The 144,179-nt window shown below is 38.2% G+C and overlaps 8 protein-coding genes across 23 annotated transcripts in view; 5 read left to right on the top strand and 3 right to left on the bottom strand.

Annotated features, from left to right (window-relative positions):
* Positions 1–6,692, top strand: part of stag2a (stromal antigen 2a) — a 22,786-nt gene extending 16,094 nt beyond the window's left edge. For all 4 annotated transcript variants that reach the window (XM_048187402.1, XM_048187399.1, XM_048187400.1 and 1 more), the window contains 8 exons: positions 1–98; positions 592–720; positions 1,594–1,799; positions 1,905–2,124; positions 2,200–2,292; positions 2,840–2,966; positions 3,198–3,275; positions 5,325–6,692. The exon at positions 1–98 is cut by the window's left edge and continues 51 nt beyond it. In XM_048187402.1, coding sequence (XP_048043359.1) covers positions 1–98; positions 592–720; positions 1,594–1,799; positions 1,905–2,124; positions 2,200–2,292; positions 2,840–2,966; positions 3,198–3,275; positions 5,325–5,348 — 975 coding nt within the window. In that variant the 3' untranslated portion in view covers positions 5,349–6,692. The remainder of the gene's footprint in view (positions 99–591; positions 721–1,593; positions 1,800–1,904; positions 2,125–2,199; positions 2,293–2,839; positions 2,967–3,197; positions 3,276–5,324) is intronic.
* Positions 6,693–7,386: 694 nt separating this feature from the next.
* On the top strand, positions 7,387–24,670 carry cchcr1 (coiled-coil alpha-helical rod protein 1). Of its 2 annotated transcripts, XM_048187404.1 has the most exons (19): positions 7,387–7,651; positions 8,319–8,550; positions 8,638–8,796; positions 8,881–8,956; positions 9,093–9,200; positions 11,900–11,994; positions 12,094–12,208; positions 12,331–12,441; positions 14,780–14,920; positions 15,779–15,889; positions 18,139–18,245; positions 18,447–18,559; positions 18,632–18,707; positions 19,963–20,084; positions 20,173–20,340; positions 20,647–20,745; positions 20,861–21,012; positions 24,089–24,218; positions 24,425–24,670. In XM_048187404.1, exons 1-19 carry the CDS (start codon positions 7,588–7,590, stop codon positions 24,550–24,552), a joined length of 2,307 nt encoding a protein of 768 aa, XP_048043361.1. In that variant the 5' UTR covers positions 7,387–7,587; the 3' UTR covers positions 24,553–24,670. The 2 variants fall into 2 exon arrangements, with proteins under 2 accessions (XP_048043361.1, XP_048043362.1); XM_048187405.1 differs by lacking the exon at positions 12,331–12,441.
* A 13,015-nt stretch (positions 24,671–37,685) lies between these two features.
* Positions 37,686–90,791, top strand: gria3a (glutamate receptor, ionotropic, AMPA 3a). 7 transcript variants are annotated; one of them, XR_007184516.1, is made up of 16 exons: positions 37,686–37,989; positions 38,211–38,369; positions 48,434–48,673; positions 57,361–57,548; positions 61,860–61,913; positions 62,007–62,168; positions 62,555–62,722; positions 62,992–63,096; positions 66,312–66,419; positions 69,435–69,641; positions 71,092–71,465; positions 72,801–72,999; positions 77,895–78,142; positions 78,977–81,839; positions 81,962–82,342; positions 87,129–87,161. XR_007184516.1 is itself a non-coding variant. In XM_048187396.1 (16 exons), the coding sequence occupies exons 1-15, from the start codon at positions 37,902–37,904 to the stop codon at positions 87,372–87,374; spliced, it is 2,661 nt and encodes an 886-aa protein (XP_048043353.1). In that variant the 5' UTR covers positions 37,686–37,901; the 3' UTR covers positions 87,375–87,376; positions 89,336–90,791. The 7 variants fall into 7 exon arrangements, 3 of the variants coding, with proteins under 3 accessions (XP_048043353.1, XP_048043354.1, XP_048043355.1); XM_048187396.1 differs by lacking the exon at positions 78,977–81,839 and adding an exon at positions 89,336–90,791 and having other exon boundaries at positions 82,228–82,342; positions 87,129–87,376; XM_048187397.1 differs by lacking the exon at positions 81,962–82,342 and adding an exon at positions 89,336–90,791 and having other exon boundaries at positions 78,977–79,091; positions 87,129–87,376.
* Positions 90,792–91,701: 910 nt separating this feature from the next.
* On the top strand, positions 91,702–114,099 carry nlgn3b (neuroligin 3b). 2 transcript variants are annotated; one of them, XM_048187380.1, is made up of 8 exons: positions 91,702–92,068; positions 97,506–98,206; positions 99,832–99,885; positions 100,479–100,634; positions 102,483–102,668; positions 105,676–105,800; positions 107,733–108,400; positions 110,061–114,099. In XM_048187380.1, the coding sequence occupies exons 2-8, from the start codon at positions 97,741–97,743 to the stop codon at positions 110,941–110,943; spliced, it is 2,538 nt and encodes an 845-aa protein (XP_048043337.1). In that variant the 5' UTR covers positions 91,702–92,068; positions 97,506–97,740; the 3' UTR covers positions 110,944–114,099. The 2 variants fall into 2 exon arrangements, with proteins under 2 accessions (XP_048043337.1, XP_048043338.1); XM_048187381.1 differs by lacking the exon at positions 91,702–92,068 and adding an exon at positions 92,106–93,285.
* Positions 114,100–116,802: 2,703 nt separating this feature from the next.
* Positions 116,803–122,554, top strand: plp1b (proteolipid protein 1b). 2 transcript variants are annotated; one of them, XM_048187395.1, is made up of 7 exons: positions 116,803–116,958; positions 119,144–119,330; positions 119,410–119,566; positions 120,025–120,199; positions 120,271–120,344; positions 120,443–120,508; positions 121,602–122,554. In XM_048187395.1, exons 1-7 carry the CDS (start codon positions 116,955–116,957, stop codon positions 121,674–121,676), a joined length of 738 nt encoding a protein of 245 aa, XP_048043352.1. In that variant the 5' UTR covers positions 116,803–116,954; the 3' UTR covers positions 121,677–122,554. The 2 variants fall into 2 exon arrangements, with proteins under 2 accessions (XP_048043352.1, XP_048043351.1); XM_048187394.1 differs by lacking the exon at positions 116,803–116,958 and adding an exon at positions 118,082–118,556.
* A 105-nt stretch (positions 122,555–122,659) lies between these two features.
* On the bottom strand, positions 122,660–128,614 carry si:dkey-125i10.3 (neurofilament heavy polypeptide). Of its 2 annotated transcripts, none has more exons than XM_048187386.1 (8): positions 128,502–128,614; positions 127,234–127,269; positions 127,039–127,153; positions 126,698–126,862; positions 126,548–126,604; positions 124,900–126,369; positions 124,264–124,369; positions 122,660–123,009 (listed from the first exon to the last, which is right to left on the bottom strand). In XM_048187386.1, the coding sequence occupies exons 1-8, from the start codon at positions 128,572–128,574 to the stop codon at positions 122,905–122,907; spliced, it is 2,127 nt and encodes a 708-aa protein (XP_048043343.1). In that variant the 5' UTR covers positions 128,575–128,614; the 3' UTR covers positions 122,660–122,904. The 2 variants fall into 2 exon arrangements, with proteins under 2 accessions (XP_048043343.1, XP_048043344.1); XM_048187387.1 differs by lacking the exon at positions 122,660–123,009 and adding an exon at positions 123,021–124,143.
* A 977-nt stretch (positions 128,615–129,591) lies between these two features.
* Positions 129,592–135,907, bottom strand: agtr2 (angiotensin II receptor, type 2). Of its 3 annotated transcripts, none has more exons than XM_048187391.1 (4): positions 135,890–135,907; positions 134,158–134,235; positions 132,595–132,666; positions 129,592–132,189 (listed from the first exon to the last, which is right to left on the bottom strand). In XM_048187391.1, the coding sequence occupies exons 3-4, from the start codon at positions 132,595–132,597 to the stop codon at positions 131,059–131,061; spliced, it is 1,134 nt and encodes a 377-aa protein (XP_048043348.1). In that variant the 5' UTR covers positions 132,598–132,666; positions 134,158–134,235; positions 135,890–135,907; the 3' UTR covers positions 129,592–131,058. The 3 variants fall into 3 exon arrangements, with proteins under 3 accessions (XP_048043348.1, XP_048043347.1, XP_048043346.1); XM_048187390.1 differs by lacking the exon at positions 135,890–135,907 and adding an exon at positions 135,872–135,889; XM_048187389.1 differs by lacking the exon at positions 135,890–135,907 and having other exon boundaries at positions 134,158–134,392.
* Positions 135,908–138,765: 2,858 nt separating this feature from the next.
* On the bottom strand, positions 138,766–141,968 carry LOC125266040. Its single transcript, XM_048186526.1, has 2 exons — positions 141,057–141,968; positions 138,766–140,099 (listed from the first exon to the last, which is right to left on the bottom strand). Exons 1-2 carry the CDS (start codon positions 141,484–141,486, stop codon positions 138,766–138,768), a joined length of 1,764 nt encoding a protein of 587 aa, XP_048042483.1. The 5' UTR covers positions 141,487–141,968.
* Between the last annotated feature and the right edge of the window lie 2,211 nt (positions 141,969–144,179).

The raw sequence follows: 144,179 nt of genomic DNA, 5'->3' as shown, positions 1-144,179 counted from the left end.
TCTGCATTCTGTGGGATTAAAGAACTGGCCCGACGCTTCTCGCTCACATTTGGACTCGATCAGCTCAAAACCAGAGAGGCCATTGCAATGCTCCACAAGTAAGAAAACTCAAACATGCTTGCTGTTAAGTCCCAACAGGGTTCTGGGGCTCAATCTGGAGCCACTTTCTTTCTCCGGTCTGTGTAAAATGTATTTTATTTATTTATAGGATTTTTTATTTTGCTATAACTTCTTACATTTGTACCAAAAACAGCTCTTGATTGCATAAAAATACTGAAACAAATTAATACAAATTAGTGGTTGACTGAAATGGGTTTTTCAAAGGTTGATACCAATATCTAGAAAGCAGGGTGGTCGATTTAATACAGAGATGCACATGATAATAACATTAATTTAATGACAGCATACAGTAGACAGGAAGTTGTAATTTAATGACAGCATATAGTAGACAGCAAGTTGTACACAAACTTGCTGAAATGAAAAGAAATTTAAATGTTTCTGTGGAAAAGGGGTATCGACATCCCCATATGTCTTAATGACGGTCTTAAGTATGTGTGTGTGTGTGTGTGTGTGTGTGTGTGTGTTTTTTAGGGATGGAATAGAATTTGCATTTAAAGAACCCAGTCCACAGGGAGAAGGCGGCCCTCCTCTCAACCTTCCATTCCTTGACATCCTCAGTGAGTTTTCCTCCAAACTACTGAGGCAGGACAAGAAGACTGTGTAAGACACTCACACTGAGAATCCCTTGCTTTCTCAGATCCCTCAGAGACCCAAGCATTGATATTCATTATGTATTCTTTTTTAACCCTCAAAATGTCTTTAGGAAGACATTAGTTACAAAAAATTTTGTTTAGGCAAAATTTCACAACTATTTTTGGACATAATAAGTGAAAGTTTGGAATTCACAACACAATCCAGACCAGCACAAAATTGTATTTGAAAAATAATGCGTTTGAGCTAGTAAATGAAAATATTTGACCATTTAAATTCTGTAAATTTAATCTACCACTTAATTTAAAAAACATATAGGCCTGGTTTCACAGACAGGGCTTAGACTAAGCCAGGATTAGGCCTTATTTCTATTAGGGCATTTAAGTAGCTTTTATAAACATACCTCAGAAAACAACATTACTGGTGTGTATGTTGAGATAAAACAATGGTTCTGACATAATTTAAGATATGCCAGTGCAAGTTACTTTCATTTAAAAAAGCTCAAACATGCATTTTAGTCTAGGACTATCTTAAGCCTTTTCTGTGAAACCGGGGGACTTCACAAAAAAAAAAAAAGAATTCTTTTTTAAAGAATCCAGCCATTCTTAACACTTTTGGAACAAATTTATTTAAGCTATCAGACATCTAATATATAAACATACGTTTTGTGTGACTTTAGCAAGCTGTGGCAGATAATACAAGATTTTTGAATTATGGTTGTTGTCATCAATTTCAAAGGTCAGCTACTGTTAAGTAAATATACAGATGTTGCAATTCTGCTACACTGGGTCTCTGAAGGTTAACAGTGTACTGTCTTTTAAATGAGTTTTTCTTTTGAAGTATATATATGTTCTTTGTTTGACCTCTGACCTCTCCTATCAGGCACCTGTATCTAGAGCGGTTTATGACCTTTCAAATGGCCCTGCAGAGGGACGATTGCTGGTTGCCGCTCATCTCCTACCGGAACTCCCTGCAAGCGGGCGCTGATGATGATACAATGTCTGTCATCAGCGGCATGAGCAGCAGGAGCTCCGCCCGCAGTCGCAGGAGCAAACCACCTGCCGCCAACAAGAGAAAACTGCCCGAGGGTGCGTGTGTTTTGAATTGTAATCGTATGATTAATTTTAATCTCTACAGAGTTAAAACTAACTTTCTCTTTCATTTTCTTCTCTCTCTATCTGTCCGTATGTCAGAGGAGAGTAGCTGCAGCAGCAGTGACGTGAGCGCGTGGGTCAACCGAGAGCTGAGTGGCCCACACACTCCTGTAATGATGTCATCACCCCACATTGTCTCCACTGTCCTGCGGGACGCAAAGAAGCTCCGCCCAGAGCAGGGGTACATGGGAGTTTACAGCATGAGCAATGAAACGCAACACACACCCCTGCAGCAGCCGCACCAACAAATGGACTACAAGTAAATACACACACACACATTTATACATGTACTCCCTCTATTAGTAAAGAGATGACTGAGAACTGTTGTTTTTAGTTCTCAGGTCGCGTGGATGATAGCCCAAAAACAGCAGCAGGATAGAGCAAGCCTGCAGTACAGCAAGATGAGAGGCCACATTCAGCACACCATGTGAGTGTACATCTACATACGCTTACATTATTGTTCAAATGGTAGGGGTCAGTACGTTTTTTTTCTTTCAAGAAATGAATACTTTTATACAGCAAGGATACATTAAATTGATCAAAAGTGACAATAAAAACATTTATAATTTTCTATAATTTTCCGTTCATCAAAGAATCAAAGAAAAAATGTACCAAGGTTTCCACAAAAATTTTAAGCAGCATTAATGTTTTCAACATTGACAATAAGAAATGTTTCTTGAGCACCAAATCAGCATATTAGAATGATTTCTGAAGGATCATGTGACACTGAAGACTATATAGACTATATAAACATAGAAAATGGTTATTTTTAATTGTGATAAAATTTCAAAATATTATTGTTTTAAGGTATTTAAAAAAAAAAAAAAAAATTAATGCAACCATGTTGAGCATAAGAGACTTCTTAAAAAAAAAACAAAAAAAAAAAAAAACATCAAAAAAATTACCAACCCAAACTTTTGAACAGTAGTGATATTAGTGATACTTACTTTTTGTTTTATTTGCTTGTTTGCCAGTCGCCGTGGCAGCGGACTGATGGAAGATGATGAGGAGCCAATTGTAGAGGATGTGATGATGTCATCAGAAGAACGACTGGATGACCTTAATGAGGGCATGGACTTCGACACCATGGACATTGATCTGGTAGGAATAAGAGTTCAGTAAAACCCAACATAACCATTGAGAACTCTTTCTTATCGAAAGATTCACTGTCACGCAATCAGATGCAGAGTCACAATGAGTGCTGCTCAGATCTTCACATAGTTCACCTAATCCAATCTCATTTGACTACAGGGTCAACACACTACATACATAGAGAGAAAACACATTTTGTGTGTCATTATTTTTAACTTTACCTTTTTTGTCTCTCTAAAGCCTCCATCCAAAAACCGCAGGGAGAGATCAGAGCTGAAACCAGACTACTTCGACCCTGCCTCCATTATGGACGACTCGGTGAGCATTAATTCATCAGTCTGTTTATTGATTCATTTATTAATCCACTCAGTTTATTCATTAGTGGTGCTTGTTAGTAATCCCTCAGACTTAAATTAAAAGAGGGACCAAAGCGTTATGTGCTTTTTAAAATTTTGTGCCAGTAAGCAACCACCCAGAAAACTTTAGCAACCGCACAGCATAGTCGTAGCAAATTTACATCCCCCCCCCCCAACCCCCAAATTCAAAAATCTGCTTTGCTCATTTGTTCTCTCTGTTTGTCCATTTGCTCTTATCATTGTGAACTGTCAAAGAGACACTCCCTCCAGGATTTCATGGGACTTTTTTCAGATTTTTGCAGCCTAAAATGACTGAATTTGCGGTGATATTTGCAGCATTTTTTGTTTTCCGGTGAAAATATACCACAGACAACATTCTTCTAACATTGTTATTACTTTTCTGACCTCGAGAACCATTGCAGAGCTCCAGACTAACATTTGAGGGCAGTAGCACCGGTGCCATTAAGTTCTAAGGTGGCACCAGCTCCTGATTTGGCAGCGCTGTAGGCGGCTGACAGTAAAGCACTGAGCTTGAGTTTGAGATGCAGATAAAATTAACTTTTTATTATCATTTATAATGTCTAAATATAAATTAATAAATATTAAAATACATATTAGGGAGTGGAAATGGCTAATAAGTGCTCCTCTGCAGCCATCTACCACAGTGGTAATTTATTGTCTTTTTTTATTTTTAAATAAGTGTTTGCTTTCCTACATCTTAAAACTTTTAGTTTTATAAATGGGGACAACCTATAAAGGATGAACAAATAATGTTTTGGTCATCACAATAAAAATAACATTCAAATTGGGTAATATTTAAAGCTTTGAAGTGCTGGGAAAAGTTGTGTGAAGCACTTGTGTTAGAATGTTAGACCATTTCTGCCTAGAGTTATTTCTGTTAATGTTACTACGTTAAATCCATGGTGAATGGACTTGGTGATTTGTGTCCATGGCACACTGTTTCTTGATGTTTCCACGTCAGCACTGTTTGATCTGATATCCATGGTTCAACAGAGAATTATGCGCCGAATTCGAATGCTTCTCACAAGATTTCACAGCGGTGTTTTTGATTCGCGCTGTCTATTATTGGTCCGAGCAGATAAACCAGGGGTGCCCATCCCTGTTCCTGGAGATCTACCTACCTGGAAAGTTTAGCTCCAACCGTGAAAAATCACACCTGAACCAGCTAATTTAGATCTTCAGAAGCACTTGATAATTACAGACAGGTGTGTTGAGCAGGACTGGAGCTGAACTCTGCAGGAAGGTAGATCTCCAGGAACAGGGTTGGGCACCCCTGTGATAAACAGTCTGAGCTGCGCAGATCAAACTATTATTGCGGATTCGTTCCGCTTTGTCCAGTGTAGACCGTCTAGATCAGGGATGGGCAACTTCAGTCCTGGAGGGCCACTGCCCAGCAGAGTTTAGCTCCAGCCCTAATCAAACACACCTGAACCAGCTAATCAAGGTCTTTAGGATTAGTAGAAAGTTATAGGCAAGTGAGTTTTTATCAGGGATGGAGATGAACTCTGCAGGACACTGGCCCTCCAGGACCGGAGTTGCCCATCCCTGGTCTAGATGGTCTTCACAAATATGCAAGGCTGTTGCGATCAATTTTGCAATCGCAGAATCGTGAAATCCTGGAGGGACTGGAGAGAGATGCTGTGGAAGTACGCAGCACTAATGGCCTGTCCACACCAAGAACAATAACTATAAACTATACACTGAACAACAACGATAAACTATGAAGTTTAAAATGTCATTGTAAAGGTATGGTCTAATTAGCTACATTTTGTGGGCAAAATTGTTATTTTGTCAATAACATAGCAATGCATTAAGCACACAGATCTCACACTGAAATCACTTTGAATGGAATCCGTGCGACTAACTTGAACCCTGTTACCATCATTAGAACCAACTTGCATATAGTTATCATTATAGTTACGTGAACGGCCTGAACTCTTTGCACCTGCAGTACTGGGGTTATAAAGTGACTCTGTGTTTTGCCTTCCAGGTTCTTAATGTCTCCATGTTCTGAGATGGGTAAATGAGAGCAGCGGTGACATGTTTCTCCTTTTCTGATTTTACTCCATGGACTAAATGCACATGATGGTGCTGTGTATCGTTCCCTCCTGAAAACACACCATAACTTTTCATCTGTACATATAACAGCCTATTGGGCGACCGACAAACATTTACAGCATGAGATCAGACTTATGTATTCATGCTTTTTTTGTAATGGAGGTTTAAAAATAGCTGTTTTTTGTAACTCCTGGAGGAGTTTTGATTTTTTTAGGTAATTTTGTAAAGACAATCAGTTGTAAATGACTTTATAAAGGGTGATTGAAATCTAAAATTTATAACTCAACTTTCCTTAAAGAGTTTAGACTTGCAGTGTCTGTTTTCTCCCCATTACTTCTCTCTCGTTTTTGCTTTTTAACCATCAACTCACAATGTTTTCGCTTTTCAGAAGTAGGTTAAACCTCATATTGTGATGATATTCCTCACTCCTTACTTGTATGGTGGTGGTTGGCTGATTGAGAGTCTTTTATTTTTATTATATCATCTCTAAGAGCTGATTGGCTGAAACTTTGAAAGCCTGCCCCTCTCTCAAATTTAAATTAATTTCTGAAAAATATATTTTTTTTTCAACTTTAAATTTTAAAGGTTTATCTGCATAAAGAGTATTGCCCCCATTTCAGAGAAAAGCTCTTTCTGTAGAATAAAGAATTTCTTTTTAAAGGTTAGAATTAGGTATTATAATATATTGTTATATATCTTAAATATATATATATATATATATATATAATTATATATATATATGTATTATTATATATGTATTATTTTGTTTTACACACAATGTGTAATGTAATGTGAATCATTGCTGGTTTATATTTAAGTTAATATTTTTATGTTTGGTATCCAACCTACTGTTTCAATCATGCTTCATCTGTCCTGAAAGAATCACTGATGTTTAATTCACTTCACAAGCTCCACTGTGAAAAATTCTATAATCTTTCTCCATTGTGTAGTTCATTGAGGTATGGATTCAGGTTGTGGGTTGTTTTTGAGGTTAGCTAGTTGAAATCATGAATGGCTTGTTAATCAGAGCGAATCATGACGATTGTTCTTGTGGTAAGAAATCTTGGCAAATGTAGCCATGATGATCGTATGCAGGGTAAATGCATTTCTGCAAGGAGCTTTTGTTCAGGATTGGAAAGGAAACTTCTTTTTTTATACATGCATTTCACACATAGTTGGTCATTTGTCCCACTTTGATTTTAATTTCCAGTTCTGCAATGTCTCCTTATTTCCAAAAGTGTGTGAGTGTATGTATTTTAATGTATTGGACTGTACATAAAAACCAAGATGTTTTATTCTATTTGCAAGATGTCAGTTGTTTCATTTCCTATGTTTATGCATTTATATTTGGATACAAAATAAACCTTCCTGATCTTTAGCACTGCTTTTTAAATCAGCAGCTCCCAGAGAGAAGACTGTTTGCCAAGTCATCACATTTTACTGAAAGGTTTGTTAAAATTGTATTCTGTAAATGCTTTATTGAAGAATACTGGAACTCAAAATGAATTTTATTTTTTGTCTTTGTTTTTGTGTCATAGATAAAATACAAACTTTTGTTATACAAATCACTGTTGCTTCATTGATCTCTTCCTATGAACCATGAATGCAACTGTGACATTTTCTGGGTCATGAACAAGAAGGTCAGTGTTCTACGGTGGCTAATCAAAGCCTTCATTCACACAAAGAATCAATGACTGAACAAACACATCCGGCCAGAACAAATGACAGAGATCGGTGTTACACACCGCAGCGAAACAAACCTCTACTGAACATGAGGGGTCGTTAGTTGTTTTTATGCAATAAAACTTACTCTTTTATAGAACTTTACAATAATGTTGTGCGCCTTGGATGAAAAAAAATTGTCTACAACTCCGGTTTCAGAAATAAATACGGAGATAATGGTTTGTTCTTTTTTTTTTTTTAGTCTATGGTTCACATTCAGCCCCTCAGCATATACATATATTAATATTATTAATAATATATTTCAAATGAAACGGCAAGGGGCGCTGTGGTACCTCGCACCGACCGGAAATCTCTGCCATGACAACTGAACATACAGCTTTGAACTCAACGGCGGGGTGGACGCGCACTTTCTAAAACTATGACGTGAAATATTAATCAAAACATTGCGATTTAAACATTTTTACACATTTACATAAGACCTCTTTTGTAAGACCGGACCTTTAGTGTTTATTATGGATCTTTGGAGAGGAGAAAGGCTGAACGCTCCGGCGGACTTCATGAAAGCTCCTGATGGAGGTAAACAAATAAAATGAACCGAGTAATAACCGACATAAACCAAATAAACAAACACAAAGGAGATGGTGCACTTATATACATATCAGTTAATTAATATTTGTGGTATTACTGTTTATAATATCAAAATAAGCAGTCTTATGAGTGTATATCAGGGTAGTTGACATGACATATCTAGCAGTGACAGCTTTTCTATTTATATATATATATATATATATATATATATATATATATATATATAGCAATTTATGTCTCAAATGATCTTCATAGTCTACATGGACACATTTGATACACAAATTTCAATGGTCGCTAAAGTATTAAATATATGATACGCAACAAAAATCACACTTGAATTTTTATATTTTGTCTAAAGGTTCAATAAACTCTTCCATTTTTTTCAAAGTGACTTAATGTTATTTTATTTTGAGTCTTTACAGGGTTAAAGTGAACTGGAAGAAAGCTAAACAGTAATAAAAAAATATAACAAACGTAGAAGTTGCATTGTATAATGTGAGGCAACTGTAATATAATGTTGTGAACATGAATGTAAAGATAAGACACCCAGATCAGGGGATAAAGAGAGATTTGGAGGTCGGTCCTTCCTTCCGTCTGTCCTTTCTTTCTGTCATTCTTTGATTATAACATTAATATTAGTCTGTCTGTCTCCCAGCATCTGTCTATGACACTACTCCTCCACTGATGACACCTGCTCAGTTTACTGGGGGTGCTCGGGCCCGGCCCACCCAAGCTCTGCCACAGTCCACACCTTTCAGAGCTCCGCCCCCTTCTAAATGCAATAAGGAGGGACTGGCCTGGACAGACACTGCAGGAGTGGAAGCATGGCAGCCCATCCATCACAAACACCAGAGTGAGAAAATGTTACAGCAGCGCTCTGACCACAGGTACACAAACACAACAAGCTGTTGTTGAATCTAGTCTAGTGATTTTAGGGGTCTGTCAATAAATTCATCTCTCTCTCTCTCTGTCAGGTTGCCAGAAGATGAGAGGAGCAGCTCAAAGCCCCTGCTGCAAGAGGGGGAACGGTTAAGAGAAGACAAGGAAATGATGATGGTCGAGATGGAGCGTCTGAAAGGAAGAGTAGAGTGTTTGAAAGAGCAGATCAGAGATCAGCAAAGCCAAATAAACCGGTACAAACACTCAAACTGACTGACTGCATGTCTGTCACTTTCCACTGTGCATGTAGGCTGAAATATGTGTGTGTGTGTCTGCAGACAGTGTATAGAGCGTGATGAGTTACACAGTGAACTGAAGAGTTGCAAGTCTGAACTCAGTATGAGCCAAGACCTGGTAAATACATGGATACACTATTCCCATATTCTCTGATCCTTTAACCGTTTTACGTGTATGTAGTAGTGCTTATGTGTAGTATGTGTGCTTTAGGGCCATAAATGCTTCTAAATACATCTTTATTTTGTGTCTCTAGCTTCTGACCTTAAAAAATGAGTATAAATTAGAATGTGAACGTTTGGAGAAAGAGTTACAGGATTCAAAGCAGGAGACGGGGAGACTACAACAAAAATTAGAGACACAGGTAAGGCATAATTAACACAATACTGGCAATATTTTTTTGTTCCAGTGCAATGATATTCTGATATTTTATATTCTGATATTTTCTGATAAGTGTGTCTTAAAGGGATAGTTCACTCAAAAATGAAAATTACCCCATAATTTACTCACCCTCAAGCCGTTCTAGGTCTATATGACTTTCTTCTTTCAGCCAAACACAATCAGAGTTATATTAAATTTAAAGACATGTTTACAATAACACTGAGCGCGTGCATCTCCACGTTACGGTAAGAGGCGTGACCTTTCCGGGCAAGGAACGCTAAGCTGTGTCGAATCACAACACAGGAACCGCTGGCACAATCAGAACTCGTTACGTATTTCTGAAGGAGGGACTTCATAGAACAAGGAAGTCATCAGCCCGTTTTTATGACAGTGGAAACAGCGGTATACAGATAAGTAAATTATGAGAAAAATACTGTGTTTTTTTTACACGCGAAACATGAACACATGTTATATTGCACACTATAAACACAATCAAAGCTTCAAAAAACCACGAAAAACGGGACCTTTAAATAAGGATATTTGTCTTACACAAACGCATCGATTCACTTCAGAAGGCCTTTATTAACCACCCGGAGCCACGTGGACAACGTTTTATGATCGATGGATGCACTTTTTTGGACTTTAAAATCTCATCCTCCAAACGCTCCCATTATAAAGCTTGGAAAAGCCAGGATATTTTTAATATAACTCTGATTGTGTTTGGCTGAAAGAAGAAAGTCATATACACCTAGGATGGCTTGAGGGTGAGTAAATTATGGGGTAATTTTCATTTTTGGGAAAGAAATACTACGCACCTTTTTTCCATCTATCACAGCGGTTCTCAGCCTTTTTAACTTGAAAGGCCCCTGTATTTCCAACACAATATTGAAAGGGCTTCCTTATGTAGGTTAAGTTTTTTTTTTTTATTATTATTATAATTTATATCAGAATTAGATTGTTTAATATATTAATAGTAATTTATTGAAGACCCTGTGGTCCTTTTGGAAGTTTTCCTTGGTTGAGAACCACTGCATTAGTGGTTAGGGGTGTAACAGATTGTAGTTGATCCATACAGACCAGCACCCACAGCCCGGAAGTATGCGATTAGAGGATTAATTGCAAAGTTCAACCATCATTTGCATATGTTTCTAAGGCTTGCCAGTTTACACATTCAAGCAATTTTAAACCATTCAAGTGCAAGAAGAGGCGAAAGAGAACTCGATTTGGTACTCACGAGCTGTTATCTGTGCGCACAGCCACACACACACAGAGCCGCGTTTCAATAGCGTGTGCAGCATGTGTACACCAAATTGATTTGTTTTTTGCGTATTCTTGTGCTTTAACAGACACACACACAAAATTGTCAAATACCCATTTCAGCAAGTTTTATGTTAAACACAGTCAATGTCATTAATGTTTATCAAACAAGATTAATATATATTTAATTTATACAGTCAATACTATACAGTGTTATTTTACATTTAATTATTACATTTCTGTACCCGAATACTACTGTTAAACATTATTTTATTTGTAACTTTGTTATATTTTATTTATATATGCTTGTAATGTGTGTATTTGTTTCTATTTTATTTCTCTGTTCATAAGTATTTAATAATGTTCAACTTTATTAGTTAGGCTAGCAGTTTTTTTCTGTGGTATCAAAGTACTTGTGGTAATCCAAGTGTGCTTTAAGTAATAAATGGAAAGCAAAGTTACATTTGTCCCGTCCCCCCAAAGGTTTTTTTTTTCTCTCCGAAAAATTATCCGATTTATGATCAAGGACTGTAATATGATCTGAACCTTGAGTTTTATGATCTATTGCACCACTACTAGTGGTTGAGGCATAAAGCTATTACTCATGGAGGAACTCATTTTGGTATTTACATGAACTGGCTTTGACTCAGCCCTTCAGTGCAGATGAATACAATGGTTTGAGACATATATTTGTACACATGGTTACAGGTGATCATTTTATAAGAGCGAATGTCACTAGTGACGTTGAAACCTGTCTATTCCAAAAAGAAAAGATTTTTTTTTTTTTTATATAAAATGACAAATATCTGTGAATAATGTTTTTTGAGTATGTGTTTTTAAATAAAGTTAGACAAGTTTCCTGTCAGCAAGAAAAAGGCCATCTCTGAGTCGGATATTACTTGGGATATTTTAAAAAATATAATAACTTGTCTTGTTGTCTTACATTCTTTTTCCATAATCCGTTTTACTCAGATGTACATCACAATACGGAGTGTCCAAATATCACTGTAAACATGAGTCTTTGTGCATCGTGGCAGATGTACCTGTAACCATGTGTACAGCCATATGTCTCAAACCATTATATTCATCTGCACTGAAGGGCTGAGTCAAAGCCAGTGCATGTAAATACCAAAATGAGATCCTCCACAAGTAATAGCTTTATGCCTCAACCACTAGTAGTGGTGCAATGGATCATAAAACTCAAGGTTCAGATCAAATTACGGTCCTTGAGTCATAAATCAGATCATTTTCAGAAAAAAACAAAACAAAAACTTTGGGGGGACGGGACAAATGTAACTTTGCTTTCCATTTATTACTTAAAGCACACTTGGATTACGTTATTATAATGACTTCACCCTCCAATTCATTGTAATTGTCTATGTGGTTTTTCTCTGTGATCTAACCTTCATCCTCTTTGAATATCAGAACGTGATAACTGATGCTGTACAGGAAGTGACCTCACTGAGGACCCAAATACAAGAAGTGATATCGGAGAGAGATGAGCTGAGAAATCAGCTAAGGTGAGTATATATAAAAAAAGTTGCTCGTATTGCTGTTTTTAAATGACACATCATTTACAGGTCTGTTTATGTGAAGTCAAATGATTTGTGTTTATGCAGTGTCCTGAACAGCTCATTGTTGGAACAGTCTGAGTGTGTGCAGAAACTGCGCACATACATTGGCAGCAACATCACTGATGGAAAAGAAGAGGAGGAGCTAAGACGACAGATACAGGTGTGTGTACACACACATATGCGGTCCACTGAAATGCCATCAGCTTGCGGAAGTTGTGGTGATTGCATTATTATTTACAGTGACTACATGAATGTAATTATATTATGAATGTGTGTTTATAGCATTTGGAGAAGGATAAGGAAGCGCTGTCTCTATCTGTCCAGCTACTGAATGTCAGAGTGAATGCAGCCAGTGACATTCTAGCCATTCAAGAGAAAGAGCTAGGCGAACATGTAAGATTACACACACATATAGACATGTGTTAAAGGAATAGTTCACCTAAAAATGAAAATTTGATGTTTATCTGCTTACCCCCAGCGCATCCAAGATGTAGGTGTCTTTGTTTCTTCAGTAGAACACAAATGATGATTTTTAACTGCAACCGCTGCCGTCTGTCAGTGGTATAATGCAAGTCAGCGGGAACTTGGACTATAAGAGTAAATAAAACACGACAGACAAATCCAAATTAAACCCTGCGGCTCGTGACGACACATTGATGTCCTTAGACACGAAACGATCGGTTTGTGCGAGAAACCGAACAGTATTTATATTATTTTTTTACCTCTAAAACACCACTGTGTCAAACTGCATTCATCACTCGATTCGTGAGGTCCGATCGCGCTCTGACAACGGCAGTGATGTCTCGCGCATATACTTCAATGAGCGCGAGACATCACTGCCGTTGTCAGAGCGCTAAACATCAAATTTTCATTTTTGGGTGAACTATCCCTTTAAGTATTTGAACTGATTGACCAATGCAGTTTGATTGATAAGAATTAATTCAGCCCTCTACAATGCGAGTAAATCACTTGCATATGCGACCAAATTTCAGGTGACTATGAGTTGAATTTTTAGGTGACTAAAAATGTCTTTAATTAACCAATGGCTAGTAAATTGTGCGATTTCACTTGCCTGTGATTCAGTTAGAGACAAACAAATGAGTTTAGCTCAGATATAATTTGATTGCCTGCTGAGCTTTACACACGTCGCTTGGCAGAGAGCGCCCTCTGTCACTTTCTCTAACACAAGCACTTACCGTGAGAGAGAGAGAGGTATACACATGAACGGACGCAGAATTTACGTGTTAGATCTAAATGCAGGGCTCGACAATAAGGACTGGTGTCACTGTCCCAATCTTGCCAGTGCTGCATCGTTATGAAAGTTTTCATTTTTTTTTAAGCCATGCCAATGTAAACATTAAAGTGCAAGAAGATGCAAAATTTATACAGTGAATACTATGCAGTGTTATTTTACTTTTGATTACTTTATTCAATTTCTGTACTCTATTTGTTCTATTGTGTTTATTTGTGCTATTGCTTGTTTGATTATTTGTTCTTATTTTATTACAGACTGTTTACTTGTCTTTAATTAATGGTGCTTGCCAAAGGCGAAGCATCATTATTGTTATCCTAAATACTTATTTTTCTTCTTCTGGACAAAATTTCGGCGCGTAACTGGTCCCGCAGCTTTTGTCCTAGACCCACGAATGAGGTGTCAAATCGTGCGGATTATTGAGGAATGGTGTGCTATGACTTTTCTAAGCGATCATATGTACGATGTTCGTCCGGCGGGTGACAAATCGGGTGAAAAATCCCATAGACTTAACATTGGGACAAATTTTGACAAGTCATAACTCTGGATCACAATGTTATAGACACAAGGGGGTGGACTCATTTTACTAAGGTAACCAATCAGTCTCTCAGGATAATTTTGAAGCTATCAAGTCACGCCCTAGCAACCATATAAAGCACCTTAGAAACAAGCTCCATAGACTTCCATTGAAAAAGATCAAATGAATATCTTTGGATAGAACTGTCATAGAAACATGAGGGTGGGCTCACTTGACTCAGGGCAGCAAACGGCCAATTACGAATCACCTTCAAGACTTCATACTAGCCACGCCCTAGCAACCATTTAGGGCACCATAGCAACCCAAAGCATAGAGGGATATCTTCAAATGTGAATATCAGAGAGGCATGGGGGTTGGTTTATATCATTCATACTGGCAAACAGCCTTTGGAGTATCATCATTGGCAGCTGCCAAGCCACTCCCTAGCAACCAAACAGAGTACCCTAGCAACCGTTTTCTCAAGACCTATATCTGCATCAGAACATCGTACAGTCATGGGGGTTGGTTTATATTGTCAAGTAGCCTTTGGAGTATCATCATTGGTAGCTGCCAAGCCACTCCCTAGCAACCAAACGGAGTACCCTAGCAACCGTTTAGCAAGACCTATATCTCTGCATCAGAACATCGTAGAGACATGGGGGTTGGCTTTTTTGACTCTTGCTAGCAAACTGGACTTCCAACATGTTACACATGCTAGCAGTGAATAGCTTCAGTATGAGTTTTGCAACTGCAAGCACCGTTCACATTTTCTTCAGGAAATGTACATTCTAGTTATATTTGCTATTTATGTTTTATATTTTATTTTATTTCAAATTTTTTCTTTTGCGTTATTCTTGGATTAAAACATTTTTAAAAATGTACTAGCCAATGGTGACTCAAGCTTCAATGTGTCCGTATAGGATTGTCATTGGCACATTTAGTGATACTTGTTATGTGTGTAGTTACAGACTGACCCGTTGTACTCTGGCAGTAAGGCTGCGCAGATGTTGAGTGTTTGGAGACAAAAGGTCTTCATGCTGCTTGTTAAATTGCAGACCAGGGACTTGCAGCTCCACACAGAGAAAACACAACTACACAACATGGTAATGTAAGCACATTCTCACACACACATGCATAGTGTATGATCATAGATATACATTCCTAACCACTAGTGTCGGTAATTTGCATTTTTATTTGCCCCCTGAAATAATTGATTTTCAGAAGTCATTCTTACCTATATGAGATCATATTTTTGCTCACCATAGTGTAAGTCCATATACACAGACATATACGTTTAGAGTCAGTAAGGATTTTTTTTTTAAAGAAGTTATACTTTTATTCAGCGAGGATGCGTTTATTTAGTTAGAAGACAGAAAAGAATTTTACATTGTTACAAAAATATATGCTGTTGTTTTGAACTTTCTTTTCATCAAACAATACTGAAAATGTATAATGTTTCGACAAATATTGAGCTGCAGCTTATTTAACATGGATAATAAGAAATGTTTCTTGAGCACCAAATCAGCATATTAGAATGATTTCTGAAGGATCATGTGACACTGAAGACTGGAGTAATGATGCTGAAAATTCAGTTTTGCCATTACAGGAATAATTTGTATTTTAAAATATATTAAAATAGAAAACAGCTATTTTAAATTATAATAATATTTCACAATATTACGACTGTACTACTGTAGTGTTTCTATTGTACTTTTGATCAAATAAATGCAGCCTTGGTGAGTATGAGACTTCTTTCAAAAACATAAAGATTTGTATCATCCTCAAGCCTTTGAATGGTAGTTTATGTTAATTACTTGAATCAATCTGCAAAAAAATTCTCAATCTGTACAGTTATGGCTCTTATAAAAATAGTACCTGACATCATAAACCACATTTTAAATAATTGTCTGTTTTACCATGTTTGATTATTTGTGAATATATGAATCTGTAAATGTGTGTAGGTTTCCTCTCTACAGCAGCAAGTAGAGTGCTTGCAGTCGCAGAACAGTGTCCTTCAGCACCACCTAGAGGACAAAACAGCCCAGTTGGAGTTACAGCATGTACACACGCAGGTACGCTGACATACACATGCACATACACACTCAGGTTGAGGTTAAGTCTGGTTGTAGGGTTAGTTAAAGCTAGGTGTGAAGTTTGTTTAGGGTTAGTTGTGTTTGTGGTGTTTCTTCTGGTTCACTGGTTAGAATGAAATCACTTTCGATGGTAATGGCTAAAGACCCGTTCACACCAAAGACTACAACTATAACGATAAGATTTTTTAAATATAAAACTATAATGGGACAGAGAAATGATGTGTGCGTCTCAATCAGTTCCCTAGTTCATGAATCAGTATTCAAATTCAGGCACTGGTAAGGACCCTGGCTCACTATTCATTGGGACACTGATGGTAACATGACTACATTCTCTTTGTAAAACGTCACTACTTGTATTTATGAACATCAGAACTAATATTCCAGTCAACATCAGAACTAATATTTTTTTCACTTATTTTTTTCAATGTTATTTAAAGTATATTATGATAAATATTTTGTTACATATACCTGCAACATTTTAGCCGTAAACTAAGTGAGGGATAATCCACAGCTAGCCATGCATTAAAGGATTTTAATGCACAACGTAAAGGCGAAGAACCACCCGAAGAACCACCCGACGCGAAGTGGTTGCCTCTACGTAGTGCATTAAAATCCTTTAATGCATGGCTAGCCATGGATTATCCCGCTTATATCTTGGTTATTTGCCAAGTTAAAAACAAGTTAAAGCTGTAACTGCTGTTTACAGTGTAATTTTTTAACAGACGGGTAAAAATGACGGTTATTTTCTTAAGTTACGGCTCGTTAGTTCTAGCACTCCGTCCGCTTTAAATAAAGTAGAGCCATCGGATTGCTTTTATTTTAACGAATTATCACATTTATTTAAATTCATTATTAAAAGAAAGAGTCAGAGAACTGAAAGAGAAAGATCAGAGAGAGAGAGAGAGAGAGATGTATGCGCTATACCTGCACTGTGTGTGTCTCTTCTTTAAAGTCTACAGTCTGAAGTCCCCTCGTTGCTTAAGCATATAACTTAGATAACATAGGCTAACTTAATGATTATTTAATTAATTTATTAAAATTATTTATGAATGACAGGCAACACTGACAGTGACAAAGCAATCTTTAGTTTAACTAAGTTAATCATATCATTTATTTACATTAATTATGTAGAGTGTGAAATAAAACTAGCGTCTCTAACCACCGTTTACTATAAATATAAAGACACTTAAATTAAATGAAAACAATACAAAAAAAAAAAAGAAATCACTGTTTATACCTGCTCTGAGACACATCAAATTTGCAACACTGTATTCGCGATTCACCATACAAATGAAATGATATGCAAAAAACATCTGTTTAGCCTACCTAAATAAACACTTTCATATATATCTCTCACTCAGTTTGCAAGCATAACTGTGTTACTATGGTTACCTATGTTTATAGTGGCGGAACTACCTGTGCATTAAACGGTTTTACTGCACACCTTCCAGCCAATAAGAATCGAGTATTTAAACAGACCAAGGTAAAATTATGAATATTAGTTAGATTATGTTCAGTGCCTGTCTTGCTGTGTATGTTTATACTGAAATTTAATTAAATAACAGTTAAATAACTGCAGCGTACTTACAATAAACAGAACAATGTTGTCCGCAGGTGTGGACGCTAATAGAGTTATCGTCATCTTTATAGTTATCGTTCTTGCTGTGAAACAGGCATTTAAGTCTTGCACAGATGCTGTCGTGTTGCTGTCATATTGGGTTTTCAGGACTCAATAAATAAGTTTTCATAGTGTTACACGTGTTCTAACCAGGCATTGCATGATAAAGGGTTTATTACATTCCAGGTCTACCAAGTCATGTGATTGGTTTGTGTGAGGTACAGACTGAAATTTAAGTGGTTACTCACTAAAAATCTTAAGTCTAGCTCATTGATAATCACATGATCATTTCAGCATCAGATTTTGGACTTTCTCTCCAACCCTCATGAGCTCATCCTGTTCTCTTCCTTTCTTCCTTGTTATCTTTGCTTTTTAACAGCCTAAGCAGGTTGGATTGAGCTTAGGGAGGTTTAAGCTTGTTCAGCATTGACTCACAGATCTGCTGTTTTAGCATCATATTGTTCATCTGTGATTGCTCACTGCATGCAGAGCAGCTGTCCAGCTGATCATCTGTGTTACACGGTGACAGCACTGAAACTCTTCTTCTGTAGCACCTACAGGCAAGTGTGTGTTTCTGACGGCTGTGTGCTTTCTTTTTGTGTGTATTCAGGGAATACAGCAGCAGTTGGATAGAGCTCTACAGGAGAATGCTCAGCTGAAAGAGCGCAATAAGAGCAACGAGGGATCACTGAATGATATTAGTGAAACTGCGCACAGGTAGCACACATAATCACACTCCTTGAGCTGGCTCTTGAATCTGTTAGTGCTCTGCAAGTCTCTTTGGATTTAACAAGTCTTCTAACACCAACATGATTAGATTAAAACTGACTGTTCCTCTGACAAAACCCCTGAAGTCAGCTCATCCATAAACATCTGCCTCTCTCTGTGTTATCTTTCTCTCTCTGTCTCTTTCATCAGGGTGATGTCAGCCGTAGAAATGAAGGCAGGTCAGATGGAAGCAGTTCAGTCCAGTGTAAGTCAGCTGAACCAGAGACTCGCCTTCGCTGCCAAACGTCTGGACACAGTACATGGTAAATGGTCATCTGTGTGTGAGCGTGTGTAAGTGTGTTTCACTTTTAATAACATGTGTTGTCTGTCTGCAGGGCTGCTGTTGAGGAAAGAAGCTCTGTGGAGAACCAAGAAAGCTACAAGATCTCCAGAGCCGGCAGTGTCAGAGAGGTACAGAATCAGGGGAATAAGTTATGGACATTGATTTTCAATGTAAATTTTGAGTAGTAATTTTATTTTTAGGTGACTTCTTCACCACTGATTGTAGGAAAAGCCAGAAAACCAAACATGCTGGTAAAGCGGTTGTGTGGCAACAGTGTAGTATATAACTTTCTGAAATATTAAAGGTGCCATAGAATTGAAAATTGAATTTACCTTGGCATAGTTGAATAACAAGAGTTCAGTACATGGAAATGACATACAGTGAGTCTCAAACACCATTGTTTCCTCCTTCTTATGTAAATCTCATTTGTTTAAAAGACCTCCAAAAAATAGGCAAATCTCAACATAACACCGACTGTTACGTAACAGTCTGGATCATTAATATGTACGCCCCCAATATTTGCATATGCCAGCTCATGTTCAAGGCATTACACAAGGGCAGCCAGTATTAACGTCTGGATCTGTGCACAGCCGAGTCATCAGACGTTATGCAGGTAAGCGAGCAAGGACAACAGCGAAAAATGGCAGATGGAGCAATAATAACTGACATGATCCATGATAACATGATATTTTTAGTGATATTTGTAAATTGTCTTTCCAAAATGTTTCGTTAGCATGTTGCTAATGTACTGTTAAATGTGGTTAAAGTTACCATAGTTTCTTACTATATTCACGGAGACAAGACTGTAGTTATTTTCATTTTTTAAACACTTGCAGTCTGTATAATTCATAAGCACAACTTCATTCTTTATAAATCTCTCAAACAGTGTGTATTGTTAGCTTTAGCCACGGAGCATACTATCAAACTCATTCAGAATCAAATGTAAACATCCAAATAAATACTATACTTACATAATCGGTTATGCTGCATGACGAACACTTTGTAAAGATCCATTTTGAGGGTTATATTAGCTGTGTGAACTTTGTTTATTCAATGTATTATAGAGTCACGAGCTTGGGGGCGTGGAGCAAGAGCATTTAAAGGGGAAGCGCGCTGAATCGGCGCATATTTAATGATGCCCCAAAATAGGCAGTTAAAAAAATGAATAAAAAAAAATCTATGGGGTATTTTGAGCTGAAACTTCACAGACACATTCAGGGGACACCTTAGACTTATATTACATCTTGTGAAAAAGCATTCTATGGCACCTTTAATCATTGCATATATTAATCAGTCTCACCTGCAATTATTTTAGTAATTCACGGTAAACTGTCTATAATAAGCAGTACGCTAGTGTTCCTTCATCTTCTGTCTGTGTTGCAGCTTTATTAAGAATCTCCAGGCTGAGGTGGTGTTGTTGAGTGCAGAGAGGGACAAACTCACACAAGAGCTCAAACGCACACCAGACCTCATCCAGGCCTCCCTGTCCGAACTACAGCAACAGCGTATGTACACAAACCACAGCCTAACACTGAACGTTAAAGAGTGGAGTAAAGAGAGGAGCCGTAACTGTGTGTTGTTTGCACGTTACAGGAGAAAGAGAGCTGAGCCACCTGAGGGAAGCTCTGTCATGCACCAGAGAGGAGTTGGAGGGATCAGAATCGAGGCGAATGAAGACTCAGAGACAATGTGAAGAGCATGAGGGAACCATCGGGGAGCTCCGTGCTGAGGCCCAGAGACTACAGCAGCAGTGTGACTCAGGTGTGTGAGTGAATGTGTGAGGGGAGCAACTGTAATTTCACACAAAGCATTCTGTATTCACTCCACAAATTCCATCTTCCTTTCATTCTCATTGCTAATAGTCTATTAACACCGTGTTTAACACATGGTGAATTCTGCTGACATCAATTGCTCATCGCTCCAGGCAAAATCATGCAGCTCTGGTCCCACTCTGCTCATATAGTCTAATGATGAATCATTTTTGCTTCTGCATATCCATCTAATATTTGCTCATGTTTGGTTATAGAGTACAGTTGCTTATCTTTGAAGATGTACTTGTTTGTGCAGTTTTACAAAAGGTATCAGAAGTTGAAAGTGTGTGTGCAGAGAAGCTCAGGGACATGGAGGCTCAACTCAACACAGCAAGGAGAGAGCACACAAAAGCAGGTATATATACTTAGTTTGCATACAAATACAAATGCCATGTTATATATTTCTGAATAATGCTCTGAGTGTGTGTACAGAGCTGAACACACACGGTCTGTTTTGTATGTGTGTGCAGTGGTAGCTTTGCGACAGGTTCAGAGGCAGGTGGAGAGAGAGAAAGAACAGATGAAAGAAGGAGAGAGAGAGAGAACAGAACACACACTCAAACAGATCACACATCTGCAGAAACAGCTGAAAGACAAGGACAAAGACCGCAACCTTCTCCTAGTGAGTCACACACACACACTCTCTCACCTATTCTTTCTAAAGGGGAATCAGTGGCAGTCCTGGCTCAATTGGTGCCCAAGGTAGGGTTTTATAATCAAACTTGGAACTGTACATTTATAATTCAAATATTTACAGCTAATTTCAGAACAAATTTTGCTTAAAAGAAAAAAGTAACATAATGTGTGCTGAGAGTAACATAGTAATTTGTGATATTTTTTGGAAGTTGAATTTAAAGGGGACCTATTATGCAAAATTCACTTTTGCCTGGTGTTTGGACATAAATGTGTATTGGCAGTGTGTGTACACAACCACCCTATAGTGCTAAAAATCCACCCACTCCTTTTTTTAATCCCCATAAATCATAAGCAGCGTCTCAGAACAAGCCGTTTCCAGATCCCTGGCAGTGTGACGTCACAAAAGCCACAGGCCCCGCCCACAGTGTTGACTGACACTTAAGTTTGAACATAGAACCGCCCTGACCGAGTTGTTTACAGCGAGTCCGCCATTGCTGCACTGACGAGAATGTCTCCCAAGTGTTTTGTGTTTGGTGTTCTGTACATTAGCTGGATGGATTAATCCACATAGCTCTCTCCATTTACTCCTAAAATCCGAGCTGCTGAAAACGAGGTGGATTAACTTGGTTTTCCAGGAAAATGCTCCCTCAGTTCTGCCGAAATTCGTTTATGTCTGCGTGAATCATTTCACACCGGACTGCTTAGTGAACGAATATCAATACAAAGAGACAATACAAAACAGAGACTGTGTTAAAAATGTGCTACTCAACGATATACAAGTAAAAACTGTTCGTGATCCAGCTTAAAGTCTCCAGAATGATACTGGATACGGCAGTAATGAAGGTGAGAGCACGTTCTAACAGTTCATCTGAGTTTATTTACGGGTAAGTATAAAGTTTATTAAGCACCACCCGAAAGGCATAAGGTCTTTATATATTTGTTTACTGTTAGTTGTAACGAGTGTTTCTGTGTTTTTCGCTATGTTGGTGATGATAATACAAGGAAAAGAGAGAGAGAGAGAGTTTATGGATAATATTTTAATGCACACTTGCAGTGTTTTATTAAGCTCTTACAGTGATTTTCTAGAGTGAAAATGGACGCTTCATCTTTTCTGTGAAGTACAATAAACGTTATAAAACTCATCTGTAAAGTTTTGGCCATCATTTGGACGGTACAACAGGCCTGTACTAATATAGTAGATTAAAAACAAGAAGACAATGTAAGTTATAACCGTAATTGAACTAAACTATACCTGTTCTATCTCCGTGCAGCTTATAGTTTCTGACATTATAGCGCGTCCTGACTGAATCCTGTCACCGGAGAATCAGCTCGTGAAGCTCCGCCCTCTTAGGCCGAGTACAGCAGCTCATTTGCATTTAAAGGGACCGCATTGAAACGGCTCGTTTTTGCTCAACCACTAAAAGTAGCAACATTTAACATGCTATAAAAATTTATCTGTGGGGTATTTTGAGCTAAAGCTTCACATACACACTCAGGGGACATCAGAGACTAATTTTACATCTTGTTAAATAGGGCATAATAGGTCCCCTTTAAAATCCACTTAGTTCAATGATCTGCAGTGATGGGAATAACGCCGTTACTTTTTTCAGTAACGAGTAATCAAATGAATTACTTTTTCTCCCGTTACAACGCCGTTACCGTTACTGGCAAAAAAATGCCGCGTTACTATAATTGAGCTCACTGAAGCGGTTTTCATCCGAGTAAGCTCTCTCATAGGACCTGCAAAGATTTTTCTCTGGTGTGTGCTGCCTGCGGTTAGTCATACACGAATATAATTTTAAACTGATAATAATGTACGATGCTCTGTCTGTGTGTGTGTGTGAGCATGCGAGCTGAGCGCGAGCTCAAACCAGAATAGGCCTACGCTTTGTGGATCGGAAATCTGTGAAATAAGTTTTTCTATTTTCTATTCATAGTAGTTGTTCATTTAAGCCATTAGTTGACTAATCACATTTATATTAATTTAATTTCTTAAATACTGGAGAGAATAAACTAATAATGAGCGTTTATGTAATATATGCACTCAAGCGCACGCATAACGCTTGCCATAAAGAACCGGCAAAAGTAATGATTATGAATATGACAAAAAACAGCAAGGAGACATTTTAATTGTTTATTACTAAAGTAATGTTTTCTGAATCAGTGTCGGCTGCGAAGATGAAGTTCGCATTGCTGACTCTCGTCATCTCTGCATAGGCTATAGCGTACTGGACGCGCCTTATAGAGAGAGGATTAGGCTACATAATCAGAGTAGCCTATTTCTTTTCGTTTTTAGATATTTCAAGCTTTCTATAGATATGTTTCTCATGCGAGGCAAGCAGCCTATACGCTGAGTTGCGGTCCATTCTGCCTATAAGTCGTGCTCCATTTCACGCGCCAGTGATCGCGCCCACGCCTGCCATTATTGTCTGCTGTATTTGCTTCTTATTTATTAAATCCAGGCAATTGGTTGATGAAACATTGATTAAAATTAAGATACAATTTTTACAAAACGAAATTCACTTTAAAGAGAGGCTTTCTAATAAACAAAACTTAATGAAGTGTTTAAAATCATGTCTGACCCACTCCATGCCTCCCGATATATTGCGCATCTTATGATGCATCTTACTCATGCTGTTCACTTTTCATAATCAAGTAAATTAATTTAAAACATATTTAAACATAAATATGAAACTACATTTTCTTTAATGGCTACCAACACGTATTACAGTACAGAGAAATTTCATAAGCAAGAGTGGATCATGAGTCACGAGTCGGATCAAGAATAATTTATTCTTAGACTTATATTTAATATTGGGGGCATTCAAGTTATTTGACATATTTCTTTTTTTTTTTAAGTAACTCAATAGTTACTTTCCCTGGTAATTAGTTACTTTTATAATGATGTAACTCAGTTACTAACTCCGTTACTATATGTGAGAAGTAACTAGTAACTATAACTAATTACTTTTTTAAAGTAATGTGCCTAACACTGATGATCTGAGTGTGTGTTTAGATCGGTTTCTGTGTTCTTTGCCTTATATTGTTTTGTGTGTGTGCAGGCAGTGGTTCAGGAACAGGGTTTGATGAATGAGTATAAAAGACTGAGAAGATCAGCAATTCAGACAACTGACGCTCAGAAACAAAAACATCATCTTCAGTCTGAGAGCAGCAATCCTCCAACACCTGAAAGTAAGCATACACTGAAACTCACTTATGCAGTTGGTTTCATGTTGTTGTTTTTTTTGCTCATGATATGCATTCATATTTATAATATAGTAATATCTTTGATTATATCATTTGTTCATTCATACATTGATTCATTCGTTATGTTTCTTTGATGTCTACTCTGTGTTCTTCGGCACTTGACTTGGTTCCTCACTCTGCTTCTCTCTCAGGTCTGCTGGGGGCACTGCAGGCTCTTAGTGCCGCAGTGATGGGCAGCTCAGAGGAAGAGGATGATGAGGAGGGTCAGGCCTTCACTGTGACACAAACACCCTCTTGTGCTGACACACATAAAGAATAGTGCTGAATACACCAATCAATTCTCTCTCTCACACACATGCATTTTCTCTCTGTCTAACCCCTCTCATAGGGGTTTGATGTCTGTTTTTTAATTTAATAAAAGATTATTTGTAAAATTAGACTTGCAGATTTTTGTTAATCTCAAATGGCTTGCAAAAATACACATTTCTGTCTGTGCCTTTACGGCAGTTATTATTAATTATTGGTTTATATTTCAGATTTATTGGCAATTATCCCTTATCCCTGAGAGTAGATGAATATGAGGGAAACGAGAAGCTGCCATTCGTCAAGAAAAATAATCCAATGTGAGAGATGTCACTAAAACCTCCTGTCAATTCATAGAATAACTTATTTGTTATTTAGCATGGCCTTTTTCCAGAGCCGCTCATACTTCATTTACCAGGCTGCATTCATTTGATCAAAAATACATTAAAAATGGTAATATTGTGAAAACAATTTAAAAGAACGTTTTTTAAAATGTAATTTATTCCTGTGATGGATTCTTTTGACTAATAGAAAGAGTAAAAATAATAATAGTATCTTTTGTAACATTTTAAATGTTGTTAATGTCACTTTTGACATCCTTGCTGAAAATAAATATTAATTTCTTTAAACTCTGACTGCAACCCCCCCAAACATTTGAGTGGTAGTGTAAATATGAAGAAATATAAGATAGAATATAAACATTTGTTTTTATGCCCACCATTTTAATAGGGCTGCCCAGATTTGCTCCTATCTTAAATTTAATTTTTGGAAAAAAAATGAACACTGATCATACACTGAATGAAGACTACTTATTTAAGTCAACATGAAATAAAAATGGGTCTTATTGTGAAATTATTCTGTGATCTTTATTGTGTCTTTGTAATCTTTCATCAAAACATAACTTGCTCCACCTCCAACTGTCCTTTTCGGCTGACGTCACCTTGTCTTGCAACCCTTCTCCTAAAGCCACCTGGCTCCATTCTGATATGGAAAGCCCATTTTTCATTATCCTATTAATGAAATCTCCACTTTCGCAAGTTTTCGTTTTCATAATAAAATGTCAGTTTATGACAGTAAAATGGGCTGTGAATGTTGTTTCATGTTGACTTTAATAGCTTTTTTCACAGAACCTGTAAATAATAGGTGTGTGTGTGTGTTAAACCACTTTGTCCTTCCTGGCATATATTTCCTTGATATGTTCTTGAATGGATACACTCCTAAGCTTTCAGAGCGTAGAGTGTATCCATTAAAATTTAAACTCACCTTCAGAGAACTTTTGGAGTACTACTTGTATTTCAGCCTGAGAGACTGTGTGTTGGAGAGAGAAAGGCATCACTCACTGTCACTGACTGCTCCATAAAGCTCTGCATAGCTTGACATGAACAGTTCTGTGCAAAAGTGTTAGGCCACCACCAGCTTTGTTGTTTTAGCAATGTTTTAATGACCATCCATGTTTATTTTTCAGTCTCTTTATTACGATGCAAAAGAGAGAGCCAGGTTCTTGCTATTACTCAAGTGTAAGGGTAGGTCACTAAATACTTGTCACTTTAGCCTATAAAGTTTTTTAATACTGCATACAAATTTACTGTATTTTCTGGTTATGCTCTAATAAAGAGACTGAGAAATAATTATATATGGTCATTATATCATTGCTAAAACAACATCTAATGGTGGCCTAAGACTTTTTCACAGTACCGCATGTCTGTATTTTTCTGTTTTGGAACACGCTTCTCTCTCTCTGTCATTCACTATGTACTGGTAATGTTTGGGATGTAGTATCCACTAATGGGTTAAACTGTAGGCTACTGAGAGGCCTTAGAATCCCTGTTTGTGACTCTCCATTTAAGGAGAAAGAAAGAGTTGGAGTGTTTGACCGTGACAAATAAGAGATGCAGTACTGAAGAAGTATGACTATTGAGTGGGTGATTTGTATGCTTTAAGGGGAAAAGCCTCTTTGACTCTCTATTAGTTGTTTTTGGTGTGTCTCCTGTTTATCAGTCAGTCAGAATTTGTCATAAGACATGGCTAATGTGTTAATGGCAGTCGAATAGAGTGCTACATAATTTTGTATGCCAATTGTAAGTTAGCATCACACAAATATGCCAATAGGATTTTTCTAATGGCTTTTGGATTATTGCAGAAAATAAGCTCTGACCAACAAACTTTATAAATCTTACAAATTTTGTTTATCAAGATAATCTTCACACGTGGACACAACTTGAAATTTGAAGCCTAAATACAATCGCAACAAGTAAAAAGCTTAAGGCTATGAATGAACTACACGGCTTATGACTTTGATGTCCCAACAACCTCTATAAACCCATTTTGCAACCACCTTTTTAAAGACACATAGCAGACTAGGGGGAAAAATCAAGTAGTCTATATGCATTTTATGTCATAGAATAAAACATGAAAATATCTTGAGCTTTTATTAACCACAGGCCTTATTTCAGCCATTTAACCAATAACCCATTAGTTTTAGGACTCAATCCTGCAGCAATCCTACCTATTTCTGTTCAGATGGTTTAGTTACACCATCTACCAGGAATGACTAACAGGGTCATTCTTACGAGCCAAACCTTGACCTCTTGGTTGCATCACTTCTCTTCAGATTTGTGACGTTACTGAGTCTTTGTCTTATGCTCAAACTTTTAATTTCCCCTAAAGACACGCACTCTGCATTTCCCTCAATGTAAAGTGACGTTGCTCATGTAACCATTTTGCTGAACTGCAGCTAGCCTGTGTGCTTGTCCTAAAGCACAAACAGCTGCCATACAAGATTTGAATGGATATGTACTGAACGCATGGAAGTGTGTGCAGCAGTAATAGGTGGTATGACCCGCTGCAGCTGTATCAGAACCTCAATGAAGGGAGATTTGTGACCCACACTGAATGGCTCATGGACGTCATGCGTGACTGTAAATAACCGATCGGTATTGTCACAAGTTCTCTGTGTGATCGCTATAGATCCCAGCCATGAAAACCGTCCGTAACATTATATCTAAGTCTGACCTCAGCTCTACAGAGACCATGGGGCATAATTCAGCTTGACATACACATACACACACATACATACACACACACTTTTTGCTCTCGGTGGGCGCGTTGCATTTGGGGTTCAGGCCTCTAGCAGATGGACAGTGAGAGCTGCTGACAGGGCATATTTGCGTGAGCAATGCAAGGACAGGGAGAGCGGTTTCCTGGGGGAACTTAGAGGACGGACACACGGATGAATGTGCAGGGATGATAGAGGCCCACTTCTCTCCCAAGGGGGTTAAGAGGGGGAACTTAATGATGGATGAGGCTTTTATTTCCTCTGATATCTTAGAACCTCTAATACGTCCTGTGACTGTGTATGCATTACAGGGAGATTTTGTGTTGTTGCACTTTTGCCGAAAGGCAGAGTTTGATCTCCTGCTCTCTATGATGTCATCAGTGCGATCGTCACGGCAGCTGGTGTTTCGCAGCGTCATCGAATGCTCTCTAAGCCACACCCCCAGCTGCTTTACTCATATGTCGTATTTAAATTCCAGAGGTTTGCAGATTTGTATGAAGCTTTAGAGGAAGCTGTAGCAGGTAGATGGATGACTTCCAGGGTTGTGTGATGAAGTTTGAATGACCCTTGTGGATATAGACTCTGGAGAAAACTAATGAAGGCAGTGGTTTTGCCTGAGGAAGCAGCTAATTATAAACCCCCAGAATTTGATCGGTGGCATTAACTTGAAGCAGCTCCTAGCTAAATGTTTTCATGAACTGAATCATGTAGAATCTTGATTTGAACATCATGGGCACAGTCTGCAGGCTGTTCATTAACATATTAGCATGGAATTTACAGCCTGTTTGCATCGGCAGTACAATTCGAACGTCGCAAATAAATCTTCCCTGTGATAACTCTTTCTCTGCAGCAGTGTGCTCTTGTTCTCAAGCAATCATCTAGCCGTGTGTGATTTCAGAGAGTGCTTTAAGTTATTGACTGGAAGCAGTGTAAAAGCACTTATTGCTGAATCTAAATTAGTGATTTAATCTGAATTAATGAGATTCCAAGGCTACCCTTATGGAAAAAGTGTGCTTAATTGTACTGAATGTGCACTTGAAAGTATCTTAACAAAAATGTATCTTCAAATAATAATAATAATAATAATAATAATAATAAACTGTATTTGAAGATAATATAATCAAGAACATTTTTAAAAAGAGCACTTTGTAATAATATCAAATTCAAAGTTTTACTTAAAAATACATTTTGAGGCATTGTTTTAATATTTTCTGTGCTTTAAAGATGTATAACATTCTAAAGCACATGTAAAGTACTTGATTATAATTTTAACTAGTGTTATTCTGTTACATTTAAAGGTCCCGTTCTTCGTGATCCCATGTTTTAAACTTTAGTTAGTGTGTAATGTTGTTGTTAGAGTATAAATAAAATCTGTAAAATTTTAAAGCTCAAAGTTCAATGCCAAGCGAGATATTTTATTTAACAGAAGTCGCCTACATCGAACGGCCAGTTTGGACTACATCCCTCTACTTCCTTCTTTAATGACGTCACTAAAACAGTTTTTTGACTAACCTCCGCCCACAGGAATACACAAGAGTAGTCCAATCACCGGGTCTGATTCCGGCTCAAATTGATAGGGTAAAATTAAAGACATGTTTACAATAACACTGAGCGCATGCATCTCCACGTTATGGTAAGAGGCGTGACTTATCCGGGCACGGTGCGCTCAGAGCTGTCGAATCACAACACAGGAACCGCTGGCACAATCAGAACTCGTTATGTATTTCTGAAGGAGGGACTTCATAGAACAAGGAAGTCATCAGCCCGTTTTTATGACAGTGGAAACAGCGGTATACAGATAAGTAAATTATGTGAAAAATACTGTTTTTTTTTACACGCGAAACATGAACACATGTTATATTGCACACTATAAACACAATCAAAGCTTCAAAAAAACACGAAAAACAGGACCTTTAAAGTTATATATGTACTAAATTGGAACTTACAAATGTATTTAAATACATGACAATTTTAGTAGAAATGACATTAAAGGGTTAGTTCACCCAAAAATGAAAATTACTCCTTCATTAATTACTCCTTCGTTCATCAAAAAACCTTCGTTCATCTTCGGAACACAAATTAAGATATTTTTGATGAAATCCGATGGCTCATTGAGGCCTGCATTGAGGCCTGCATTGCCAACAAGATAAGTAACACTTTCAAACACACAAAAAGCTACTAAAGACATATTTAAAACAGTTCATGTGACTACAGCGGTTCAACCTTAATGTGAAGAAGCGACAAGAATACTTTTGTGCGCCAAAAAACAAAATAACGACTTTATTCAACAATATCTAGTGATGGGCGATTTCAAAACACTGTTTCATGAAGCCTCGAATCTTTACGAATCTTTTGTTTTGGAGAGTGTAACAAACTGTCAAAGTCACGTGAACCATTGAAATTTCTAAATGTTTCGAATTACGATGTAACGAAGTCTCATTTACTGAAATCACATGACTTTGGCAGTTTAATACACGCTCCGAACCACTGATTTGAAACAAAAGATTCGTAAAGCTTCGAAGCTTCATGAAGCAGTCGCTCATCACTAGATATTGTTGAATAAAGTCGTTTTGTTTTTTTGGTGCACAAAAAGTATTCTCGTCGCTTCATAACATTAAAGTTGAACCACTGTGTAGTCACATGAACTGTTTTAAATATGTTTTTAGTAGCTTTCTAGGTGTTAGCAAGTGTTATCTTGCTGTCACTCAGCCATCAGATTTTTTCAACAAATATCTTAATTTGTGTTCTGAAGATGAACGAAGGTCTTACAAGTGTGAAACAACATGAGGGTGAGTTATTAATGACAATTTTCATTTTTAACTAACCCAACTAAAGGCAGGAACACACCAAGATGACGGTCAGCCATCGGGCAGTTTTTGTTCGTCGGCTGACTAAGTTTTCTCAGTGTGTTCTGCACCTTTGGCTGAAGTTGGTCTTCGGCTTTTTTCCGGCCGATTCAACATGTTGATCGTCGGTCAGACGGGCCATCTGATAATTCTGATTGGCTGTTCAGCTACTGCCACCTACTGGTACGGAAAGGCATTTCTTCTTACGCAGGCGCAGAACGGACATGCTACTTGGCTGTCGGTTTGTTGTGTCGTCAGGCCAACTTTGGACCTAGACGCTGCCGACGTGAGCCAACCCCGCAGTCTGCTTTCGTCACCACTAGTTTGTCGGCGTCGGCTTGGTGTGTTCCGGGCTTAGTGTATTTTAGTTTACTGTAAATGCAGTACACGTTTACACGTCAGTGCATTTGGCAACGCATTTGAACCATATTTCAAAGACAATAGAAGTAATTATGAAAATGTACTTAAGTTATGTAAATGGGTCAAAGAAAGCACTCTATTGCATTTAATATAAATTTTAATTATAATACATTTTCGTTTAATTGCAATTAAAATGCTCAAAGTATGTGCTTAAGTATATATTTTTTAAAGTATGTGTACTCCTTTTAAAAGTATGCTAAAGTGTACTTTTTCTTAAGGTAATCTAGTGAAGCTTTTTTGCAAAAACTATTGAAATATAATATTTCATATGATACTGAGCAATATTTGAATTTAAACAGTGATCATTTAATATAAAATACAATATATAAAAAGAAATATAAATTTGTTTCTCTCTCTCTCTGCTGTGGTTCTGTTTAAGAATTGAGAGATTCATCTGCAGTAAATCTGATTTGTTCTCTTAGATGGTGTGTATGAGAGACTGCTGAGACAAGTTAGGAATGTGTTAGTACTCGTGTGTGTGTGTGTGTGTTTGTGCTCAGGGCGAATCTCTATGCTTCAGTGGGTCGGCACTGAAGAATCTCTGCCTGGAAAAAATGCAGAGAATAAATGATGAAGGAGAAGAAATGGGGGAAAAAAGAAAGAGTGATGGCTGCTGAGGCTGTTACTGGGTGTGTGGGTTTGTGTGCGTGGGTTTGTGTGTGTGTTTGTGTTTAGTCAACCATGGGTTCCTATTACAGAATGTCCAGCGTAAGTGAGTGCTATGAAGACAAGCACACATAAAACCGATACACAGATAAATTACAGCTTGACCCCAGTGGAGTGTGTGTGTATTCAGTCCAGGTGGCTCATGGTCATTGAGTTTGTGTAAAATACTCCTCATCATTTCAGCACGTGTGTCATTAATTCTCCTCCAGTTTTTGAGGTTGTGAGATCTGTATTTTCCGGTCAGTAGTCGTGGACACACAATGCTCTGATTACTGATTAAGTCAGTAATTCAGCTTCGCTTTCTAGCTGTTTTTGACATTACGTTTTTTTGAGTTTTTGGTTTTTTTTTTTTTTTTTACAAATCATCTGTCAGAGCTGTGACCACTAAGACTTTAAGGACATTCAAAAATAGATTTGGATGTTTTTTTTTTTTTTACCTAATTTTTTAAATCATGCCGATATAGAAATATAAGTTTCTTTACACATACTTAAGCAGCATCAGATTCACAATCTAGCTGTTGCATTTTTAGCTAATATTCAAACCAACAGCATGATTGATAGTGTGATATTCATACAGGAGATAAATATACAAGTTACAAGAATTGAGTGAGAGCAAGAGAAAGTTTCTGGACTAAATTGACTGTTCTTTGATGCAAACTTACAAGACATTCTTAATAAACTGACATAAAAAGTAACAGTTTCTAAAATTTGGAGGAGTGCTGTGGCTAAATCTTAGATAGCCCATATAATTGTGCAGTCTGTACACTTGGGTTAGCATCATTCGCTTTCATTCGGATCAGTTGTCTTTAGACCTGGATGGCTGTCTTCGTCATTTCGCTGTGATCTCTTTCTTTGCTAATGTAAATTGTCTCACTCTCAAAAGCATAATCAGACTCAAACAAGTGCATTTTGTTGATAAGAATTTGAAATGGTAGTTTTGGTGAAAATAAACCTTGATTTGGTCATATGCATGTGGTATAAGAAGGGAAGGCTTTTTTCATTCTGAAGAGAGTTTTATTGGACAAAGATTTGGCTTTGCCCCTGAGAGCTACCCGAGTCATCAATATTCTGGTCGTTTTTCACGTATAGAGGAAAAAATGTAAACATTGAAGTTAATTTTGTCAACTTTTTGGAGTACACTAGCATGTAGATGACATAAAAGTTACAGTCATGGACTAAAAGCCTCAAAAGTCCAATTTTGATTTCATTGGATCTTTAAAAGTGACAGTTTGGGGCCAAGTGCCTTCTCGGAAAATTAAATGGATAAAAGCTGTTTACTGCTGAAAACTCCCATTTTGCTTAAAATCCTCACAGGAAGCTTTTGTAGCTGATTGGTCCAGTTAGAATCTGACAACATGAGCTGCTGTCATACCAGGCATAACGGTCAACATTCAAATACATGCTGAAATTTGATTATGTAATTTGATTATTTATTTGTTTTATTTGTTTTTTTCAGCATGACCTGTGTGTCTTTTAGCATTAATTGACTTCCACACATTATTACTAATCTGCACTGACACTTCTCTAAGAACTGCCTCATTCTCACTTGTTTGTCCATTTATTTCTTCAGTGTGAAAATGGAGTGATTGCTGCAAAACACTGTTCTTGTGTCTCATTGGATGACTGCCCACCAGCTGATGCCACTGGCCACATTAAATATCGCATCACTTCCTGCTCGTTCATTATGGTAAGATCACTTTGACAGCTGTGCTGAGCACTGAACACACGCACAGACTAATTTTTCATTTAAGAAGAAAAAACTTAGAAGAAAAACAAATACATTTAATTAATTCATTTGCAGCTAGCATACCTGAACAGGCACACATTCAAACAAAAATAAATAAATAAACACAATAGACCAAGAAACAACAGCTTCTGCAATATAATCTTACTATGCACATAGTCATATTTATATGTTTTTTTTTTTAATGACAAACAGGTACATCAGTAGAATGAGATGATCATAGCGTGTGTGTGTGTGTGTGTGTGTGAGAGAGAGAGAGATCTCACAGGTATTTGAATGCAACCTGCAGTAAAATTAATTTTGTTCACAGCTCTCAATCATTATGCAGAATGCATGAACTTTCCACTTGCCTGAATATAGGACAGATAATTCCCCAGGGCTTCTGATGTATGTGGTGTGTGTATGTGTATGTATTTGTGTGAGTGAGTGAGAGCTTATGCATATGCATTAATTAGCAAGTTCCTTTAATCAATCTCTTGAGCTTGCAGCAGTATTATATTAGTATCACTGAGATACTATTATAAATTATAGATTTTTGGGGGGGGATCCTGGAACAGTGACATAGTTACTGTTATGCTACATGTCAAGTGTAGTGCTAATGCATCAGTGATAATTATTATGAAGAACAAATTAATCAATTGAATATTGTTACTTCAAGGTTAAGTAACATGTTTTTTTAGATTTAAGCCCTCATAGATGAGTTTGTGTTGTATGTATTGTGCATAGCTTGTGAGGGAACCCTATTGTTTATCTCATGTTTTTTTTCTCAATATAACTTTTATGCTTTTCTCTGTCGTGGGAGTACAGAGGACTCAAAAGACATCAGATCAGCTGCGTTCCATCTGTGCTGCTGTTTCAGAGTGGAAAAGCCAGCTGTAGACAACATCACTATTTCTGTGGAAATAATGGATTGCGGGCAAGTTGCATATTCCAATCTAAATTTAAATGCGACCAGTTTAGTGTTCAATACATTTCATAAATGTCACCTATAAGAAAAGGGTGCAAGATGGGTCATTGTCAAGTCAAGTCAAGTCACCTTTATTTGTATAGCACTTTTTACAATGCAGATTGTGTCAAAGCAGTGATAACTGGTATATAATTTGGCTGCACAGCAGCTCTTAAAGAATAGTGTCAATGCAGGCAGATCAAAGCACTGTTGAATAAATATCAAGAATACTGTTGAAAATCAAATGTCAAGTCAAATGTCAAGTGTCCCCAACTAAGCAAGCCAAAGGCGACAGCGGCAAGGAACCCAAACTCCAACAGGTGATATCAGGTGGCAAACAGGTGGCAAATAAGTGTTAAATGGAGAAAAAACCTTGGGAGAAACCAGGCTTAACCAGGCATTGTGACAATAATAATAATAACTAGAATGTACATTTCCTGAAGAAAATGTGAATGGTGCTTGCAGTGGCAAAACTCATACTGAAGCTATTCACTGCTAGCATGTGTAACATGTTGGAAGTCCAGTTTGCTAGCATGAGTCAAAAAAGCCAACCCCCATGTCTCTACGATGTTCTGATGCAGAGATATAGGTCTTGCTAAACGGTTGCTAGGGTACTCTGTTTGGTTTCTAGGGAGTGGCTTGGCAGCTACCAATGATGATACTCCAAAGGCTGCTTGACAATACAAACCAACCCCCATGACTGTACAATGTTCTCATGCAGAGATATAGGTCTTGAGAAAACGGTTGCTAGGGTACTCTGGCAGCTGCCAGTGATGATACTCCAAAGGCTGCTTGCCAGTATGAATGATATAAACCAACCCCATGCCTCTCTGATATTCACATTTGAAGATATCCCTCTATGCTTTGGGTTGCTAGGGTGCTCTAAATGGTTGCTAGGGCATGGCTATGAAGTCTTGAAGGTGATTCGTAATTGGCCGTTTGCTGCCCTGAGTCAAGTGAGCCCACCCTCATGTTTCTATGACAGTTATATCCAAATATATTAATTTGATCTTTTTCAATGGAAGTCTATGGAGCTTGTTTCTAAGATGCTTTATATGGTTGCTAGGGCATGACTTGATAGCTTCAAAATTATCCTGAGAGACTGATTGGTTACCTTAGTAAAATGAGCCCACCCCCTTGTGTCTATAACATTGTGATCCAGAGTTATGACTTGTCAAAATTTGTTCCAATGTTAAGTCTATGGGATTTTTCGCCCTGATTTTTCACCCGCCGGACGAACATCGTACATATGATCGCTTAGAAAAGTCATAGCACACCATTCCTCAATAATCTGCACGATTTGACACCTCATTCGTGGGTCTAGGACAAAAGCTGCGGGACTAGTTACATGCCGAAATTTTGTCCAGAAGAAGAATAAGTATTTAGGATAACAATAATGATGCTTCGCCTTTGGCAAGCACCATTAATAATATTAGGATGGGCAGTCAATTTTGGTGGACACGGAAGTGCAGAGGAGAGAGCAAAACAAAACACCGGTCACAAATTAGAAGTCTAAAATTAGAAATTTTAAAGAGAAATGTCAGAGGACTTTGATTATAAGCTTGAGTTTGTTGCCCAGCCCTGTTTGTTTGAACCACGAGAGGCGTCTAAGCTTACGCTACTCCTACATCCTGCATCATATATCCCGTCAGGGGGTTGCTCGTTTGGTATGCTTACAGTCGTCCCCCTGGAAGCTAGTTATTTGAATTTATAAAGTTTTAAATATGGATATTTGTCTTACAAAAATGTATTGCTTCGCTTCAAAAGGCCTTTATTAAACCCCCCAGAGCCATATGATTACTTTTATTATGGATGGATGCAATTTTTTTTGGCTTCAAAATGTGGCCCCCCATTCATAACCATTATAAGGCTTGGAGGAGCAAAGATATTTTTTTAATATATCTCCAATAGTGTTCGTCTGAAAGAAGATAGTCATATACAACTAGGATGGAGTAAATCATGAGATAATTTAAATTTTTGGGTCAACTTTCCCTTTAAGAGCAGGGGTGTCCAAACCTGCTCCTGGAGGGCCACTGTCCTGCAGAGTTTAGCTCCAACTTGCCTCAACAGACCTACCTAGAAGTTTTATGTGGTTCAGGCTTAATTGGGGTTGTAGCTAAACTCTGCAGGACAGCGGCCAACCATGAGCAAGATTGGACACCCCTGCTTTAGAGTCACTATTGCATATTACTCTACTTAACTATTTTTAATTCAAACATAATGGAATAAATTTTATGTGCACATGGCTTATCCAGCCATCTGCACATCAAGCTGCAAGTCAAAATTTACCCAAAAGACAACATGGTCAACTCAAATTAGCAGGCACATGGTTCAGTGTGTTTTGAATGTGAGTGAGAGAGATGATTGTGAAAGTGTCTATGTGTGTCTGCATTCAACAAGAGAGTCAGTCTGATAAATCTGGCACCGCATACACAGACATGGCTTGTATGGTCAGTTTAAACGTGCACACACACACATAGGAAATAAGGAGCTGAGGAAATCTGGGTCGCTGTTAGTCAGCCGTATCCAGCTCAGAGCTGTGAGCTTTCAGTTTTGGGTGATGCCAAGGCTGAAAATGTGGAAGCATATCACAATTACAGGCACCTGCAAAGAGCTTTTCTCTGAGCAGAGCGTGCTTCAAGAATAAAGATCCTATAATGGTGTAAACAGCCTAAATGCATTAAAACATAAATGAACATGCTTTATTTTTTTATATGAGTCGATCAGATCTTAGTAGTATAAAGGAAGGACAGCTTGTTATCTGAAGCCTTCCAGAGATAGACTTCACACACAGTCAACAGCAGTGATCAAACAGATCAGAGGATTAAAAAAGAAAGAAAAAAAATCACTTTAATATATAGCCTACACAGGACAAAATAGATAAACAAATACATGCAAATAATAGAAGCATAATAGCCTATTAAATCATGAAACGCTTGAAACTGCAAGAACCTCCTGATAAATTCTGAGGGAAAAAATACAAATGTGGATTGTTTAAACGCGCGGTGCAGTGTGTTTGTTAAAGACCTCAAGTTTACAGCCTGCAGAGATCACCTCTATTCGACATAAAATATTAATATTCTGTTAGAAATTCAGACAGAAGCAATTCACCTTACACTCGTATATCTACACCTCTTGCTTTTCGACAGATTCGTACTCAGTCTATGACTAGCATGCCGGTGTGGGATAGTACTGGTCCGAACCTGTGGGTTGCTGTACGTGAACTTTTAATTTTTCTGTTGATTTGCCACTCGCGCGCGATAAACCGTTTGGTCAAAGCGCGCGAACGGACGCGGGATTTGTGGCTGAATATAGGGGGTTTAAACGACGTCTTTGAAGTGGACGTTTCCAGGGTCGCGTGCCGATTTTTCTGAGCTGTATGCGGACTGCGCACGCGGGTCCGCAGTGGCGGGTTGCGCGCGTGCGTTTGCGCGTACGCGGGTGCTGTTGTAATTTCACGTCACATCAAGTTTGATCAGCGGTCCGATTGGATGATTTGCAGCGCTGTCCTGAATTGAAAAGCTCTTGCGCTTGTTTGCTCGTATTCGCCTCTCGTCCTGTAGCCCGAATGCACCTATCCGGCATCGCGTGAGGGAGTCGGTGCACATCTGGAGGATTTTGTTTGTCGCCCTCGCGCCCGGTCTGGATGTTGCGCGTGAGCTGAAGAATTCTAGAGGTCGGAGACAAAATGCGGCGGCGAGCGCACGCGTGTGTCCTGCTTCTGCCGTGGCTGGTGCTGCAAACCCAGGCAGGCTTTCCAAACCAGATCAATATCGGTGAGTGATTTGATTATTTATTGCTTAAAATATTGAACATGCCCTTCTACACTCGCTGATCATCATCTACCTGCTGCATCACCCACAGGGACTTCATACGAGAAGTTTGCATCTCTAGCGCCAAACAGAGTGTGATTATGTGAATGTCACTACTACTGTCCCTCACTCGAACAAGTGTAAAGTCAGGTAGATGTTCTTAACTCATCTGATCTCACATGCAGGTGGTCTCTTCATGCGCTCCACGGTTCAGGAACACAGTGCGTTCCGCTTCGCCGTTCAGCTCTACAACACCAACCAGAACATCACTGAGAAACCCTTTCACCTGAATTATAACGTGGACAATCTGGAGTCATCCAATAGCTTCTCAGTCACGCACGCGTGTGAGTCTCTGCTGTTTTGTTCTTTTTTTTTCTTCCTACATACAGTTCTGCGGAACATCCCGCACTTGTTCTCCTTTAAGTGTTCATAACGTGTTAAAATTATATGTGTGTGTGTGGGTGTGTCTATATATATATATATATATATATATATATATATATATATATATATATATATATATATATATAGACATATCATATCATATATATATATATCATAAAGACAAATACTTGTTCTTGTGCTCTTTGAGAATAAAAGCTCCTAATTCTCACCAAAGAAGTAGGTTTGCAACTTTGTAAGGACATATTGTGAGGAGGCAGGAGACAACCCTCAGATTCTAATTTTTAAAACAAACAGAAAGCGATTCAAGCAGTGAGTCACAGGACCTTGATCATGTTCACAATGTAGGTGTTAAGAAAATTCAATTGCGTGGAAGTCTTGTAATACAAGCACATTCCCTCACATCACAAGTCTCATTTTCCATAATTTCTCTGCCCACACCATATAGATAAGACTGCTGATCTGTCCTGTTTCTGATATCTGAGAGTATGTCACTCTAACCCGTTTACCTGTTGTTACAAACTTTAAAGTTGATTGCATTAGGCGTTCTTCTTCTTTCTATTTTAGTTTAAAAGGCATCGGCGTTCATCATGAAGCGCTGCCCCCACACAACAGCAACAGACACATGCTCCATTTTTCTCCAGGGATTTCACAAAATAAAATGCAACCAAATATGAGTTTATTTGTAGTAAAAAAAATTGTAATTTGGTAGGAGGTGACAAAAAGCATAGGTTTTATTGTAGTTCAAATATCAAGAAAAAGAAAAGAAAGCGAGTAAAAAAGCAAATAAAGAATGATAGTGTGAGAAGTTGGCAGAGGAATGGAGAGAAAAAAACTCTTCTGTGGCACAAGCCTCAGGTCTTTATAATGGGGAGATAAAGAAAAAGGGAGAACGACTGCGAGAGGGATGATGATGAGTGCAGGCTGACATTTGCACACATGCCCAAACCAGTGCAAGGGTTAGTGCCCTGCATCCTGTGTGTGTGCGTGAGAGTGCGAGAGCTTTACCATCATTATAAAATGCCTGTTTACAGCTGCTGTCATTACCATTTTGTGTCTCTGACTGGCCTGGCTGCTCATCTGAGCGTGTCTATGTGTGAGAGACAGTGTTTGTGAGCTTTTGGTTTCCTCTCTTATCATGGTGTTATTGCTGCAGTCATTGATCTTTCTTCACTGCATTAACACACACACACACACACACACGCACGCACACTGCTCCAGGCATCTGGTTGGCCCATCTGAGAAAAAAACGCTGGGCTTTTAAAAATATAAATAAAAAGATTTTCGACATATGCACATACCACTCAGACTCTGAAGGTGATTTTAAAGTTTAATGAATAAACTCTGTGGAGATGCTCCCAAAGCTCAAAGTACATATCCAGGAATAACATGACAGGAAGGACAAAGTGCTTTAACAGTGATGCGAGAACGGTTCATAAATAGAGACAGACACTTATTTTTCTCTCTAGGGTGGTGTTTGAATCAGAGCGCACACACTTTTGTATGCAGTGCTTGTGAGTGTGAGTTGTGCATCAAACGCATCCTGCGAGAAAGGGTTTTGACAGCATACGTATGCAGTGACCCTGCTGTTTTAATTGAGGCAATCTGTGTAGTGGAGAGAAAACTGTAGGGGTCAGAGTGTCTGTAAACAGGTTATTTTTCACTCACTCTTTTACTCTCTCTCCCTTTCTATGATTTTCCGTCTTCTCATCATTTTTTTTTTTTTCTTTATTGCTCCCTGAAGCGTTTGAGAGACAGATGAAAAGAAGGGCAGAAAGGCAGTAAGCAGATGTAACCTGCTTGCTCAGAAGAACAAATGAAGGAGAGAGAGACATGTAATCATTACCTCGACTCTGTATAATTTAGTGTCACCAAACAGAAATGCAAAAATAATGACAGCATGAAATCAAAATTCACCCTATCTATTTTCTAAACACGTTATAGATCTTATTGAACGAAATGTATTTCATTAAAAAAAAAATTGACCTTGTAATATATCTAAATGGCTCAATTTTCTAGTGTAATGTCACAACTTCCCTGATGATGTATTCCCTGGTGATATATGTCAGACTTCTATAAAATCATTTCGTCCTCATAAACTGCCCATTTGTTTCCTTTAAGTAATCCGTTTCTCTCAGATGTACATCACAATGCAAAAGAAAATATCTGTCACTATTTCTACTATAACAATAATCAATAGCGTGTTATTGCCACTTCAATAATAAGTAATTGTACTTTTTGTACACTAAAAAAATCAATATAATATTTACGGTAAAAACAATGGCAGCTGTGGTTGCCAGAACTTTACCGTGAAAAATACGTAGCAACATTTTAGGTTTTACAGGACAGCACTTAGTTTACTGTCTATTTTACAGTTCAAAACTGTATAATTTAAATGTTAATATTGTAAAAATTATGGTTCATAACTGTTTATTTTACTTTTTTAAAATGTAATTTATCATATTTTAAAATTACGATAAAAAAACCCAGCAGCTGTGGCTGCCAGAAATTTACCATAAAAAATATGGTGGCAACATTTTTAGTTTTACAGATTTAACTTAAATTTACAGTAAAAAAAAATCATTAACTGATATAATGTTAATTTACCAACCTATTGAAGTACTAATATCTGTTTTGTACCTTTATAATACACTGACAACCACCAAACACATGAATCAAAGCTCATCACAAACAGCTTTTCCAAAAGCTGAGAAGAACAACACTAATATATAGAAGGTGCACAGTGTGTCATTCACACAGACACTAAACACTACCATGGTAACACACATGACATTTAAAAAATCCAATAAACATTAAGTTAACAACATTAGAAGTAACATAAAACCCTAATGTGAAGTGTCAACACAGGGAGTTCTGGGAATGTTAAAGAATTAGTCCACTTTCAAATAAAATTTTCCTGATAATTTACTCACCCCCATGTCATCCAAAATGTTCATGTCTTTCTTTCTTCAGTCGAAAAGAAATTAAGGTTTTTGATGAAAACATTCCAGGATTTTTCTCCTTATAGTGGATTTCAATGGACTCCAAACAGTTGAAGGTCAAAATTGCAGTTTCAGTGCAGCTTCAAAGCGTTCTACACGATCCCAGACGAGGAATAAGGGTCTTATCTAGTGAAACACAAATGATCACCTTGCATGTGCTTCCGCTTTCTGTATTCTTCAGAAAGCTTACGCTGTATGTCCTACCCTTCCTTATTCTACTTACGTGAAAATACTGAACTGGTGCTGCGTTCGTTCCGTAAGTTGAATAGGGAAGGCGTAGGACATACCGCGTAAGCTTTTTGAAGAATGCGGAAAGCGGAAGAGTGTTCAAGGCGTATGTTTATAAAGCATATACAGTTGTATTTTTGTACAAAATGACCGATTGCTTCGGTAGATAAGACCCTTATTCCTCGTCTGGTATCGTTTAAAGCCCTTTGAAGCTGCACTGAAACTGTAATTTTGACCTTTAACCGTTTGGAGGCCATTGAAGTCCACTATAAGGAGAATAATCCTGGAATGTTTTCATTAAAAACCTTAATTTCTTTTCGACCGAAGAAAGTAAGATATGAACATCTTGGATAACATGGGGATGAGTAAATTATCAGGAAAATTTTATTTGAAAGTGGACTGATCCTTTAAAGGTGGGGTATGTATTTTTTCAACAACGCTGTTGGACATTGTTGATATTAGAAGTCAACCCAAACAAACCCACCCCTCTCTTCATTGCTCCGCCTCCAAAACTCCCACTCCAATCCTAAGCCCGTCCGCTGCTGGCATGCGAGGCGAGTGCACTAACAATGACACTAAACACCTCATTTTCTAGCGGTCGTCAGTGTGCAGTGGTTTACCTGCACAACTCTCACTGTCTGGTCACTGTTACACACGCAATACGAGAGTGGGTGTCTGTTTATCACAGCTGACGTGCAACAAAATGCTTCACGAAAAATAAAGTGCAGATAATGAAGAAATGACAAAGAAGCACAAAAAATGAACGTACAGTATACAAGAGTAAATACAAACAAGTGTTCGTTGTTAGTCGCCAACAGCACAGCAGCTCCAGACAATTAATGAAACTCAAACCCAGTTTTACTCACGTGAAGCGGAATCAAAGCAGCCTCCTGTTTTCAAGCCTTCCCACTTAGCTCTCTCCAGCGCTGGAAAGCTTTTCTAATATAAACGCCTGTGCTAAAGTGCTTGCCCATTCATAAACCTTCATTCCAGTGATATTCTTTTGAGCTCTTTTGTATTGTCTCATCATCTCTCTTTCTGCGTTTTTTTCTTTCTTTTTTTTCAAATCTCCGTCTTACTCGTTCTGTCACCTCGACCGTCATACGCCCCCTAATGGTGATTGGTTAGACGTTTGGCCCGACTAACTTCCACACAGTGTAGTTGAAAAAAAAACACCCCACCTTTAATTTGCGGTTTTTCATTGTAAATTATACAATGACTTGTTATTTTTCACTTCCAAAAACTGTAAATTTAACAGTATTTTACTGTAAAATTACATTAAATGTACAGTTAGCTCTATTACAGTTATTCAGTTTATTAACTTTCTGTAAACCAGTTAACTGTTTTTCACCGTAGCATTTTTACAGTCTTTTACCGTGAAAATCACAATCATTTTTTACAGTTTATCTGTGTGAACTAATTACTTATCGGTATGTGTTGGCTAATTTATTTTTAAAAAACCTCTCACTTGTATGAAAACAGAGAATCTGCCCTTCACAGTGCACATGTGCAGACTGACCGACTCTTATCTGTTGATTCCATATTTAAATTGATATTAAATTGATACATATTTGTTTAACCTTCAAATTATAGCAAGTATATTTTTGGGGAGAACACAATACAAAATAACCACTGATATATTGTGCACCTATAGTTGTTGTCAAACAGATTTCTCAAATACTTAGGGTGACCATATTTTGATTACCGAAAACCAGGACACTCGGCCCCGCAATGAGATACTCAAATGATACTTGAAGTTTACTCAAAGATGCCTTATAATTTCAGTACATTTAAAGTATGCCTCCTCTGTATGGATAGAAAATTGTTATATTACAAAATACTATCTATAACCAAAGACACAAATTCAGATAGGCTTCTCAGAGGTTACTCAACATGACAAGTTTCAAAAATAACGAATGAAATAATGATAGAAATAATGTCTCTTCTGTATTAGAAAAAATAATTAAATAAAAAATACCTCTGCTATATTAGCAATCCAAATTTTACAAACTTACAAAAACTAACTAACAAATAATATCTATATCTTTTGTTTTCTTCTTCATCCTCGTTTTCCTCTTCATCCTGTTTTTCTTCCTCATCCTGTTTGTTTGCCATATATTTTGCTGTAGAGCTGATCTTTCCCAACAGTTTTTTGTTGCTTAACAAATAAGCATGAAAGTCTTTGCAAGAAGTGTCTTTGAAGTTGTATTGCACAAATAGAATCCTAAATAGTGCCCTAGTGCCAGTCAATTTAATGGCCCAATGAAAAACAATGAAAACCAGGATATTTTCATCACTTTATAAAAAACAACCAGGACGGCCAGGACAGGACGTAAAAACAGGACATGTCCTGGGAAAACAGGACGTTTGGTCACCCTACAAATACTCAAAATATATCTGTAATTGGTCAGACAAACAGATAGTCCTTCCACATCATTGGCTGCTGGGCACTGTTTTGATTGCATCAATGAGCCAAAGTATTTGCAAACTACAAAATGGTTTAGCAATAGATAAATGTATATGAAGTCAAGAAAGAAGAAAGTACTGTAACAAAAAAGTATGCACTTCAGCTTTAAGGACTGAATGAGAGAGTGAGTAAGAACTGAATGTGTCTCTCTGAACTGCAGTGATCGTTTGTTCTATCATGGTGAAAGCTGCTTTCCACTGAGGCACAATCAATATAGAAAGAGGACAGGACAGGACCACACTCACACACACTAAAACACATACCCACACAAAAACAGTACTCAATTTGTGTGTAGATATTATATGTTTTGATTTTTTCTTCTTTGGACTTGCTTAATGAATATCCAGTTGGTGAATGGACTCTATGTCAGTGCTACTTATGCTTCTGACATAGTATTCTCTCATAGAAAACTGTGGCAGTAACAATCTATTTCTGTCATATTTATAATAACTGTCAATCACAAATAATTGCATTATATTTTAATATAGTACTGGTTATAATATATAATATATATCAACTACACTAAACACCAGAAGTTTTAAATACATTTAGTGTGAAGGTGGATCATATCAATATTTCTTTATCCTCTCATGTAACACTTCCTCACGATTGAATTTTGTGCTTAATTTTCTTGCAATTTCCATACATTATTATGGTGGCCCAGTAGTGCACAACACAACGAAATTAAAAAAGCTAATATAAGTTCACAACACAACGAAATCGAGCCACAACACAACGGAATTGAGCCACAACACAACGGAATTGAGCCACAACACAACGGAATAAAGCCACAACACAGCAAAATCGAGCCACAACACAAAGAAATCGAGCCACAACACAACGGAATAAAGCCACAACACAACGAAATCAAGCCACAACACAACGGAAATGCTCCCGACCACTAGGGGGCTCTCAGAGCTCGGTAAAGTTAGTTTTCCTTGCCACTGTTCTATAGAGTCGGCAGTAATGTCAATACCACGATTAGTTTAAACAGTATGTAACCACTGCATATCGACACGAAATATTAATTCAATATCATCTATGTGCAAAATAGCTTCATATTTATACTTGTGAATGATTTGACGCGCTACCACGGCGCATGATGAAGGGAACGTCTGCCAATCCCACCAAGTGGTTAAAACGTATAATTTGTATTCATTAAAATTACTTTTAACATTTAAAAACAGACATATTCAAATTCCAAAGCTTGTCAGTCTTACCAACAGGAATTAACAACCTTTGGAATTTGAACATGTCTGTTTTTAAATGTTAAAAAACTGTCGACTTTATAGAACAGTGGCAAGGAATAGTAATATTACCAAGCTCTGAGAGCCCACAAGTGGTCGGGAGCATTTCCGTTGTGTTGTGGCTTGATTCCGTTGTATTGTGGCTTGATTCCGTTGTATTGTGGCTTGATTTCGTTGTGTTGTGGCTTTGTTTTGTTGTGTTGTGGCTTGATTTCGTTGTGTTGTGGCTTGATTCCGTTGTATTGTGGCTTGATTTCGTTGTGTTGTGGCTTTGTTTCGTTGTGTTGTGGCTTGATTCCTTTGTATTGTGGCTTGATTTCGTTGTATTGTGGCTTGATTTCGTTGTGTTGTGGCTTTGTTTTGTTGTGTTGTGGCTTGATTTCGTTGTGTTGTGGCTTGATTCCGTTGTATTGTGGCTTGATTTCGTTGTGTTGTGGCTTTGTTTCGTTGTGTTGTGGCTTGATTCCGTTGTGTTGTGGCTTGATTTCGTTGTGTTGTGGCTTGATTTCGTTGTGTTGTGGCTTGATTTCGTTGTGTTGTGGCTTGATTCCGTTGTGTTGTGGCTTGATTCCGTTGTGTTGTGGCTTGATTTCGTTGTGTTGTGGCTTGATTCCGTTGTATTGTGGCTTGATTTCGTTGTGTTGTGGCTTTGTTTCGTTGTGTTGTGGCTTGATTCCGTTGTGTTGTGGCTTGATTCCGTTGTGTTGTGGCTTGATTTCGTTGTGTTGTGGCTTGATTTCGTTGTGTTGTGGCTTGATTCCGTTGTGTTGTGGCTTTATTTCGTTGTGTTGTGGCTTTATTCCGTTGTATTGTGGCTTGATTTCGTTGTGTTGTGGCTTGATTTCGTTGTGTTGTGGCTTGATTCCGTTGTGTTGTGGCTTTATTCCGTTGTGTTGTGGCTTGATTCCGTTGTATTGTGGCTTGATTTCGTTGTGTTGTGGCTTGATTCCGTTGTGTTGTGGCTTTATTCCGTTGTGTTGTGGCTTTATTCCGTTGTATTGTGGCTTGATTTCGTTGTGTTGTGGCTTTATTTCGTTGTGTTGTGGCTTGATTCCGTTGTGTTGTGGCTTTATTCCGTTGTGTTGTGGCTTTATTTCGTTGTGTTGTGGCTTTATTTCGTTGTGTTGTGGCTTTATTTCGTTGTGTTGTGGCTTTATTCCGTTGTGTTGTGGCTTGATTCCGTTGTATTGTGGCTTGATTTCGTTGTATTGTGGCTTGATTTCGTTGTGTTGTGGCTTTACTTCGTTGTGTTGTGGTTTTATTCCGTTGTGTTGTGGCTTGATTCCGTTGTATTGTGGCTTGATTTCGTTGTATTGTGGCTTGATTTCGTTGTGTTGTGGCTTTACTTCGTTGTGTTGTGGTTTTATTCCGTTGTGTTGTGGCTTTATTTCATTGTGTTGTGGCTTTATTTCGTTGTGTTGTGGCTTTATTTCGTTGTGTTGTGGCTTGATTCCGTTGTGTTGTGGCTTGATTCCGTTGTGTTGTGGCTTTATTTCGTTGTGTTGTGGCTTTATTTCGTTGTGTTGTGGCTTGTTTCTGTTGTGTTGTGGTTTTATTTCGTTGTGTTGTGAACTTATGTTTGCTTTTTTAATTTCGTTGTGTTGTGCACTACTGGGCCACCATACATTATGCTGCAGTGGAAGTTGCAGTGGCCACTGAGGCTAAATGTGGAAACAACCATGTAAAGAGTCCATTCAGGACAATGGTATTACATCTTGGCTCACTTGAACAATTACTCAAACGCCCAATAGTGTCAGCAAAAAATATAGGCTGTCTCACTGATCATTGTCCACTGTCTCACTGATCTCTCTCTTTTTTTTTTTTTTTTTTGCGAAAAGATGGCAATAGTTAATCAATAGTTAATCAATATTAAAAGTAAAATTGCGGTGGGGACCATTGCACTCCTGTGCTCCATACAGCTCCTGCCACCTACTGGACTGGAGTGCAGAGTGATGGATGGTGCACAGGAAAGCAATGGCAGCCACCACAATTTTAATGGGTTAAAATTCTGCTCATAAAAAAAGCACATTTTGATTGACTAATTGAAAATATTTGATTCACTAATTGAAATATTGAGGACACGTCCCTTTCAGTGTCTGTGGTGGGTATGGCTCTATGTATAGGCCTGTGTTTGTGTATGTAGTCAGTGTTTGCAAAGGTGTTCTGTGTTGTTTTCTTTGTTGTACTGAAGCTTTCAGTTGTGTACGAATGTATTTGCTTTGCTGTATGAACGTTTGAGCATTTTTTTTTTTTTTTTTAAGCTTAGGCTGTGTGTATGTGTTCATCTGTGTGTGATGATTTTTAACCTCTGGGCTCTCTGAGTAATGTGACATTTGCTTGTATTTTCATCCTTTTCTCCCTCATACTTACATGCCACATAATTCTTTTTCCTTGCTTTTTTTTTTTTTTGTATGTCTTCTGGACACATTTGGGAACATTTGCCCCTTTTGTTCCTTTTTCTAGAATCAACTAACCTCTAATCCTGCCACAGTTCCTTATGCTCTCCTGTTCTCTTCTTCTCTCTTTCTTTTTCAAGAGGCAGGTGTTTGTGTAAGGCAAAAATCATTTGCTTCAGGAAACAAATAGTAAAATGTCCTCTTTCTGGATAACATATGGTTGTAAATATTAAGTTAATAAGACAGCACTAAAGCTGAATTAATGCTTAACACTGACTTTTCTGTGGATTCATTCATGGTTAGGGTTATGGAGACGTCAGTGAACTCAATCTGTCTACTGTCAGCTTAGCTACATGGTTGCTAGATTTAGAAACATTTGCAGTTTATCTTTAAATAATTTAGATGACAAATGCATTTAGTTTTTTTTTTAAATAAATAAATAACAAGACATTTGAATTTTAGAAGAATTTACATCATATTGCAGTAAATGCAGTCTGTGACATCAAACATGCTGTCATATTTTCTCCATTTCAGGCTACACAGACATACACAAGTACACACACTCAGTAGTGAGCATCATAATAAAAAATGCTTGTAAGTGTGTGCCTGATGTTTGTTTGTTTAAAGTGTACTGACTCTGCTTCTATCTCTCTCTTGGTCTGTCAGTCTGTTCACAGTTCTCCAGGGGTGTGTATGCAATATTTGGATTCTATGACAGGAGGTCAATGAACACATTAACGTCGTTCTGCGGCGCTCTGCACACCTCCTTCATCACTCCATCTTTTCCCACGGACACAGATGTGCAGTTTGTTCTGCAGATGAGGCCGAGCCTCCGGGGGGCGCTGCTCAGCTTGCTAGCCCATTACAAATGGGAGAAATTTGTCTACCTGTATGACACCGATAGAGGTGAGTAAACACACATACACTCAGGGTTGGGGAGTAACGAAATACATGTAACTTAGTTACGTATTTAAAATACAAAATTTGAGTAACTGTATTTCATTACAGTTACATTTTAAATGGGTGGTAATCAAATTACAGTTACATTTGAAAAGTATTTTAGATTAGCAAAGTGATTACTTTGAATTTCATTTAAACATTAATGTAAACTGTGACGGGTAATTCATGTAAAAAGCAATTTGGTGATTAACCTGGTTAAATAAAGAAATGAATGAAAAAATAAAAATTGCCCCATTCAAAAATGTATATACCCTTAAATCTTAACTGTCCTGTCATTACCTGATAATCCACGACTGTTTTCATGTTTTGTGATAGTTGTTTGTGAGTCCCTTGTAACTGTAAAAAATGGTAATTGCAACTTTTTATCTCACAATTCTGACTTTTGCATCTTACAGTTCTGAACTTTTTCTCAGAATTGCGAGATATAAACTCGGAAATGCAAGTTACAAAGTCAGAATTCAGATTTTTTTTCTCGCAATTGCAAGAAATCTCACAATTCTGACTTCTTTTCTTGCAATTCTAACTTTTTTAATGGGAAATTGCGAGTTTATATGTCAGAATTCTGACTTTATAACTCGCAATTGCAACTTGCAGTTCTGCAATTCTGAGAAGAAAGTCAGAATTGTGAGAAAAACTTGCAATTACCCTTATAAGTATGTTACATACTTATTAGTATTCCAAAGTATTCTAAAGTATTTAGATTAAGTTACAAAACTTGGGTAATCTAACGGAATACGTTACTTTTTAAAGCATGTATTTTGTAATCTGTAATGAAATACATTTTAAAAGTAACCTACCCAGCCCTGCATACACTAACACGTATACTGTCAGTGGCCATAGTTCAATGTGAAAAATGAAAACGCTGTGAATAAAACAATAACACAAAAGAAGATATTTTGAGAATTGTGGGGGATTGTTTCATACAATAGAAGCCAGTGCTCACCAAAACTGTTTGGTTACCAACATTCTTCAAAATATCTTCTTTTGTGTTCTGCAGAAGAAAGAAAGTCATACAGATCATGGTGGTACGACATAACGTGAACGACTGGCTGTGTTTGGAATGGCACACTTACTTACTGCTTACTACCCAGTACACAGTGCATACTGCCTACTATACTTTTTAAAGAATAGTGTGTGAAATAGTATACAATATGCAACAAATAATGTTTCAGAGTAGTATGCTGCACTGTTGTCACATGACAAACACTGAACATTACTTCAGCACAGCTGTGCAGGTTGTTTCCTTACAAATAAATGTGCTAACCATTTTTAAAATGTGGAAATCCAAGTCAAAATGTTCTACCTTTCAACTGTCCTTACCAACAGTCTTGATCTAACCAATAAAAATTCTGTTTGTTAAATTTTTCACTTAAAATCAGTTGATTAGATTTTATTTTGCTCGACAAAAAAAAAAAGCACACTGAAAAATGTAAACAAAATTGTAATGTGGTAACATAAATGAACACCTATCTTGAATCAAATTGATAGTTTAGCTCATATTAAGTGTTCAGGTAACAATATAGCTCCTTACAGGAACCCCTACTACTTTTTACTGAGTAGAATACTTCAATTATACATAGGTAAAAATAACTCATTATAGCTGGGTTTTCCAAAACATCACAAATATTTCTATTAAAATTTATGGTAGATTATGCCGTATATTAGGTAAGTTATTGATATGTTAATATATGGTTTTATTTGTCAAGAGAATATTTCATATGACTGACTCAACCCGGCCAGCACTGAAATTATAATTTGAAGTTTTAGATAAAGCAGATATGTTACTATGAAGCACATATTTTCCAAAAAACAGATTGGTCAGACCTGTAACCGTTGCAGGAATGTATCATTATAACACTTTTTTCCAAGCCAATATCTGTGCTCCTTCATGGCCATGAACTACTACAGATACACTTGGTGCATAGATCATAAACCATTTCTATTGTTTCATTTTGTGACAAATTTGTCTCTGGTTAACTCGGGATGAGGATGCAAAAATGAGAGAGATTTGTTTTATATTTAACGTAATGGTCTAAATTGCCTAAGTGGTCTAAGGGTATCATTAATTTACAAAGGGTTCAATTGATCGTACTACTAAACAACCATGGTTTATAGCCGAACTGAACTCATTTCATAATTGATGAACTTTACAGTTATAGAACAGATTTGAATCAACACTAAATGGACAGCTGAACAATGATACTATTTCCTTGTTAGAGCACTGTTGATTCATTAAACTATGTTCACACTCTGTTTGCTTTGAAATCTGTGCTGTATAAAGCACTATATAAATAAAGGTGACTTGATTTGACTTGATCCTAAACGTGTCATAGAGATTAAAGTGCGATGTATGTGTTACTAACGATAATGTTTTTGGAAACAGGTAGTTTGTACTAGGGATGTCCAGATCCGATCACGTGATCGGAAATCGGGCCCGATCACGTGGTTTCAGACTCGATCGGAATCGGACGTTACCTCCCGATCAGGACTCGGATATATATGCATTATGTGCAACGGTTCTCAGTAAAAAATCGAACCCTACGGTTCTCCACTTACGGTTAGGTACGCACTTGCACCGCGGTCCATCTCGAATGACGACGCATCTATTGGTTAATATGGTTTGTTTAAAATAGCAACGTGGAAACAGACAGAGTTCAGAGAATGCATGTTTCAGTCGATGGATGCGCAAAACGTTACAACAACGATAATCAGAAAGCGTGGACAAAACAGTCACTCTTTGTAAACTGTTAACTGCGAGTGCCGTATGCTCTAATGTCCTGTCATTTACGCCGTCATCACCCTGGTGTTGATAGCGCGCGAGCGCAGGTGAGACCTGAACAGCACACGTTGCTGTCTGTGTTTAAACTAACTCATTTAAGCCTTGCTGATTTAAACCTTCAAGAACAAGACGCGAAAGAGAACTCGCACGCGCTGTGAGAAGATTTGTGTGCACTCATCCGAAGCGCGCACACGCTTATTTCAGTCAGCGCGCAAATACTGAGTTCTCTTTCAAGTCTTGCGCTTCAGCGGACAAATTCATACAAAAATTATGTCAACATGCCCGTCTTAGCGAGTATCCTAGCAAACATAGTCGGTTATGTCTTAAGTGAACGTATAACAGTCGAGAAAGACAGCGCATGTTTAACAGTATATGTACTGGATCGTGCATGTCTTATAGGGAAAAAAAACTATTCCTGCTGCCTGTTTTTAATGTTAAATCAAACAACAAATAACAAAGAAATCATTCGCTGCTCTTGACTGAATAGTTTTTGTAACTTCAATAATGATTCATCTTTATTTATTTTATACAGTAAAGATAATATGCAGTGATATTTTATATTTGATTACTTTATCCATTTTCTGTACGTGAAAACGATTGTTAGATTCCTGAAAAACCTGAAAAGCGCTGTTCCTGGATCTGTTTTTTTCGCTCTTCTTTATTCTTTTTCATGTATTATAGAAGTATCGGATCGGGACTCGGTATCGGTAGATACTCAAAATCAAATGACTCGGACTCGAACTCGAGGGCAAAAAAACGTGATCGGGACATCCCTAGTTTGTACTTTACAGTAGCATGTGTATTTATAAAAGTGTTCCATTTATATAATAGTATGATAGTATGCCATTTTGAACATAGCCAGTAATGACAGGATTTTCATTTTTACATAAACTATCCCTTTAAAGTTGTAATGAAATGGAGGAAGCAACAGCTCTTTTGTTCCATATTTAAACAGCTTATTGAATGTAACAGCATATTGAAGAAAAAATGATTGGAAAGTCCTTTGTATGTCACATAAGGCTGTGTTTACATCTAGTATTAAGATGCGTTTTTGTCCGATCACAAGTGGACAACTCTAAATACTGGTGTAAACGAGATCTATTGAGCTTGTCCACTTGTGCACAGGTAATCAAAAACACATTGAACTGGATTTCTTTCAGAGTGTAGACGCTCTTGTGGTTAAATGTGTTCGAACAGCCACAAAAGACTGCCTACTATTAACCTAATATGTAATTATTGTCGGAAGTGTTGTGAGTGTTGCACCAAAACAAGCAATTCAAACATTGCTGTGTTGTACCAAAACACACAGATTACAGTCTAAATTGCAGATGCTTTTTTTAAATCTTTTCGTTCACTTCCTTTCCAGATCGCTCGTAATCCGTGTAGCATGGGTTCAGTCAGTTAGTGGTATTCGTGCACTGCAAAAGTGATGTAGAGTGTGACAAAATGAGAGAAGAGTGACTCAGGAAAATCTGAACAGAAGTGGTCACAGGAGATTTAATACCAGGTGTAAATGGTAATGCATGTGATCGGATGACTGAAAAATCATCTTAATACCAGGTGGAAAAAGGGCCTATAGAGTACCAAGTTTGTCAGAGCTGTGGGGGGAATTTGGGGGGGACAGGTGCTCAAGTGAAAAAAAGGGCACCCCTCTTATAATTATTTATAAAAAGTAAAGTTACAAATTATTGATTAATTATAGTATTTAACACACTATAGCAGTGGTTCTCAAACCTGTCCTGGGGACCCCCCACCACTGCACATTTTGCATGTCACCCTCATCTAACACACCTGATTCAAGTCATCAGCTAATTAATAGAGACTGCAAGAATTGAATTGGGTGTGTTAGATGAGGGAGACATGCAAAATTTGCAGTGGTGGGGGGTCCCCAGGACAGGTTTGAGAACCACTGCACTATAGGACTGTCATACCAATTAAATTAAATCAGTATCAACAAAATCCATCTTACTATTTATCAACCATTAACACTGCATTTGCAAAATACAATTACATTTGACTAAATAAAGTTATGATATTAATGTTCTAAATATAACATTTTTAATATAGAAATATGAAATGTTGGGAAAAATTAAACGATACTATTATATATTAAACTAAAACCACCAGTAGGTGGTGGCAAGTCATAATGAATCAAAGAATGATTAATTCAATCGTTTCGTTCAAATTGGAGAAGCAAGTGTCCACTGACTTTATGAATGGGTCATTGAATCATTGACTCACCCAATTCATTCAAAAATGGTGAATCATTCAAGAACGAAACATCACTGTGTGTTGCTGGGAGACGCAACTTTTCTGCTTTGTTTAGAACTGTTGTTGTTGGCAAAATAGAGCAAAAACTGTCAAAATTGTCAATCCATTGTTTACAGTTCAATTGTTTATTGAACTTGTATAAAATGAATATCAGATTTTGCAATTGTGCTTATATTCAAGAAAATAACACTCTTGCTCATGTGATATTGTTTAACTATATTATGTTATAAACAAAATACAAGAACTCATACAAGAACAATTCATATCTTGAATTTCAGGGGCATTTTATTAATTTTGGTGGCATTTCCAATCTTACATGACGCTATTTTACATCAATGCCAGACTAGCTTGCTTGTTGTTAAGCTTAAGGCGGTCAATACATAGATTTTTTAAATTATTTTAATATGTTCCTTGAAGCTCACTTATAATGTTAATTTTAAGTATTTTGCACACACAAAAGAAACAAATATTCACAAAAACATTTATTTTCAACCTTCATTTTCTGACACTCTGTCTGAAACTACCTGTTTTAATGGGGTGGCTCCTTATAGGCTTGTCAGTAAACGGCCACTGTTATGACTGGCTAACGTCATTGCATAGGAAACAGTAAAAAAGTATTATGAAATCTTTTACTTATGTTTTGTGATGCAACTGCTGTCAGATCCGATACAGTTGGCTGCTTCATCTTTCAACAAAAGTTTCTTTTTGAACTCTCCATTACACTGTGCCTCATTTACAAAACAAAATGCTTCGGAAAAGAAAAAAAATCTTCCGACGCAATCTGGGACACCATTAAGATAAACCATTCACTTGTTTCTGACACTGGGATCCTTCTTAAAGACTCAAATGTGCATCAAATATCTGAAACTGAATGCACATCTACTGTATATACTGTATCCAGTCTAGACAGAGTCAGTCATTATAATGGGTTCTATTTGCATTTGACGCGATGCTCACATCCAGTATAGGCAAATTCCTAAAAATCAGCCTTTAAGTGACTGAATGCCAGTGGGCGGGGCTTCTCTGGAGGCAGTCATATGCCACATGCTTTTGCCATTGTGACGTCACAGGTCACTCAGTATCAAAACAAGCTGTTTTTCGAGCTTGATTAAATAAATGCTTACTAAGGAGGACGTTTTAAGCTATGAAACTTGCAGGATGCTTTAATGATATAAAAACCTCTTATATGACAAAAGATCAAGGCAAATTTGATTTCTCATATCATGACCCCTTTAATGGAGGGCCATTGGCTAAGTTAGGCAGACTGTATTGATATGTTTTAATACTGGTTTAAGTAGCAGTGCCAAAGTTTTGGTCAAACCTGGCTGTCACCAATGAATCAGATCAGCGAGATGTGGATGCTGCTTGCCTGCCCTGCAGAGCTCTGTGGTGGCTGTGACGAGGTTATATCGGAGACTGGGAGGGGCTTGTGCGGTCTCACAGAATTATTAAGAATTTGTAGTGAGAACTGAGAATTGATTGAGAATTGTACCATGGGTCAAATAAAAATAAATAAATAAAATAAAATAAAATAAAAAATGTTTTGCAAAAAGGGCACTTGTCTAGACAGAGGCCAAAAGGGCAGGTCCTTGAGCACCACTTGGGGTCTATTTGTACACGTGCCTGATGTCTGTTTTATGAGTTGCGTAGGCCTAATGTCTGCTTTTGTTCACATAAACATTACAAATATTTTGATTTGCAAATTCCTGCTAAAGCAGTAGACATCACTGTTTATATCAGGCATAGTGACGACAACACTGTTAAACACTGGTATAATGGAGGACAGTTTTCCTTTCTGTTTGTTTTCCAAATCACCTGATGGGCATTCAGCCAACAATCACACATTTTTCCTAGCTTGTTTACTCTGAGAGTGCTTACAGGGACAGTTTAAGATAACAAGAGAGGCATGGTTATGTTTTCTTCAGGGATTTTCCTTAATGGATTAAACCCATCATACTAATGCACTGAATATTTGGAGTAACAGTGTACTTATAGCTAGAAGTCGATGGAACTTTGTTTGGAACACCACTTTTTAATACCATAGGCAGCAAAATCAGAGACTACATAGAAATTCTAGGGATCAAAATTGATCATGTGAACTCAATTGTTCAAAAGGTCAGATTTTCTTCCATTGAAGCAAAAGATGCTTTTTGGAATCTGATCATTTTCAAATCATAATACAGTGCAGACAGCCTCAATCTGTTACCACCCTTAAAAATCATCCACTACAGTCAGCAGGGAGTTGTGCTGGTGGTGCCAATCTTTAAATGGCTTTACATCACCACAGGGCTCTTGCATCTGTTAAATATGCTAAACAGTGACGATTAAAAAAATCTGTGTGAGATTGGAGCCTTGGCTTGCCGGTTACCATAAACATTCAGAGACATTGAGTTGTGGTGTTCAGAGGGATGCTGCAGTATTTGGCAGAGATGCTCAATAAAAATGCAAAAGGTCAAGTATATAATTTGCAAAATTAATCTGTGAGAGAGGTTAAGAGATATTTAATGAAGGGCTATAAAAGATTTTGTCCATACAGTGTTTAGCAAGACCCTCTTAATTGCTAATGAGGAACGATGTTTAATTAACTAATAAACCTTTGCGGGTCTGAGCGCTGCTATCACTTGGCACGTGCCCTTCCTCTTTATAACACGTATGACTTTAAGATTTGAAGTGCTTGTGTGTATGTGTGTCATTTGAATTCTCACCTCTCTGCAAGCTGTCAGTCTTGATTAATTGGTCACTGCTAAACAGCCTGGCGGTCTGGCACTCTAGGACGTATGCTAATTAAAATAGTGATAGAGTGTGTGTGTGTTGTCCTATAATGAATGTGATTGCAGGGCTAAAAACGAGACCAAATGGAACAGGGCTGATTTGTGTCCAGTGTGTGTGTATGTATGGCCTTGAGCTGGAGGTTATAAATGGTGTTAGTGAGCATTTCTGTTGCTTTTGTGTTTGCTTTGAATCCTTTAACAGATTAAGTACACCTGTGGTATTGTCTATTAATACAGTAAACTATATATCTATCCATTCATGCATTTTTTTTTTTCTTTTGAATACATATAGGATGGAAACAGTTTTTTTTTTTTTTTTTTTTTACAAATCAGGAGTTTAAATCAGAGCAAACAAAACCCTCACTTCCTGGGGTGGGGTGCCTATGCAGGGGTCTGATATGTGCTGCAGTGGGTCTGATGTATTGCAGAAGACCTGATTAGTTGCGTACAAGATATGATCTGCAGTGGACCTGATTTATAGTGGAGCATATCAGAAATATATGAATGAAGGCCAAATACACACCTACACAAGCATACGCGTACGTAAAAATTTGTGTTTTGCCGTTGCATTAGAATCATTGGTGCAGAGTTACAGTAATTACATTCACCATGTCTCTTTCTCTGCCTTCCCTCCTTTCATCCCTTCAGATTTGCACTGCATCAGCAGTTCCTCTGTGTTCTCAAACCAGAGTGAGAAATGAAGCAGTCCTTGCTCCATCATTTTGGCCCAATTCTGCCCTGTTACTACATCTACACAGGCCTGGTGTAGCAGTGTATTTTACACCTTGTATTATTCTCTCTTTCTCTTCGAGGGTTTTCCATCCTACAGGCCATCATGGAATCCGCAGTGATGAATAATTGGCAGGTGACGGCACGTTCGGTGGGGAACATAGTGGATCCGCTGGAATACCGACGTATTATTGAAGAAATGGATCGTCGCCAGGAGAAACGCTTCCTTATCGACTGTGAGGTTGAACGCATTAACAGTATTCTAGAGCAGGTACATAAAAACACACTTAATTTCATCTGTCTACCTGTCAGACTGTCTGCCTATTTGTCATTCTGTTTACAGTCACTGTCTGTCTGTCGTGGTGGTAGATCAGGAAAAGTTCTCAGTTTTGTGGTATTGATCAATACCTTTCCAAAATTCAACTGTCCTTAGCAAACAAGGTGATAAAAATAGCGTGTGTGAGAGCGTGTGTGTTTGTCTAAGTAGGGCACAGCGTCCTGTAACAAGGGAACAGTGAGAAAACTAAAAATACTCCCTCTCCTCTCATCCAAAAATACAGCTCTCAAAGGTACTGTTACATTCTCCGATTCTGTTTGTCTCTTTCACTTATTCTTTCTCTTTCAGTTTTTTACCCTCTGTCTATATTTTCTTGTTTTTTCCCCACACACACATGTGTGGAGACAGAGTAGAAAAGAATGTGTGTGTGTGTGTGTGTGTCACTGGGAGGTCACAGAGATAATGAAATCCACGAGTAGATCAATCAGTGCTCAGAGAAAGCTAATAAGAGCGCTGCGCTTTCAGCAGACTGGCTGTCTGCTGCTATTTGTAAATCAATAGCTGTGTGTGGGTGTGGTTGGGTCGTACCTTTATGTTGTGCCCAAGAGTCAGCAAAGCTTTACTGGCACAGCACTAAAAATTTCAATACTGCCAATGTATTCAAGTACCGCACCTTTGTAGAACAATAAATAATAACACAGTCCTGTGATGTGTGGGAAGACGCAATAATATAACAGCTACATAGTCCCCAACAGGTTCAGTCAGGACAATGGAGACAGTTCATTCATCTCTGATTATGTAACTATGGGCTCTACTGTCCTGATTTTTCTTAATGAAAAACATTTTAAATGCATATTTCCATAGGTGGAATGTGGTGTTATTTAGGTTTTTATAATGAACATTGGACATTGTCAATCCCGCCATTAAAAATATGTAATTAGTTTTATTGGGGAAGTATTGTTTAAGTGCTGTTTAAGATTACGAGTGTTTTCTTGGCAATTAGCTGAAAGAAGTTATTTTTTGTTTGTTTGTTTGTTTTTTAGATAACATTTATTTTATTTCAAGTAACGATGAATATTAAAAAAAAAAAAAAAAAATTAAAAAAACAACAACTGTTTTATATCCCAGAAATATTACATATTTTCACATCATGTTGTCCATATGATCCACTAAATTAAATTCAAGATTAAAGGCAGGGTAGGCAAAAAAATGTATAAAAAACTTTTTTTCAAAATTTGTTTAAACTTTATTTATATATCAATACATAATTAAAATGTAAGTACTCTGAAAAAGAAAGTATAAAAATCGAGTGTCTGTAGACCTCTCACGACTGTTTTAAAGACAGCTCATTATTTCCATTCACTCCACCCCCTCCCTTCTGGGCTCCTTCCAAAGCCACGCCCCCAAAACGCATGAACGTGTGACTCCGACCACTGAGCTGGAAGACGCATTATTTACCTGAGACGAGCGGAGAGGAAGGAGCACGGCATGTAGTGACATCATGTCAGAATCACATGTAATAAAAATAACTTTATAATTATGAAGATAAACAAACAAGATGTATTTTAGTACTCACTATCAAGCTAGCATATTGATATTGGTAAAGTTTAAAATATATATTTTTTGATTCGCTAACGAGCTATCTATAAGGCAAAGCTAAAAACAGGTTGCATGATACACGTTTTTCCATTACCATCATTTACACTGTGATGAAGATGAATTTCGTGTAAGATTCATAACATATACGTTGTTCTACAGATCAACAGAGTAACATACACTCAAATATCAACTCACAACTGCATTGCAGACACAAAATAATAACACACACATACAACAAAGTGTGTACGACACACACAGATACAAGATAAAGACATCAGTAAACATAGGTAGAGAATATAAAAACAAAACAAAGGCGAAAAAAAAACGTGCAGGTAAACTTACAGGTGAACATGGTAAAAGAGTTAGACAGAGGGTAAAATTATGCACAATTCAACACTATAGCTATCATTATTTATCGTCTCTACTACGGCTCGCTAAGTAATGTTATGTTAGCTATATTACGCAGCTACGTGTGCTAATGACACATGCTTCATGAAAAAATAAACAAAAAAATATGTATGATCAAAATACAAAAAGAAAGATTTACCTGTCCAGCAGAAATAAAGCCATCAAGGAGTCACTTTTCAGCCCCTTGAGTTCCCTCAGTTCTCGCCATCGCTGGAAAGCCACGCCGATATTAACTCGCGTTTTATTTCTTTGTTTATCCAAAGACTTTTTGTTCATTGCCTTTTCTTGTACTGTTACTGTCTTCCTTTTTTTGCCTGGTTTGCCTTCACTAACTGCATAGGCCGATACTGTGAATTTAGCTTGCTGTTTCTCTGCCATTGTTTTGGTATTCCTAGGATCCATGCCTCTTGGATTCCCCAAATCAAACGTGCGCGCGCAAGTGGGCAGGTCATGTGTGGCAAAAGGGTGGTTGCCATGGTTGCGAGAGAGTGACAGCCGCCTAAGCCAATCCTATGTTTCGTCCCGGATGGAAATAATGAGCTGTGTTTAATACAGATTAAACGGTCTAGAGTCACTCGATTTTTATACTCTTTTTATCAGAGTTCTTACATTTTAATTATGCATGTATATATATAGAAAGTTTAAACAAATTTGGAACAAAATTTCTTACCTACCCTGCCTTTAAACTAAATTCATTATTCCATGACTACCAGAAGTGATTTAGTTAAAAAATGCTCAGGGATTTTAGCCAGTGTTGTGATAGTTATTTTATTTTAATAAACATTTTTTTAAATGATTTTTTTTTGTTGTTAACTATAATCATCCTGATGCTAAAGACACCAGGATGATTATAGTTATGTATAATTACATAATACAATAATATTTATAATTAAATACATTTATAATTTATTTGAAATTCATTTTTTCCATGGCAACCAGAAGTGATTTAGTTAAAAAAAAAAAAAAAAAATCTACATTGCTCACAGATATTAGCCAATGTTGTGACACTTAAAGGTGCCCTCGAATGAAAAATTGAATTTACCTCGGCATAGTTAAATAACAAGAGTTCAGTACATGGAAAAGACATACAGTGAGTCTCAAACTCCATTGTTTCCTCCATCTTATATAAATCTCATTTGTTTAAAAGACCTCCGAAGAACAGGCGAATCTCAACATAACACCGACTGTTACGTAACAGTCGGGGTGTACGCCCCCAATATTTGCATATGCCAGCCCAACATTATAAAAGGCATTAGACAAGGGCAGACAGTATTAACGTCTGGATGTGCACAACCAAATCATCAGACTAGGTAAGCAAGCAAGAACAATAGCGAAAAATGGCAGATGGAGCAATAATAACTGACATGATCCATGATATTTTTTAGTGATATTTATAAACTGTCTTTCTAAATGTTTCATTAGCATGTTGCTAATGTACTGTTAAATGTGGTTAAAGTTACCATCGGTTATTACTGTATTCACGGAGACAAGAGAGCCGTCGCTATTTTCATTTTTAAACACTTGCAGTCTGTATAATTCATAAACACAACTTCATTCATAAATCTCTCCAACAGTGTTGAATGACGAACACTTTGTAAAGATCCATTTGAGGGTTATATTAGCTGTGTAAACTTTAAGGCACTGTTTAAGGCAAGCGCGAGCTCTGTGGGCGGAGAGCACGGGATTTAAAGGAGCCACAGCATAAAATCGGCGCGTTTATAATGATGCCCCAAATTAGGCAGTTAAAAAAATTTATTAAAAAAAAATCTATGGGGTATTTTGAGCTGAAACTTCACAGACACATTCAGGGGACACCTTAGACTTATATTACATCTTTTAAAAACATAATCTAGGGCACCTTTAACTTTTTTATTATTTTAAAATGAAAGCATTTTTGTTATTTGGCTTTATTTGTGATTTCAAATATTCCATGACATGGCAGAAACTATTACCCATAAAATGATAATAAAAGACTGCGTCACTCATGGCCCGTGACTGTTCTCTAGTATTCAGCTATACTATTAATAAAAAGAAAGACACCGTTATTTTCCCCAGTACACTTTTTTTTCAATTATTTACTATTAATAAAAAGAAAAACGCAAGCAAACTTTTTTTTTTTTTTGCTCTCACCGCTGGGATTGCAAAGTGCCCATAGTTACAGAATCACCCCTCAGCAGTTAAGGCTTTTGCATTTAATTTGTTGTCAATTTTGCTTGTCATTCATTCATTTTGATATTATGTCCACATAACCTATCAGTCATAATGCTGGATGACAGTCTTTCATTCTTTTATTTCCAGGCTGCGATCTCTGGAAAGAATAGTCGTGGATATCATTACATCCTGGCTAATCTTGTGAGAAAATACACAAACATGCACAGAGCTCTTATTTCCTAACCTTCTGTGAGTGACCTTTCAGTTTTGACTACTGGCCATTGCTCTCTGCAGGGGTTCTCTAACATGAGTTTGGATAAGGTGTTTTCAGGCGGGGCAAATATTACCGGATTCCAAATCATAAGTCCTGATAGCCCGATCGTGCAGCAGTTTCTCCAGCGCTGGGAGCGGCTCGACGAGAGAGAGTTCCCTGAGTCTAGAAACGCTCCCCTGAAGGTCTCTCTCTTTATTTCTATGCTTATTTATGTGCATTTGTGATGTGTTTACTTGGAAGTGTGCCACTTGTGAATATGCTTTTGGAGTTTATTTGATTGTATGTGTAATTTATGATAACATATTTTGATGAGTTTAATGTAGCAGTCATGCAGTAGTTTTATTAACCATCTCATTTCGTTGGTTCTTGCCTATGTTGCTGAAATTCTCCCATACTGAACCTTATTCAGCTGTTCACTGAGTGTTTAATAGAATATGAGCACTCATTTGGGCAAATTATATTGGCAAAATGCAGTGTATTGTAAAACTGCTTGTCTTTTGTGTGGTGCTCTTTCTATAGTGATGTGTCCATGCATTCAAACCATTTATCTGTTTGTTGTCATGTTTAGTATACATCTGCGCTGACACACGATGCCATCCTGGTGTTAGCTGAGGCATTTCGGTATTTGAGACGTCAACGCGTTGATATTTCACGTCGAGGGAGTGCAGGCGACTGCCTTGCCAACCCGGCCGTACCATGGAGCCAGGGAATCGACATTGAAAGAGCTCTCAAAATGGTAGGAGGGGTCCACAAAGGGCCTCAGACAATAGCTGAGAAACCTCTTCTAAGAGATAGAAAAACAGCAGCATTCACATTTTTTTTACTATCAATGAATGTGCAATACTGTTTAGAAATGCATTTACATTTGTTGGATTTGAAATAGTTTGTTTATTTTCACCTGTATGGTTATATGATACCTAACTTTAATAATGTTTTATGCTTTTCTTTTTTGTTGTGCTTGTTATTTTGTGGGTGTTACTGTTCCTGTGTGCTTTCCACCTACAGGTTCAGGTTCAGGGTATGACGGGAAATATTCAGTTCGACTCATTTGGACGGCGATCAAATTACACCATTGATGTTTATGAAATGAAACCAGGAGGAGCCAGAAAGGTTAGTGGCTCTGGGAGGGCAGTTTCTATAAATAAATTCACACAATATTATTGTCACAGTAAAGCCACAAGTCATTTTAGAACATTCAGCAGTGCTGAAAATATGCCTACATGCATGAGGCTATATATATATATATATATATATATATATATGTATGTGTGTGTGTGTGTGTGTGTATACACTTACCGGCCACTATATTAGGTACACGCATTGCCTTAATTCTTCATGGCATAGATTCAACATGACACTGGAAACATTCCTCATTCCTCATGCAGTGTTGCTGCAGAGTTTCCTGTTCTTAGCTGACAGGAGTGGCACCCGGTTTGGTCTCCTGTAGCACATCAGCTTCAAGGTTCGACGCGTTTTGCATTCAGAGATGCTCTTCTGCATACCTCGGTTGTAATGAGTAAGTTTGTGTTGCCTTTCTATCAGATCAAACCAGTCTGGCCATTCTTCTCTGACCTCTGGCATCAACAAGGCATTTTTGCCCACAGAACTGCCATTCACTAGATATTTTCTCTTTTTTGGACCATTCTCCGCAGCAAACTCTAGTGATGGTTGTGTGTGAAAATCCCAGTAAATCAGCAGTTTCTGAAATATTCACACTAGCCTGTCTGGTACCAACAAACATGACATGTTCAAAATCAAAATCATCCTAAGAAGTGTGTGAGATTACAGTAAGTGTGTCCCAAAGCATAGAATGTTGAAAAGAGCATGCCAGAAGTCCCCGGATGGTCTACTATTTCCAGTAGATTTTCGAAGTGTGGATCCGTGCACATTATAAAGGATAATATTACTCATAACCCATTGCACGTTGGATGAGAATTCGGTTCAGAACTAAAAAACACGAGTAAAAAGTGTTTAAAAACTACAAAACATGGCGGATAGCCTATGAGCGACTGACTGCGAGAGGTTTAGATAAAGGTTTGAGTGACTAATAATCAGTCTTACCTGATAATTTTTAAAAAAAATGTTATCAGTGTTATATTTCATTTGCAATAACATTGTAGACTTTAATAAAGATCCATAAACTTGGATCTTTATAAAAAAACTTGGCCATTAACTTATAAATGCATCATTATGCATTAATATGAGGAGAGTTCTCCATATGAAAGACCCGCGACTGCAGATCAGTGTGCTACTGCATTTCTCTCCGATACGGTAGGAAATTAAATGAAATTAAATGTGGAGGATTTTAACTGTGACGATATGATTGACAGGCCAGTTTATGGTCAGGATGCAACAGAGAGCAGCCATTAAAGATGCAATTGTATGACGTGATAATATGTCCCAAAATTGTCTACTCTTTTGCTACACACTCAAAAGTATGTACGTTTTCTTCACAAAAAGAGTACATACTTTTAGGGCGTAGTAAAAGTAGGTGAATTGGGATGCAGCACATGTCTAAATGCATTTGTCTAAATGTATGCAAATGAGTTGCTGCCATGTGATTGGCTGATTAGACATTTGCGTTAACGAGCAGTTGAACAGGTGGCCGGTGAGTGTGTATGTGTGTGTGTGTATGTGTATATATATATATATATATATATATATATATATATATATATAAATATAATGTTTTTATTTTGTGTTTAAAATTTTCTCCAAAAACAGTCATTATTAATTGTTTCCCCACCATTGATGGAATTTTCCATCTTTTATGACACAACTATTCTCGCCATTAAAGGGTTAGTTCACCCAAAAATGAAAATAATGTAATTTATTACTCACCCTCATGCTGTTCCACACCTGTAAGACCTTCGTTCATCTTCAGAACGCAAATTAAGATATTTTTGTTGAAATCCGATGACTCAGTGAGCCAGCAATGACATTTCCTCTCTCAAGATCCATTAATGTACTAAAAACATATTTAAATCAGTTCATGTGAGTACAGTGGTTCAATATTAATATTATAAAGCGACGAGAATATTTTCGGTGTGCCAAAAAAACCAAAATAATGACTTATATAGTGATGGCCAATTTCAAAACAATGCTTCAGGAAGCATCAGAGCGTTATGAATCCTTTGTGTCGAATCAACGGTTCGGAGCGCCAAAGTCACGTGATTTCAGCAGTTTGGCGGTTTGACATGCGATCCGAATCATGATTCGACACAAAAGATCCATAACGCTCCGAAGCTTCATGAAGCAGTGTTTAGAAATCGGCCATCACTATATAAGTCATTATTTTGTTTATTTGGAGCACCAAAAATATTCTCGTTGCTTTATAATATTAATATTGAACCATCTGTACTCACATGAACTGATTTAAATATGTTTTTAGTACATTAATGGATCTTGAGAGAGGAAATGTCATTGCTGGTTATGCAGGCCTCACGGAGCCATCGGATTTCAACAAAAATACCTTAATTTGCGTTCCGAAGATTAACAAAGGCCTTACGGGTGTGGAACGGCATGAGGGTGAGTAATAAATGACTTTTTTTCCCCCATTTTTGGGTGAACTAACCCTTTAATGGAATTTTCTGGCAATCCATGTTTTCCCTGATATACGGTAGGGGGTGCTATTACGCATCCTTTGAAAGAGAATCTCCAGATCAAAACACATCTGAAAAAGAAGCAGAAACAAATGATAAAAGCACTGCTTATGCACATGTTGTAGTCTTTAACAAAAATGTGTTTTTCTCAGCTTTTTGTTCAAAATGTTGCTTTTTTATGAAACTTACCCACATTCGAAAAAAAGAATGCATGAAACTAGAATTTAAGCAGAGCCTCTGTTCTTTCTTTTGATATATTGTTCAGATATTCATACAAGAAGAAATTCTGGGGGCCATGAATTTTTGTGAAAATGATCAAAAATGCTGGTGGTGGCTGGCAGCTTTTTAAAAAAAACACTGGTGGGGAAAGAGTTAAGCAATTGAGGTTTTTATTGCCATTTTACTGCCCTCTTTAAGACCCTTGTCATTAAATGTTCAATTTGTTGCCCATTTCCTTCATTTTTTAACAGTAGCTAGTTTTTTTTAATAGTACAAATAACTATTTTATCTTAAACAATCAAGGAAAATTGTATTTCTCATGATATGACCCCTTTAACGTGCACTTGAATGCTCCAGCTACCCTCAGACTTGCTTTCCTCCTCCATCATTCATGAGATCATGTTTCTACTGAGTCATTCTCTTTCTGCATTGCTCCATTTCTTTTATCGGTTGACTGTGATTGATTGATTCTATTTATGCTTTTGCTGTTTCTGTCCCTTGCAGATTGGCTACTGGAATGAATATGAGAAATTTGTTTATATAGTGGAGCAGCAGGTTACCAACGAGTCCTCCTCTGTGGAAAACAGAACCATTGTGGTCACTACTATTATGGTACACTATCTAAAGCTGCTTTTAAATATGCTGAACCATGATCCCTTCTGCCCTCTCAGGTTTAGTGACACAGTTGCATTGCATCCTGGGGGGGGCAGAATGTTTTTCTGTTTTGCTTTGCTTTGCACTCACTCACTACATGTTGAAACAGTCGATCACAGAAGAGTGTTTCAACTGTATCCGTGTGAGTGCCAAAGCATTTTCAGTTCCATTCCAGTGGCCTATTGTAGCAGTGACATCACAATACTGGCTTTGGTAAGAAATAGGTTAGAATATTCCTCTCTCTGCTTCTTTCACTCCACCAAACGTAAGTACTGAACGACTGAGATGCCGGGCTGGATGCAAGTGACTGTGTGCATACAGACACATGCACACAAAAATTGGCTGATGGTTTTCTCACACATGATGTGAAATAGTAAACATCAGAAAAAGAAGCAAAGTGTAGTGTTTTGTTTTACACCCCCTGCAGAGTTCAGATGTTCTCTACGTTTTCTAGCTGAAGTCCTGTTTTTTATTCCCAGCTGTCCAATCAAATGTGCCCATTAGGTGCAGACAGTTCATTATTCAAGTCCCTAAAAAAAGGTTTAATCTTCCCAGCAGAAGCGATGAATGTGAGCTGGGTAAGCGAGTGTGAGCAGTGTCCACTTAATAGGAAATCAATACAAGTAAAATTTTTGCCTTTTACATATTTCTCTAATTTATTAGTGGTTATTTAAGTGCCACATGAAGATGAGTTGTGGTTGGGAACCAGTTCAGAACCTTTGCATTCAATATTACGTTTCAGTAATATTACAAAATTAAATGCATACAAATGTACTGCTACTGTTGAGATACATCCAGTGACAAACAGCTGCAGTTTTGTTTCACTAAAAATAGAAAATCTGACCAAGCAGCCCTAATTTTGTAACTCCCAACCAAAACAAAATGGTGAATATATTTGAGTGAACTGTTGTTTTATACAATTTCAAAAACAGCAAAATGTAATTTTACTTTAATTTGGATTTTACTTCTTTTCAAATTGACTTTATCTGTCCATCCCATATATTAACAATTAAAGGTGCAATATGTAAGAATTTTGCAGTAAAAAACCACTAGGCCACCGTTATATATTTTGTTCACTTGAGTACTTACAACATCCCAAATGTTTGCAACTATTTGTAAATCGTGAGAAAATTGCATTTTTAACCAAGGCTACGGGACGTGTGAGGAGTCGCCTGTGTCACCCTCGGTTTCCGGTTTTATTTTGTAGAAACCATGGAAACACCAAAGACACTTTAATATTTACGTTTTAATAGACAAGATATATTTATAGACAGAAAACTAATTATTTGTATATAGCTCAACACGTTTAATCTTATTGTTTAAATCTAATTTTTTTTGCAAGTACCATGCTTTACCATGCCTCAGAGAAAAACACTAATTTGTGAAGTAGCTAACATAGCATAAGGTGGAGACCACATGTCCCAAGATTCCGCGCTCAAACTTGGCGTCATCAAGCTACGCCTTTGTTTTGAATGGGCCTCTAGCGACCTCTAGTGGACAGAAAATATTACATATTGCACCTTTAACAAGAAATGCAGAACTTCTTAATCTAGAGCATTTCAAACAGGACATGTGCTAGGTTATGCACGTGGAAATGTTTTGCCTACTGGACAAGTTACGTTGGACGACTCACTGTGTTTAAACAAACACGTGTTAATTGAACCAAATGCTGGGAGTGAATTGGTTGGGGCTGTAGAGTGATTACAGCTGGGCTTACACAGTTTCATAATTACATCCTTAATGAAGAACTCTGAGAACTTGAGGGCAGGGGGGGATAGAGGCGAGGACTGAGATGAAACTGAAAGAATATTAATTAAAGGGAGAATATGGTAATTAATCTTTTGAATAATGCATAACCTGAAGGTCACAAAACCCAAATCTTAGTGAGGAAAAAATAAAATGAACTTCAGAACTGTCAATAAGGAGTACAGTTATTTTAGTACATGTACATTACATTCATTAGAAAAGTGAACATTTATAAGACCAGTCAGAATTACATAAACATATTTCACTAAATTTAGTTAGTCACAGAAGCAAAGTCATATTTAAATGTACCACAAGGTTCGCCTTATGTTACATTTAAAAGTGATGACGACCTCTTTCTGACTCTGCCTATGATGATCTCATAAGTAGATACAGAAAGTGAAAGAAATAAATCTTAGGTTAATTAGATAATTAGCTTAATAAGAATTTGTGGAAAAATAATGTTTTATTCTGCATAGATTGGATTCTAAATGTGTATATAGAAATCTCATATAAACTGACTGAAAAAACAGATGTTTAGATGGACCAGTTTGTAAAAAAGATGAAAGAAAAACTAGAGTTTGATCTGATGCCATTAAAGCATAATTTTGTTCTGCTTTTAATGTTAGAGATTCATCAGTTTCATCATCATTCACGTTAACGTTTGGCCTGATTAAAATAGTTAAAAGCACACACACATGTGAGAAAACCTCTGCCACCATCTTTAACCCACCTGCATGCACTGTACACGTACATGTGTGAGTTTTTTTTAAGCAGAGCCCCCTTAAACTTGCTTGCTTCAGACTGACGAATGACTCTAGTTTACTAATGAGAGGACCTGCAGCTCTCTCTTTCTGTCTCCACTTTGAGAAATCAGTTTCCACCACTGAATAGTACCGTCCACAAACCCAAAACCCAGTTTAAACTCAAACTAGCCTCGCTCACAGATGCTGTTTGTTTGGTAGCTTGGCCGTTGGTCACATTGCTGTTATGAGACTCACAATGCATGTTTATATTTCAGTATGTGTTTGTGTGAATGAGTAAGAATGAAATAGGTGTGAATGTGTGTGTGTGTGTGTGTGTGTGTGTGTGTGTGTGTGTGTGTGTGTGTGTGTGTGTGTGAGAGAGAGACTGAGAGACATATCAGCATGATTGCAGACTAATGATTTTTTGTGTTTTCTGGGCTGTCAGTCTGAAAGCCAGCTGAACCTCATCTGATTTGGTTAACAGGAAGCTCCATATGTAATGTACAAGAGGAATTATATGCAGTTGGATGGAAATGATCGCTATGAGGGCTACTGTGTAGACTTGGCATCAGAAATCGCAAAGCACGTGGGCATAAAGTACAAACTGTCCATTGTAGCTGATGGGAAATATGGAGCACGCGACCCTGAGACCAAGACCTGGAACGGCATGGTGGGGGAGTTGGTATATGGGGTGAGTTCTGGGAAAAATGATCCTGCAATAGGAAAGTTTTGGTGGTGGGATGGTGGCTGTGTGAAGCCAGCAACACTTAGGAGGCCTCATATTTAATCACTGACTGCTCTGTCAAAATAAAAGTCACAGAATCGCGGTTTATTTTTCTTTGCAGGTTTCGAAATGTATCATACAGGATCTTTTAATACAACAAAGCTGTTTGAGCTTTTTGAGTTTGGTGCCTGTCAGAGTTGTTCTTAACATTCTTTCCTGTGTCACATGTTTATTTTGACACTGTAATGTGATTTTTACATCATTTCTCCTGGTGTTGCTGACATCACCCAAGTCTTTGGTCATGGTCAGTGTTTTTACACAGTGAAGCTCTGAAGTAGTGTTTCTCTGCATGTTGGTGAGGCACCATGAGTAAAGCCATTCAAAACACATTTATTTTAAAAAAGGAAAAAGAACAGCTCCGCCCATTTGGTTCCTGGTTGCTGTTCAGGTTAAATAACACAACCTAATCTCTTAAGAGAAGTGTGTGTGTGTGTGTGTGTGTGTGTGTGTGTGTGTGTGTGTGTGTGTGTGTGTGTGTGTGTGTGTGTGTGTGTGTGTGTGTGTCTATGCTTTTGTTTTGTTTCTGTGTGCTATTCAACATATCCTGAATATATGAGACACATATCATTTAATAATCTCAGGTGAAGAGTGTTTAACTGAATCTTTTTTTGGTTTTAAGTTTTCATTAGTTAACATTAGTTAACTACATTAGTTAACATGAATAATGATATTCATGAACTGTACTTCTACAGCATTTATTAATCTTTGTATTTGTTAACATTAGTTAATTCACTGTAAACTAAAATGAACAATGAACAGCTTTATTTTTATTAACCAAGTTAACAAATGTATTAGTCATTGTTAGTTCATGTTAGTTAATGCATTAATGTTAACAAATGAACCTTATCGTAAATATATATATATATATATATATATATATATATATATATATATATATATATATATATATATATCGTAAACTATTTATTGTCCATGTCATGACAATATTTCTTAGCTTCTCTGTACTGGCCAGAATTGAAGGCATTCCTACACACAATGTTATTATGAATTTCTATTTAGTTATATTGTTGAATTTTAAATTGAGTTTTGAGTTGCTTTCATAAGCAGATGGAGACAAGAAGGCATTATGGGACAGAAGTACATGGTAACATTCTGCTACATACAGTTACAACATACAGTTAAATGTAAAGAGTGTACCAAAGGTTCTTCTTTACTTGATCTCATGAACCTTGTGAAAATGTTGTACTAAAACAACTGGTTCACTCCTCAATTCTGCATTTTTATTGTCATTAGACTCTGAAAATGTTAGGCTATCTAATCACATTTCCATGAACGCACCATGACATTGTTTGTTCTTGTACTATGAACTGAGAGTTACTGTGTTCCATGTTTCCAGAGGGCAGATATAGCTGTGGCTCCACTCACTATAACCCTTGTCCGGGAGGAAGTGATAGATTTCTCCAAGCCCTTCATGAGTCTGGGCATTTCCATCATGATCAAGAAACCACAGAAGTCCAAACCAGGAGTCTTCTCATTTCTGGATCCACTGGCCTATGAGATCTGGATGTGTATCGTTTTTGCATATATCGGTGTGAGCGTGGTTCTCTTCCTGGTGAGTCGTTTCAGTCCATACGAATGGCACCTGGACGAGAACGAAGAGGCGAAGGATCCGCAAACGCCACCTGACCCACCCAACGACTTTGGCATCTTTAACAGTCTCTGGTTCTCCCTTGGAGCTTTCATGCAGCAAGGATGCGATATCTCGCCAAGGTTGGTGTATTATTTAGCCCGTTCTTGTCTCTCCATCCTCATCTTTCTCTCTCCCATCATCTTTGCATTTTATGGTTGTCTTGTCTTTCATGGTGCATATATGTTATTTTACTTGGGGTGTTTCACTTTTCAATAAGCTAAAGCTTATCTCTTGACCCTTAACTCATTCTATCATCGTGCCACTTCATTCATTCATTCACCCAATCACTCATCAGTCGCAATATTGTCACTACAACTGTTCCTGTCTTTATCTCCTCTTTTCCTCTTGAAATACAGCTTGTTTTAAGTCAGTGGTTCTCAATATTTTTTGTCATACTTTTGCTTCACCTTCAGCCCAATGATCATCTGTCAGTATTGCTGCCAAGTTTTGGCACTTACAGTGACATATAATATTTTAACAGATGCTTTTGTACGAAGCAAGTTTTTACTGAAACATTTGCTGTTTAATTATAAAAATGTAATTCTTAAAAATAATAACAATGAAAACTGCATGTTTTAGATAATGATCCAGCGGGTGAAATTATGAAAAATTAGTCTTCACTGAAAAAAGTATAATATAAATATATTAAATATATTAAAAAACAGGAAATGTTGTTCATTTGTTTATTTATTCATTTATTGCTGGATGTCATAAAAGATATGACATCCAGCAATAAATGAATAAATAAACAAATGATACTGCTTTGCAGGTGCAATGATAAGGGGTTAATTCATCCAAAAATGAAAGTTCAGTTATTTACTCATTGTCATGTTGTTTCAAACATACTGTAAGATTTGAGAACTGCCTTACACTTTGAGAACCACTGTTTTAAGCGATGCTGGACACCAACTAAAATAATTTATATTCACCATGTGTTGACTGTAAAATGTACAGATTTTCTCTCTTTCACTGTCTTTCTCTCTTTCTTGGAGGGCTACCGTGTTCTTGCTGCATGTCTCTATTTTACTGTCAGCAGTTTGGTGTTTATAAACTGTTTCAGTGGAGGAGTGTCAGCCCTCTTCACTCATTCCATCATTCTTCTAATCAGTCATTTGATTCTCCTGCCTGTCTTACTCACCAAATTCCTCATGGATTCGTGTCTTTCATTCTTGAGGTGATCTTTGTGACCCTGTTCTCATCCTCATCTTTCTGCTGGCCCTTCATTAGAGAGACCTGTCCAAACAGAAGCTTCGATTGTACATTGAGTGATTGTTTTGTCCATTGCTTGAAGACTTGCATCTTTCATCACCAGCAATTGCTTTAATATGTCTGTATTAATTGTTAACCTTTCACAGGGAATTTGTTTGCTCTCCTATGTCTCTCTGTCTCTCTCCCTCTCTCCCCCTCTCTCTCAGGTCTCTGTCTGGCCGAATTGTTGGAGGTGTGTGGTGGTTCTTCACTCTGATCATCATTTCATCCTACACAGCCAATTTGGCTGCTTTCCTGACTGTGGAAAGGATGGTCTCGCCTATAGAGAGCGCAGAAGACCTGGCCAAGCAGACTGAGATCGCCTACGGAACGCTCGACTCCGGTTCCACCAAAGAGTTCTTCCGGGTAAGACAGCAATAGAAATGTTCTATCAAATGCAATATCGCCGCCATGTTTAGCCAAAACGAGGAAATAAACTGGTGTGGTTATTGATAATAGTAAAAAGTGCCAGGGTTTTTCAGTATCCCAGCCATATCTTACCCTTATTTACATATACACTACCGTTCAAATGTTTGGGGTTAGTATGATTTTTTTTTTTTTTTACATTTGTTTGAAAGAAGTCTCTTATGCTCACTAAGACTGCATTTGGTTAATCAAAAATAGAGCAAAGTGTAATTTTTCCTGTGATGGCAAAGCTAAATTTACTCCAGTCTTCAGTGTCACATGATCCTTCACAAATCATTCTAATATGCTGATTTGGTGCTCAAGAAACATTTCTTATTAACAATGTTGAAAACAGTTGTGCTGTTTAATATTTTTATGGAAACCGTTATACATTTTTTTCAGTATTCTTTGATGAAAAGAACAGAATTTATTTGAAAAAAAAAAGGAATGTAAAAGTTTTTACTGTCACTTTTGCTCAATTTAAAGGCACAATATTTAAGCTTTTTGGATTACCCAAAAAAAAAAAAAAAAAAAAAAACTAAAACATATATTTTGTTGACTTGTGTACTTTATCCCAAATATTTCCAACAATGTTTAAATCCAGAGAAATCAGCTGTTTTAACCAGTGTAACGGCCCGTGTCATTGCATCACCTGTGACATCATATACGCATTACCCTCAATTTCCGGTTATACATGTACTACCGTAGAAACAATGGACGCTTTAATATATTATGTGTTTTATTAGGCAGGCAAACAACTGTTTGAATACGTTTATCGACAAGAAAACTAATCATGGATATATAGCTCATCATGGTTAGTCTTATTGTTTGAATCTCTTGTTTTCTTGATTTACCGCAAGTAACATGTTTGTACCATGCCTCAGAGACAACTCTATTTTGTCAAGTGATTAACATAGCATAATCAAAAAGAGTTTTATTTGTAGTAACAGTAATACAGCATTTTCTACACATCTGAAAGTGAGTTTTGATTGAGTAACTTGTAGATATATGCTTGACACAAACAGTTTCAGACGATTCAGTCCAATTTGATGAACTGGTTCAGCCGCCGCAACAGCTTGAAGCTGTCTACAGTCTACGCAACAAAGCGACCATTGCAAATCTATTTGTTCTTTGCGTCAGAAGCAGCGCGAGCACTTGGAGTACATCGGAAATAGAATGGGACATCAGTTCACTGTCAGATTTATCGTGTCGTGCTGCAACCAGTGTAGACAGCATCACTGATTATATAATGGGTTCTATTTGCTTCTTGTTGCGTTGCACCACTCATGTCTGGTGTAGACACAGTGTTAAAGAACTTGAATATTAAACTACATAATCTAAAGGAAAGCACATATTTGTGTGCATTTACCCGCAAGAAGTTCTGACAATAAAATATGATGACAGTCAACTGGCAATCTGACAAAGAAATGTCACCACAGACATGCAATCATTTTTGACTGAAAACATGTTTTACTGAATCTTAACCAGATACCGTTTTCAAGAGAGTTAGCCAGAGGCAGAGTGTGTGTTTGTGTGTGTGCATGTGTGTTCTGAGATGACAGGGAACAGGGCAGTTTTAAGATGACCCAGATACACCACTGCTGATGAGCTCATCCTGTCATTTCACCTTAATGTCACGATTACTCGCTAATGTGTGTGTGAAAGCAGATATACATATACACGCACTCATACACACACGTAATCAGTCACTCACACAGTCACCGTCACCTTGCAGACCCACTATAGAGTGATTGGAGTCAGATTTTGAGAGAGAGAACACATGAAATGAGATGCCCTTCTGCTCTTCTCTCTTTCATGAGTTGTCATCTGCTAACACACTGGATCAGAGCAGAGATGACAGGAGAGCAGCTGACACAGAGTTGGACTGAATGTGATGTGGAGACAGTCTCCACCTTGTGTTCATATCTGATTATTGCAGCAATAAAAAACATCAACGAATTTTGTTTCCTGTCTGCTCTAGCAAGTAATGAAGTCAGCTTATCTAATAAGTGTGATGCTGTTTGAGTTTAGATTTTGAGTTTTGAGTTTAGGTAAAAAACAAAACAATGTGGATATAGTGTGGTAGCCAACAGACCCCACAAGTAAAGTGATTTAAAGGAATAATCACCCATGTTATTCCAAAATTGATGACTTTTTTTCTTCCATGGAATACAAAAGGAGAAATTGTTGTGCTGGTGTAACAGACATACGTCGGTAAGAACTGTGTGTGTAAACCTCACTTCCCTGATCTCAAGAGGCACTCTAGTGACTGACGCTAGAGACTGCAGTCTTTAGCCTTCTTGTTAGAGCGCTCACCTCCCATGCGGATGTGCCCAGGTTCGCGTCCCTCTTGAGCAGGTGGTGTGAACTGGAGGGGCTACATTGGTGCCATGACCCGGATGGGAGTGAGGTTTAGAGGGGTGAGTGTAACGGACATAGGTCGGTAAGAGCTATGTGTGTAAACCTCACTCCCCTGATCTCAAGAGCCACCCTAGCAACTGATGCTAGAGACTGCAGTCTTTAGCCTTCTTGTTAGAGCGTACACCTCCCATGCGGACGGGCCCAGGTTCGCGTCCCGCTTGGAACGGGCGGTGCGAACTGGAGTGGCTACACTGGTACTCTTTTTCATGGAATTACAATGAGTGAGGAGGACGGACTCTTTCAAACTTCATAAAGGATGCAAAAACACCATAAAATTAACATAAAGTGGCCCATATGACTATTTTATTTAGCAAGGCTGCATACAGTAAAGACTAAAAAAATCAATTTCAAACAAATGCTATTCTTTTGAACTTTCTGTTCATCAAAGAATCCTTAAAAAAAACTATGTATCAGTTTCCACAAATACTAAGCATCAATACAAACATCAACAATTGATAATAAGAACATTGATTATAAAAAAAAAAAAAAAATGTTTCTTGGTCATGAAATCAAATTAGATTTCTGAAGAAATCTGATTTCTGAAGGATCATGTGACACTGAAGACTGGAGAAATGATGCTGAAAATTCAGCCATGCCACCACAGGAATAAATTACATTTTAAACTATATTTTTGACTATTATTTTTGACCCAGACTTTTAAACAGTTGTGTAAGTTTTTAATCACTGATAATCATTTTAATCATTGCATCTAGTTAGCTCTCATTACATCATTTAAAGCAGCATTTTTGGAAGTCAAGATTTTTGGGGAATAATCACTCATCCAATAATCCAACTCATGGCAGAGGTCTGAAAAGACGGATTTTTTTTTTTTGATGTCTGTTTTGTGTCGCTAGTGGCACAGAAATTGCACGCTTCCCCCTTTGAATTCTACAGTCTTTGCTTGAAAACTCAAAAAAAGCACATTCACTCATACACCAGCTGTTTGTAGGTCAAGTTAACCTACTTACGTGCGATATGTGTGAGTGTAAGCGTGTAAAACTGTGTCCTATAAAAGCAGGAGTGTGTGTGTGTCTGTCCTAATAAATGTAGGTGTATGTGTGTGTGTTTACTCCAGAGATATCCTGTCCACTACATGGCCATTTATATCTAGTCTCGCAAGAAATGGACACAGAATATTTTAGTTTATGAAACTTAAGTTTTGATTCACAGCAGAATTACAAGTATTAATACAACCATAATTTTCTGTTCTTTCATTTATTCTCTGCAAGGATGTTGTGTGGGAGGACTGTGTTTTGAAATATTGAGTTTTTTCTTTATATGCAGTAGTCTTGTACTTTAACTCCAGAGACAGAGTTTGTTTGTAATGTCACTGAAAGGAAAAGCCTTAGACGGGTAAGCATCGCAGATGTTTCTTCCTCTTGTGAGGAAAATATGCAGTGATTATATGAAGAGCTTTTTATTTTCTGTCTTTTCTACCATGATTTTATACTTTGCTCTTGTCAGGTTTAGTTTCATGGTAACAAGTCCCTGAATGGTCTTGTACAAAAGATTCATTGAGAGGAGAGTTTTAAATCTTTAGTTGACAATGTGTCTGGGGTTGGATATACATGTTGGGAGACACCTGAAACTCAAGAAAAACACATTCACGCATACACTCATACACCAGCTGTTTGCCAATTTTTTTAATATAAATTATGTTTTTTTGGTTTTAAAGGTGCCGTAGAACGTCTTTTTAAAAGATGTAATATAAGTCTAAGGTGTCCCCTGAATGTGTCTGTGAAGATTCAGCTCAAAATACCCCATAGATATTTTTTAATTAATTTTTTTATCTGCCTATTTTGGGGCATCATTAAATATGAGCCGATTTAGGCTGCGGCCCCTTTAAATGCTCACGCTCCCCGCCCACGGAGCTCGCGCTTGCCTTTAACAACATAAACAAAGTTCACACAGCTAATATAACTCTCAAAATGAGAAGAGATGGCATATGGGCTGGCATATGCAAATACTGGGGGCGTACACCCCGACTGTTACATAACATGTTGAGATTCGCCTGTTCGTCGGAGGTCTTTTAAACAAATGAGATTTATATAAGAAGGAGGAAACAACGGTGTTTGAGACTCACTGTATGTCATTTCCATGTACTGAACTCTTGTTATTCAACTATGCCAAGATAAATTCAGTTTTTAATTCTAGGGCACCTTTAAATCTAATTCACATTTAAATGGCTGACCATAGCAAATGGCATGTGTATTGTTGAAAAGCTAGAAACACTCCTGGCATACAACAGGATACATATGTAACAAAAATGAGCTATTTTCTAATAATATAATGGAGGATTATCAGTCGTTGCTTGTGATGGGCCGGTGTAGGTCACAAGATGAGTCCCAGTCCATCCTTGCTGACAAGAAATTTTAGCCAGCCACTTTTTAGTAAAATATCATTTCCATTAATTTCCTTTCTTTTTTCTCTTTCAGCGTTCAAAGATCGCTGTCTATGAGAAGATGTGGTCTTACATGAAGTCCGCCGAGCCGTCCGTGTTCGTTAAGACCACCCCTGACGGAGTGGCTCGCGTGCGCAAGTCAAAGGGGAAGTTTGCGTTCCTGCTCGAGTCCACGATGAACGAATACATCGAACAGAGAAAGCCTTGCGACACTATGAAGGTGGGAGGGAACCTGGACTCCAAGGGCTACGGCGTGGCCACGCCCAAAGGGTCGGCATTAAGGTGGGTGGAATAATATAACAATTTACTCTGTTGTTATAGTATTCCACCTACCCTGATTCCACCATCTCTCTCTTCTCTCTGTCTCGTTCATGTTTTGTTTTTCATTCTTATTCTCTCACCCTTCTACCTTTTCTCATTCTCTCTATCTCAAACTCTTTTTTTATTCTTTTTTGTCGTTCACTCTGCCTGTCTCTCTTTCTCTTGCGGTAAATGATAAGGTAACCGTGTCTTGTGTGTCAAGTTTTTTTTTTTTAGTTATGTATGTTGTGTTAATGTTTTACCGTGTTTCTCTCTACAGAAATGTCACTTAACTTGTTAATTTACAGTCCATTTTTACAGTGTGATGCCTGTTGCTGTTGATTTCCTACACCCTTTTCTTTCCTCTTTTTATCTTCTCTGTCCTACGCTTTGTGCTGTGATTACAGTTCTGTAATGTTTGTGTGGTTGGATTGCTTTTTTTTTCTCTGCACCAGCGCTGTTCTGCCTGCTGCCATGCATGTCATGCCATAGACTGTTTCTCGTCCTCCTGGCAACGGACTGTCCCTGCATCCTTCCCATCACTCACTAGCACTCAACTTCTTTTTCTTTCTCTCACTTCTTTCTGTTTCTCTCTGTCCACTCAGCACCACACGCATCTCACTCGCATACACGCTTCTGTCTGTACCCAGTAGCTGACGCAATTAACCAATCAAACGGTCCAACCACTTCACCAGTTAACCGGTCTCTCCTTTGTATTGACCCCTAACAAAAGAGCAACTGCAAGTTGCTGCAGTCTCATTAGATTTCTCACGAACCTGTCCCTTTTCTTACGAGCTATGTGTTTATCATTTGAAGAAGCGCTGTAAACCTGGCGGTGTTAAAGCTGAATGAGCAGGGCCTGCTGGACAAGCTGAAAAATAAATGGTGGTACGACAAGGGAGAGTGCGGCAGCGGGGGAGGGGACTCGAAGGTCAGCCTCAATCTCACCCAAACAACCCTTTCCTAGCTACGAGTAATCGGCAAGGCTGTGACCTATGATCCCCAGCAACAGTACCGTGACCCTTAGGGGTGGACACGAGCAAACTGAGCCTAATGACCCGAGGACATTAGCACCACTGCGATGGCCGTAGTTACTGTCAGCGCTGCTAATGGACTGTTTTCCTGAGCTTATGTAATAAGGCAAACTGTGATCAGATGTGACCCTTTACTTGGCTAATGGAGGAAAGGAAGCAGAGGAGGAGAGGAATAAAGGCTCGGGTGGGAGGATGTGTGGAGCGAGGTCAGGGTCACCGAGAGCGCAGCTTATTAGGATGGTTAGGTTCTTGTGAATTTGCCACGCGGGTTTGTTTGTGTGGTAAAACAAACAGCTTGTTCTAGGTAGAAGAGGCTAGGCCGTCTCTGGATCTCCTCTGATCTGTAATATAAGATCATCACAAAATGTAGTGTTGTTTGTGTATACCAGGGCTCCAGGATTTAATGACTGTCAACAGAAAGAAAAAAGAGAGATGTTTGGAGATCAGAATAGACAGTGTAAACAAGACCAAAACTGCTTTGGAAAATAGATGTCTGTATTTTCTAAAGCACAGAGGATTGGATGTTTATTATTATGCTTAAAGGACAGTTCACCCAAAAATGAAAATTATCTCATCATTTACAGTACTCTAGTGTGTGACAAACCTGTGAATTTCTTTCTTCTGTGGAACATAAAAAATATCAATGGTTTGGTTACCAACATTCTTCTAAATGTCTTCTGCAGAAGAAAGAAAGACATTTTTTGGTGTAAATGCATTCAAGTAACTTTCAGTGAAGACTAGCAATAATGAGTTTGTTCTTGATTACACATTTGCTTTTAGCTAGTAAAGGGTTTTTTCAGTTTATGTTGTCCCTTATCTATGCAAAGTCTTCACAAATGACAAGTATTTATGCTAATATTGTCCAAATCACTATGCCTATGGTGTTTCCAAACATCTGGAGGGCACAATATGTTGAGTATATATGTTGAGTTATTTGTTAGTGTGTCAAGTTGCTGCTAGTGGCAAAAGAGAAGTGCAAAGACTTTGGCATCTCCAATCAAATAGTCAGATGACAGATTTTTTTTAAAAGACACCATCTTTGGTCTTTGGCCAACTCCCTGCTACAAGTATGTAAATCCTTTTGGAGCCGCCAGCTCTCTCAGATTATTCCCCAAATTGGCGTGTAACCCATGAAAAAGCCGTAGCTCCCTTGTTGGTGGGATTAAAGAAAAATATAAGACCACTGGGATAGACAGTCCTGAAGGGGCTAAAACATCACAGGAAAACGTGAGAATTCTAATTAAACACTTCTAGAAATCAAAGGTGGAGAAAGATCTGGAGCCGTAAATGCACATGTTCATCTGCATATGAATGCACAGAAAACCACAAACAAGCACAAATTCATTACACTCACACACACACACACACACACACACTTCTCAATGAATTTATGGCCACTTTTCTCTAGCCCCTGTGCCTGCAGAATGGTCACCCTGTGTTCATCCTATCATGAGGGCAAGGCGGCCCCACTCACTCCTGATCGGTCTACAAAAGCGAGTTCACTGCAGTAATTGGCTCTCTCTCATGAGTGGCGCCTGAGCTCTAAACTCTGAGACCAAGATGGCCGCCTAGTCCATGCATTGATAAGTTGAGCATGCTGGGTGGAGGGTGTCTAGTCTGTTATGACATCACAACTGCATGTTTCTCATTTATTGACCTGAGTCTGATCCAAAATGCATGAATGGAGTAATTCAGCAAACCCAGCAAGTATATTATACCATTAGCACACATAGCACAATTAAAAACAGCCGATACACTGCAAATATACAGAAAACCCCAATTTCACCACAATACAGTAAGATATATTCGTAAATGTAGGAATCAGGACCCCATTTTTCACACATAGATTACTGAAAAATCCAATTGTTTTTAGCTGTTGGCGATTTGACTCACTTCTGAGCTCTTTGAAGCTCATCATAAAGTTCATGTGCGCTCAGTCCTTTGTGAAACAGGATTCAACCATGGCCGCTTCATTCTGATGAGAGGACCCTGTTGAAAGGGGAGCAATATTTAGTCATTTAATAGTGATTTAAAATTTGGAAACCACATTTGTATAGTGCTTTTGCATGAATAAAAGTGTGGATTTTCACTTATAATATAAGTAAGCACAGTAAATACAAGTTGAATTGTACTCAAGCATTAGGTCCATCTCTGCATAAACAGATCTCATTCTTTCAAGGTATTATTCGTCGGGTGTCAAACCATTCGAGGTCTGAAGCTGGCTTGTGTTACGGTGGTAAGTATGGTATATTTGCTTTGCTGGATTACAACTCTCATCATTTAGCAGAAGGAAAATAAACTGAGTTTCCCAGCAGTCCTGCTGATGACATACTAACATCTTACAAACTGAAATGCCCAAAAGGAATAGTAACATCATTGAGCAGTACTGTTTCCATTATTTTTTTGTCTGTTTATTTACGAATAAAATTTGTTATAGGATGCATTATGCAAATATCTACAAATGCTCCCTAATATTAATATTCACGTGCTGACTTTTATAAGGGCTTGATGTTTTCATTTGTAAGATGTTTGGCTTCAGCCCTCACCCACCACAGACCGGTTCCCCTTCTGACTGCTGGGTCCTGTTTGTCTGTTAGTCAAGTAAGGGTTTTTTCTCCCGATGGATCCGGCTTGCTGAATACTGGGTTAGAAAAGCTGCATTCACACCACAATTACAATAACGAAACTCATCTGCCAAATGCTCTTTGTAATTATGCTCTGTTTGGCTGTGTTACCATGGTTACTCTCTCTGCCTCTGTTGGAACAGTGAGTGCCGATTACTCAAAGCGATAACAGTAGGTAGCACTGCCAGGTCAAAGGTCGAAGGTAACACTGAGGCTAGCCCTGCCTGCATTCCCTCTCTCTCTCTCCATCTCTCCCTCTCTTATTCTTTCGCTGTCTGCGATATCAACAGCACAAGGCCAGGTGTCCTACAGTATCGCTTTGGTTAACAAATATTCGGTAGGTTTAAGTTTTAATAACATAAAATAACATAATGGTGCCATGTTATTTATGTTATTTCCCCTCGTGAAGAACTCCTGTAAACCTTGCAGTGTTGAAACTCAGTGAACAAGGCATCTTAGACAAGCTGAAAAACAAGTGGTGGTACGATAAGGGTGAATGTGGGACCAAAGACTCTGGGAGTAAGGTTAGTCTGCTCCACTCATTTACAAACAAACATATTCATATTCTACAGACATCATAACAGCAAGCCTTACTGGTTTTAATGGATTTAGTGGGTTTGGCTCCAGCTTGATTCACTTCATTTTGGCCCCTTCTTTTGAAAGCATCTTTACATGTGTAGCAATTGCACATCATTTAGCTAAAAAAAAAAAAATCCTTTAGCATTAATGAGACAACACAACATCCACCCACCCACAGAACCCACACACACACACACACACACACACAGGAGGAGATATGGCATATTAAGAAAGCATTTACGAGTGCAAGGAATTCATTCTCTTAATGATGTAGTAATTAAGTGTTACATAAAAGTATTTTGTAGTAAGCATTCATTACAGTGATTTAGTAATTAAGTATTTCATTAAATCTTTCCTCTTCTGCTGCTGTGACATGGCCTCGTTCTCAATATTGTGTTTACTGATTCGTTTATTAATTGTTTCCAGGCAACATTCATAGACATTAATCATCAGTATGAACATTTAAAAGAAGGACAGTCACTCAGAAAGCATTTCTAATTGGCCAGATAAAGGGAGTAAGTGGGAGTCTGAATGCTTTATAGTATGTGAAGATAAAAACATTCTGTTTAAGTGAATGTATGTACCTGGGACATATCCTTGGTCATTTTATTTCCGGTCCTGATTGAGTTTATGGAACTGCACAGTGCCCCCTGTATTAGCCAGTGGCATCGGTTTAATAGAGACCACGTGCAGGGGAGCGTGTTTGCCTGGAGACTCTAGTTGCAATTGTTTTATCACAATTCTCAATGTAATCCAGTCTGATGAGAAAGTTAATTAACTTTGAAACATGTCCCATGTGCATAAGCACAGCAGATCTGTTACGAGGCTATACCACTGACTATATGGGCCTGTAACCATGGTAACCGTATTCAGGGGGGAAAACAGGTCTCTAGCTTTGCATTCAAGACAGTAATGCTACACTCCCAATCCCCTGTTGCTATGGTGTCCTTTCACAGGCTTCTAGTGAAGACAGACCATGTTTGTGTATGTCAGTGTTGGTAGACAGTCAGGCTGGTGGTCACAGCAGCAGAACCGAGTCCTGTTGAGGCTTGTCTGTGTTTTGAGGTGTGGCGTTGGTCGCATGCAGGTGTCTGTTAATGAGTTTTGAAGGCTGTGAAGCTTGCAGAAGTAGTTCAGAGAGGGGAATTGCCATAGTAACATCAATATTCTTCCCCCCTCCTTTTCCTCTTCCTTACTTCCTCTGTTAAGATGGCAGACCGAAGAAGCCAGAGGATTCGACTGTAGCTCTCTGATGGCAGCATATTTGTCATGTTTCTGTACTGACTCAACTTCACCTCTAGAGGGGGCAACAGGCTCAGAGCTGGCTCTTCAAGCATCTGTGTGTGTGCGTGTGTGTATGTGTGTGTGCATGAATGAGCAATCTATTCGAGGGCAGTGTTTCTCTGTCTCTCTGGCCAGTAAAGTGAAGGTATGAGAGGAGAGAGGGAATAACTTCTTCCTCTCTTGAGCTGCCTGAGCTTTTAATCCATTAACCTTTGACCTCTGGGCACACTTCATAATGATTTGATGCCCTTTTGAATACAGCCCTCAAGCACCCCATTTTATTTAGTTCATCTTCTTTCCCTCCAAGCAAGTCGCGTATGGTATGTGTGAAATAGGGCTTGCACGGCTATTCGTTTTTACTAGGCAAAAAGTAGTCAGCGAGTCACTGTTTACCTTATTTATATGACTCACCATCAGCAGTTTTTGCCGTTTCCGGCAAGTCTAATTCTGCATTAATGGAGGGTTCGCGAGTGCAGAGAAAGTCTGCTCGGCTGAATCAGGTGAGAAATTGCCCTTTCCAGATTAATTTTACAAAAAAAAACAGTCACGTCTCTATCGCTTATGGTTTCTGTCAGCATCTGAGTGCTACTTAATTTAAGTTCACTTAGTTTCAGAATGCTTTGCAATAAATTTGGCTTGTATTTGAACTCAAAATGAACCATCTCAGATGTCTGCAGCACTTATGTTCACATATTACGTGCTTTGTGAAAGTAAACCACTCTGTTGATTTGAAACATTTCCAGATTAATTGAGCATACACTCTTAACTGAGGGCCCAAAAGTTAGTGATTTAAAGGTACACTATGTAACTTTTGACCCTCTAGGGCAGGGGTCATCAACTATATTTGTCCAAGGGCCAGAATTTTTCTCTGCAGACACTGTAAGGGCCAGATACTCGTAATATAAAATAAAATTCGAATTGTATCCTAATATGTTATTATTTGATATACTAATTCTAATTCCAAATGTATTTTATTTTTTACATATTACCTGTACTGCAGCAAGCCACCAGGGGGCGATAGCGATATTTTAGGCTTCATATTTGTGAGGCTGTCAAGCTGTCCATCACTGTCACGCAATTGTGCGCTAATCCCAGGCAAGGAAAATTTTGACATTTGTGAAAAAATGAGCACGTGAAACAATAAAAGATGTTCAATGAGAGAACGCGTTTATCGTCATTCTTGACTGAAGGCAGGCTATGGCACAAGCTACTTTTCAGAAGGGTTTTTTTTTTCGTTAGATTTAAAAATAAACAAATATGGAACGGACCCGAATATTCAAATATTCGTTCGGTGGGTTGGTATTCGATTTGAAAATTTGACATTCGAATATTTTTTTATTTTTATTTTTTGCACACCTGGGATCCCCCGCGAAACGATTCTCATTCCCCCTTGAATAAGGCCGGCGACACACTGGCTGCGTGAGCGTCTCAGCTGCGTGGCGTGTCCGTTTTTATTTCGGCTCCCATATTTAACAGGTTGGAGTTTGCACACTGAGACACGCGTCTCAGGCGCGCTCGAGCCACGCGGAAAACGCGTGCATGCTAGAAATAGAACCGACGCGTGTTCCAGCAACGGGAGTGTTCAGAACAGCGGAGTTTGTATGGACTGAAGTGCATGTCTGAGCTTGTGTTTTGTTGCTTTGACACTGTGGAAAATACAGTAATAGAAACAAAATGTATTAGCATTTTTACCCGTTATTATCAATCTAAATTAATCTCGTTTTTAATTTAACTTAATTTCGTTTTTCTTTATTTAAATTTCATTTTTCTTTATTTAAATTTCGTTTTTTCTTTATTTAAATTTCGTTTTTGTTTATATAAATTTCGTTTTTTCTTTATTTAAATTTCGTTTTTTCTTTATTTAAATTTCGTTTTTCTTTATTTAAATCTACCCTTACTGTGCCAATTTGTTAGTCAGAAAAATATTAGACTACCTTAAAAGTATTGCTTAATTTAACAGACCTGTGTGTGTGCGTTTTATATCACTAGTGCAGTGTCCGTTCTCGGAGCATAAGCCCTGCCCGCATGAGGTGCGCCGCTTCCCGCTCGCGCTGTTCTGACTGTAGTTTACTAAAAGTTTATTAATTCTGAATGTGTCGCGTCTCGCGTGTCCATCTATATTGCACCAAATGCGACACTGCACTGCCTTGTGAAGTCGACTGGATGAACGGTTCTCGAAATAATAAAAATGCAAACGGACATACAGACACAGATTCCTGCCTTTATTAGAGAGAAAAATATGTTCAGCCCCTCTCTCCGAAGAGTCGATGTTCATTACTACTGAAGCTTCGAAGCTCAAAAAATGGTATTCGGACCAGCCCTAAACTTTTTTCCTCTTACAAGGCTATTCCTGAATTCAGTATTATTCTGGGGGCCGGATGGAAATCTTTGGCGGGCCGGATTTGGCCCGCGGGCCGTCAGTTGACGTTGCATGCTCTAGGGGTTAAAAACCAAAACTGCATGCATTGTGCGTAAAAACATTGTTTATATTGTGCTTCAGCTGTGCAGACGAATAACAGTATCCTACTGCTCATAAAATACTCACTACTAGGCTTAAGAGATATAACAGTTTAGACAGAAATTATCTTTAGCTGACTAGCTAAAGATGTTACTGTAGACATGGTACTTTCTTGAAAATAAATTCCAGCACAGCGCTACAGCAACCATAATGAAACTACTCTTCACAATAGATAATGCTTTACAATGAATTCTGTTAGAGAGCTACAAATGGCACTTTATCTGTTCAATAAATTACTTTACTCACCTGTTGAATAATAAAAACGCCATCTCCGCATCGCTTTTACAACATTTCAAATCCCTCAGTTTTCACCATCTCTTGATTCCTGTTTATTACAAGCTCTTTTTGCAAACAGAAGCTCCTCTATTCTGCGTTTAAAAAAACAAGTTGATTCAAGATTTAGCATGCTCCATGTCAACCTTTCTCGCTCGTTTTTGTGACAACTAACCTATGCCACTCCCATATGTGTCAAAGTAGCCGGAACAACTTTTCCAGATATGACGAGGCACATACAAACATATGTACATAAATACGTAATTTTGCGCGAAAGGCATCCTGCTCTGTCTAAAATATAAACGCTTACAACTGGCTTACCATAGTGAATCAGGGTAAGATAAAAACACGTTTTGGAAGAATTTTGTTAATTTCGTTTGTTCATTTTGAACAAAATGTTCCTCCTTCTGTCCAATGTATATAGAGTTGGTGCAATCGCTGACATGTCGACACAGACCCGAGTTGACTAGTCGTGCAACCCCTGAGAGCGAAGAGAGTGAAAGTGAGGATATGCTGATGTGTGTGAGTGTGTGAATGAGTGCATGCTGGGTTGTGAAAGCTTGCATGCGTATGTTTAAGTCCTTTATTAGTTATTGTATAGTGGTTTGGTGAAACAAGTATACTTCTTTTGTACTAACTCTGTCTTCCCCCCACAGGATAAAACCAGCGCGCTGAGTCTCAGTAACGTGGCAGGCGTGTTCTATATCCTGGTGGGGGGTCTGGGTCTGGCTATGACCGTGGCTCTGGTGGAGTTCTGCTATAAGTCGCACCAGGAGACCAAACGCCTCAAACTTGCCAAAAATGCCCAGAACTTCAAACCAGCTCCTCCGTCCACTGCACAGAGTTTCACCACATACAGAGAGGGCTATAACGTCTACGGAACAGAGAGCGTCAAAATATAATGGTTCGTCCAAGGCTGTTTTCTGTGTATGTTTTGAATGTTTGTTAGTGAGTGATACCATTTCTTAAAAAAAAAAAAAAATTATTAATGATGGTCTACTTCTGATGAGTGATAATATCAGAGTTGGTGTTCAGTTCTGAGGTAAGTTAAGTTTTTAAAGCTGCTGTTAGCAAAAATTTTTTTTTTTTTTCAGAATAGACTGTACCTGCTATCTGACAGATATCACTAAAGAAGAGTTGTTCTGAGAAATCACACATCTCTCTGTAACTGCCCTAGGCGCTGTAAACATAAAAGAAGAATCTGAGCGTGGTCTGGTCATGTTAGCCCAGTCAGCAGAGTTGGAGCGTGCCATTTTGTAATGAATTATACTACCGCTCAAAAGGTTGAGGTCGGAAAGATTTTTAATCTTTGAGGAGAAGTCAGCAAGACTTAGACTTAAAGGTGCTACAGAGGATGTTTTGTTTTATACATTTTTGCAATATTACTTGAAACTGTCTTTACTAACTGATAAAAGACTATTTATTAGGTGCACTGAAAGGAATAATATTAATATACATCATCTGTGCAAGAGGCAGGGCCTTAAAAACATCAGCCAATCGTTTACGCGATCATCGCGTAAACGATTGGCCCTCTGGCTTGTCAATTACTGCCATGACGTTCCTTGTGAGAGACGAGCGTGGCTGCGCGCTCCAGTAACTTTCCACACTCCACAGGCGCCGCATGCAATGTTTTTGTCAGGAGACAGGAGTAACAACTGCAGATTATGAGTTACCTGCAGTGAGTCCGACATAATGAATCCACTAACACGATGCCGGTGGTAAACACTCGTGTTCCGATACTCGTGCGCGAGTTTCCCTCGAAATGAGCTGTGAAGGAGGGGGGTTGTTCTTACGCATGCGCTCATTTCAAAAACTCACTAACAGTCTTTAGTTTCTCAGTCGATGAAAAGATCCTCTGTAGCACCTTTAAGTCTCTTATACACACCATGGCTGCATTTAACTTCTCAAATATGCAGTAAAACAGTAATATTGTGAACTATTACAACAATTTAACAATAATTGTTTTCTATTTTAATATACTTTAAAATGTAATTTATTCCTGTGATAGCAAAGCTGAATTTACAGTGTCACATGGTCCTTCAGAAATCATTTTAATATGCTGATTTGGTGCTCAAGAAACATTTCTTATATTATCAGTGTTGAAAACAGTTATGCTTCATATTTTTTGGAAGCTGTGATAGTCTTTTTTCCAGGATTCCTCTAATAGAAAGATCAAAAGAACAGCATTTAATTTAAATGTCTTTTGATTATTTTAATCCATCCATTAATATCTTTTAAAAAAAATTTACTGACCTTAAACTTTTGAATGATAATGTATATAAAATAAATAGTTACTTGTATGAAAAAGTAACCATATATGAAATAAATAACTACAAAGTAAATTGTGATTATGTAATTTGAGATACTTGTAACTGCATTTTGCCAGTAAGAGAATTCGGCCAGTCATAAAACTTGAAGGTGCCTCTAAACCTGTCACATAGGAGGCTCTCTAATTCAGTGCTTAAAGTGCGGTCACATTTACCATTGTTCAAGGAATTTTCAATAAGAATCCATGTAATCAGGAATGTTGCACGAGAGCGAAATATTTCCCCATTGCAGATTTTGCATCAGGTTCAAGTTGGTCTAGCAAATTTGCTTGACAGCTGCTTGATTTGAAAGTAACTTCTCTGTGAGCTGTGCTTTATACAATGAATTTTTTTTTTTTCTTTATGAAATTTTGCTAATGTGACCGCACTTTTAGTTTGGTGGTACTTACAGCAGCCATAAATCAGGTGCTCCATCTCTTCAAACTTTCTGCATTTAGTTTAGTGACTTTAGTGTCTTTGAATTGTGTTATTGTCAAAAGAGCGTATCTTCCTGCAAGTCTTAAATGGGTTGGGCTGCTGTCTTTTCTTATTCTCAGATTGGAAGCCTGTCCCTTGCTGATCATGTCGTATGCTGCATGGGATAGACTCTCTGTCTCTTTGAGTCGACTGTGATTCCCTTTAGAAAGTGGACACGCACCCAACCAAAACCCATCTCACCGGAACATTTGTCTTCTCGGCTCTGACCACAACCCGAACCAATAATCACGCGACAGACTATCGGATGGACCAAACACCCGCCCACCCTCTCTCAGTGCCTTACTGAACCAGTGGCAAAACAACAAAACACGCAGGCCATCTCACCAAAGTCCTGGAGATGTCCTGCTGGGTGCTGGGTCTCAAACCATATTTCAACTTGCTCTTCTTATGAGAGGGAAAGACGGTGAAGGAGGGAGGGAGAGATAGACACACACACCGAAGAGAGGTTTGATTTGGTTGATCTCATGATCAGTGATGACAGTGTTTATTGAGTGACAGTCAGCTTGTTTCCATGACAACTCCCACCAAAAGGAGTTTCTGCAAACAAACATTTTATGCAAACCGTAGGAAATATTTTTGAAGTATTCTGCTCATTAATTTGATTGTGCTGTGATTCTGTGTCCTCATCAACATAATTATGTTATGAATAATGTAAATAATTTCAGATACATTATGACATCAGAGAAATAATGCAAACATTGTTTTCATTTCACATTTTACAGTTTACTTAGATTTTCTTTACTTTAGCTGGAGTGAATTCAGGCTGTATGTGTGTGTGTGTGTGTGTGTGTGTGTGTGTGTGTGTGTGTGTGTGTGTGTGTGTGAATATTACCCAGTTTTCTGTACTCAAAACCCAACAAGGGTGGAAGATTCTTAATTGTTATTGCCATATTACTTTATTATTAAACATAGGAGATAAATAATGACAGCACATTCATATAGCATCTGCAACAACAACAAAAAAAGTTCATTTTAATCACTATCATACATCAGTTCTTTTTTGAGTCGAGCTTAGGAAACAACAGCAAAATGTTTAATAGTTTTTAATAATTACTTTTATTTAGTTTTAAAATACATAAAAAATCTGCGATTGTCACTGAGGTATGATATCTGTTAAACTGATAAAAAAAGAAAACATGGATCTTTGATTTTATAAATCCAGATAAAGCCACTCTGTTTAACTTCTTAACATTTGTTTAGATGGTAAAATGCATATTTATTTTGAAGATTTTATATAACTGACTTCTGTATGATTTCTAAGTGAACTTGCATGTACAGTAAGGATGAAAACTGCTTTTCCCTCAATAAAGTCTCCCTTGACATGCCCCTCTTCCCACCCCTCTCCTATTCCACCACCTCCATTCCTGGTTAATAATGATAAAAAAGAAAGAATAGAAAATTATGAAATGGTCAAGACACATCCTGACGTAAATAATAGTCTGTCCCTCTGCATGACTGCATCCAACTCTTAAACATTTAAGTATATTTTGTAAATAAAGACAGATTTAAGACAAATTTCTACTGACTGATGGGTGTTTTGAGCTTCAGAAGCTGTGCTTGTACTTGTGTTCTGTTTTTGTCACCGATGCTTACATTCTCCAAGGAATTTCAGTTTAGAATCGTCTTACTTATGGATGTCTGTGCACATTAGGATGATAGGAGAAAGTATTGCAATGTTGAAAAACTCCTTTAAGTCATCTTAATTTTAAGTCATCTTTTATCAGGGTCGACAGCTTCCCAGCAGGAACTCTGCACTAAACCACAAAAAGACCATAAAATAATGCCAGAAGCTTTGCATTCTAGTTTAGTGTCGAATAAAGAGATGATCTTATTTATAATAACTCACTTACAAATAACCCTCATCACAATTGCAATACATGCCACCTGCTGAGCAAATAAGCACCTGCTGTGCATGCAAATGTAGTACATGCTGCACAGCAGCAGCTGACAGTTATACAGGTTTGTGTAATAAGAGATGAATGGAGAATGCTTTACTGCAACTGTCTATAGAGCTTTATAACCGGTGTAGTTCTACTTAATTCCTCTGAAGGTTTACCAATATGAAGGCAGGTGTGGCGTAGCGGCAGAAGCCCTGGTCTGGTCACCAGAGGGTTGCTGTTTGATCCATGGAATCTTCAGAAGGACTGTGCCTGTATTAAGTGTGAATAAAAGCGTCTGCTAAATTGCTACTTCTTTACCTGGGAGTAAATGTAGGCTAGTGTTTAACATGCACACATACGCAAATGTTAAAAAGACTCCCCAGTGTCTCTTTTATTTTGTTTTTATACAAGTTTCTGCATTTATTCTCATTGCAGCAGCTCTGCAAACTGATATTACGATTTTTATTCAGAAAATAAATGGTGATGCACCCGCCACACCCCACCAATGCCATTACGCTCTCATTTCCTCATGATGGTGTTTTCATTTATAAGCTGCATGTCTGGTTTGGATGAGACGATTTTTTTGCTGCCTATATCCCCCTGTTTGCTTATTTATTTATTTATTTTGTTTCGCTGCCGGTTTGTAAGATCGCTCGTGTCCCTTCGGTTGCCTGGCAACGCGCGTGGCAGTGGGCGCTCCTGACCTTGCGTCCGCGACCGCGCACAGCGCGCGCGCTTAAAATAGACCCGGGGAGATTGACGTTAATTGAAAATAAGAAAAACGCAAGAAGAGCCGTGCGCCGTTCACACGGCTCGACGGGGAAAAGGGGGCATGTTGGATGGTGGGAACGATGAGATATGAGATTATTACAGTGCACGCTCGGATGCGATACCGGCTGAGCGATTCGGCAGGTGAGCCCAAAATTTTCTTATTTATGGCTGATCTTGATGCGCGCCGTCGGTTCTCAATATCAGTCAGCGGTGAGAACGAATAATCTCGAGTAATAAGAGCAATTTTCCGATGCTGGTGAATAAAAAATATGGGCAGTTATGAAAAAAGCCTGAACTGGATTGTGTATGAGTGTAAGTGGAACGCGTTTTGATTGAACAATGAACGCTGGTCTAATGAATGCGCCGCATTGCTTGTATTTGGGAAATGGCTACGATAAAAGGATGTGATTTCTGTAAAGGAAATATTTTCATTTTCTTTATTTCATTTGATTGCATTTTAACGGCATTTTCATTCTCACATCTGCAGCATGAAAGCTCGCAATAGCAATAGGGTGAGCAGATAACGAGAAAGAGATAGAGAGACGAATTGAGAGAGAGAGAGAGAGAGAGAGAGAGAGAGAGAGAGAATTATTCGAATAACCTCAAAGCCATGATTTGCTGCATCTGCGCTGTGGGATCTTGTTAATCATAGTCATTAGATAGTCGTAAACAGTCGGTTTTGTCAGACTAAATAAACTTATTCGCATCTGTTTGAAAACACCTCTGCCAGCACCGTTATTTAGCTGTTCTACAGGCCTGTCTGCGCGAGGGACACTCGGGGGTCGAGTCGTTCTCCGCGTGCATGCTCAATACCCGCTGATATATTAATCACGGGCAGCGCGTGACGATGAGCGCGTGTGAATTAAAGCTGCAGTTCGTCACCTGTTGGAAAGGTAACGGCAGCGCACGCGAGAGTGCCAGTCAGAAACCAGTGTCGCGACCGTCCGTGTGGATGAATCCAGGAAGCGAGACCCGAATCGAGTCCAAGTTGTCATAGTGATTTTACCATCTGTTGGATCGGTTTGCTTAAAGCTTTCCCAGCGCGCGCACGTCAATGCGCGTGTCTAGAGGCACTATGTTGTTCGTTTACGATACAAAACTCTGGCATTAGCTGATTCGAGGGAAGGGTCGTGACACCACAGGTACATTTTCACGAGCAACTTGTTACCAGATGTGCAGTGAATACTGAACCTCGCTAGAGTTTTCATAATGAAATGCCTCCGCATAGTTTATTATCCAAGCGCCATCCCGCCACTGCACCGTTCAGTCGGAGCTACGGAGGAGGAGGAGGAGGAGGAGGAGGGACAAGACTATTGGTATTCATCTCTCGTATGGTAGTCTCTTTCACCGTCCCCGCCGTGAGTCCGGGGAACACACACACATACACACATACACACACACACACACACACACAACATTCCTAATGAATGCAAAAAAGAAGCGGTTTACCCAGTATCATTAAACCTGAATAGGCAATAGCACCAGATTCATGTAAACAGATCTGAATTCGTCAGTTCAATGAAAGCAGACTTTATCATTTCATTTCTCGCACAGTTATGTGGGTTAAATATGAAGGACCCCAATTTTGAAACACATCTCTGCCCTGTACAGCTGACCTGATTGAGGCGCGCGCCGTCCTCCCGTGTCCGCTCGCTATTGGAAAATGGGCACTGGAATAAACGGACTCCCAGTATTCTCTCGATGGGCCCCCACGATTCAGATTAACTGACCCACATTACAGGGGTGGAGGAACCCAGAGCTAAAAAAATATTTACAGAAACGCGAGAACGTTTGTTTATATGCTGATATTCTACAGGTAGCGAATCTCATCAGCACCATGGACAGCGACAGGAGTGAACTGAAAGATATATAAAAGCCCGTGGGTACACTTAAAGGTTGGATGGCTTATTAAATTCAACATTTTTAAAGATGGAAATATTAGTTTAGGCTATAAGTTAGCATAAGTCAAAAAAAAATTGAGGTAATTAGTCTCATTATTTTAAGTTGACAAACTCAAAGATTAGGCTAAGTTAAGAAAATAACACTTAATTTTAACATTTAGTCTCCTTGTCTGATGCAAAGTATGCTGAGATTTAAAAATCTGCTGCAACTCATTCAGTTTAATATAATATAATTAAGTCCAGCTTAATATAATCAGTTACTGAGTTCACATAACTTTTTATATTAAGTACAATGAAATATTTGATCTGCAATATTTGAGTGAAATTGACTAATTTCATTTAGTTAATTTCACTGTTTGGTTTTACAGGCATGACATGAAATTCTCTTGCCATGTATTTCATCAAGTTATAATTGATGGTTTTGATGCCTGAGGTTGACCAGCATATATTTCTGAAGGTCTGGTGTACCTATAATCGAAATACTTTTCAGAGTTCAAGAGGGGCTGCTTAATGGGAATGACCCAGTTAATTGCACAATGAATACTTGTAATTATTTTATCCTGTAGGTTGCTATTTTGAGGCCTAATAATGCCAGTGATGACAGTTGCTTTTGGTTAGTTTGAGATCAGTTTGTTTCTGTGTATATGGGATTTTGTTTTATTTTGTGTTGTTTGCAGTTCTAAAGTTGAATTTACTGGAAAGGCAATTACATAAAATAGGTCATATGAGCACCTGCTCAACACACCACTGCGCACGAAAGCTGTTTCACACCTCTAAGAGTGCCAGGCAATAGGTTATATTTTAGGTTCTGTATTTAAAGTTGTTAATTATTTTGCATTGCACAGTGTTTTGCTCATTTAATGTTCTTGAAATAGAATTTGTAGGGGTTTCTATATATATATATCTCGAATATTTTGATATTCACTTTTATTTCTGTAATGTCGAGATCGAAGATCTGATACATAATTCTTTGATAATTTACTTTTGTTTACATCTCAGGCTGTAAATGGTTGCAAATCAGTCCTTTTTTACCCAGAAAGTGTGCGTTTCTCTCAAATCCTTAGCAAGGCTTACAGAATTGGTATTTGCATTATTTTATCCTGTAGGTTGCTATTTTGAGGCTTCTGTAAACAGTGCTTCTGGGGCAGTGAGTTAGGATGGGGATTACTGAGCTTGATGTCACATTATTTTTAAAGTTTGTCTTTAAAAATGTAACTGCTTAAAGTGTAACTTTCCGATTTTTAAGTGTCACTTGTTGATTGTTTACAGCTCCAGGGCTTTCATGAAAACGGCAGTTTATTTTGTTCTTCCCCCTCCATTTGGCCTACAACAACTATGTTTTTCATTGTAGTCATCCAATTTGAAACGCTGACACAGGGTTTTTTCAGATTTTCCATCACAGCATTTTCTTCATATTTACAATTCTTTGCAGCCTGTAGCCACTGCCTACAACCAAGGACTATAGATATAGAAAGACAGTTCACTCCTATTAGTTATGAATGGGAGAAATTGCAATGCGCAATATGGTGGAGTAAGTCCCACCTTCTAAGTTAAAGAGCCAATCGCTGATTGATAAAGTCATTGCGTCACTGCAGCTGCCGTTAGAAGCTCCGGTTACCATAGAAACCTGAGACTCGCGGTTAGGACTGCACATGCGCATTGGCTAGTCTAGCCTGAAAAATACGCTTTTTTAATGCTATTTGAGCATAAGAAACAACATTTATGGTACAGTTCATGTCAGATTTTATTGCTGATTTAAAATATGTTATTTAATTCTGAGCTCGCCAAGCAGTTTTTGAGATTTCAGGATTCCCCCATTCAAATAGATAGGACTTGGACTTGGATGCCTGAAACAGCTGCTCGGAGACGTTGCAAATATGGCTGCTGAGTGAATAGACTTTTCTTGAAAGAGACTGTGCTACAACGCGCTGGACCCTTCACTGACAAGCGAAAGTAACTCACTCCCTTTAAACGTTTACTCTTTGAATTCTTGCACCCATGAACAATACAAGTCGACACCATTATAACTAAAAGTAAGGTGGCATTTGACTCTGGTCAAGCTTATCCATAGCAGACAAGTGGGAGTGGCATTGGACGGCATCATGCCAGGTGCATTATGGGTGTTGAAGTTTTCCTACCTATTTTGGAACAGGAAAGACAACTGCCTTTTTTCTTTGTTTTCTCAAGTCAGGCAGCACCGATTTCAAAAATATTGTTGTCTCTCTACTGCATAGGCAGCCAAGTTTTCTTGAAAGCCCATTTTGCCAGTGGTGAAGTACCCCTTTATGTATCAACAGAAAAAAAACTTGGTAAACGAAAAAATATTCACTGATGAAACTTTGGTGCTTTTTTAAAGGTTCCTTGTGACAGATTAAAGGTCTATGTGTTAATAAAAATTAACACTGTGGCCATGTTTCACTTATCCCAGATTGTACATCTGTCATCTAACTTCTAAATTAGTGTCCCAGGAAAAAGTGCATATAAAACGGTTGTATCTTCACACCAGACTGGCCAATGCAACATGTCTTCGGCCAGAAAATAGCAGTTTTATGTCAATGGTTTATGAGATCCTAAAAATTGAGCCATCTTCATGACACAATGATTCTTTGGTACCTCAGTTTTATCCAGCCAGAATCGCAGACTTTCAGACTTCCAGCTCTGATCTTTGGCCAGGTTTTTGAAAGTAAGGATGTAGATGTGATCACTTGTTTTGTGGCTGGTCCTCATCACCGCAGTGCAGGCTAATGAATGCTGTGGGTTTTAGCCCATCGGCTGTACATGCTGCCATCCCACAGCATCATGCACACACATTGATTTCAGATAAAGCAGCAGCTCTGCGTGTTTGTGGCCGAAGCGTTGCATATCGATCCACTCGCACAACATGCATTCTGAACACAAGCCCTGCACTATGAGACTTAAGCTCCTCCCCTCAGAAGATATAAGATCCACCTGCTGTCCATGTTTGATCCCTCATGAGATTGAACCTACAGTGCTGGAGCTGTGCAAGGGTTCAGGGTTAAAGTGTTTGTACTTGCCCCTTAGTGCACGTGTGAATGTGATATGAAGCACAGACTGTGCATGCATCTGCATTTGAGTGTTTCTGCTTTCTTTCTCTCTCTAAAGTACACCCTTTGCTAGAACATTCATGTATGCACTACAAATTTATGGTTTGGGGTCGATAAGATTTTTAAAAATATTTTTGAAGGAAGTTTATGTTCATTATGTAAAAAAAAAAAAAACTTGCTCACAGCAGCGTGTTGTGTATGTATTGGCAGTAGCAAGTCCTGTATTAGCTCTACAGCAGCAGCAATAACAGCAGCAACAGCAGCATAGCAGATCTATTCTGCTAAGGCCAAACACATCAACAGTGTCATATCTATTTCCATTCCAAACACTCGTCATGAAAGAAATATTGTTTTTGCATTACAAAGTTAATTTTAACTTCTTTTTATGCTTGAAAAGTGTTCTTTCTTTAAAATAAATGTCATTTGGTTTGATATTTAGCTATCTAATGCTATGACATTCATGCCTTTTAAGGTTTGACATTAAGTGTCCATTTTTGAGGCCACTGTAAGATGTGACAAACTGTATTTTCTGAGGGATTATTAATATGGTTCATATTCTGAGTGGTGTTATGAGAGGTTCTAGCTCTTACACCCTGTTTGTGTATATTTCAGGTTTGTGCTGAAAGGATCTGCATGCTGGAAAAATGAACAGCTTCACCTGCTGAAATCAACAACCAATATGGAGCACTTGGTGGTGGACACCTAGCTGCGAAGATGCCCACTGGATCTTCCCGAGTGTGTGGCGTTTGTTTTTGAGTGCTAGAGTGTGATTGTGTCAAAGCAGAGAGTGTCATTAAGCTACAGACAGATTTTTTCAGTGCGAACGTGTGTGCTGTTAAGAGAGACCATGTGGCACACACAGTCAGCAACTTACCTGCCGCTTACCCACCTGCTCTGCCGACCTCTGAACTTTGCTCTGTGTTGGCTGCTTGTGTGGTTGATGTGGTCAGTCTCCATGACAACAGCACTGACCTACCAGCCCACAGTAAACACAGCACTTGGCAGACTAAGGGGGATGCGTGTCGCTGTGGCAACGGAGGGTCTGGGCCCTGTGGATCAGTATCTGGGTGTGCCTTACGCTGCCCCACCTGTAGGAGAGAAGCGCTTCATGCCGCCCGATGCTCCGTCGGCCTGGTCCGGTGTACGGAACGCCACCCGCTTTCCTCCTGTCTGCCCACAGACCGTTCGCAATGCAGTGCCCGACATCATGATGCCCGTCTGGGCCACCTACAACCTTGACACGGTCGCTACGTACCTGCAGGAGCAGAGTGAGGACTGTCTGTACTTGAATATATACGTACCCACACAAAGTGGTGAGTCCAAATGCAAAATGCACACACACATTCCTAATTACATATGCAGAACACCACTGCTTTTGGTTCTTGGTTCCTAGTTTCTTTCTCATCTACTTGCTGTAGTTTTTACTTGCCACTTGGGGTGTTGGGTGCTGTTTTTATAATATTTATATATTATTTTATAATATTTTATTATTTTGTTCTAATATACCTTCAAGGGAATTAGTTTGTTCATATGGTTCATGTAACAACAGATTTAAAAAAAAAAAAAAAAAAAAAAAAAAATCAGCAATTTAATTTCCTGTGCTGCATTTTAGGTCTTCTTTTTATTGCATACTATTTATTTAAAAGCTGCATTTATAAATACAGGATGCATTCTAGTTTTGTTGTTGTATTTAGTGTACATTTTTTTGTTGAAGTTTAATGATATTGTCCTAATTAAGGGTTTTTTTTTCCTTCGAAAACTAAAAATAAAAATGAAACAATTAAATAATGAGATAGATATATATTTCATATATATTTCATATATACTGGCTGTTTCAGTGTTTTAATCTAATATTTGTTAGTAACTTTTTTAGTAATTTATTTTCAAAAGATTACACCATTTTTAACGCTCACCAATTATGCATTTATCTGATCAAAAATACAGTAAAAACAGAAATATTGTGAAATATTATTACAGTTTAAAATAATAATATTTTAAAATGTAATTTATTCCTGTGATGGCAAAGCTGATTTTTCAGCATCATTACTTCGGTCTTCAGAGTCACGTGATTCTTCTAATATGTTGATTTGGTGAAACATTTCTTATCAAATGCGGAAAAAAAAAAAGTTGTGATATTTTTGTGGAAACTGTGATATAATTGTGCATGTGTGTTCAGAATTTTTGATTCAAATTTAAGAAAAATATTTTGTAACAATGTAAAAGTCTTTACTGTCACTTTTTTTTATCAATTTAATGCATCCTGAATGCATTACTGAATCAAATTATTCATTTCTTTAAAAAAAAAAAAAAAAGTATGATCAGTAGTGTAGCTGGACTGTAGTTTAACTACTGTAGATGAAGAGTAGATTGAAGCATGGTAAGCTACAGTTTCAAAGCTTCCAACTTCACTGCAACATAATGCACAAAGACTTTTGAATTTTGGTTGTAATATTGTGAAAAATAAATAGACAATATTCCACTGGAGACCTGTTATGTTAGCAGAAAACACTACGGTCCACCACAGATCCTCTCAGTTCCTGTCTCTCTCAACCTTTCTAAGCTACATCAGAAGCTTCTCTGATATCCAGTTCAGTGCCTATGGCCAAAATCCACTCTGTGCTTTCCTTGCAGTATTTAAGTTGAACTGAAGCAGCATCTGTGTCCACTGGAGTGAACGTTTGGAGCACTGTTTTGGCCTCATTTGAAGTAAATATTTCCTGGTAAAATGTTGAAAGCTTTATTATTGCAGGGTTTGAAGTGGGAAAGTAAACCCTTGTTTGTTTCACACAGTAATTTAGAGAGAAGTCCACTGAGCTTTTATATAGCCCCAATTACGCACTTACACAGAACCCACAACACACACAAACACACCCACATGTTTCTCTGTGGTCTAGTTTCTATCTGCTCTTCTAATTTATCATCTCTCTTCTCTCTCTAGGTACAAAGAGAACAGGCGACATGTCAGCTGACACAGAGCGTTCAGAGGATGATGGTATGTCCCGTTTTCATCATTCTTTCAGTTGAATCCATTATTAATGTTTTTTTTCTATTCATTTTTTATCCCATCTTGGTTAATGCAGGAGAGAATAATCTGGATGATATTTACACAATGTTGCATCATTTTCAGGAGGATTTTATAAGGTAGTCCAGTGTGTTTGCCCCGCATCTTTTCGGTTGTACTGTAGATATCATATTATGATATTATTGGGCAGAAATTCAAACTAATCTTTTGCAAATGCATCTAAGGAAAAGACATTATTCGTTTGCCTACTGTTATTTGGGAATGCTGCATTTGAAGACAACCATGAAATGACTATAATCATTCTAATAAATGAAACTCAAAGAAATTGAGTAATTTAAAGGAAGTCTCAGAGGCAGATCTTGGCTGGTTACATTGTTAATTTTACTCACTTGTGCTATGAATGTTGATAAGTAAAATAGATTATTTAAACCTGAAGTCTGTCAGTGGTGCAGAAGATCTCTGTGGAAATTTTGAGCAGCTGTGAAAAACACTTCAGAACGCAGAGAGTCTCATGTTTTTTTTGTGCACTGTGTGTGTGTGTGTGTGTGTGTGTATGAATGCAGGGCTGAGGGATTCTCGAGATGACCCCCGTCCTGTGATGTTGTTTATACATGGTGGCTCGTACATGGAGGGCACGGGGAACATTATGGATGGTAGTGTGTTGGCCAGCTACGGCAATGTCATCGTCATAACCCTCAACTACAGGGTGGGAATATTAGGTACGTACCATAAGGGAAAAGGCTTTTAAGAATCAGTTTATTATGGCTAAATAAGTGATTTATGAATATTAAAAAGTACAGTGTTTTTCTTCATGTTTTGGAGGAAAGACCAACATGCACAAGATAAGATACTGTTACTCCAAATGAAATATGTCAGCCATTATAAAAGCATCCAAGTCTTTAGAAGACCTTAATAATGTTTTATAAATGCTTTGGGAAGCAGATCTGTCCATTACAGCCTCATTCAGAGAGAGTGCTGTTAATACTCTTCTTTTCTAAAGAGCTCTGATTCCGTTAAATCTTAGCAAGTAAAGCATCAAAACAACTCACATTTCCTGTTCAAATGTTATCAGACAGAAAATCACCTACAATGAAAGAAAGAGAAGTAGAGTGAAGAATGCTTCCATCTTTAGGAATGAAGAAGCTCTGATAAGACAGCACAGCTAAACCCTATAAAACAGCAATCATCTCTATAAGCAAACAGGCATCATCGCCTACATTTACCATCACCGATGGCCTGTCGGTTGCGATAAAAGTTCTGAATTAAAGAAATGTACTTTATGTTTGGAGAACTCAATCGCTATCTCAAAGACTTTGTCTTTAATAGGCTAAGATCCTGTTCCCAAATCCTGACTTTACAACAGTTACAATACAACAGATAGTGACCAGTTAGATAACAAAAGGGGCTTTCACACCAGAGGAACCTTTTTTTATAGTTCCTAGAACTACTGGCTGAAGTACCTGGATTTTGCCGTGTTCGCACCACAGGAACTAGGAATGATTAACCAGCACTATAGGAACTATCAGTGACGTAAGTCTACGTTGATCGGTGAAACACATGTCAAACACCGGCACCCAGCATTTTTAATAAGCCGTGTAAACATATTTACTTCACGAACATGGAAAACAGCGATAACTGCATTTACCTGTTATCTGCAGGGTTGTGTTCTTTTCTTCGCCTCATTGATATGTAATACTGAAAGTTGTCATAGGAAATTTTGTCTCTTAGCCCCACTTTTTGCTCTTTCAGTCGTGTAAATTATGTTTTTACATTCCATCTCCGTTATCACGAAACCCAAGACACACAACAAGCACAGCTCTGATCACGGCATCCTCCATCCACCGGTTTTTAGCGTTTGTAAATGCCGCGCTTAAAGACGCCACTGTTGGCCGCTTCAGAGTTCCTATTCCCGGTGCGAATGCAACCAGGAACATGGCCCAGGGGGAGAATTTAGTTCTCAGGGAACTATTCTAGTGGCTAGTTCCTATAACTGAGATCCTATTTGGGGCAAAAGCCCTTAAACTTATCAAAGCTTTTATACCTCTTAGACAAAGATAAATATTGCTGGTCAGGCTGTATACAGCTCCTAAAGAACACCCCCAATTCCAATGGCATGCACCAACCTCAACTGGGGTCTAGATTTGCCTGGTTAGCATGACCCAGTTAGCCCCTCCTGGTAGATGTCATAAACCACCCTTTTTTGTCAAGCAAAGTATACAGTAAAACTGAACAACTGCCAACGAATGAATGAGAATTCTAAAGGCCCTGGTATACTTTGTTTTCCACATTCCACTCCATCTTGTGCACAGTTGAGCGCACAAGCCTTTCAAAGTATACTTCTTTGACCGTGAGCGAGGAAAGACGCGTTCTGCGCTTGCCATTTTAAAAAAATCTCCACAATCTCAGGGAGACATCTCTTTCTGTTATGTTTAACTGCAGTAAATTCGTCCTATTTTCACCTGCCAAAAACACAAAAAGAAACTAAATGAAACGATTTTGCTCTCAGGATCATCAAAAAAAGATTGTTTTTCAAATCTTTCTGTCCTCTCTCTTTATCTCTTTATCAGGGTTTTTAAGCACAGGTGACCAGGCTGCTAAAGGGAATTACGGTCTCTTGGATCAGATTCAGGCTCTCCGCTGGATCAATAAGAATATTGGATATTTCGGTGGTGATCCAGGCCGTGTGACCGTGTTTGGCTCAGGAATCGGAGCGTCCTGTGTCAGTTTGCTCACTCTTTCACACCATTCTGAAGGTCAGAGATCAGACACCTCAAATAATATTAATGTTTAATTCACCATATAAACATAATTGTCACAGATGCAGTGAAATTCTCCTCACTATTGTTCCAAATGCTTATGTAATTTTCAGATGAACATCATTCATATGTTGAAACAGAGGGACCTAAAAATGAGTACATTAAAAAATATTATTAAATAATAACAAATGTCAATGTCCTGTTAAAATCTAATCATTGGAATCCTAGTAATGAAGTCATTTTCTAATTATACTTATTTCATTAAACCCTCTGTAAGCCTTACGGTAATCAGTTAAAGGTGTGTCTCAGCAAGGCACATATAGTGTATTTTTGTAGTCCGTTACTGCTGAGACAGCTGCCTCTGCAACCATGACCACTGTCACATCCGAGTTTCCGTTACCACGGTAATCTCTGCTGTAACCATGGTAACTTGTCTCCTGCCTCATCAGCCTTATCCCTCTGTTGTGGGCCTCAAGTGTGTGTAGGTGTGTCTGTCACTGCAAGGCGTGTGCAAAGTGTGTTTTACAGAGATCAGAGCCAATCACACACGCCTGCAGGGATATTGATCCTACATCATCGTTTTGCTTCAGTGTACAGTACTGATAACTCCTCTACCTTTTCATCTCTTTCTCTCACTGTTTTGTCTTCTCCCTCTGTATTTATGTAAGGTTTTTTTTTTGTTTTTTTAAATTTGACGCTGATCCCCCATTTCATTTCCATATGATGGTTTATGTATGCATTTGCTGGTACATATATTTTAGAAAACTGTGATAGCTCTCTTCTCATCCCGGTGCACTTATCGTAATTGTAAGATTCTAGGTATTTGTGTATTGTAGGACACCTCCACCACAACTGGTATATGTTTCCCAGAAATCCTGCTTTCTTATGGAAAACCATAGCACTGGTTTTGTCCAATTTGACTGTCACTACCAATTTTTGCAGTTATTGCTCTAGAAAGGAGCATCCTTTTTTCTGTGGGGACTGCAGAACAGGCCATCCCTGCTGAGCAGACATTTGATTTCAGTGTGTGTAGAGTGAGGTCAGGGGTGGCAGACTGCATCTGTACTTTTGCTATATCATTTATGTAGATGTTCAAAATGATTGGATGCAAGCTACATCCCGTTCTCTCTACCCTCCTTACATTTAACTGGTTTCTATGGTTTTGTTGCTTCTCTGAAATACACTGATACTAAGTCATTAAGACTTAAGCTCTCTTTAAATTATTCTGACTGTTCCAGACTGAGTGAAATGATGTATGACTTAAAACAATCAAAAATCAATTTTACTGTTCACTAGAAGGGCTCTTCTGCAGACAAGGATAAAAGGATAAAGATGATAAATCTGCATATTTATGTGGATTCTATTTCATTTTGTATGCCTGAATGTTGGATTGAATAAAATAATATTTTCTACATGACAGCATTAGAGAAAAAAAAGGAAAAAAAAAACCTCTTATTTTTATTTATTTATTATTATTTTGTTTATTGATTTCTGTTCAGTTTGATGCTATCACCCTTCAATATACCCTTGGATTATTAGCCATTGAATGATTCTACATATTGCTGTGCGATAACTGTACCACTGTTGTGATATTAAAATTATCACACACACAAAAAAATAATAATAATTAATTGATTAAATAGAAATAAAAAAATATTTCATTTTAGGAACAGCATGGTATTATCACACCTAATTTCTTTATGCAGTACAAATGGGTCTTGTACATCATACAAAATGGGTCTTGTACATCTATTTATAGTCACTGGCAAAATAAAAGTTAAATCCTCTAATCTAAGACTTCTTGTATTCAGCTTGATAATATATGTATTTTTATATTTGCACTGGAAGTTTCAATACCAAGGTAAATTCCTTGTGTGTGATTCTGATAATAGCTGGCTTGAGAGCTGGCTCAATCCCCGAAATTCAGCTCCCATCTGGTGGGTGATGGGCATGTTTTACACCCAGTAGGGCATCCCAGTAGGACGTAGCTGTTGAAGTTGTTTCTCCATTGTTTCCTTGTAGAGTAATTTGCATGAGTCAGAAATGCATGTGCTAATTATGAGAGGCTTGTCTTGGTTGAAATGATGTGGTAGAATTGAATAAAACAGAAATGTTTTAGTCACCTGATCAGGGTTGGTGAAACTTATTTACATGACTGTTTACAGTGCAACCATAGAGTCAAGGTACAAGCTCATTACAGCATCAGTCCTGCTGAAGCATTCTGGGGTATACGTGTTTTGCTGAAGGCCACAATGATGATGACTCATGACTCGTGCTTTTCAGAGAACGTCTGATGATATGACTGTCATGATATTGTATTCTAGGCCTATCAAGTTTGGGATTAGTGTCTCTATAGACATGTTAGCAGTCCAATATCTGTAATCACTGTCTCAGGGGAGATAGCTGAATGTGAAATATTAAATGATAAAAAAAATAAAATAAAATAAAAAAAAGTTGAATTTCATGGGTTCAAGCTCAAGCCAACTAATATTATATTATATAACTGATTGCAAATGTGTGAGTGCAGTTGAATATGAAGTGTCAAAATTAAGCAACAGACACAATGAATTCAAGTGGAGCATTTGACAGAAACTGTATATGGTCAGGAAAAAATGGCAGCATAAAAGCAAAAATGACCCTGAAGATCAATTGCCCCTTACTAAAAAAGTTAATTTCTAAAAATGGACCAAACACATTGTTTGACACATGTAAGAAGAAATGACCTGTCCAGCATGTACTGAAACTGTATCAAAGCATCTCATTAATTGAGAGTGGATGAGAAAAATATAATGAATTGGTTGAAGGCTGTGAGGGTCACATTAAGATGGCATTCACAGAGTCTCTTAGAAAGCCCAGGATGTGGATAGACCCGTCTTTCATGACAGATGAAAGATACTGCAACTCTGCCCTTTGTGGATACAATACTAATATAATTACTGATCTGGAATATTGGCATGGCATTTACTGTTTTATTTTCTTCTGACATTCTCTGTTCTCTCTCCAGGTTTGTTCCACAGAGCAATCATTCAGAGCGGCTCAGCACTGTCCAGTTGGTCAGTGAACTATCAGCCTGTGAAATACACACGTCTCCTCGCCGAGCGTGTCGGCTGTAATGTCCTTGACACACAAGTAAGATGTTTGTTTTAATTTTATGAGTATTTTGAGCTATTAGAGAGGCAGTGATAATGCAGTTGTGTGTATTCTGTGTAAAACCTTGTCAAGTGAGATGGAAATAAAATCCTTAACACATATACGCTCACCTAAAGGATTATTAGGAACACCTGTTCAATTTCTCATTAATGCAATTATCTAATCAACCAATCACATGGCAGTTGCTTCAATGCATTTAGGGGTGTGGTCCTGGTCAAGACAATCTCCTGAACTCCAAACTGAATGTCAGAAGGGGAAAGAAAGGTGATTTAAACAATTTTGAGCGTGGCATGGTTGTTGGTGCCAGACGGGCCGGTCTGAGTATTTCACAATCTGCTCAGTTACTGGGATTTTCACGGACAACCATTTCTAGGGTTTACAAAGAATGGTGTGAAAAGGGAAAAACATCCAGTATGCTGCAGTCCTGTGGGCGAAAATGCCTTGTTGATGCTAGAGGTCAGAGGAGAATGGGCTGACTGATTCAAGCTGATAGAAGAGCAACTTTGACTGAAATAACCACTCGTTACAACCGAGGTATGCAGCAAAGCATTTGTGAAGCCACAACACGCACAACCTTGAGGCGGATTGGTTACAACAGCAGAAGACCCCTCTGGGTACCACTCATCTCCACTACAAATAAGACTGGAAAAATGTTGCCTGGTCTGATGAGTCTCGATTTCTGTTGAGACCTTCAGATGGTAGAGTCAGAATTTGGCGTAAACAGAATGAGAACATGGATCCATCATGCCTTGTTACCACTGTGCAGGCTGGTGGTGGTGGTGTAATGGTGTGGGGGATGTTTTCTTGGTACACTTTAGGCCCCTTAGTGCCAATTGGGCATCGTTTAAATGCCACAGCCTACCTGAGCATTGTTTCTGACCATGTCCATCCCTTTATGACCACCATGTACCCATCCTCTGATGGCTACTTCCAGCAGGATAATGCACCATGTCACAAATAATTTCAAATTGGTTTCTTGAACATGACAATGAGTTCACTGTACTAAAATGGCCCCCACAGTCACCAGATCTCAACCCAATAGAGCATCTTTGGGATGTGGTGGAATGGGAGCTTCGTGCCCTGGATGTGCATCCCACAAATCTCCATCAACTGCAAGATGCTATCCTATCAATATGGGCCAACATTTCTAAAGAATGCTTTCAGCACCTTGTTGAATCAATGCCATGTAGAATTAAGGCAGTTCTGAAGGCGAAAGGGGGTCAAACACAGTATTAGTATGGTGTTCCTAATAATCCTTTAGGTAAGTGTAGTTGTGTGTACTTCTGTTCAAAAGTTTGGGGTTATTTCATCAAAAATACTTTGAAAACAGTAATATTGTTAAACATTATTACAGTTTTAAATAAGTTTTCTATTTTAATATATTTAAAAAGTAATTTATTCCTGTTATGGCAAAGCTGAATTTTCTTCAGCATCATTACTCAAGTCTTCAGTGTCACATGATCCTTCAGAAATCATTCTAATTTGCTGAATTTGTGAAAATCAGTTGTGCTGCTACATATTTTTGAGGAAACCATGATACATTTTTAGGACTCTTTGATGAATAGATTTGACCATTAATTTGAAATAGAAATCTTTTGTACCATTATAAATGTCTTCACTGTCACTTTTGATTAATTGAATGTGTTGCTGAATAAAACCATTAGTTTCTTTCAATAAAAAAGTTTTACTGACATTAAAGTTTTCAATGGTAGTGTGCCATCAAATCCACTTTCCTACAACACTGCAAACCGGCAGCTTTGAGGTCAATCTGTGGCAATTAAATCTTTGATTGGTTAAATTTGATTGGGTGCCAGTTTTATCTTTAATTTAGTGTCTACTTTTTAATGTCTATTCATTTTTACCTGTTGTGTAGGTGAGGAGGCAGATATAATGGTTGTGTGTTTTATGCAGGACCTGGTCCTCTGCATGCAGAAACGTAGCTACAGGGAACTGGTGGAGCAGGAAATTCAGCCAGCGCGCTTCCATGTGGCCTTTGGCCCGGTCATCGACGGTGACCTCATTCCGGATGACCCTGAAGTACTCATGGAGCAGGGGGAATTTCTTAACTATGACATCATGTTGGGTGTTAACCAGGGCGAAGGCTTCCGCTTTGTAGAGGGCGTGGTGGAACCAGAAGAGGGCGGAGTTTCTGGCTCGGATTTTGACTTCACAGTGTCTGATTTTGTGGATGGTCTCTACGGTTATCCAGAAGGGAAGGACACTCTCAGAGAGACCATAAAGTTTATGTACACGGACTGGGCCGATCGAGACAATCCCGAGACTCGCCGCAAAACCCTCGTGGCCATGTTTACGGATCACCAGTGGGTGGAGCCAGCTGTGGTGACGGCCGACCTGCATGCACGTTACGGTTCTCCAACCTTCTTCTATGCATTCTACCATCACTGCCAGAGCCCTATGAAGCCTCCATGGGCAGACGCCGCACACGGTGATGAGCTCCCCTATGTGTTTGGCATTCCACTTATTGGTCCCACTGAACTCTTTCCCTGCAACTTCTCCCGTAACGATATCATGCTGAGTGCCGTCGTTATGACCTACTGGACCAACTTTGCAAAAACCGGGTAAAACAGAACACACTCTAAAATAGCACAAGCAACAAATCAAAACAATACACAAAATTACTGTACAACTGGGAATGTAAAGCAACACAAAGTGAAATATAATCAGTGACAATACAACAATAAAATATCTAGAGTCAAAGAATCTTTTTTTTTTATACATGCCATCTATTTTGTTCACAGTCTAGTGTTTGAAAAAAGATGAAGTAAAAAGGCATTACAGGATAGTATATAATAGTATATTACACCATTTCACATTGTCACAAATTCAATACAACTAGCTCCCAACGTACCCAGACACAGCTAATAGTAAAACAAGTGTGACGGGTAAACTGGTAAACAGTCACTGTGACCTTCAAGTAGGTCACTGGGAGCATAGCAAGAAACTGTGGGAGGAGCAATGTTGTAAGTAGATTTTAATGTAAAACAGGGCATCAGTGCCTTCTGGTGGAAAGAAAGTGGCATTAAAACAATGCACTGTAGATACATAGTGTGCACATACATTAGCTCACAACAGGGATAGTTTCATACGCTGTTATTCACATTTTGTATGTGTAAAATATGTGTAAATATTGTATATGTTTGTATAAGTTTGTATATGTTATTCTTATATGCTGATTTGATGATCAAGAAACATTTCTTATCATTATCAATGCTGAAAACAGTTGCGCTGCTTATTATTTTTGTAGAATTTTTTTTGTAAAATTACAAATGTCTGTCATTCTTGCTTTATTTAATGCAGGCTTGCTGAACATAAGTATTTATTTTAAAAATCCTAGTGACCCTAAATTTTTAAATGGTAGTGTAGAATTTTCAGAATGTTTGAAAATTTGTTTAATCATAAATTAAAACATGAATTTTGCTGGCTAAATTTATATGCAGTTTAATGGACTAAACTGAATTAATATGGCATGAGAAAATATAAATTAAAGTATTAGTTCACTTTCAAATTAAAATGACCCCAAGCTTTACTCACCCTTAAGCCATCTTAGGTGTGTATGACTTTCTTCTTTCTGATGAACACAATCTGAGATATATTAATAAATATCCTGACGCATCCGAGCTTTATAATGGCAGTGAGCGAGGATCAACTAGTATGAGCTGAAGAAAGTGCATCCATCAACATCCAGCCATCATAAACATATTACACACGGCTCCGGGGGGTTAATGAATGCCTTTTGAAGAGAAGCGATGCGTTTGTGTAAGAAAAATCCATATTTAACAAGTTGTTTGAATACAGAAGGCGGTCTGGAAGAAGCTATTTTACTTCATAGCTTGTTAAATATGGATTTTCTTTTACACAAATGCATTGCTTCACTTCGGAAGGCCTTTATTAACCCCCCTGGAGCCGTGTGGAGTACATTTATGATGAATGTGGATGGAAGCACATTCTATAGCTTAATACTCGTTGATCCCGCTCACTGCTATTATAAAGCTTGGATGTGTCAGGATATTTATTAATATATCTCAGATTGTGTTCATCAGAAAGAAGAAAGTCATATACACCTAGGATGGCTTGAGGGTGAGTAAAGCTTGGGCTAATTTTCATTTGAAAGTGAACTAATCCTTTAATTTAAAAATTTACTAAAACAAAAACAACAACAACAAACATAATTACAACTGAACTAACTGTTTTTGTGTGTGTGTGTATCTGTTTGTTTAGGGATCCGAACAAGCCAGTTCCTCAGGACACAAAGTTCATCCACACCAAGGCAAACCGTTTTGAAGAAGTGACATGGGCCAAGTACGGTCCTCACGACCAGCTGTATCTGCATATTGGGCTGAAGCCTCGTGTTCGGGATCATTATCGAGCTACTAAAGTGGCCTTCTGGAAGCACCTGGTACCTCATCTGTACAACCTGCATGACATGTTCCACTACACGTCCACCACCACACGGGTCCCGCCTCTTCTGACCACACACAGCTCTCACAGTGCCACGCCGCGGCCAGGGGGCAACAAGGCTCGTACCCCTGGTAAACAGCCCCCCCAGTCCACAGCACGCAGCGGACCGCTGGTCATCGCCAATCCGCGCGATTACTCCACAGAGCTCAGTGTCACGATCGCTGTCGGAGCGTCCCTCCTCTTCCTCAACGTTCTGGCCTTTGCTGCGCTCTACTACCGCAAGGACAAACGCAGTCGACAGGACACGCCCCCTCAGCCCGCACCTCAGCGACAGACCCCGCCCAATGACCTCAGCTACACACCCACCTCCATCTCTGGGGGTAACCAAGAGGAGGGGTCACTGTGCGACCCCCTGCGTTTGACCCCGGCATCATCTCCACGGGATTACGCCCTCACACTTCGCCGCTCGCCGGATGACATTCCACTCATGACGCCCAGTTCTGTTGCCATGACACCGAATAGTGGCACTATGACACCCAACACAGTTACCTTGACACCCAATAGTGTTACCATGACACCCAACACCATTACCATGTCACCTAATTCTTTGATGGGGTATCCCAGCATGCACCCTTACAACACTTTCACACATGGATACAACTCCACCAGCCTGCCCCACCCACACTCAACAACACGTGTATAACATGCAACAGAAACTCACCACACACCAACACACAACACTCACATCCCACAAATCATTACAACATAATCCGCGACTGATTACTGTAAATCAGATCAAACCGGTGCAAACTGTTTAGCAGTATTCTAAAGTACAATAGCAGGTGAAACTAATACATAACATGAGCACAATCACCTCTGATTTATGGCACTAATGAATCAGTATGACCCATCAATATAACCAATAATATAAACCAGAAGGAAACGAACAGTATAAACCAGAAGGAATGTCACTGCAGCACACTAGCATAAACAGTGCGGCTCAGTATGAACGCACCGCTTCACGTCTGACCCATGTCAATATTCACGTTATATGAGCAGTTAAGAAACTTCTCTGTGGAATAAGACCGAAAGAACGAGCAGATTACCTGAGGGCGAGGTGTAGTACCGCTGCTGCCTCTAGGTGGTGCTGCAAGACTCTAAAAACCTTCAAGGTGTTTGATCTGCAAGAACAGTAGGGGGCGCTGGAGTCCCATCAGTGGTTCACCATTATGAACCAAGCAAGCACTTATTCTATGATATGTAATAATAATAACCTGTAATAACAAACATATTAATGGCTATTGTACAGTATAACATATATTAACGTCAATGTACAGACAGCTTTTTTGAATGTGTCAGAAAAAAAAAAATATTTCTAATCGTTTTTAAACTCAGATTATATCCATAGCAAAGAAGGCCATTTGAAGCCCAGATTGATTTTAAATCCTGAACCGTTTTTTTTCTTTCTTTCTTTCTTTCTTTATAATTGCAAAAAAATTTACTATTTTATACCACCTTTCTCTCTCTCTCACTCACTCACTCACTCTGACTCTTTCTTTTTCCCCTCTTTCTCTCTATGAACGGGTGAACTGTCTAGGCCTAGGCTATTTTACTTTTGGTATAGGCTAATCGATTCATTTAGCTGTAGATTACACCGATCACGCCGATTTTAAATAACACGGCGTGTGTGGAGATTATTCATGAGAGAGAGCGGGTGTGTACAATTTTCAAACTAAGCATCTTTAGATAATTTGTGTCTTGCTAAATGTTATCATTTTGTGAAAATGCTTTTCGATCATCTTAAATATGTATTGTATCTGAGTTTGTTTGATATGTTTTGTGAAAATGTTCGAACTCAATTTGAAAGCATTGAGATTTTTTTCAGTATTTATCAGTGATATGACATCACTCATACAGTAATATGACATCACTCACGCTATGATATGTCATCACTCACGCTGTGATATGACATACAAGCTTTGCTGAGAACTTAAAATGTTAATCTTTCCCATGAAACATGAATGTGGTGATTTGTACTGAACACAGGGCTTCTCTGATGAAGGACGGTCTACTATACCATGTTTACTATGGAGCTGCACAGAGTTTAAACAGGGGATACAATCGTGTAGTCATTGTGTCATATCCTGGCAGATGGATAGATTCTCTGTGTGACCCATGCTAACCACCCCTGCCACGATTTTTGTGCCAAATTTGCGATAGTTTCCCTGGTAACCAGCAGAAAGTTTGTCTGTTAACGTGTTTGTGTGAAAGTTCAACAGCTTTATAAAACAATTTGCAGTATTTACAACCATTTTAGTTCATTTGGACTTTGAAGAGGAAAAACAATAGCATTTGGATGCATGGAGTTGGACAACAGCAGTGTGTCTCTCCTGGATGAGGGTGACCTGTGTGCAGATGCTCAGGTCTGTCGATTCAACGGCTTGCAGAAGTCTGTTCTTTTATACTCTGTACATTTCTGCCTCAAATTTGCAGTAAATATTGAGTTTGCCTAAAATTCCTGTTCCTTGTTTATCAAGATTGATTTGGAGTCTGGAGACTGGAGTTTTTTTATCTCTAGAGAAAACTGTGACACACTTAAGCCATTTACAGCGCTTTCGATGCACATTCTGTCAGATGTTTTATGTATTTCCTCGGAGCTGTAGCTGAAAAAAAAAAAACTTAAAGCTACAGGAAAACCTTAACTAGCTCTACAACAAAATATTTGTATTGGAATATTTCACACAAAATTAACCAACGTAGAAGGCGACGTTCTCGGGACCTTGCGCAACGTTCCCTAAAAGTTCTGGTGACGAAAATTCTGAACCTTTACAGAACATCAGGGATGTTCCTAAAACGTCCTCTTTTGGTAATGAAAGTGCTGCAGTTCAGGGTTCCTTATATGACTTTAGTGGGACGTTCTCTTTTGGCTATTTTATGTTCACATAAGAACGTTACAATGAGGATATTTGGGACATTAACAGAACGTCTTATAGTAATTGTCCCCTAAACATTCCCAGATCGTCCTGAATGTTTGGTTTATTTGGTCTACCAAATAACGTCCCCCAACCCAAATGTTCTGTAAAGGTTCAAAATTTTCGTCACTTTTAGAGAAATTTTAGGGAACGTCGCCTTCTACGTGGGTGTTTTATAGAAAATAATAAGGTTTGAAGTCACCGTTTTGGAGGTGAGCGTTTGCTTTAGATGGGCTCTTGATTCTTGACATTTAACATTAGATTTTCTCTGGCTGCTTTAACTGTATTTCCAAAACACACTTGTTACAGCAAACTTTATAAGAGAATTTCTGATTTGATAACTTTGGTTAGTGATGGTGATTGAATCATCATGGAGTGCCCTGATTCTCTCCAGAGACTAAACTCTGAGTGCGTTTACTGTTAGTTTGGAATTGATTATTTTTATATATATATATTTTAATTCATTATACAGAGTTTTGAACAGTGACTTTTAGACTCACACAGACATCATGAATCAGAGTATGATCCTCAACAATGGTGACAATAAACAAAAATCTTTTTTGTGACTTTAGTAACTTGTTTTGTGATGTTCATTTAAACAGTTAATCTGTTTATCTGAACTTTTTTTTTTACCATTGTTGAGGATCATACACAGAACCTTCTCAATCTTATCAAAGCAGGACAGGATTGTATGTATTATAGGACTACAACAACATGAATGAAATACAATATTCAAAGATCAGTGAACAAGACCACTATATGATGAAACCATCAACAATGAGCAACCAAATCCATTAGATCAGATATTTGTATTCATTTTGTTATAAATGTGCTTTCGAAACACACAGTTATAACAACTGAAGAAAAAGTAAAGTTAAAACATCAAGGGTCAGGAGCCCAACTAAAGCAAGCACTTACCTCCGTAAAGGTGACATTTATAAATTTTGATAAAACATCAACACCTCATTAAGAAGACTTGTATGAAAGAAATAAAGTCAGAGTGGTTTGTAATAAGTGAAGATGCAGAGATCTAGAGAGATCTGTTAGTGTTTAATGTTTCTGTTATCTGAGTTTTGTGAGGTCACCATTGTGCTGGAGAGTAGAGCCTGTGCTTCAGTCAGTGATGATCCTGAAACACTGATGCTCTGCTGCATGTTGCTTTATTTAAAGACTGCAGTAACAGTGTAGTTGTTGATACAGTGATAGACTACAGTAGTGACATTAGCTCATGTGTGTGCTGTTATCAGCTAATGACTTACTGCAAGAGATTTGCATTTTAAAGAAAAGTTTTCATAATAATCCAGGAAATACCTGTAAAAGAGCTTTTTTTTTGTAAGACATTCAAGAAAAATTAGTTTTTGTTTGAACAGCCACTTTTGTTAGTCAGTTTAGCTCTAATTTTCAATTATATTTTTTGACAAGGGCAGCAGGGACGTTCTGAGAACATTTCCAAATAAATTATGGTTCCCTAAACGTTCAAAGAATGTCCCGAATGTTCTGTGAAGGTCCGCCAAATAACGTCCCCCAAACCTTAAAAGAACTCCACATCGTGACCGTCTCTGAACGTACTAGGAACGTTACTAAGCAACGGCTAGGCTAAACAATGGCTAGGACACATTTCAAAATACTTACGAGAACCATGTGAAGAGTTTTGAAAAAAAGAAGGGGAAAAAAAAGACCTAACCAACTTGGCACAGCACAGCAGTTAATTTCACATTCAAAATGCACCAAAACTACCTAAACACTTCTTAAATCAAACACTAACAGAGGTTTTGAACCAATAAACACATTTTGTCGCTCACAAAACACCAGCTTAAAAACAATAACAGCAGGTAGCATTATACAATATTTGCTTTTGTAAAACATCTTTACAAAACAAGAATGACACTCTCTACTGCTTATAATTCACTGCAGTACAGTATGTTACATAGTCCATGTTTACATTATAGTACAAAATTATTCCTAAGCTTTGTATAGATGGTAATGAAATTGAAAGACTAACACTTATGTTGTTGTTCAGCTACAACTAATTGCTTTGATAGTTTTAAGATTTAGAATATATTTTGATGTGGTATTACTGTAGAAATATAGCAAATGTCTGATTTATTCATTTTTGTATTATGCTAGGTTTTGAACTTGATTTGAAGGATTTGAAATGTAGAAAATTGGCCTACAGGTACAGTACATAGATACAACCACCACTAGAACTCTAAAGGTACTGTAGGCCTAAATTAGAGTTAGAGTATACTTTATTGTACTTTTCAGGAAATTTGTTTTGGACTCAAAGCTGCAATAATACACAATCATACACAACACACAATAAACAATAAAGAGAGGGGAAAAAAGGAAAAAAGTGAGAAAAGAATTAATGTAAAATTAAAGATGTAGTCATTGAATGCATTTTGTGCCAAAGCAATGATTAATGATCCACAGTTAAGCCAACATAGACTGATGTTGTGATCACCGTGTGATGAGTTTTGAAAAATGTCGTAAAGTATGACGAAATGTGTCCTAGCGATTGTAAAAACTGTAAGACTGTCTTAAGAACTAACTAGCAGTTAGCCAAGGGAAAATCAGTCATACTTTTTGGATACAAATTATAGTACCAATACACTTTTTATCAAACTTATCAAAAAAAATGTATTCATAACTTTTTCATATGACTAACATGTAAGACTAGTAAAAGCAATTTATGCAACTGGCCTCAAGTTTGACTATTTTAATGTCAAACTTTCTGAAAATGTCCTCAATAATATAGTGAAATATGTCAAAAACCAACATTTCAGTTGTCCTCACATAAATGAGTCAAATAAATAAATATTTTGCTATAAATCTTCTGATATCAACAGGTTTTTGTTAGCGGTGTAGCTAATATCACTTGCCTATAAAAACCATCACCTCTTTGAAGTTTCCTCACTAATTTGATGAGAACAATGTGTCATTTATACCCGTGTGTTTATATTTTGTGTACAAAAATTAAGAATGGGTCTTTGACGGAGCACACAAAATTGATTTCAAACCACACATTAGTCTCACTGTTAACAGAAGATTGAGAAAATGTGTGTGTGTGTGTGTGTGTGTGTGTGTTACTGAAAAAGAGAATTGTCTGTGTGTTCCTATTTCTGACACAACTGTAGTATTGTATTAAATGTTCTCTTGTCCCAGTCTGACTCGGTCACACCTCCCTCACTTTGCTTCAAAATGTGTGTGGGTGTGTGTACCAACTTAACCATATTTTGGGGACAAATTTGTACCCACTGCTAGTGAGTTAAATATGACCAAATCTCCTTTTGGGGACATCTTCATTTGTAAAAACGGCATTAAAATAAAATCAACAATTGTGAAAATGCAGAAAGTTAAGCATGTTTGTGTGCGTGCACACAGATGTTTATGTAGAAAAGCTCATTAAGAGGCCAAAAATAAGATCTACTAGCATTTGTGCATGAGTGTTTTGGCCCATGTGTTCATCTTTATCATGTATGTGCATGAGAACATTTAGGGTTCATTGCACTGACACACACGCAAACACACTCTTTATTTATCATGGCAGTGAAAGAGGGCGCTGCGTCTTTAAGATCTGCCTCAGTGTGTGTGTGTGTGTGTGTGTTTGTGAGAGAGAGCAGAGGGGTTTGTTTATTGTTCCTGGGACAAAAGCGTGAGTGAGAATCATAAAAGCATCGAGGGAGATTAAACTACACGGCACATCAGAGAGACAGAGCGCGATACGCACACACATACTCACATGGGTAAGTCTACCTGAACTCACCTGAACCAATTTTTAACCACTGCTATGATTTTCAGCATTTTTCTCATATTTACTGGCAGAATTTTTATTGATTGGTCTCTCTGTGATATGCATGTGATATAAGTTGTTTAGATAAATGCATACAAGTGTTTTAATAATTCTTTTTTTATGTAGTGTGTAAGATTAAGATGGCTTCTGATTGGTCAGAAGAAGCTTCGAAGCTCACTCCTGTACTTATGGGGGAGATATATTTAATGGATCCTAATAAAGTAAAATGGTTGTTTTGATTGATTAACCAGCTGGCTCCGCTTTTGATTGGCTAAGACAGTTACTACGACGCCTCAGAGGTGTGGGTGAGACGACCAGTAACCTCAGGAGACTCCAGCCAGAGGTCACACTAGGTCTTTAGGTCAAATATTCTGTTCTCTGTGGGTGATTCCTGTACAGCCCTGTGCCAGTCTAAAAATGCACAGATATTTTCTGTAGTTGTATGAAGGATTCATATTGCATTGTATTATTTTGCAGGTTTCTTTCTTTTTTTGCAGTGGCAGACGGCAGATTAGATTAGTTCATCCTTTTGCAGAATCACATCTTTTATTTTTGAACTGTTACAGAAAATGTGTGATTTTCTGCTCAAAACTAGGGATGCTTGTTCCAAACCTGTTGTCCTTTCTTCTCCAAAACACAAAGGAACGCTGGTGTCCCAACACTGGACCCCACTAATCTTTCTTTGAAATATGTTTCAGTGCTTTTTTTGTATATACACAGTATGTTCTTTTGTGTTCCACAGAAGAAATAAAGTCTTACAGGTTTGGAACGACATGAGGGTGAGAAAACTATGACAGAATGTTCATTTTTGGGTGAACTACCCCCTTATCAAAATTCTTGAAGCGTATATTTGAAGTTTAAGACCCAATAGCATTTCCACATTCTCAAACAAAGAGTGTGATGAAAATATGTCTTTTTTATAGTAATCAGATTATTGCGAGTGTCAGGCATTTTTTACGCTTCTTGAGAAGACGAGCTAGAAAAACTGTTCAAAAATAGTGTAAAAGGCTGGATGACCTGCCATGATCCCAACTGTCACCCCAGCGGTGTCAGTGTGTGTCTGTCTGTGCCGCTATGGCTGGAAACGCAATGACGCACTCCACTGCTGAGGCCTGTGAGTGTGTGTGTATTTTGTTTGTTCACAATGATACTTTTTGTTGTTAAACAAAAGCCATTATGACTGTCACAAGTGCTTCTTTTTCTGACCACAAAACCTCAAACACACATGAAAACGCACACCCCCCCCTCCCCAATTTCACCCTGACACCAGGCTACTCAGGCAAGAGAGGGAGGGAAAGAAGGAGAGAAAGAAGCGAGGGAGGGAGAGGAGCAGCTTAAGCGATGCGTTTTTTCTTCCTTGAGGTGGACAGTGGAGTGTATCCGAAGAAAGAAAGAGAAATTACTTCCCTCAATTTAGACATCACAGCAACAGAGGACAGAAATCTCTCTGGAGTGAGTGGACAAGCGTCTGCACGGCTCTCTCCTGGTGTGGGTTCGGCTCAGCAGTGTCGATGTTTCCAGTGAAACAGCCGTGGTTGTGTAAAGCGCTAGGTGACCTGAGGCGCATCATCTTCTCTCACATGCTGGGGACTGCAGAAATCCATAGCTGAGCCTTCTGGGGCTTATTGTTTGTTTGGCTTCTTTTGGTTAAGTTGCTTTGTTTCTATATATATATTAAAAAAAAAAATCTTTTACTGATGTAGTTATTTTGCTTATTAATTGTTTTGGTGCATATAGTGCATATTCATCTATTTTTTCCCTCATAGTTTACTTTTTTACAATCGGGTTTTTATAATTTGGGTTTCTTTTGTGGTTTGAGACTTCGAGCAGGGTTTTCTGATTGCCTGCGTTTTGGCTTGTTGATTTGTGATTCCATGATAAACTGATTTTTTGTGTGTGAGCTTGTTTTTGTGTGTCCTTTACTTACTATAGGCCAACTAACTCTTAAATGCACATTAGATGTGTGTTTGTATTAAGTTTGCATGCTCATTTATGGGTCAGTGGTGTGTTTTTGTAGATGATCAATGAGTGCACTTGTGTACTGTTAGGATAGAGTGTGTGTGTGTGCGTATAAATGTGTGTGTGTATTGTGTGTGCTGCATGTGCAGTGTGTGTGTTGATATATTACTTACCTACAGGTTGCTATGACTGCTGCATCCGCTGCCTGGGCGCCGTGCCCTACACCAGCCTGCTGGCCACCCTGCTCTGCTACACCGGCGTGGCGCTTTTCTGCGGGGGAGGGCATGAGGCGCTCACTCACACACGTACATTCATAGAGCTCTACTTCGCAAGGGACGTCCAGGATTTCACTGTGCTGGCAGACTTGTGAGTGATTGTCTTTCTCTTTCTTTTTGTGTATCTATTCTTGTTTGTGTGTGTCATTGTTCCATATTTTGTATTTCAGTATAAAATATTTCCAGTATGTGATCTACGGTCTGGCCTCCTTCTTTTTCCTCTATGGATTGTTGCTGTTGGCTGAAGGTTTTTACACCACCAGTGCAGTAAAGCAGACGTTCGGAGAATTCAGGAGCACCCAGTTCGGGCGCTGCCTCAGTCTGACTGTGAGTGTGTGTGTGGTCACTGGTCCCTTTCTTAATAATATAATATTAGGGTATGGAAATTAAATCATTTAAAAAAAGAATACAAATAATTAAAAAATAATTAATGACTGATTATAACATATACATATATAGGACATATATAGGAATTTCAGTAATCAATATGCTTTGTTCAGTTATGCTCAGTTCAAAAGTATTTCTTCAGCTTAAAATTACATTTTGTAGTTGTATCTAAACTCCCTGATAACCAATGGGTTGATTTAGTCAGCACTTTGTTTTCCATTTTATTTTTCTGTATCATATGTATATGAATATTTATGACCATATGTCTTTTGTAGAGGACTGTTTAAACACTGTTAAGGTGCTATATGAATCAAGTTTTACTTGCTTTCTTGTATATTTTGCAATGTGTCCATGCTTGTTATGTTGCAATGATCTGAATAGCTGTTTCTCTTGTCCAGTTGATAATCCTGACGTACATTCTCGCTGTGATCTGGCTCGTTGTTTTTGGCTTCACTGCCGTTCCCGTGCTCTTCTTCATTAATATGGAAAGCGCCTGTCACAAAGTCAACATTCTGTCAGAAACCACCTTGTTCAACCAGCAGTCCAGGGTCTGCATGGACGCACGGATGTATGGTACGTCTGCGGCCGTATGTGTGAATCTGTGTGCGCGTTCATGATCGTGATGTCTGTTTTTTTCTATGTAGGGTTTCTTCCCTGGAATGCTGTGCCAGGGATTGTTTGTGGAAATACACTGGGCAACATCTGCAAAACACCAGAGGTTAGATAGTCATAGTCCTGGACACACACACACACACACACACACATACTTAGAGTTTCAAGAGATCATATCACTTATATTCCTTTTCATTTTTCCAGTTTTACATGACCTATGACCTTTACATCTGTGCATTTGCTGGAGCAGGAATCACCCTTCTTGCCCTGGTTAGTGATCTCATATTCTATACATGTGAACTTTAAAGTCATCTATATTTACTGTAGACATTGTTTTGTGCAAGGTCATAGTGGTTAACTGGTTCCTTCTTCAAGGGCCTCTTTGCTTTGCATTCTGGAAAGCATCCATTATTAATTGGTAAATCCACCTCAGAAATCATTTTAAGAATCACAAACGACAATGATTGGTCCATCGTGGCAATTACTGAAATCACAGGCAATTTACACATTTATATGTAAATGTACATTTATTGATTATTAAATTTACACATTGATTTAACATTGATACACATTGATTATACACCTATTGACAAACTTCCATTGCCATTGAATTGAAAATACACTGGTATTTTATTTGGACTGGATTCTTTGAGGTCAGAGTGCAAAGCTGTCAAACAGCACGAAGCTCATAACGGAAGTACAGCAAGGGAATGTTTAGCTTTAAATCAGTAACTGACCTCTCTGCTACTGACAGATCCCAGCGACTCTACTCCCTTTTCCTGTGTATTTGGCAGCAGTCACTTCTCAGACTTTATCTAAAGAGAATCATAGAGCACTAACTATCAGGACAGCCCTCTGTCTTGCCGAGGAGCACAGCGAGATTGATACAAACTTGCAATAATAATGTAATAAGTAGAAAATTGCTGTTTCAGTGGCCCACAAATGACTTTAGACATATAAGCTACACTTCATTGCATTAGGTATGTGCCATCTGCAAACAGTGCACATTTCTTTCGTGAAATGTTTTGTTTGAAAATATGCTTGTGCTATTTTTATGATATATAAGATTTCATTATTGCTATGCCAGATGGAAAAAAATAACAACTGCATTACCAAACTTTTACAACCTTTTCATAGAAACAAGTCCTGAATTTTTCCACTATGCTGCTCTTGAGCAAGTAACTTGGCATAACCCCACTTACTCCAAAGTGATTGTTCCAAGACAAGATTGTAAATAAATGATGTGCTATTAATAGAATCACATACCTTGTCTGATGTTTATAGTAAAGTGTGTTAAAGGGATATTTATAGATTGCTTCTTTTGCAGAGGAACAGTAACGTGTTCTTTTCTTTTGTTTACTAGTTCATTTACGTGGTCGCCACCACCTACAACTACGCTATTCTAAGGTTTCTCGGAAGGAAGGGAATCCGTTGCTAGGTTCGGAGTCGCTAGGCCCACTTTCCTGTTGCCTGTTGCAGCGGTATCAGTGTCATCACTGTGGCCCGTGAGGAAACGCAAGAGTGTTCCATGAAGCCCCTGCAGAGTTCTATCATACAAAGCACAAACACACACAACCACTAGTTTCATGAGGCAAAAAAGTACAAACTTCATTAAAGAACACAGATTAATGGATAAAAAAAGATTTTTAAAAATCACTGAAGCTTTACACATAAAACCACAAACTACTGTGCTGTAGATCTCTGGAGGAGTGGAATCTAGCTTCTGTATTTCTTCATTTGTTTCCTCTCTCTGTGTCGTTGTCACACACACATTATTATACTGCTCTTCTTTCTCTCACGGCCATTTATTCATTTTAATGATTGTATTCATTGTGCTTCATGGTCATATTAATGCCTTGTGGTTTGCTAGGATTTTAGCTTCTCTGTCTCTCTCTTACGTTTCATCTTTTTGAGAGAGTTTGACTTCTTGTTTCCTCAGATGGTTTATATTCCGAGACACACATAGAGAAAGAGCTGTAGTGAGCAGCTTTCTATGTGTCAATTTGAATTCAGTATTTACAGACACTCTTAGTGTCAGTGTCACCTCCTGCGTGTGATTTTAAGTTTGTGAGTGTATTTGTTGTATATTGTGACTAACTGTGGCAATATGCTGAACCTGTTCAATGATGGTGCTCGATCAAAGGAACTAATGTTTTTTTTATTATTGTTCTGGCTCATTTTAGAAAACTAAAAATATTTCTACAGTAAGATGGATAACTGTAAATGATTAATAAAAATGATGCAAACTAAAGCAAATTTATATAAAATTGTGTGTTGACCATAGAAACTCATGCAATAAACTTTAATGAAAGTTGACGATCAGTGTTGTCAATTCTCCTTACAGCTACAGATCACATTTAAAGAGGATATTAAAATACAGTTGAAACTGTGAGTTGTTAAAAAAAGATGAGGACATGTTGATCAGAAAGAAAGAGATACTTTATTAATCCCCAAGGGGAATTTATATATAGACATGCACACACAGCAATGATAATTTACAGAAAATGGTGTTTTATTCAGCAGTTCCTCCACTGATAAAGATTATTTTAAATTAGTGCTGAAACACTAACTAAACTAATTAAAGCAAACTTGGTGCAGACTCTGAGATGTGCTTTGTTGTCATGGTGACAAGTTGTAGTCGAGTAGGTTGCTGTGGGGATGAATCATCAGAGCTGGAAGATTTGTTCAAAGCATCTCTCACAGAGGACTTTCCCACAATAGTGGTACATAGATAAGGAGAGATCACCCAGAGGACTGCTGCAGCCATTACACTAAAACACACAGAGAGAGACAAAGCATTACTGATCACACTGCAGCACATCTTATTGCTGTAGATGGTCAAAAATAAATGAAAGGGATACTTCTTCCAAAAATGAAAAATCTCATCATTTACTCACCCTCATTCCGTCCCAGATGTATATGACTTTCTTTCTTTAGATGAACACAAACATTTTATTTAAAAAAAATAATCCATCTCTGTGAGTTCATATAAAGCAAGTTTTACAGGACCTATAAAGTTGACGCTTCAAAAACCACACAAAATGAACACGATTGATGAATTGTCTTCTGCCGTTTATGCCAAGCGTGAACTCAAACCAGAATATGACACTTGGCTGGAAGTGAGAGTTTATAGTTTAAAAAGGTTTAAAATATTCATGTTCTTGTTCTGCTTTAGAATACATTAATTCATCACCCATGGTTGTGCAGATTACCGTCATTTTCACTTTGTGTGGTTTTTGAAGTGTCAACTTTGGAGGTCCCATACACAAGGTGTCACAGGGATGGATTATTTCAAAAAAATTTGGTTTGCATCCATCTAAAGAAAGAAAGTCTGGGACAGCATGAAGTTGAGTAAACAAGATCATTTTCTTTTTTTTTTTTTTGGGTGGAGTATTAATAATAATTATAATAATAATAAAAACATTTCATGGCCATAAAACATATTGTCAATTGTGGCAAAGCTAATTTTGGGCCTTGCTATTGTAATCACTTATGTTCAGATTTCGCAGAGACTCTCCTCTCTTATTTTGTTATACATGCAACATCACTTGTGTGACAAATATGACTGAATTTGATTGAATGGATGAATCTGCGAAAGAAAAAGATACAAATGTCAATCATGATTGAATCGTTTGTTTTAGTGCCCTTTCTTACACTTTTATTGCATGGTATTTCAATGTACTCCAGTAATCCTTTGGAATGGAGAACTCAGAACTCTTTAATATTTAAAATATTAGCTTTTGTAATATATCTCAGCCACCTGTCTTTCTACAGGCTTTCTTCAAATCTCCCTCTTGTTCACTCTGTCTCCTCCCCCATCAACTGCTGATCGGCTAGAAGTGTGATGTTGTGGGGCTCGGTCTGGTCCACTTTCAACAGCGTTTCGCTCAAATTGCTTACTGTATCTTTAATACCAGGTGGATATATACAGACAAGGCTCAGATGAAAAGAACTTTGAGAAAGGGTCAGACACTGAATTCTGAGCCTGGTTCAGTACAGAGGAAGAAGAGATTTAAAAAGTAAACCTTGAAACAATCCGGATGGCAGCAGATGTCAGGAATGTTGATGGAAATTTTCACATTTCCATTTAAGGGCAGCTTGCAGAAGGAACACATGATTTTACCTTTCACACTGCAAAGGGAGACATACACAGATACACAGATGTCTTCGTAAGAATGAAGCTCTGTTAAAAACTAATAGTAATAAAGTAAACTTTATTGTAAAAATAAATGTAATTATTTAGTAAGACAGGTTACACTTAATTTTACAGTGTTGATGTACTGTGTGTTTACATAAGTACTGATTTATACCAATAAACTATTATAGTGTTAATATTTTGTGGCTCCTCTAATTACATATTTTAATATTATTGCTATAGAAATAAATTAAAGCAAAATGTAATATAACACATACTCTAACAAAGTTCCCAAGAACTTATGTTTTCATTTGTGATTCCTCTTTCTGATTCTCTAGAGCGAGGTGAATGAGTGCTGTGCATAATATAAATACAAATTTAATTGACTTAATTGAGCATACATTAAATTATGTTTTAGTTTTTTATTATTAATTTATCTTACAATTTTCTGGGCACTGTCTTTGAGTCACTATAGGTCAACAAACGACATACCAAAATGAAGGTGCTGCATAAACGAATGACTTACTTCAATCCAGCTTCACTGTTCAATCTCTGGTGCTCTGCTGGGGCTTCCACAAGAGGCTCTTCTGTTGGTTCTGTAGTTGCTCCATCTGATGACAGAGCAGATATTAGTGAAAGCTCCCCATGATTACTTGTAGGCTGGATTTCTGCTTGTCTGGGTTTGAGTGGAGTCTCTTCTACAGGTGCATGTGCTGTTGTGAGTTGTTCCACTGGATTGTCTTCTTTTTTCTCTGTCGTCAGAGCACCTGAAGGTTTTGATGGATTCTCATGTAGAGTTTGGGCTGTTTTCTCCTGCAGTTCTCCACTGGATTGTCTTTGATCTGTTGAAACTCTGTGTACTGTTGTCTTCCCTGTTACCTTTACAGGAGTGTCTGCGGGTGTCTTCAATGGTTCTTCTAGAAGTTTGACTATAGGTTTCTCCACTAGGTCATTTTTAGGAGCATCTGCATGTGTCTTCAATGGTTCTTCTCCAGGTTTGTCTAAAATTTTTTCCATTACATCCTTTACAGGATAATCTGCAGGTGTTTTCAATGGTTCTTCTACAAGTTTGCTAATAGGTTTCTCCACTAGGTCCATTTTAGGAGTGTCTGCATGTGTCTTTAGTGGTTCATTTGCAGGTTTGTCAATAGGTTTCTCCACTACATCCTTTTTAGGAGCATCTGCATGTGTTTTCAGTGGTTCTGCTGCAGGTTTGACCATTGGTTTCTTCACCACATCCTTTACAAGAGCACCTGCAGGTGTTTTCAATGGATCCTCTGCAGGTTTGACCAATGGTTTCTCCACCGCATCCTTTACAGGAGCACCTGCAGGTGTTTTCAATGGATCCTCTGCAGGTTTGACCACTGGTTTCTCCACTGCATCCTTTACAGGAGAATCTGCAGGTGTTTTCAATGGATCCTCTGCAGGTTTGACCATTGGTTTCTTCACCACATTCTTTACAGGAGCACCTGCAGGTGTTTTCAGTGGATCCTCTGCAGGTTTGACCAATGGTTTCTCCACCGCATCCTTTACAGGAGCACCTGCAGGTGTTTTCAATGGTTCCTCTGCAGGTTTGACCACTGGTTTCTCCACTGCATCCTTTACAGGAGCACCTGCAGGTGTTTTCAATGGTTCCTCTGCAGGTTTGACCACTGGTTTCTCCACTGCATCCTTTACAGGAGCACCTGCAGGTGTTTTCAATGGTTCCTCTTCAGGTTTGACCACTGGTTTCTCCACTGCATCCTTCTTTACAGGAGAATCTGCATGTTTTTTCAATGTTTCCTCTGCAGGTTTGACCATTGGTTTCTCCACTACATCCTTTACAAGAGCACCTGCAGATGTTTTCAATGGTTCCTCTTCAGATTTGACCACTGGGTTCTCTGCTACGTCCTTCACAGGAGAATCTGCAGGTGGTTCTTCTACAGATTTGACTGTTAATTTCTCCACTACGTCCTCTACATGTGCTCTCTTGGAGTCCTCAAGGACAGGATATGGACTGGAACACATTCAAAGTAATTATGAAGCATCTGATTGTTCTTCTACACCTCATGAAACATAAAATATAGTCTGTTATGAATTAATGAGTTTGAACATCTATGGATTTTGTTGTTGTAACTTGCATATGAGGAGATTAATGGTTAAAAGTCTCAATCCAGTAGAGAGCTGCACCAGACCTTTTGGCCATTTGGGACCCACTCTTGACTGATGTGTTTTCTGTTGAGCTCACAGGCCTAAGGGGGTGCAGATTGGAATGGAAACATGTACTGAATGCAGAAACATGAAATACATAAATCACACACAAGGTAAATAAGAACAGCTCTCACTCAAACGTCTTTAAGGCTGACATGACATAAGAGCTTTGAGGGGTTGTGGACGAGTCCAGGCTGGAGGAGGCGGTGCCACTCTGTGAACATGGCATAATGGAGGAAGAGACCGGACTGCTCTCAGGTGATGACTCATTCTGTGGCTTTACCAGCTTTACTGGTTTACTGTTAGAGAGTGAACAGAAAAAAAGAGTGAGATGAACTGAGAGTGAGAGGGAAAGAGACCATGACATTAACAGTGATCAATGTTAGTGTTGATGGGAAAGAAACATGGGAAAGGGCTTTGACTGGTTAATACTACAGCTGTCTGCCAGCAGGTGACAGTGTAAGTGTGCATTTACCATTTTACATCTGACTGAGTGTCCAGAACCTCTTCATATCTGTGAATCCAACTTCCATCTTTTTTCAAATGGGTTCGAACTTTTGTCGCCTGGAACACAGCCTGCCTGTTAACATCTACAGTCACAGAAAACCTCTGTTAGAGTGTATTTCGTCACAAATGTATGTTTTATTGTTTGTGTTTGCGCATGTTTTACCACTGGACATGGTGAGATCCTCTTCCTCAGTCAGGTCTATATTAGAAACACATGAAATATGAAATCTTTTACAGCATCCTTCAGGTTCTCTATCTCTCTTTTTTAGTATATATACACTATAGGTATATTGTTTAATGTATTCCCCAGAAAACACATACACATGCATGAACAACAAAAATGCAGCAGAACCACTTTTTTTGTCTTCATTGTGTGTGCATTATCTCACATGCCATCTAGAACAGAAACTCTGGTGCTGTCACAGTAAAATATGTGTTGTGAATATTTTTTGTCTTCATGCACTGTTTGGAATTACGCTTGACATAGTAATTGCATTGTGTTGTGAAATATTATTCCTTTAGTGCTTAAGTGGTGAAGTCCTAAGTAGCCAAAAATAAATGAGCTGGAAGACATTAAGGACAATGTCAAAGAGGAAGAACAGGTCATAAAACACACAGCAACACAAACACAATCGATGGTCTGTAAGATCTTGTGCTTATTTGTGTTTCTGGAATGCTTTGGTTTTCTCTTGCACACGATGTCGATATCTCATATGACATCAAAATAATATGGAGCTAGACATTTCACATATTGTATTTAGGCTAACCTTTTGGTGTTTGGATTTCAGCACCAGTTTAGGTTATACTTAATATGACAGGATCTGTTCTGCTTACAGATTTGCTGTTTGAATAATGTGGGTGCATGCACTTTAAATGTTTGATGTAAGTCAGATTAAAACTGTAGCTCCATTTTACGTTTCACTATATTTGTGATATTTTAATTTCTAGCCGTCACAAGATCAGTTAATGCATTCATAAAAGCTATGTCCTTATTCTAAAACATTACAGGATCAAAAAGCACAACATCACACATTATAGGTTGTCTCTAACACAATGGCAGGATGTCCTCCTCACTTCCCAGAATAGTGAAACCATCTTCATTGCTTGTTTTGTTTAAATTTCATTGATCACAGTCAGAGGAAGAACCACTGCGACATAATACAAACCCACTCAAACAAAAACTCTTGAACACACACAGACAAGCTTTTACACCCTTACACCAAGACATCAAGAGCTAGGCCTAGTGTATATTAGTAGGCTAAGGATCTCTCATGCACTTCAAGTCAGTTTAAGACATGTTTCATTATATCTGAGAGGACATTTAAATGGCCCTCAGAAGTATACAGCCAAAACTGTACACACAATGTGTTTAAGCACACAAAATTTCACTGATATGGCGTGTGTGCACTATAAAGCAACAAAGGTTCTTACCTGTGTGTGGAAATCTGTGCGGTTTAGTCTGTGTGAGAGATCTAAAACTTGTCAGACTGCAGCTGCTACACATGCACACACAGACACATACAACACACACCTCCCATACATACCTGCCCCCCCACCACCACCACACACTGACACACACACACACACCTCCAAAAAAACAAACCAAAAAAAAAAAAAACCTAACAAAAACTATAACTCAGATATTTGAAGTATAACACATTCACACACCTTTGAATTTATTTCCTTGATGTAAGATAATAATGTCTGTGTTCATGTTTTTGTGTGTGTGTGGGTTTTGTCTGCAGTCCAGCTTACAGTATGAATGTTCAGGAACACTGTGTTCTGACACAATGACAAAGTGAAACAAATGGGGTGCACCAAAGACTGTCCAACCTCTGAAGTTTACAGACAGAGATAAATTCCATCTATTTGCACAGTGTGCAACATGAATGTTGGCTGGAACAGGATACCTACAGGAATAAATGTATTAAATTATTTCCATCAACACAACAAACTTACAATCACTGGCTAGAAAGTGTCTGTATTTTGTGGCTTAAAGGCCCAAATTCAACCTCACAGTCACTTATTCAATGTCACATTCAGATGTTAAATTAATAATAATAATATATAAAATACATTTCAGTGATTCTTTGCATATTTACAAGAACAATATACTGTAGGTGGATATTTTCAATGATACTCTAGTGAGACATGCATTTGTGCATGGTTTCACAGATAAGGCTTAAGTCTAGCCCCAGATTAAAATGCATGTTTGAGCTGTCTTACTTGCGCCAATATATATCTTAAAATACGTCAGTGTCATTGTTTTGTCTCAAGATGCTCATCAGTATTTTTTTTTTTTTAAAGAACATTTTAAAAAGTCACTTAACTAAGGCCTAATCTTGGTTTAATCTAAACCCTGTCTGTGAAACCAGGCCATGAGATTTTAGAGGTTGGAGTGTGAAAACATAAAACTGTCTTATAGTCATGTAGCAGTTTCAGACTTTAAGTGCACTAATAGTAGGTCCGTGTGAGGATCAGCAGCAGTTCAGTGCCGCAGGACACAACGGTGATGGAAAGGTTATCTCCGTAAATCTTTATTGAGATCTGTACATGAAACCTTTGCACCAAAAGTCCAGATTTTTATCTATTAAGCAACAACCACCCTGGCTTCTCTTTTGTCTACCATCAATCAACATTTTTTATCTGTCTAAAAACATCCTCCTCCTTTACTGCATTCTGCATTCAATATCTTATGAATGAATGAATGATGAATTTGCAGTTTCCAGCCTGTTTCACTGCTTTCAGACATAAGACATCTCATTACATCTCAGAAGTGCATCTGTTGGTTTGGAAGGAGCTTCATATCATTTCTTATCTATATGACTTCATCAATTAAAAAATTCCAAAATCTTGATCTTATATAGAAACTGAGATTGAAATAATTACTGACAGAGGAGAATGCTGTTTGATTATTTCTTTGACAGGGGGTTTAGAAAAGAGCTTGCATCAATGGAGCAAATGACAAGTGTTCAAATAACCAAGACAACAACAGGATAATGCAAAATGGAGTGTGAGAAAAAGACATTAAAGGAAATGTGTGCAGTGAACGTGTCTACAGGAAATGACAGACTTTAGAAAACTGAACACCATTAAGTAAAATATGAGAAATATGTAGGCTACTATACATCACTACTGAACTAAAACCTTCAGAGACAGAATGAATCCTATCACTAAATGCTAAGCTGGTTCTTTCAGATTCCTTCAAGAAGAACTGCTGCTGGTTAACTCAAGTGTACTCTTAAGATGAGTGACACAAGGCATTGAGACAGCAGGCCTAAACAAAGCGATAGATAGATAGATAGATAGATAGATAGATAGATAGATAGATAGATAGATAGATAGATAGATAGATAGATAGATAGATAGATAGATAGATAGATAGATAGATAGATAGATAGATAGATAGATAGATAAATCACAGAACAAAAGAGTGATGATGTTTACTTGTTAACATAATTTATTGATGATGCTCCATTATAATAGAATTATAATTCAATTTACAATGATTTATAATTTAAACAGCTCATGTTACATTACTGTGACTTTTTATATTACAGCTTAAAGACATCCATATATATCATCCATATAAAGAAAGACACTTGTAACACTGTCTAACATTTGAGTGTTCTTTACAGTGCTGATATGACCAGTTCTCAAAATATTAAGACTGTACAGCTATATTCAAAAACTTTTTTTTTTTAATTATCTATGATTTGTGCGGGAAAATCAGCAAGTTCCTCATCCTGGATAGAATCTCAACAACAAAAGAATAATATTTGAGCTATATTTCTATATATTATTATGTAACCAAATGTTATTTGCATAATTAGAAAAACAGCAAAATAACATTATCTAATCAACCAACATCATAATCTGACCTGATCATCCTGAACAGGCCATGGAAAAGCACTTGACTGACAATGACATGGTCCTGTCCTTATATTCTTGACATTTAAAGGATAGGCTATAGCTTCACTAGATTTCACTACAGGCTGTTCTGCTGTTCAAGAATCTCCATAGGCACGGTTTCTTTGAAGTCACTTAGTTTCCTGGAGAAGGAAGACAGTCTTGTGCTGATAGAATCTCTTTTCTGTGCCAGCATATCCCCATAAAGCTGCCACAGCTTCTCTCGGAAGTGATTTCCCACAAAACAGTACAGGAAAGGGTTTATGGCAGAGTTGGAAAAGCCAAGGCAGAGGAAGAATGGCAGGAGTTTATTGGTTACTTGGATCACCCAACAATCCCACTCCACACCCAGATCTCCCAGAACTCCGAGGAACGCCAGCACGTGGAATGGGAACCAGCAAAAGAAAAACGCCAATACCACGGCGATCACCAAACGCAACACGTGGACCAATCGACCCGAGTCTTGTTCCAGGTAGTTCGGGGTGGCCAACAGGTGCACGGCGATTCGGCTGTAGCAGCTTGCTATGACAACAAAAGGCAAGAAGAATCCAAGGGTGTTCTTCGCAAGAGTTAACCCGGTTTGCCAGAAGGAGTTGGGGTAATGAATGACACAAGCCGTGACGTTACTGGGGAAAGTGTGTATTTCACGGAACACAACGGTTGGCAACGTGGTCAGAGCCGCGATGACCCAAATGATGCCGCTGACACATCTGGCCTGGTTTATGCTCCTCCTGCTCTGAGAGTGCAGGGGGTAGACAATGGCGTGATATCGATCCACACTCATACAGGTGATGAAAAATATACTAGCATAGACGTTTATCGTGACCAGACCCCCACACAGCTTACACATAACCTTCCCAAAAACCCAGTTGTAATCCAGTGAATAATACACAGCCCAGAATGGCAAAGAGCTCAAGAACAGCAAGTCTGACATGGCTAGATTCATCAGATAGGTGTTGGCTACGGTCCTTCGGCCTGAACTGTGATACAACACGCACAACACCAGCATGTTACCAAGAAAACCCAGTACGAAGATGAGGCTGTATAAGGTGGGGATCACTTTCTTCTGGTACTGTGAAGCTGAGGGGAATATGTCGTCACATGAATTTGTCATATTATGGACCAACGATGACACATTGGGAGAAGTCAGGTTATGGGCGGAGTCTGTCTCCATGACGTCAGTGCTGATTATGCAGATGATTCTGAAGTTCTGAAATAAAAAATAAAAACCCAGATAGAACAAGTTTTATGCAGTTTGAAGCAGAAATTATGAAACGTGTTATTGTAACCTTGTGATAAAAGGCAAAATCATCTATCATACTCCATTTATCTTAAACCTTCACTAAAACTTCTTGATCCCCTCAAGCAGAAAATACAAGATTGTGAAACTCCTGAACATTTTGCCCAAAAGCAAAGAAAATGTCATAAAACAGCCATAAATAAAGGCTGAATTTCACAGGTTGCCAGAATAAATGTCTCTAGTGAGCTGAAAAAGTGTGCGTATGTTCAATCCCTCCACAGACACAGAAAACACTTTGAATCCAATTTGAAGCACTTGTCTGTCTGTTACGTTATTAGAGCTATAAAACATAGAATTATCCCACCAGATACTGACCATTGAACTGTCCACTGGGACTGATGTTGCAGCATCCTCTTCTCTACATCTTGTCAGTGTGAGAAAGAGAATCTGTGTGCGAGAGAGAAATGTGAGAAAGCAAGTGTGTGAACGTGTGTAACCATAGCTCTGGTGAGTTTGGGACTATAGCGCAGATGTGTTTTATAGCTCTCAGTAGGCTTCTCACAATACATCTGGTTACTGTTAACGTAGGCGGGGGGCACACAAAGATATTTGATAGGCTAGGAAATCAGTTGTGGAGTTTGGGGGGTGCATGAACAAGATTCAGTCCTGCTCCCCAATTGTATATATAACACAAAGTAGGTGCGTAGTCGTTCTTTTCATATTTTTCCAATGAGCTCATGTAATATATGCACAACTGCACAACATAATCACAAAAATACTCACAAGTAAAACAAGATCAAATTCTCTAGAAACTGCTGACATATTTGGCAGTTTGAAGTTTTTATTTAAAGGCAATGCTAGTTATTTTATGTATGGTTAGATCTAAAAATGTAAATAAATTATGTTGAATATATTAGGAATCTGCCTGTGTTATAGGATATAGTAAGTGAACAAGTTTCTCATAATTTATCTGCTCACCACTGTCATGAAAAATCATTTATGAAGATTAACAGTACACACTCTGAGCCCTAAATAATGCTTACAGCTGTTGAAAATAATTCCAGTCGTATTTCAAATGTTGCACATGTTCTTAATCAGAATGCTACGCCTGTCAAGTTCACACACCATTTCTGTTTAAGTCATTGGAAAGCTTGTAATTATCTAACATAATGAATGACTTTTTTTTTTCAGATGCAGTAATTATTTAACCACTCAAACGATCTTAACTATTTCATTCATATTTGGTTCATATTATACATCCTATAGCTTTAGAAGTTCAGCAAAATTCAAATTTGCCTAGTGATTCTGCCCCCTTGAAAAAAAGAAGAAGAAGAAAAAAGACATTTAAACAATTCTCTCTTGTGTCAGCTAACTGTCTGAAAGTGCAACCTGTCTTCCTAATTTGTAATACATTTCAGCAAAGAAAATAAAATAAAGTGACTCCTGTGGCCGGTTGCATCTATGGCGACATCCTTTTTTTTTTTTTTTCTTCAAGACTTTTTTTTTATCTCATTTACATAAAAAGTTTAGACTGATTATCCCTAACTAATTGCTTAACTTATAATAGCTGTTTATGCAACGGGTCCCTGGAGCCACAGTGCAAAACATGTAACAAGATAAATCTTTTAGACTGTGCTGACATCATATCCTTTTCATTTTTGATAGATTTTAGTCTTTCATTACTGGAATTATGAAAGAGATAATGAGATTAATAGTTTGAGTATAATATCTGACATGATAATAGCAATAGCACCTATGAAATGCATCCCACTGGCTAATGCATCTCCTTACATATTTTCCAGATATACTTCTAAATTTACATTCAGGATCTTAAGAAGTTAACTTAAGGTAACTTAGTAATTTTTCTTGCAAGATGTTTTTATTTTTAATGTTCAAAACTCAGGAAAAATTACCACAGCGCTCTGCAGCTTAACATACCTTTCAGTTTCCGGTGCAAAGTTAGAGAAGTCTTCAGTCCCTCTGAGGTGTCGATAAACTCCTGGCACACGTTTCACACTGAAAAACGAGCCAAAGAAAGCTTGCTTAGCCCCCAGCAGACTTTTCCATTTTGGAGTCGATTCTCTGCGTGTGTAAGTATATGAGGGAGTAAACAGCCAACCAGATGTAGGATTTGTTAAATTTTTTTTGCGTCCACATGTCCACTGGGAAAAGGAGGGTGGAGAAGGATGTTGTAGGGAGGGAGAGAGAGAGAGAGAGAGAGAGAGAGAGAGAGAAGTGTTTTTTTTTCCTTTTGGTAAATGCCTGCGTTTGTTTTAAATGCATCTGTCCAGCAACTCTGTGTGAACACTAAAGTAAAAGAGAGAGAGACTGCAAACGTAACCAGGAGGAAACACTCCAGCATTACACACACAAATCTAATGACCTGAAAAATTAAAGACAGATGTGCAACAGAAAAGTTTATTGTGTAATGTTTAAATGTGCTGCAGTTACATTTCATCATCATTCACAGTGAATGAACATGCAAATGTCTGTACATCTATCTGTTCTTTCTAATGTAAATTTCCTGCATTCCTGCTAATGAAAGTGCGGGTCACTGGTCTCACGAGAGTTTTGAGGTTCTGCCTCTAAAATGTTGGTAAAATTGTGTCTATCAAACAATTTTACCCAGAGTGTGAAACCAGATAAGCTTCTTAAAACACAGGAAATTGAGAGACGTCAGAGGCTCCCCATTCACTCTGGACTGTGGTTACCGTGGCGACGACCCAGAGAGAGACCCCTCAGAGGTCACGGGCAGATGTGTTCTAACAATCTCATAATGAGGCAGATAATGATGTCTCAAACGAGGAGGGCTAAGATAACCAAAATGGCCAATTACGGTTGACATTACACAGCAGCGTGCGTGTGTTTACAAATGAGTATATCCTATTTTCTTCCAAACAACTGAAGGAACAGAACATACTGTTTGTCCTTCAGGCAAACATGCTTTTGAGTTTCTCAGTGGCTGTCAATCCCTGTAAGCACTTTCTTTAATAAAATTTTGATCAAAAGAAAACAATGTTGCAACAAAGGGGCTTTTTGGTGGTGTTGCATGTTCAGAGCTGCTGTTGAAATCAGAGTGTCTCTTGAACCCACTGACTCAAATTCATCCTCCGTTTTGGAGAAACACTAGAACTAAGCAGCGATTGAATCGAAAGGGACTCTGGAATGCTGCTGTAGCCTGTAAACTCTAGAATTCCAGCTGAGATGATTCATTTGGTCTGGACATACTAAGCATTGCTACATCTATAACTTAACATAATTGAAGGCTGAAGGGGGGAACAATGTACAGCTGTGGCTACTTACAATGACATCTTTTAACAGTAGAAGCATAACTCAAGCAACGGACATCACAGACAAACCAGCAGCTGTTTTTATAGAGAAAATGGAAATTAAATTACATACACCTTTGATTTAAGTCTAAAGCTGCATAAACATTGACCAATTAAACTCCCCTCATGAAATTCATTCTAGGGCACACAGTAGCTTTCGTTCAGTTTTATGACTTCACTCATCCATGGTCTGATATATATATTGATCAGCAAGAGAATTAATATTAAAATGCCATTTAACAAAGTTCGATGTGTCATGGTTTGTTTGTTGGAGCATAAATGCTTTTAGAAGTGCTGTTATTGTGACAGTGAGTGTGACTGACCTCAGAGATGGCACTTACTCAAATCCACATCTATCCTGTCACTGAAAAAATGTCCCTCTTCTCAAACACTGCCTTCTGACATCCATCAAGGGTTACAGAGAGAGAGAGTTAACAAATCTTCATTTTTCAGTCATAAATGGATCTTAAGACAAAGTAAGGACATGAGAAATTCTGTTTGAACATTTGAACTGAGGGAAGGATGGAAGAATGGAAATGAAAGAATGACAGAAAGAAACAAAGAAATAAACATTGCTTGTCTGAAAGTAAGCTTTAAAAGTTAAATATTGACGTGTTAGAAGATACAGTGAGTACAGAAAGTATTCAGACCCCCTTAAATTTTTCACTCTTTGTTATATTGCAGCCATTTGCTAAAATAATTTAAGTTCATTTTTTTTCCTCATTAATGTACACACAGCACCCCATATTGACAGAAAAACACAGAATTGTTGACATTTTTGCAGATTTATTAAAAAAGAAAAACTGAAATATCACATGGTCCTAAGTATTCAGACCCTTTGCTCAGTATTTAGTAGAAGCACCCTTTTGATCTAATACAGCCATGAGTCTTTTTGGGAAAGATGCAACAAGTTTTTCACACTGGATTTGGGGATCCTCTGCCATTCCTCCTTGCAGATCCTCTCCAGTTCTGTCAGGTTGGATGGTAAACGTTGGTGGACAGCCATTTTTAGGTCTCTCCAGAGATGCTTAATTAGGTTTAAGTCAGGGCTCTGGCTGGGCCATTCAAGAACAGTCACAGAGTTGTTGTGAAGCCACTCCTTCATTATTTTAGCTGTGTGCTTAGGGTCACTGTCTTGTTGGAAGGTAAATTTTCGGCCCAGTCTGAGGTCCTGAGCACTCTGGAGAAGGTTTTCGTCCAGGATATCCCTGTACTTGGCCGCATTCATCTTTCCCTCAATTGCAAACAGCCGTCCTGTCCCTGCAGCTGAAAAACACCCCCACAGCATGATGCTGCCACCACCATGCTTCACTGTTGGGACTGTATTGGACAGGTGATGAGCAGTGCCTGGTTTTCTCCACACATACCGCTTAGAATTAAGGCCAAAAAGTTCTATCTTGGTCTCATCAGACCAGAGAATCTTATTTCTCACCATCTTAGCAAACTCCATGCAGGCTTTCATGTGTCTTTCACTGAGGATAGTCTTCCGTCGGGCCACTCTACCATAAAGCCCTGACTGGTGGAGGGCTGCAGTGATGGTTGACTTTCTACAACTTTCTCCTATCTCCCGACTGAATCTCTGGAGCTCAGCCACAGTGATCTTTGGGTTCTTCTTTACCTCTCTCACCAAGGCTCTTCTCCCCCGATAGCTCAGTTTGGCCGGACGGCCAGCTAGGAAGGGTTCTGATCGTCCCAAACATCTTCCTTTTAAGGATTATGGAGTGCAGCAGAAATTTTTTTGTAACCTTGGCCAGATCTGTGCCTTGCCACAATTCTGTCTCTGAGCTTTTCAGGCAGTTCCTTTGGCCTCATGATTCTCATTTGCTCTGACATGCACTGTGAGCTGTAAGGTAGACAGGTGTGTGGCTTTCCTAATCAAGTCCAATCAGTATAATCAAACACAGATGACTCAAATGAAGGTGTAGAACCATCTCAAGGATGATCAGAAGAAATGGACAGCACCTGAGTTAAATATATGAGTGTGTCACAGTAAAGGGTCTGAATACTTAGGACCATGTGATATTTCAGTTTTTCTTTTTTAATAAATCTGCAAAAATGTCAACAATTCTGTGTTTTTCTGTCAATATGGGGTGCTGTGTGTACATTAATGAGGAAAAAAAGGAACTTAAATGATTTTAGCAAATGGCTGCTATATAACAAAGAGTGAAAAATTTAAGGGGGTCTGAATACTTTCCATACCCACTGTATAGGCTACTAAATTCATGTCCTTGTTTTCCTTGATATGTTTTAAATTAAGGTCATATGCAGTGCAGTTAGCCACATGTTAGCGGTGATTACTTCAGAGCAACAGATGTAAATGACTTTGTTCTAACTAAAACATGCGAGAAATGGTTTTATGTGACCACTGGGAAATGGAACATAATTGTAAATGATCACAAATGGCACAAATGTCATACAGAGATGATTTTGACTGAACAGAAGAACTTTTCAGAGAAGCTTTTATTCGCTTCACTCTGATCTGAAGGACAGATTTTCAGATGAAAGGATTACATGCAAGACTCACACAAAGACAAATGTAGTTACGGAGCAGTAGTTCTTTCTGTTTGGCAAATTGTCAATATCAGATGTTCTTTTAATTACTTTTAAAGAATCTTTCAAAGGATTTCATTGAAATCGATTCATTCTGACAGGAAATGCAGCTCTGCCTTGATATTTGAAGAGTTTCGTTGCAAAACGAGATATATCCATTTTGAGAAATGTTGGTTATTTGACATTATTATTTAAGACATCAACAGTCAAGTTCATTCAATTTTTTGTACATTAAACTATTACTTGAGCTCAGTGAAGGCCAGGGACACAATATTCTTAAAATCCAGGATATTTTTTATTTAATTTTATGTCCATAAATAGTTCATAAATAAGTCAAAAACCATGCCAAAATGCAACATATTTATCTTAACATTGTCAAACATCTTAAATTGGTTAAAAAAAACAATACATCATAAATATATGGAATAGTATATACAAAGATTGATTAATAATAATAAGATTCTGAGTTAGTTTTGGCCAGAACATACACAACATAACATTTTTTTTTTTTTTTTTTGCAAAACGCTATATATCCACCTTAGGCTATATTCTACTACTGTAATACCATTAAGAAAAGCTAGTGAATCAATGTTTTGTTTGTGTGTGTGTGTGCGTGTATTTTCTTGAGTGTCACATGGGCTTCAGATGCCAGTGTGTGCCTTTTAGTCTACTCTTCCCCCCTGTGGACATCACTGGTCACAGCCAAAGCGTGATTGTAGAAGGCCTCGACGTTTGCTGGGGCACCAATGGCTTTAAGCAGGCTGATGATGTCCTTCTTCTTCACAGCCTTCACTGTGGTCATCATGGGCAGGGGATCTGCTTTATACTGGCCCCAGTTGTTGCCTCTCTTCAGGAGAGTGTGCTGGTAGGTGGGACCGCTGAAGGTGGTTCTCACCCCCAACCCTTTGCCATCGATCTCCAGCACCCGGGCTTCGCTGATCTTGTAAGACCGCGTGGACTGTATGAGAGCCTTGGCTGCAGCTTTGTGGTCAAAGCTCTCCCAGTCCTTCCCGTACACATACACAGAGCCATGCTTCTTCAGGATGTTGGTGTATTTGTCTGGCAGGAGGATGGTGTCCTGCTTACGAATATCCTGCTCAATTCTTCCAAAAACTCTGTCAACAGGGAGAAAACTATGGCCACGGACAGGGAAGAAGCACTCCATTTTCACATCTTTAAAGATAGTGCTTCGTAGGCTGGACAGCATTCCCACCATTGTACTGTTCTTGTTCTGTCCATAGCAGGAATCGCTGAAGAGCCTCAAATGGCCAGCCTGTTGGACATCTTCGGCTAAACTGGTTCTCAGGCAGTGGTCCAGGGCAGAGGCGGTCATGTTGCTGTCTTTTCTATTTTGATTTTCAAGCCACACGTAGAGATGACAGTCACTCAGTGCCTGCAGACTCCTCTCTCCATGGTGGACCACAACACCAAACACATACATGTAAAGCTGCCTAGAGTAGTAGGTCTGGCCAATGGGAGACTTGGGCAGAGAGAGGTTCTGCATCATGTCAAAGCAGACAGTAACTGTGTCCTCCACTGCATTTAGCAATGTGTAGAACACCCGGGCTCTGCGTCGGTGGAGCATGACAGACACGATCTCTGCCTTCCTCTCTTCCTCAGTAAGGTGAGGATCTTTCATACGGAGTCTCGAGCTCATACAGGTGGCACAGCAGTCCTTTGCTGGATGCCCAAATCCCAAGTTGAATGAGGTGCAGAAAACATTGTAATACAGGGAGTAGCTGATGTCCCTGTGGTTCTGCTCCTGGAACAGCCGGTGCATTTTGGTTACTGACATGTCACTTGGGAGGTACTTCCGTCCAGGTGCACCACGACGAGCGTAGTGGCTGGCCTTGCACATGAATGAGGACACATGCTGAACTACTGCCTGCCTGTTCTCCATCTTCTCATCAACATTTCTGGTTCCACCCCTGCACTCTGGTCTGGCTTCACCATGTTGACTGAAGTATTTCACCACTCTGGAGACTCTGTCTTTACTAACACCTGTGGAGTACAGAAAAGGTATTAATAAGGTTGTCTGTGTTTTTTTTCTGGAACCTGAAAATCATAAATTAATTGAATAAAAGGCTACATCTCTGGCTTCTACCCAAGATTGAACAGGCCATCTTAGACTATAGTTTATAGCACCTGGGTTAAGGATGGGCATTTGAAGAAATCTTTTGGATCATCAGTGGGAAAATTAACAATAATTAATCAATTAATCGTAAATATTCATAATATTCAAAAATATAATGCCATAATAAACATAATGGGACTATGGCGTGTGCCAGTAATCCAGGGCAGTCCCTGAATGAAAAGGTCGGATAACAACTTACGGACGTCTGTGTGCTTGTGCTTCACATAGGGACAGTGGGCATTAAAAAAAAAAAAAAAAAAAAAAAAAAAAAGCACCGTTGCGCTGCCTGGCTAGCTGAGCTGTCAGAGCAAACAAACTGCAGGATGTTTATCGTTTCAACCATCCTTAAACAGCTTTGGACTATTTGTGATTAGTTACAATTTAAATAAGTAAGATTAAGTTAGTTAGATAAACGACTTGTAGCTTGTTACAGAAAGAGTGGAGGCTCCTTCCACACCGCTGTTGAAAACCAAACCTGTATGATCAGAGCGGGCGGAGCCGCGGTGTCACAGTTCTTGTCTCTGTTGCACCGAGTCCGCGACACAAGCTCGCCTCGCCCCGTCATATTTAATTAATTATTTCACTGTAATAATAATAATAATAATAATAATAATAGCTTATAGAGTTTATTGGTTGCTGTGAAAAAACAACCGTTTATTTTTCTCCATAACAACCTGTGCCCTTTATGATCCCTTATAATAAATCAACAACAACAAGAATTAACGTGAGGTTTTAGGCTATAAATAATAGGTGCAACCGCATAAATAAATCTTCAGATAGGCTACTCAGCTACATGTAAGAAATTATTTAAAAAATAAACTTACCAAGGACACTTAGAAATGTAGCCTTGCAGACAGGTATCTTGTGATGGGGAGGAGCGCAGGACAAAAGGCAGTATTTCACTGTAACCTCCCTGGCTTTCTTCTTGACATCAGCGGAGACTCGTACCCTGCTGCATTTGCTTATTGTTGACAGACGCAGGAGTATTTTATCCTGGTCCACTTTTGTAGCGTTTTTATACATTTTTGTGAAGTTGAAGGCTACATCTTCATCTGACAGTTTGTCGGCATGACACATACCAACATTAGGCCTACTCGCAGTCGCACGATGACCACAATTAATCTTTGGATGTTTTCCCTCCCCTGAATGCCTTGCCCGTTTGGTCTCCCCCCTTTGATGATTTTCTATAGATGCCTTCCTCTTTCTCCCAACAGCAGCTGGAATGACCGGCTCCAATCCGTCATCGAAATCCATAACGTTAGCTTGACTCTGAAGCTTTGATTCTCTGACTGACAGACAGCTGTTGATCAGTGACGTAGCCTACGTTACTGACAGCTCGCCTTATAAACAATAAAATGGTAAACGTTTTTTAGTTAGCCTATTGAATCCTCTTTTTAAAAACATATGTTTTTTTGTTTTGATATTATCGTTAAATCACTGAGCAAACTCGGAGCACTTCACCGGCGGTGACTCTCTCCTCGCGTGACATCCTGAGCTCGCGCAGCATCCTGAACGTTCTATAGCCTAACCGTTATATCGCACTTTGTAAAGAAACTGGGCTGGCGGATATCGCGTTTTGTGAAAAAAATACATTTTGTAGTAGGCTTAAAATGTACATTTTTAAATCTTATTAATGGCAGCAATTCACACATAGATTAAGGTACATCTGAACAATGATTTCCAATAATAAAATCCAAATGTCAAAAAATGGCGTTTATCGCGTTTTGCAACGAAACTCTTCATTTGTTGTTGTACAGTTTGTACAACCTTTTATCTTGTGGCTAGCTATGTTTCTTTTGGCCAAGCTCATTTATATTGCTAGGTTGTTCTCGCCGGTCATTCGTAAGGTGGTTCTGTTTTCCATTAATCACAGTGGATAAGTACTTCACAAAGTCCTGTCTTTTTAGAATTTACTTTGTTTGGGTTTACTAACAGATAAATCATGTTTATTTGTGTTTCAGTTTGGATTTGTCTGTTTAGGTTCACATGAATGTTAATGGAAATTCTGGGCAGAATGGGCTCAGATCTTGTTATCGCAAGGCTAGTGGGTTTTGAGTTCCTGCACTCCTTTGAGCCACCTTTGTGTTTATGTAAACAACTGACACTTGTAAAGCTTGCTTTAACAGGGAGCATTATGATTTTGTGGCATTGCTTGTGGAATAAGCGGGCTGGTACGCACCGGTACTGTTGTGCCAAATTATTACCGCCCTAGTATTGGTAGGTTTAGGATTAGGTGTAGGGGAGGGGTTAGGATTAGGCAATCAGGTAGTGACTTTAATGAGGGGGGTAATAATTTGGCAGGGAGTCGAAATTCGCCAGAACACTGTCACTTTTATATTTTAATCTGTTGTGCACTCTTACTTTTTCTCTTGAAGGCTACTGGCACTTCTCACATGTTGTCAGAACATGACTGACTGACTTCCCCACATCCAGACCTCGATTTCAACCCTCTGGAGTAGCGGCACTTTTTTTTCCCACTTCGAGCACTGGCTGTACGGCACAAATAGTAATCTGGACCTCTGAAAACAGACACTGACCTGACACTGAGTCTTGTTGTGTACATTTTAACTGAATTAAGTCCAAATTTGGGATCACTCTGAATAGTTCTGGAGAATTGCTTCATTTGTCTCTGAGTCGTTCAATTGCAGTGGCTTGTCCATCTGAAAAATGTTCAAAAAGCAAAACATTCCACATCAAAACCTATGCTACTTTAATGATGTATTATTCTATAATCATATTCACATACATACACAGAGAGAGAGAGTTTTCTATAAGAATTGTGTACATTGCAGTTTGACTATCTAAATGTGAGAGACAGCACTGAGAAAGAGCAGTTTTAATTTTTTGTAATAAAAGAACAAATTTTAAAATACAAAAAAAAAAAAAATACAAAATACACTTCAACATAACAAAAAGTTAACCTAAAAACAATCAAATGACAGAAAACAGAGACCGTAAGAAATAAACAGAAAAAAGAAAAGGGGGGGGGGGATATACAGAGATATGTACGTTCAGAACAAAACACTCAAAAGTAATAAGATAAGATGAAATAAGATATTTTCATATGTGACAAGACAGGTCCTTGGCTGGTTTTCTAACACTTATCAGTCCAAAATGAACACGTCTGGGAAACCAGCCCATATTGAGGGAATAAGTAAATGTATTAAAACATAAAAATAAAAAAATTCACTCTTAACTGCATCTGACATAAGTTTAATCTGCATGTATATATTTATATATAATGACAAAATAAGCCACTCTATAGGTCCAAAGGTTCCAGCAAAAACCAGCTTTAGTTCAAAAACAGCATTAGTTTATTACTATAATCTTTTATCTGTTGGTTTGGGGGTTGTGTGAGAGAATATACAGGATATGTACATTCGGAACAAAACACTCAAAATCCCAAGCTGCGTTTATTCTCCCTGATGGACAATGAAATGAGAACATTCCTGAGAGCATTCATAACTCAAATCCAATCACCCTGTTTTGTTCAGTCATACAGCACTTGAAACCTGTAAAAGCCCTCTGGCAAATTTTACAACTGCACAATGTCATGATTCTGCACAACTAGATCATAAAAGTTGCTTGTCCAATGTGTCTATACTAAAAAAAGGACATACATAAAGTCCTGAACACATTCTGTTCCCTGTCAAAGAGCATCAGCGGCTCTCCCCAGTGACTGACAGAAGATCTCAAGAGAGAGAGAGAGAGGAAGAGAGAAGGGAGGAAGAGGAAGGGTCACAGAGGGGACAGGATGCTGGTTTGGGGGAGAGTTTGAAGGGATAAATTAGGAACCAGCCTCAATGTACAGAGAATGAGTCACAAACCAACATCCCAGGCTCACCCTAAACATTAATAATAGACTTCACTGTGTGAGAATGCTTGCAGTGGCATGTGTTTGTGTTGTAAGCAAAAACAAAAAAAATGCAAATTGTTGTCAAGCAAAC

The sequence above is a fragment of the Megalobrama amblycephala genome, linkage group LG4 (assembly GCF_018812025.1).
Source record: "Megalobrama amblycephala isolate DHTTF-2021 linkage group LG4, ASM1881202v1, whole genome shotgun sequence".
Lineage (NCBI taxonomy): Eukaryota > Metazoa > Chordata > Actinopteri > Cypriniformes > Xenocyprididae > Megalobrama > Megalobrama amblycephala.
The sequence above is the reverse complement of the archived record's forward strand: the minus strand, read 5'-3'. Positions and strand labels throughout refer to the sequence as shown.

Excerpts from the sequence above, each read along its gene's own strand:
- gria3a (XM_048187396.1), top strand. The coding sequence starts at position 37,902 with ATGCGGCGGCGAGCGCACGCGTGTGTCCTGCTTCTGCCGTGGCTGGTG. Across the intron at positions 71,466-72,800 it reads GGATGCGATATCTCGCCAAG|GTCTCTGTCTGGCCGAATTG; the intron begins GTTGGTGTATTA and ends CCTCTCTCTCAG. Across the intron at positions 73,000-77,894 it reads CCACCAAAGAGTTCTTCCGG|CGTTCAAAGATCGCTGTCTA; the intron begins GTAAGACAGCAA and ends TTTCTCTTTCAG.
- plp1b (XM_048187394.1), top strand. The coding sequence starts at position 118,517 with ATGTTTCCAGTGAAACAGCCGTGGTTGTGTAAAGCGCTAG. Across the intron at positions 118,557-119,143 it reads GTGGTTGTGTAAAGCGCTAG|GTTGCTATGACTGCTGCATC; the intron begins GTGACCTGAGGC and ends ACTTACCTACAG. Across the intron at positions 119,567-120,024 it reads GGCGCTGCCTCAGTCTGACT|TTGATAATCCTGACGTACAT; the intron begins GTGAGTGTGTGT and ends TCTCTTGTCCAG.
- si:dkey-125i10.3 (XM_048187386.1), bottom strand. The coding sequence starts at position 128,574 with ATGTGTAGCAGCTGCAGTCTGACAAGTTTTAGATCTCTCACACAGACT. Across the intron at positions 124,370-124,899 it reads AACAGTGAAGCTGGATTGAA|TGTGAAAGGTAAAATCATGT; the intron begins GTAAGTCATTCG and ends CTCCCTTTGCAG. Across the intron at positions 123,010-124,263 it reads GCCATCCGGATTGTTTCAAG|TGTAATGGCTGCAGCAGTCC; the intron begins GTTTACTTTTTA and ends TGTGTGTTTTAG.
- LOC125266040 (XM_048186526.1), bottom strand. The coding sequence starts at position 141,486 with ATGGATTTCGATGACGGATTGGAGCCGGTCATTCCAGCTGCTGTTGGG. Across the intron at positions 140,100-141,056 it reads TACATTTCTAAGTGTCCTTG|GTGTTAGTAAAGACAGAGTC; the intron begins GTAAGTTTATTT and ends TGTACTCCACAG.
- nlgn3b (XM_048187380.1), top strand. The coding sequence starts at position 97,741 with ATGTGGCACACACAGTCAGCAACTTACCTGCCGCTTACCCACCTGCTC. Across the intron at positions 102,669-105,675 it reads TCTTTCACACCATTCTGAAG|GTTTGTTCCACAGAGCAATC; the intron begins GTCAGAGATCAG and ends TTCTCTCTCCAG. Across the intron at positions 108,401-110,060 it reads ACCAACTTTGCAAAAACCGG|GGATCCGAACAAGCCAGTTC; the intron begins GTAAAACAGAAC and ends CTGTTTGTTTAG.
- cchcr1 (XM_048187404.1), top strand. The coding sequence starts at position 7,588 with ATGGATCTTTGGAGAGGAGAAAGGCTGAACGCTCCGGCGGACTTCATG. Across the intron at positions 20,085-20,172 it reads GTCCGAACTACAGCAACAGC|GAGAAAGAGAGCTGAGCCAC; the intron begins GTATGTACACAA and ends TGCACGTTACAG. Across the intron at positions 24,219-24,424 it reads CAATCCTCCAACACCTGAAA|GTCTGCTGGGGGCACTGCAG; the intron begins GTAAGCATACAC and ends CTTCTCTCTCAG.